Consider the following 136,284-nt stretch of genomic DNA (forward strand, 5'->3'; position numbering starts at 1 on the left):
CGTTCGCGTCCGGTAGGACAAACTGGGCCAGATATTTGACGACGTCAAGTTGGTCGTCCTTAATGTGCAGTTGGCACAAGTCATTCCAGTCCGGTCTGGTGATGGGCTGTCCAAGTAAGTTCACGTCCGTGATGCTCGATAGAGCATTGTCACGGACCATTGGGTAGCCTTCTCGGTTCTCAATGTGGTCCTTCATGTTAAAGTCACGGGGCCACTCTTTCCTCTGCATTTCCATTTCGAGGCCGGACCGGGTGACGAAGGTTTGCAGATTTTGGACCATGGCGTCAACTTGGGCCCATTTGTCCCTGGGGTATGGGATGGCACCCATGATATAATCCGTCACAACCCGGTGGGGAAGTGGCCGGATGTTAATGCCCTGGTCCTCAGCATGCTTATATGGATCGAAGCCCGTGGCACTGATGCTCACGTCTTGTCGGGCCGGTGGGTCCGACGACGGCGGTGCAGGCTCCGTTTCCATCGGTATCTGGATGCTGATATTGTGGGCCACCGAGCTGACACTTCGTTCTGGTCGCTTGGTGGACTGCGCGACAACCAGGCTGGACTCCGTCTCGTTTCGCTTCCCGGGTGATGTGCGCGGTTGGCGCTCGGGCTGGCTACGGCTTTGGCGTCCACTTTGGTCCTGGTTACGGCTCTGGATCTGGTGACGTAAGTCATCGGGGTTCCGCGGTAGCGGTGCCAATGGTGTGCGCTGTTCAGTGCGCGCTGGCTGGTATTGGCCTTTTAAGGCATCCAGCAATCCACCTTCCATCAGCTGTCGGGCCACCTGGTCAACCATAGCTTTGTTGATGTTTTCCAGGATCGTTTTTTCGAACCCCTGGTTGTATTCCATGGGCATGGGCAACTCGTGTCCGTAGGATCGAGAGCCTGATGATGGTCGCTGATGGTCGTAATTTCTCGGGGCGGCCGTTGGGCCACGCCCTGAGGACTGGTCAGATCCAGAGTTGCGGGATCGACGTTCCCGGTCCCGCTCGTCCTTCCGTTCTCGAGCCGATTGGCTGAGTGGAGGAATCGGAGTTCCGGTACTGCACCAGCCAGGTTGTCGGGCGCCACTACGTTGCATGTAGAGATCGTAGATCTCTATCTGCTCATGATCCCTCAGTAGGGGAATCAGGTGGCTTCCGTCGCGGCTGGTCATGTGTATATAAGCGTCGAAATTGCCTCTCACCACTTCCAGGTAGAAGCAGTAGGCTCGTTCGCTCTCGTCGCGGAAGCCCGGCCGCAGGTGGTATGCGCAGGGGAACAACTCCCGTGAGGAATTGTCCCGGCGGTGAGGATGTGTCATGCTATCGCCGCTGTTGCGTCTGCAGTCCGAGCATCGCGGTTCGTATTTCTGCTGCGGTGTAAGTCCCATTCTCTGTGGTAACAGAAATGAAACTTGCAGAATGAGGTTAAGTCCGCTTTCTATGACGGGTCCCTATGATAATTACGCCCTATGTTTTACGTCCCTATGATTTTACATGTGATTTGTTAACTAGGCTTTTCTTGCCCGGTGAATTATTTCGGGATCACCCCCTAGACCCTATGCGAATTCTACGCCTAGGTCACTGATGGTGAGTACGCCGCTTCTTCTTGGACTTGGTTGAGGCCAAGGAGTCGGCTTCAGTGGGACGAGGGCCGTAACGATCCGGTGGGACGTTATGTTGTCTGTACCGCTGCTGGGCCTCGGGCTCGTCAACAGTTTGCTCGAGCCATCCTTCGTTTAACATCTTCCTTACGACGTATCTGACGTCCTCGCAGATAGGGTACAACCCGCTAGGGCGGCCCTGGTTCGGCACATATGCTATCCCATCGATGAGTTGTGGATGGTGCGAGATGACGTTCAGATCGTATCGGCCCAGGAGCTGGTTGGCTATTTCGCCTCGTGTGAGGCCTAATGGGTGCTGAGTGGTGGTCAGCACTGTGAGGACGGCGTTACGCCATTCCCAGTAGCCTTGAGGAGCCTTATCCACTTTTTCCGGTGGGAAAGTGTAGAAGATCTGCGTATTGGGCAGATGAGTCCGTAGTATAGCTCCTTCATGGTAGGCCATCTGTATGTACTTCATCACTTTGGACTTGGACAGCGGTGGGCCATTCCATTTCTTGATGAGTTGGAAGGCCAAGCCCCCTGTAGCAAGGGTTGTACCCGTTTGGGACAACGCCTTTAGGGCCGCCTTAATGTATGCCCATCGCTTGTCAGAATTGGAGATCCTTGGCTTTTTGGAAGGGTCTCCGCCAGGCCATTTCCTGGCCACCTTTGGTGTTGGTGGCGAGACGTAATCAATCCGCGGTATGGCCGGGCACGGGTCAGGTAAAGTCCATGGAATCTCGCCATCATCTGATTCTGGTGAGGTCGAGTCGCGCATCCTTTCCCGTTCGGGCGATGCAGCGCTTCCACTTGGCTCAGCGTTGTCCACGCTGGCTGGACTTTCTTGGCTAGCGCTCTCTGCGCTGCCTTGTTCCTGGTTGGCGCTTTCTGCGCCACCCTGGTCCTCCATGTCCTGATCACCGCTAGGTGGCTGGTTCTCATCACCGGGTGGTATTTCCATGTCATGGTCCGGTGGGAGGTCCATGGTAAGTTTACCAGGGCTTTGGTCATCATCGTCGTCAGAGTCGGACTTTTGGGACTCCATGGTTTGGTCCTGGTCCGGCTCTTCTTGTTCGTCATCCTCTGAGTCCTCCGGTTGTGAGTCCTCAGAGTCCGAATCGCTTGGCTGCGGTGAGGGATCTTTTTTCCCTCTTTTCTTTGTGGCCGTGGCCTTTCGGCTCTTTGTGGATGTGACCGATAAGGCTGGCGAAGGAGGTCTGGACCGGCCAGCTGCGTTAGGCAGTGACACTGTGTCCCTGGGCACAGGCCGAATTCCGGCTGCGCGCATCTCATCCTCCGCTTCTTGTCGTGCAGCCAGTTCTCTTCTTGTAACGGACGGTCGAGGAGGCTTTTCTACCGGCAGTTTCTTTGGGCCTGGCAGTTTGGCCACTTGGGAGATCAAGTATGCCTCCTTGGCTCTGCCGGTCAACTTGTCTTTCGGCGGTCCAGCCGCTTTCTTTCTGTCCGGATCCCATTTTGTGCCCACGTCGTGTGACACATACAGAGACCGTTGGGTCTTCTGCGGGATGAACCCAGGAATAGTGAAGCGGATCGGCTCTGCCCGGTAGGCGTTAGTCGTTTCTAAAGTTCCGTCCTTGACCAACGCTAACAACTCGTCAAGAATGATCTTTTCCAATTTCTCCTGGTCCGCCTCTCCTTTGTAGTAGAGAGCGTTAATGGTCCTGACTATGTCGACCAAGTTGGAGCCTCTTGGGTTGTGCAGGTAAGCGATGGTCCTGCATATCTGGTGAAAGGCGTAATCCCGGCTGCGGGAAAGCCCTGCTGGCCGATGAGGCACGTGAAGCTCCATCATGCTGGTCCAGTCACGGTGCGTGCGGACCAGAAGTCCCATGTCCAGGATGAGAGTTACTACACGCCGCATGAAGGGTGCCGTTAGTACACGGTCCGCTGGCGGTAGCCCTCTGAATTCTTCTCCATGTGCCATTCTGGCTCGGAGAACTCGGACGAGACATTGGTACATGTCTCTTCCTGTTGTACGTCTCATGATCCTGGCCGCTGCCACCCATTGGCGCACATATGGACCCGTTGGGATCTCAATGTGCGTGGCCTCCGGTCCAGGGTCCGGGAGCTCAGCTTCGTCGTCCGCCGGCGCGGGAGCATTGTTTCCTCCGAAGGCGGTTCACCTTCGGGAACTGGCTCGAATTCCTCTTCTTGCCATGGACGATATTGTGGTGGCTCTTGTGACTTGTCCATACTGTCCGATAGGACTTGGACATCTTCATCGCCTGACAGCCGTTTTTCGAGCTGGGCGATCTTGGCCTCTTGACTTTTCTTGTCTTTGGCCGCTTGTTTCTTCTGGCGGTTCCGTTCGGCCTCTGGGTTCGATGTTGGCCGAGATGTGGCCGCCTGACTCCCACTCGGTTGAGGGGAGTTTGGACGAGTGGCCGGTTTGGCCCTCGGTTGTGGAGAAGTTGGACGAGAGGCCGGTTTGGCCCTCTCTGGATTTTTGGCTTTTCTCGGCTGCTTACTCCGTTGGGAGTTAGCTGAGTGAATCACACCCAGGCCGAGTGCAAAATTCTCCATTGTCCCTGTTGCAGGGAAAGTAACTGGACGGCCAAAAGGTATATCGTCGATGCTGGCGGGCATGTTCGTCAAGTTTATCGGAGCAGCGGCCGTTGGCCCTGTTCCGGACTGACTCTGGCCTGCCGATTCTTGTGCCGACGATATGGCCTTCGGTGGCTCCTCCGGTTGGACTGGTTCTGGCTGTGGCGCAATGGCCACAGGTCCAGACGGAGAAGTGTCCATTGGCTCTGAGGCCGCTGGTGGTTGTGCCTGCGTCTTTGGCGGTACCACGGTTGGTGGCGCGTTTGACGACAGGGTTTCAGCCATTCTAAAGTCTTCCTCCGGTGGGGGAAAGGCTTTCTGGTTACGACGGCGCCGGTAATCATCTATCATCCGTAGGACCAAGGATTGGAGCATTTCGGTTATCATGTCGTATTCTTCCATACGATTCTGCTCCTTGGCCTCCTGTCTCTTTGCGAGCAGGAACGGATATTGCCGTCGTTCATTATGGTCAGCATGAATCAATAAGTGTCTCTGCTCGATAGGAGTGAGAGCACTCATGGGCATCAAGGCCGCGTCGGCTTCCACTTGTTGGGCCGAGACAACCGGAGTTATCCGCACCGTCATTCTGGCCGATTTTGCGGCCACTGGTGCAGGAGTCGTTACCGTGACCGTTACTGGTTCAAGTGTTGAATCTGCAGACACCGTAGGTGCTGCGATTCGTTCCACAGTAATGGTCATCGTTGGCTCTGGAGGAGGTGTTGTATCCATCCTCTCTTTGGTTGGGGACTTGCCTGGCCGGCTCGGTGTGAACCTGGCAGGCGCCGGTTCGATGGCCGGCATGCTGGGCATTCGCGCCGGGGTTGATGTGGCGCGTCCAGGAGAAGTCCGTTTTGACGGAGATCGACTTCGGCGTGGCGATTCCTTCGTTGAAGGTAGCCGGACCTGACTGGTCTCATATAACGCCCTTTGGACGTTTTCGTCCAAGTCTTCCTCGATCTCCGACTCCTCGCTGGAGGAGACGCCCCAGAAGGCCGCTGGCAGTTGAGGACGTTCGTCCTCACTTTCTGCTTCTTCCGGTGGAAGTTCGTCTTCCACTGGCTGGCCTGGTCGTGGGCGGGGTTCAACTGTCCATGCCCTTGGGTTAATGTGAGGGCCACGGATGTAGATGGCATGCTCGATGATTTCGCTAGGCAGCTTGCGTTGGCGAAGGGCCTGGCTTTTACTTCGCATGGCCATCAGTTTTCTGATGAGGATTGTACGTCCTTGGACCATCTGTTGACAGCCGCGGTTGATGCGGTCAATCTCTCGGTCCGTTAGTGTAGGATCGCCGGCGCGTAGTCGCTGGCGCATATCTTCCTCAGTCAGATTTAAGCGTAGATCAAGTTCTATGATCTCGCTTACAAGCCGGTTGTGCGGGTCATCCCATGACTCCGTTTGAGTCAATCGGATACGATGCCTCGTTGGAGGTTCGTCCCGCAATGGCTGTGTCGTTCCTGACGGAATCTTTGGTGCTTCCGGTGGGGAGAGCACGTGTCCCTTGCCAGGAAAGTTCTTCGGCGGCGACTTCCTCTTCTTGGTTGGTAGGCCACGAAGTACCAAAGTCGGTGGTTCCGCCTTCTTTGGCTTGAGTATGGACCGACCTGGCCTGGTAGGGCCAGAAGTGTCTGAGTCCCTTACTGGGTCACTCAACGCTGGTGGAGTGGACCTGGGTGGTCGGTTCAACTCCAAGTTCTCCTTGGTCCTCGCCAAGGTGGGAGTGACCGCTGTGAAGGAGGCTCTTCCGCTTCCGGAGGAGTCCTCTTCTTCTTCTCGAATCTAGGCGACCGTGGGCCACTTGTTGTGGCAGGAGTGGCCGGTTCTGGCCGTCCTCCTGTCGATTTCCTAGGCGTTGGCCGGACAACGAGGGTGCCACTTGATGTGTCGCCTTCAATTGGCTTCGGTGTAGGCTGTGATGACGCCGTTGGCGCATCAACAGCCATTGGACTTGTAGGTTCACCAGCCGGTTGGACTGGTGTTGGCTCCGTTTCGGCCGACTTCTCTGGCGAGAGTTCCAGAGTTTTGTCTTGCAGGGCTACGTCCATTTCGACGTCCTGCTGTTGGACTTCTGTACTGTTGCCCGCTATAGCGGTTCCAGAAGTGTCCATAAGTTGGTCAGATGTTGGACCAGGCACCGTTAGGGCCTGGGCCAATTCAGCTGGAGTTGGTTGTCCAACTGATGTTGAGGCGGCCGGTACATATGTCAGGGCCAAAAGTGCTGGCTCGGACACCGGTGATGGTCGCCATTCGTTTACTGGATCGAAGTCACTCGAGCGTGCCGCCGTTGGCGGACGTGGGACTTTCCAGTAATCTTCGATAAATTCTCGGATCCATTTTGTGGTGTGGTCCATAACCGTTAACGATGGACCGGTAGGCATCGTATGGTTAGAAGTAAGACCTTTAAGCAGAGCCACCCGTTGGGCCAAGCTCTGTTGCTGTTCCGTCAGCCTGACCGCTTCTGGGTCGAACGGGCTGAGTTCTTGGATCCGGTTGGTTATGCGGCGTTCGACATCTCCAGCATCGCTGATAAGGTGCCGAATGCTCAGTGCTTGGACAACCGTCATTTGCATGGGCCCAGTGTCAGCTTCGCGTAACCGTTGGTTCGCTGCTGCCTGTTCATCATCCCATTGCTGACGTAAAGTCCGAGGGCCGGTCGATTGTCGTCATCCGGCTGGTTTAGTAGCGGGAAGTCGTCCGCGTAGGCCGTTCTGCCTCGCGTAACGTTGCCCCGCATGATCGATTCCAGGCGTTCCGCTATGGCTGGAGGCGGCGCCAATGAAGTTGGCCTCGGGTGGACCTGTCGTTCTGGCGCGACCAGGTGATCAGGCGGAGCTGTAAGTCCTGGTACAGGGGTTGGGTCTGGCATGTCGAACCACTCAATGTCGCTGTCGGTTTCTGTGTCCGACGCGCTGGCTGGTCGACTTAGTGCTGGTCCGGCTGCAAATCGTTCAGCCGAGATCCGCATAATTCTCGAGACTCGCATCCTCAATTCTTCTGCCGGTTGGCGTGTTGAGGACCGTGTCGGTATGAGAAGTCCGGTTTGTCCGACGCGTGTTGGCTGCCCCGGTCGGGGTTTGGGTAACACGCGCCTAAGTGCTTCGTCGATCAGGCCAAGCTGATACTGCCGGTTACGGAAATCGCGCAATGATGGTGCGTCGTTGGCCGTATCCAACGGCTTATCCATAAACCGAAGCATGGCCCGTCTAATCCTGGTTATGTATTCCAGGACGCGTTGGAATTCCAGGTCCAACGCGACTTTTCTCCGTAAAGTGGCAATATCCACTCCCTTCAGGCTACTGATAACCTTACGGATTTCCTCTTCGAGGCGTTCCGCGGCGTGGAGTTCACGCTCCAAGGGAGGTATGTCTGGGTAAGCCCTTAGGTCATACGGAGAAGATGCTGGTTCTCGCGGTTCCAATCCAGTGGCCGTCAGCATTGCCTCGTCGGTAGACGTAGGCTGGGCCACTGGTGGCGCGGAAGATTCCCCTGTCGTAGCGGTAACTACGACTGTTGGGTTCAATGGTGGGGGTGGTGCTGATGGTGCTGGTGGCGGACGTGTTGGTGCTGCGGATCCTTCGGTCCTCAGCTGTCTTTCCGTCCGATACTGTTCCAGCTGGTCTCTCAGCCTGCGAGATGCCGCCAACAGTGCCTGACCAGTTTGGTCATGCAAAGGAAATATCTCGTTTTGAGCTTGGCGGGTCGCTATTTCCTCACTAAGTTCATGAGCGAGGCGCCGGAACTCATCTTGATCGAGAATGATGCGCTGGGCCATCTCACGGTAGTGAGGGCTGTGCCTGTCCAATTCTCGAATCATGGCCTCCAATTCCTGGATGGCGTTCTCTACTTCCTTCAGATTGTCCTGAAGTTGGTAGAGTGGAGTCCGGCCGTCGGCCAGAGGTTCAGTTGGGGATTCAATCCGCAATGGTGGGGTAGTTGGGTCCCATTGGACGTCCCCTTCATCTTCCGGCTCTGGCGAAGACACAGGTTCTGTCGGTGGGACAGTCTGGTCACGCCTTATTACACACACTGGGTTCAGTGGTGGTTGTGCTGCCGGTGCCGGTTCAGTTAGGCCAAGTTGGGCCGCTAATTCCGGTGGAACCTCTTCTGGCCAGTTGTAAATGGTGAGCCGTCCATTCACGAATACCCGTAATGGGTAATCACCAGGCTGGTCAAGCCGTGATGTGCTTGGCTGGGTTTCCGGCGGCGCTGGAGTTTGGTAGGCTTCCGGTCCCGCTCGTGGAGGCTCAATGGATGAATCAGACGGCGCCTGGCCCGTAGGGTCAGGTTGTGCCGCTGAAGGTGGGCTATACGGCGGTTGGCCGTATGCCCCATATCCGCTATAAGGCGGTGGATATCCATAAGGTGCAGGCGGATACATCCACGGTGGTGGGTATCGCCACTGATTCGGATCCGGCTGCGGCTGGTTTGAAGGTCCAGGCGCAGGGTATGGTGGATATCCATAGTAAGGGTTATGGTATGGAGGCGGAGTGTACTGTGGCCGCGGTCCAGTATGGACCGGTGTAGTCGTGACCGTTGGCCCGACTGCCGCAGTGGTGAAAACTGGCTGACTCGCCGAAGTGGTCGGTAGGCCACCATACCGAATTGGCTGATGTGAGCCGGTACGGCCGTGAGGATAGCGTCGGACCGTTTGGCCCGACGTAGAGCTTGGCTGGCTGCCGGCTATTGCTGCATTCACCAAGAGTCCAGTGACGTCAGAGAATGTCCCTGGCGGCCAAAGTTGTGGCGGGATGGCTCGAGGTGGCAGAGGCTGTGACCGCGGTAGCGGTGTGTCGGCCCGTGAACTGGGGCCAACTGACATAGTTGCCAGCTGCTGGGCGGTTAGGTTGGCCCTAATATTAGGTACCTGTACACTCGGAGGCCGGTTAGACGACCGAGTGGAAGATCCGCCCGACCGGGATTCCGGTCGTGAATATGGATGTGTGCGGTTACTGCGGTCGGAGTCATCAGAGCGATCAGTGCGTCGGCGTCCGTCCATCGTTGAATGGGGCGCTGTCACGAGACGAATCACGCGGTGTTAGACTCCTACCTACTATGTTAGTTCGAAGTACGGCTAGCTATTTATAAGCTACCTTGTCAGATAAGGTTACGGATATTGGACCAAGTTTAGCTACTTCTAAGCTACTGGTCGTTAAGGTTTAGGTTAGTTAAGTTTAGGTTAGTTAGTTTCGGTAGCAGCTCGGTTAATTGAGCAGATATTATTTAGAATTATCTATACGTCATTCTGTCCAGCCTTATCAACCGCTTTGTCCAGCACGTCCGGTGGAACCGTACTGGACTTGTCCGATACGTCCGGTAGGACCGTATTGGGCTTATGCTTTTTGCCCTTTGTGACTTTCTCAGATTTTTCCCGTCCTGTAGTTATGCGGGTGAGCAAGTCTTTTCCGCCTCATCTTCAGCAACTACGTCCTCTTCCAGGACTTGCTGGGCCGTAAGGGTTGCCTTAGGCTTCTTGGGCGTCTTTGGTTTCTTGGGCTTTTCCTTGGGCGCCGGGGCCACCTTTGGCCCTTCGGTCGCCGCTGGCTTGTCCGTAGCGGATGTTACTTTTTCTGGTTCCGCCGGGGCCAAAGTCGGGTCAATAGCGGCTAATGGCTGGTTTTGAAGCTTTGTCAGCGCCGGTGTCTCGAAATCCGGTTTGGCCTTTCGAGGTCGGCCGGGGCCACGCTTAACTGGTGGCTCTGGGTCTGATGTCTTTGAGTCAGGTGGGCCATAGCCAGGGATTCGCAAAGTCTTTTGTTGCTCCGCCACAAGTTTCTTGGACGGGCCCTTTCCGGGCTTCTGCTTTTTCAGCAGCGTCTCAAGTTTGCTCTGGGCATGTGGGAGCTCTGCATCTTGTCCTGGCTCTGCCTTGTTATTGCACCTTTCCGACTCTGTGGGTTCAGGTTCTGCGTCGCCGCTCTTCTTCTTGGATGAGCGTGTTATTCTGCGACTCGGGCCGTCCGGGTTAAGGTACGGCTTAAGGCGATCGACACATACAGTGTGTTCTACACCGGTGTCCCGCTCTCGGATCCAGTAAGTATTCGGCTTAGGTATGCCAATGATGGTGTAGACGCCTTCGAACTTGTTTGGATTGGTCGGGTCGTCCACCATGTTCTTTAGGGTGACCAAGTCCCGTTTCTTGAACTCGGCCTGCGACTTCTTTTTGTTGTAGATGGCCGCATCCCTTAGGAACCCTTCTTCGATCCGCGTTTTGGCAATTTCATGCGCCCGGTTCAGGCGCTGCTGCATCCTCTTGACGTAACGTTCGTTAGTCGTAAAAGTTTCTGGGACGTTGGTCCCAGCGAGGACGTCTTGCGGTATCGTCATTTCTCGTCCAAACAACATGTGGTATGGCGAGAATCCAGTGGTTGCGTGAACGGCACGGTTCATGCCGGAGATCACGTAAGGTAGGGCCCGGTGCCAACGATGTTCGTCGCCGGCGCCGCCGAAGTTTCGAATTCCGTCCCAGATGGTCTGCATCCTGCGTTCGACTTGGCCTTGGCCCTCTGGATGATAAGCGGATCCGAAGGTCTGCTCGATGCCGAAGATTTTCGCCACTTTGGCAAAGGATTTTGCCGTAAAGTGCGTGCCCCGGTCGGAGTGCATTGTATGTGGCATGCCGTACTTTAGTACGACTTCTTCGACAAAGAACTTCTCGAATTCTTTGGCCGAGTTTGTCTTGGTCGGCCGAGCTATGGTGAACTTCGTCATTTGATCGACCACCACGGCAATGTACCGGTATTTCTTTGTTTGTGTTACCGGTAGAGGTCCTTTGAAGTCGGCGAAGACGCGATACCATGGCGCAACAGCTTCAGTCGGCTGCAGCATACCGTAGGTAGCTCGCCGCGGTACTTTGCCGAAGATGCACGTCTGACATCGGTCGATGTAGTCGTGAATATCGCAGCTCATTCGGTCCCAGTAGTACCTGAGCTTGGCTGCTTCAATAGTCTTGCGGTATCCAAAATGGTTCCCTGTTTTGCCATCATGGAGGGACTGGATAATGTTTTTCCGCATGAACAGAGGGACGACGAATCTCCTTTCGAGTTTCGCATTGATGTCGGTGAGTCGGTAAAGCACACCTTTGTCCATCTGGTAATGTTCAGGTAGTTTGGACCTCTTGTCCATTTCGCTTTGGTGTTCCAACTCATGAATTTTCTTGGCCAGAGTTGGGTCACGGTGTTGCATCCGTCGCAGTTCTTGCGCGGTGCGATCCGTGACTTTTTCTGGACACGGTGGGACTTCGGGCTCTGGCTCTCCCGGTGTGGGCGCCGGTACATTAATGACCCGTATGTCCGCCGTGCTGAACTGGTCCCAATCTGTGATTGCGTTGCAATCAGGCAGGAGAGGCTTGTCCCATTCATTTGCGGGGTCCTCATCCGTGACTTGCAGCCTGCGCACCTTTATGATGCGTGCTGGGATCTCGTCCTTGTAATCCTCGAAGTTTGGGACTTGGTCCAACTCTTCATGTGGACCTTTGTCGTCGTCTCGCTCGAGTGGCCATCTGGACAATGCGTCAGCGTTGTCACAGAATGTGCCTGGTTTATACTCAATGGTGATGTCCCGTCCCTGTAAGGCGAGGGCCCATCGAGTAAGACGAGGATTGATGCCGGGCCGGTTAGACTCGCATCTGAGCAGATTTGTTAGGGCTCTGTGGTCCGTCCTTACTGTGAAAGGTCCATGGTCAATATAGTGCTTGAACTTTTGGACGGCCCACACTACGGCTAAACATTCCCATTCGGTCACGCCGTAGTTTTTCTCAGCTCCATGTAGGACACGGCTTGCGTAGGCGATTGGCCTCGAGTCCTGGCTGAGTATGGCTCCGATGCCAGCGCCACTTGCATCACATTCGATGGTGGTCTGTTTGGTCGCATCGAATTTGGCCAATATTGGGGCTTCCGTTAGGGCCTTTTTGATTTCGTTGAACTCAGCGGTGTGGGCGTCGGTCCAGTCGTTTTTCACTGAACTTTCCTTCCGCAGGAGTTCATACATCTTGGAAGTCTTCTGGGCGTAGCCCAGAATGAACTTCCGGTAGTAGTTAGCGAGTCCAAGGAACGAGCGAAGTTGACGCTCGGTCTTGGGCGGTAGTTTCTCGGCGATGGCCGCTACCTTCTCGGGATCGGTATGGACACCGTCCTTGCTGAGGATGTGTCCAAGGAATTGGAGTTTTTCCATTCCAAATTCGCATTTCGACGGTTTTATTGTGAATCCGGCGTCTCTGAGGCAGAGGAGCGTGTTTCTGAACGCCTTCCTGAATTCCTCGAATGTCTTGCCGAAGAATATCACGTCGTCGATGTATGCGAAGACGCCGCCTTGTTTGCGTGCTGGCGCCATAATCTTGTCCATTGTCATTTGGAATGTGGCTGGCCCGTTGCAGACGCCAAACGGCATTCGTTTGAACCGGAACATCCCTTCTGGAGTCACGAAGGTAGTGTAGTCCATGGACGCTGGGTCCATAGGGATTTGCCAGAATCCGGACTGACAATCTACCTTGCCGTAATAGGCGTTGCCTGCACATTGATCCAGAAGTTCGTCTGGATTGGGCAGTGGGTAATTATTCTTCTTGGTCACCGAGTTCAGCTTTATATAGTTTATGCAGAACCGGGTGCCCATGGTCCCGTCGCCGTTTTTCTTCGAGGCGAGGACCACTGGGAAACTCCACGCTGCCATGGACGGTTCAATCACGCCTTGGTCCAACATTTCTTGGACGTGCTTATTGATGAACTCTCGTCCCTTCCAACTCGTTCGGGTTGGGTTCATTTTAATTGGTGCAGCGTCGCCAACTTCTATGACGTGGGTCACTCCTTTAACGTCGCCGTAAGGCTTTTTGGACGTCGGGAATATGGCCCGGAGTTCCCATAAGTCCTGACGGAGTAGAGCGGTCTGCTCTTCGGTCAGGTGATCGCCGAAGTGTGCATTGGCGATGTGAGCGCGGATTTCGCGTTCCACTTCAGGATCTTCCTCTCCGGTTTGGAGGGAATTGATCTGGGCGAATTCTTCGTCCTTATCTGTAATGGCTTCATATGGCTCTACCCGGCCCATGTCCATTCCTTTACGGAGGATGTGGGGCTCCTTGGAGTAATTGGAGACCAATATAGTGAAGCATTTGCCGTCATGCTGGACTGGTCCGTCGAGCATGGCCAGACTTCGTTTAGTGTCCTGGCTTCCGAGGTACATTAGCCTCTGCCTTGGGTCCACTTCGAAGTCGATGGTGACTTGGACTGGTGTAATGGACTCCGGTGGGAGTTCCGTTTTTACACTTGCCCGTACCTTAGCGTAGTCAGTTATGACTCGCTGTCTGGTAGGGTTATGTCCCGCCTCTTTTGGCCATGGTAAGGCACTGGCGGCCGGTATGTCCCAGTCTACTCCGTCCTCCCTGATGTCCGCTCCATGTAAATCGCTGTAGTAACATGTAGCCGATTCTGGCACCTTTGCGGAGGATCTGGTCTCGCATGGACTTATTTTGGATTTGAATCCATGCGTACTCGTCGTGACGGGTATATACCTTCGCCTCGATTGGTAAGAGCTGGCGGTGTGGTCGTCGCAACGAGTTGAAGTAGATTGGGCGATTCGGGTCCATGGTTCTGTATGTGCGGACCTTAATCCAGCATGTTGAGTAAGCTGGTATGGTATACCGCTTGTACGCGAAGACGACCTCCTTTTCCTCTTTAAGGCCTTCCATCTGCCGGTGCAGTCTGGTTTGGCGAATGGTAGGTGCTTCGGCCCGAAGTTGAAGGATTTCTGCGTCATCCTCGTCGTCACTCGACTCCTCCGATGATTGGTTATCGGAGTCCGTGTCCGGTGAGTCACTTGAGCTTTGGACGTCCGAATCAATAGACTCGGGTTTGTCGTCCTGCTCAGGTTTTGGCTTGCCTTTGTCCTCGTTAGAGGTTGGCACGCCGCCGGCCACTGTTGGTGCCGGTTTGGTCACGAGATCCATTTCTTGGATCTCTGGCGCTCCGGTTGCGATTTCCTGTTTTTCAGGTTCGTCCGGTTCCGCCAAAGTGGTTGAACGGCTCCCGTTAGGGAGTGGCGAGCTGGTCGGCCTTTTGCCCAACGTTGAGTCGAACGGGTTTGTATGGCCCGTATTACCGCTTCAACGCCGTCTCCACATAGAGGACAAGTCAATTGGACTTCCTCTGATGAAGGGTCCTGCTCATTCTGGCTGGTGTCCCTTCGATGGCCTCCCTGTTCCGGGTGTGGGCCATCAATGAAGCGCACTTTTGTCGCTATATGCGGTGCAGCTTCCGGCAATGGTTCCGGTATAATCCTGACGTTAGTCAGGCTTAGGTCATACTTTGGCCATATGCTGACGGTTAAGCCAGGGTGTTGGGCCACTTGTCTTCGAAGTTTTATGATGTCATCGAAGAGATCCGTGCACATCTTTTGGAGTGCTTTCGGCATTTCCATGTGGTACTCTCTGTATTCCCACACTAGGGCTAGACGTTCGTCCTCCCATAATGCTCCTTCTTGAACCAAATCGTCCAATTCTTGGGCGAATGGTCCGTATTGTGCGGCAATTTGCGGCCACGTTAGTGGTTCGCCTTTTTCTTCAAGCCAGCCCTCTTCTAGGGCAAGGAGTTGGTTAGCGCGGTATTCCAGGAAGTTTCTGACTCCTGTGAACCAAGTTTTATAGCGCTGGACCAGGTTCTCCTTGATTTCTCTGTCGGGCACCGGCCGTTGGCCTGGTGCCTCTGGTATCGGGATAGTCTTTACTATCCCGTGATTTGGCTTGAGTATGCCTGCACGGAATTGAGTCATATACCGCTCGATTGCGTTATGGACGCAATCGAGCGGTATAATCGAGCGGACGCAAGCGAATCGAGCGGACGCAAGTTGCCGCTTTGGTTTCCACTAAAGCTGGCGTTTTGGCCCTTGGAGAACTTGCCCTTTGGTCCTCCGCCGCTATTGCCCTGGCCGTAGCTATAGTTGCCCTGGTTCCGGGCCTGGCCATAGCCGCCACTGCCGCCGTTGGGCGGTGTAGACCCACGTTGTGGGGAGGCTAAGTTCAAGGCCGCGATGGCGGCGTATGTTGCCTCTATTTGGGCTTGCGTAGCCTGCGGGGGATAAAGTGCCGGTTGTTGCGGTACGACTTGGGCTTGTGGCGTTTGTATGGCCGTTCGGATGGTTGGGTATCCGCGGCCCGCCTTCCCTTCGTACTCCGGCTTTCCCATTGTGTATTGCCGGACGTAGTCCCGGAATTCTGCCGGTGACTTCGGTATCCGGATATCCAGAGCGCGGCGCAGTTCTGGCTCTTTGACGTTCTCCCTCAGGAAGTGGAGGGTCATTGTGTCGTCCAAGCCAGCGCGCGTCTGGAGGGTCAGCATGGCGTCGTAATACTGCTCTGGGGTTTCGGTCAGGTGCTGGTAGTACCGATGTGTGATTTCTCCCATGGCAGTGGCCTGCTGATTATCGTCGCCATATCGAGTGGCAAACTTTTGGAGCCACTCTTCTACTGGCCAGCCGTCCTCGTCCTCGCGATTGGCCTGGCCAGTGTACCATTCCTTTACAGGGTCCGATAGGGCCATGTAAATGCGGCTCATAAAGTCCGGATCTGGTTTGTTCAGATCGGACGACTGCTTACAGATCCGTCGGACCTGTGCAAGCCATCCTTTCACCATTGTTTTGTTGCCATCGAATTTTGGCAACTCGGTGCGGACTTGAGCTCTCGCGTTGGCTTTTCCCATCTCTTGGGCCATTTCTTTGATTTGCTCTCTGGTTGAGAGAGCTGGGCTGGCCGGTGGTGATGGGGCAGGTGTTGGCTGCTGTGGTATCAGCGGCACCTGTTGAGGTTGGGCCCACATTGGTTGGCCCGGTACGATTTGGATGGCTCCGTTGGACGCCATCCATCCGTATGCTCCATTCGGGAGCTGGACCAACATGGGCGCATTTTGGCCCTGGCCTGGTTGGGCAGCTGGTCCTGGTGGCATGGCCGCTGTTGGCGGTATGCCTGGTGGTTGGGGCACGTTTTGGCCCGTGGGCGTGGTTTGGCCCATCTTTGGCTGAGCTTGGCCCGTTAGGGCTGCCGCCGAGATAGGAGGGCCAAATAGGCTTAGTTGGCCTACTAGTGGTGGTTGCACCGTTGGTGTACCACTTTGGCCTCCCATCTGTCCTTGTGTGGCCGATGGCCCGAACATTGGGCTCAGCGGGTTGGTCCGGTTTGGATCCATGGCGCTGGTGTGAGCCTGGTTTGTGGCCGGTTGTGGACTGAAGTTGAAGTCCATGTTCGGGAATATTGACGGGTACAAGGACGGGTACGATGGCTTTGATCCGAAATAACTGTGGCTGGGTGTTGCCTGGCTCGGGTCAAAGCCTAGCCCGCTTGACGTAGACGGATGAGTCTGCGTTGCGGGCGTCACTATTGTCGTTGGACCAATAGTGGCAGTTGTGGTGACCGGGACTGGTGGTGGCGGCAGTGTTACTGTCGCCGTTGATGTTCCGCGGTCCACCGGGCTGGGAGGCGTAGGTATGGTTGGCCCCTTTGGGGGATCTCCAACCAGTGGTCCTTCCACAGCCATATTCACTTGGTAATTCTGCTGTTGATACACTGGCTCTCGGTAGAAGCGTTGGCCCTGCCGCAGAGCCTCGTCGACTTTTTCTTGTTGACGTTGTGTGTCCGAGTCCGGAAAGGTATGGTAGGACGGTGGTTCTGCGGACAACTCGGAGTTGATATCTACGAGGTGTGATTTCTCCGCGTCTAAGCAGGCGTTTTCCGTGCTTAGCCTTTCCAGTTCCTCGTTCATTTCGGTTATGCGTTGGGTGGCCGCCTGGTAGTCTTTGACCAGGCCGGCATTATTGGCCTCCAATGTGATGATCCGGTCATGTTGGCCCTGGATCACCTGTTTGGCTTGAGCGAAGGCCTGCTCCAATTGGACAAAGTTTTGATGTCCAATGGTGCTGTTCTGCTCGAGTTGTACCCGAATGGTTGCTTCGGTGTTGAGCTGGCTTTGGAGGGCAACGATCTGTTGCTGGAGTTGCACGTTCTGTGCCTCCTTCTGTTGAACCGTTTGGCTCAACAGTCCTCCTTGTTGGATAGTCTTCATGAGGTTCTGGTGACTCTCATAAAGGAGGTTGTAGCCGTTCCGCAGGCGGTTGATTTCGTCCTGCAGGTTGGCCATGTCTTCGGTGAGACGCTCGTTTTCTCTCTGTAGGCGGTCCGCCTCAGAGTCGGTGTCGTCAATGGTGGTCCGGGCCGCAGCCAAGTCATCCTTGGCTTTGGCCAGCTCAGTCCTCGTAGAGGTGAGCAGGGCTTCAAGGCCCGCCACAGCCGTTTCAGGCTGTGGATTGTCCTATTGAGCTGGTCTCGCTCAGCATTGGGACATGGTGACAACTTGAGCTGGGTTAGCTCAAGTTGGGTCTGGGCCAGTATGGCCGAGACGCGTTTGGCCTCTGCGTCCGATTGGACCGCAAAGTTTTTGTGCCTGCAGATCTCGTCCTGCATCCAACGTTCGGATAGCAGGGTTGCTTCTGCAATGTCCGCCAGCTGTTTAGTCAGGTCCCGTACTGTGGTCCTGAGTTGGTCGATTTCGTCGAGCTCCTCAGGCCGGGTTGCCTGGTCCAGCTTTGGCGGAGTGACGCTGGCGCGGGTTGTGTCCCAGGAAGGCCGGTTTAGGTCCAACCTGGCTGTGGCCCTGCTAAGTTGTACCAGGTCCACAATTGGCTCTCCGTCCGGTTTGGACGGGCCAGACGCGCCGATGACGTCATTGGTTGGCGATGGCGTTGTATTGGTTGAGCCATCAACTTCAAACATGATGGGCGACTGACTCACGGGCTGTTGGCCCTGGTCATGTGCCTTTGGACCAGCCTTTTTGGCTTGGCCCTTTGCCTTGCGTCCACCTTTGGCCGCCGTTGGCGCCTCAGGTTGGATCTGGTCCAAGCCCGATAGGGCTGGACGTGCTGTCAGATCCTGGACATCAAGGTTGGACCGGGCCAAGTTGTTTGGCTCTGGTCCATCAGTGCGTGTCTTGTCCTCACCTGTGGCTGCCGTTGGCGCCGCAGGTTGGACTTGGCCCGGACCAGGTATGGCCGGTTGGTGCGCCAAGTCCCGAGGGACACTGTTGGCCTGGGCCGTCCTATCGGCGCCAGGTTGGCTGTCCAGAGGCTGGTTGGCCCCGGACAGTTCGTCGGATGCCTCCTGGAATGTGTCGTCCCGGGTGGCTCCAGACTTTCATCACTGGTTTCCAGGTCAGCCGGCAGGATTTGTTTGTCCCGCCTGGCTTTGGCCTCGACCGAACTCGTTGAGCCGGCCGAGTTTGGCTCGTCTGGTTCAGAACCGTTCTGTTTGGCCCTGCGGAAACCGTATGTTCCCGGTGGGTCGCGTGTAGCGTAGTTCTTCCCCAGTTGCTTTTTGTATTCGTTGGGTTGGCGCCTGTCCATTGGACTGAGCAATCTCCGTTGGAGTTGCTCATGGCTGGTGTATGGCATCACCTTGGCCAAGGCGCTTTCGGTTTGGCCCATGGTAGTGGGACTTAGAGAGTTGCTTTGGTCTTGGTCCGGACCGGAACGTTGAGTTGGCTGTCGCTGGTTGGTGCTGGTCAGGTGTGCTAGAGCTTAGGATCAGCGTTAGCTCCCTATGGCCCTAGTTTACGTTACTGACCAGTGTGACGTCACGTACGAAATGGTCTTGCAAAAAGCTCTACGTCACGAGTAGCGTGCCGTGAGCAAAATTTAAAAAACAATATGAGTCACTACGAGAGTTATAACACGGGGAAGTTTCCCACGTGTTCTGATTGGTCAAATTTTTATGGAAAATCACCACGCTGACGTCACGCGACTTTTTCGCAAAAATTCCGGCTGGACAAAATGGCGGTTGTTTTTCGCCGATAATTCGGTAAAAATCAAGGAAAATTTTCTCGAGAGTTCTGTTTTACTTTTTTAGTACAGAATTTCTCAAGGAATCCGAAAAAGCTATTTTGGAGCCAATCGGATAAACGGTTGAAAAGTTATTGAACTTTGAAGTTAGGTTCTACGCGGAAACCTCGAAATTTTCGAAAGTTCTACGAAAACCCTGAGCGTCACAGTCTGGTCTTACCGAGTTTTTCTCGTCCAAACTGCTGCTCCGTCGTTCCACTTCACCCTCTTCTACCGTGAGGGCCGCAGCGCACCCGATAGGGCGTATTGGTGTAACAGGACCGTACCGAGCGCAGTTTTTGCGCCGGGAGCCAAAGCTGCGGGAGGCCTACTTTTAGGCGCTGACCCGTATCATGCAACCCGGTAGGGCGCTTAATTGGTCAACAGCGACGTACCGAACGCAGTTTTTGCGCCGGGAGCCAAAGCTGCGGGGGACCTACTTTTAGGCGCCGACCCGTATGAATAATCCGTCGCGCTGCAGACTTCCAGTGAAGTCTGTATGATGCAGGAGATGGTCGCGGGATTGCTGGCCTACTTATAGGCGATCAGCGTAGTTCGACCGAATGTTGCCTTCACTGGTGATCAGAGGTCTCGTCGGAAAGAAAACCGAACGATGCTGCTACCATGTCAGATCAGACACAGAAGCAGATGGAAAATGGGGCAAATAGCCTTTATTGTGATAACAATAAAGCAACAACAACACAAAAACCAACAGAAAACCCAATGCGGGGAAAGCTGGAAAAAGTGCCTGCAGTGCGCTAGCTAGGAATCGTGATTAATGATTCCGCGTGCTGCGGGTGTGCAACAGCTGATGCTGCAAAGCATGGAATCGCCCGTAGGCGCAGGGCTCCACCCCCAAGAGTGCAGAGAAATGCGCTGATTGGTCAGCGTAGACAAAGTATACGCTGAGTAAGCAGCGTAATAGCGCGGCACGAATGGAGTAGCCATGTGCGGGCGGGCGACAGAGCAAAGCCACAAGAGGTGTCTACCGCCTCGAGTGAGCGGTCTCTGACAAGATTCACCTGGATTGTTAATCACCGTCTGTTGCCGCGAATTTTCGCTATTTCCGTGATGTTTAAGACACCGTTGTTCGTCGCATTACTGGCTGTATGCAATCCCTGTAAAAGAGTTTACGTAGCAGACACGGTGCCGACACAGCAAATCGGAATATCTCTGCCCACAGAGCATTCTTCAATGCACATGTTAGTAGCTGTTACTATTGTTTTGTTTCTAGCTGATTATTTTCCTCTGGAAGAACTAGCACAATAAATAACTGTTAAATTGCTAATCACAAAATAGTTTTTAGCACTGAAGTATTGCAGACGATTGTGTAGCCAGGATGATTATGTGTCAAGTGCTCCATGATTACGGGAATTTTCTCTATAAGGAGCGGAATCTTGCGGTGATAAAACTAAGACCGATAATGCCGCTAAGTCGAGAACAAAAAACTGCAACAACAACAGTATACAACAGCAGCGGCGACACATGCTTTGGTTACACCGAGAATAACTATTTATTTTGATGCTGGTTGAGATCTATGGAAAATTAAAAATTGGTACAAGTACTAGTATGACACTGTTAGGGTGAAGTACTCTGTATACGTACATCGATAAAGATAAAGAAATAGAAAAAAAAAGAAAGAAAATAATATAGATAGCCCGTAAATTTCTGATGTTCGCTGTATTTAAGAATGCTCAATTTGTCGACTGGCTTGTATGAAATGTACTGTGAAAGTGACCAGAAATACCGAACTTAAGCCACAAGCATTAACTTTCTCGCAATTGGAACGGTAAAGAATGCTGAATTATAAATTTATTCAATACAGCCGTTACCCGCATCCAGAAAAAGATAGCTTTTACCGGCTAAATAGCATTACAGTAAGCAAGCTAACAGCATGCTGGCGAACATATGCTAATTACACATTGGCTCATTAACAGAAAATTCTGTTTGATTAACATTTACGTATTCCGATCCCAGTGGAATTGGTTGTGCACAGTCGATCGGGATCTGATCAGTCGGATAGCACTTATACGCCGAGTAAGGGATGACCGTCAAAAAGGCTCCATCCTTCGACGTCGCTGGGGAAAGTCTCACGGTATTGTTGCTGTTCCACCACTGCCGAAACCAGGCAAACTCGCAGCTGCAGTGCAGGTGGAACAGATATTCTCGCATTCGTTGTGAGAACATTACCGGCCCTTGCCGTTCCTTGTCAGCATGAAACTCATCAAACGTGCGTAAAGTTTTTAGAGCGAATTCCAGTGAGAGAAAATTCAGAGACGGTAGGTCGGTGAAAGTGCCTTTTTGCAGTGTCTGGATCGTCGTGTTCCAGAACGCAATCTGCCTCAGCTTTCTCGACTTTTCAAAATCAGTCTTCCTGATAACGAGATCGAAACAGTCGGTGCACATGAACTCTATGATATTCGTCAATTCTTGTTCGCGCTGGATGGCGGTGGCTCGTTGTGAGTGCTCGTACATCTGCAACTTGATAATACGTTTGCGAATTGGAGACAAATCTTTGAAATATATGAAATAAGGGTATGCTTCGAAGATAATTGGGCGAATCGGTAGCCGCATGATGCGGTCAACCGAGTGGTCAAGAACATTTATGCCTACGAATTTTGCCTGACAGCCGCGGGAAAAAGTATACGAGAGTCGATATGCAAGAAACCCGAAATATGAAGTATCTCCACATTCCAATGGATAGCAATAGGCTTGCTGTTGTAGCTCACACTCTTCTGCAGTGAACGGTTGGATGGAAAATTCCGGATATCGGTCTTCCACGTCTTCATTGTCGCCGGATTGCCATTTCTCTCTATCTAAAATTTAGTAAACTTATTCTTACTTAAAAAACAGCTGCTACGAAGTATACTAGTATGATTAATTAGTACATCCAGGTAACTTACAAAGGTCATCGTTAACTGAGAAGCGCTCCTGGTTGAAATTAATGGAAACCGCTCCAGTCGGGAAGGGGTCAGCTGCGCAGTCAATAGGCAGATACATCTCGCTTTTATTGATAGCATGATTTCCCCAAGCGGACGGATACATTTGGTAGACTTCGCTATACTTAGCGCTTTTCAACAAGTGTTTATTGTCCCACCATCGACGAAACCATTCGAACGCCCTGCCACAATGCAGCTCCTTTAAATACACTTGAACCTCGAAACTGAAGGAAGGAACAGAAGCCAGTCCAGCTTCCAGCGACAGAACACGAAGAGCGGGAAGGTCAGTGAAAGTTTCTTTCTCCAAGGACAGAATTGTTCCGTTAATAAATTCTATAACACGTAGTTTCATCGACTGCCAAAAATCCGATCGCACAATTTTTAAATTGTAGCAGCTGTTTAACGACAATTCAAGGAGATTCGAGAAGCGCAATGATGAAAGTTTGCCGGTAGTACGAGTGGAAGTACAGTTGGACAGGCTTAAGAGGATGACTTGGTCTCGAACGGCATCCATGTTCTCACTAGTCACTTGCTCGCCATCATCTAGGTCCACCAATACCGGTCGCAGGGGCGGCTGTGCGAAGGCCGCTGCCATTTGCTGAATCTCGTGGGAGGTAGCGCTGTTGTTACAGTTAATGTTCAGTACCGGACTTTGGATGCACCAGCTGAGCGGAAGCTCCCGCGACCAACAGTTGGCCGTAAATTGCAGACGGCACTGTTCGTGTGCCATTGGTTCAGCGGAGAATACCGGAAACGGTACTGGTGGAGGAACCGCATTCCAGTTGATATTATCTAAAATAAATCAAATTATTATGTACATAAAATTGGGAAACAAAGGCGTACCAAAGCGGTATCAAAGACACACTGTTTCTCGAATTGCACAAACCTACCGTCGGCCACCAAAATACTCGGAAAAAGCAGCGTAACAACCAACATTAAACAATGAAAAATCATGATTAAGCCTTAGGAGATTTCGATTAAATCAATTACGTAATTTTTAATATGCTGAATAAATTTGGCATATTTAGTGGCATATAGCGCATGGAAGCGATGGGTATTCCAGATTGATGTGCTGTATCTCGCATTTGAGTGTAATTACGGCATAGGGCTGCAAACACTGCGATTTAAACATCTTCAGCAGATCTTAGCTTTCTATAATCCCTGGAGGTGATTGTTGCCTGGGTTGAGAAAAACCGCTTGATATCAACATTATCAGTATCCGCATTGGCATCATGGTGGCGGTTATACATGTTTTGCCGGAAAACATAATTAGAAATGTGACACGTGAGTCAATGTTGGTCGGACTTTAATCGTTTTTCTGCAGTTCCTTCTCTAAACCGGCTCGCAATCACCGGAATCAGCTTAGTCGTTTTATATTGTCTGATTAAGATGCATATTATCTCTTGCTATGAATTCTCGCATTTTCTGTGCTGAGTAAAGACACTGTTTGGCGCATTACCGGGTTTTCAGTTCCGGTATGTAATATTGTACATACCGTTCTCCAAATCCTGATGGTCTGCCGAGTGGTCGGTGGTTGTGCACTTTAATGTAAAATGAGCGGAACATCGCAGTAACAGGGCTGGCTATCCCAGCACCGACAACAACGATAAATATGATTACAGCAACGGAATATGCTCCGATTACAATAACATAATTATGTAAGGTGTAATAATAATTATTATTCTCATGCTGCGCGAGAGCAAGAAGTCCCTGTTATAATGCCTGGCTTTGGGGTAACATCGAAAAAATTTGAAGACACGACCTTTACCAAGAAACAAAATTCCTCCGAATTACAAAGTCTGATAAGTTGGAGCTAACTAATTTTTAAAAACAGGCAAAAGCGACCTGCTGAAACACATGTTTCCAAACTAAACTGCGGATGCCATATAAAAGCCTACGTATTCTATTTACGCCACAGCACTGCTTTCCTCGGTAGTAGCATAAGCGGCACGATAGCGATAAGCGTTTCCATAATTATTATTTTGGTTTGCTCACTTGTGTTAGTGCAACATGAAAACAGATCGCCGTGATATGATATCTGTTCCCCGAGGTAATTGCCAACAGAAGAAAATCCGTTTGTTTAATACTATCGGATATTCCATCGGATACTTCGTCCATGTACATTTTGCGTTAAATGATGTGGTAATTGTAGAGATCACAAGATATTATGTACTTCCCTGGGTGCATACCGCCAAATACTCGTAATTCATACCAAGTTTGTAAAACATATTGCAAGTACAAAATTAATATTTTACATGTACAGTTAATGTACACGTTACAAGTGCCGTAATACTTTGACACTGGCCCAGATCTATAGAATTCTCGATAAAAAAAATTAATGATAATGGAGTTTATGGTCCTTATACGTTTAAGCTGACGCGCACGTCTCCGGGATTTCAGAGTGTTCATAAAGTTACCAATAACAGCGAATGTTATATAACAAGCTACGAGAAAGTACTGTTTAGTTGGTAGTAGTGCTTACCAACAACTGCCTACGCCGTATTGCAGCTTCAACTTTACTCCACAACATCAACTTCGGCTAACGTACTATACAGCCAGTAGAAGAACGAGCCAACGTTTCAGTTTGATAAGTAACATGCGTTAACGGAAGATAAGCATTTTAGCATTCTACAGCGTTTATAGAATATTCGCTTTGATTAACATTTATAAACTCCGCTCCCATTGGAATGGGTTTTGAGCAGTCGATCGGGATCTGGTATTTTCCGTACCCGGAAAAGCTATTGAGAGCAGAGAATATTTGATACGCTCCGTCAGTGTCTGCTATCTGTGTGAATCGGGACGTATTGTTGCTCCACCATCGGCGAAACCAGGCGAATTCGCATCCGCAGTGCAGGTGCAAGAGATAATCCCGGATGCGTTGCGTAAACATAACCGGCAACTGAGGATCAGCTAGTTCCTCCTCATACGTGCGCAAATTCTGCAAATTATACTCCAACGAGAGTCCTACGAGCGACGGCAGATTACTAAATGCGTTCTCCTCCAAGGCCCGGATCGTCGTATTGTAGAAGAAAATCTGTCGGAGTTTTACGGAATTTTGGAAATCGCTTCTGGTGATTACCAGGTCGGAACAGTTGCACGTCACGAGCTGTATTAAATTTGTCAAATATAGGTCGTGGAGTTTCTGCATCGCTCGCTCTTTGACGCAGCTCATGAAATTGAAAAGGACAATCTGCTGACGTATCGGTGCGAAGTCTTTGAATTCCACGACTGTGCTGTCGTCCAGATCCAGGAGGACGGCTCGAAGCGGTAGCCGACTGATGGCCGTTACCACCCGTCGGATACGGTTTAAATCTGCACCGCAGTAATCGGATACCTGATATGCACGGCGTGTGTCGTTTGTTCGACAATCTCCGGGGTCGTTGCACCCGGCGAAATTCTGCGTCGCACACTCTTCCGGGGACATCGAGGCAACAGAAAACTCGGGATACCGGTCATCGCTGCCGCTGTCTTTGGGATCGCCAGGCTGCCATTTTTCCTTGTCTAAAGAAAGTAAGCAGTTCAAGTTTTATTAAGCGCTGAAGCACGGTCCGGATAGTGCTCCGCATTTTAGCATCCAGATAAATTTTTTGACCTTACAGCCAAATTGTACGCTTCAGTTATTCACTTACAGAGATTATCGTTTATAGAAAATCGCTGCTGCTGGAAATCTATAGACCCCGCTCCGGTGGGAAACGGTTTAACTGCACAGTCGACTGGCAGATAAACTTGGCTGTTATTTATCGCATCGTTGCCCCAATGAAACGGATAGATTTGGTAGACTTCACGGTCGCCTGCGCTCGTCATTAGGTGCTTATTCTCCCACCATTCACGAAACCATTCGAAAGCCAGTCCACAGTGCAGCTCTTTCAGGAACGCGCGAATTTCGCTACTGAATGTCTGCATCTGCGCCAACCCGGCTTCCAGTGACAGCAACCGCAAAGCGGGAAGATCGGTGAAGGTAAATCTTTCCAGCGATTGAATGGTGGTGTTGGCGAATGTTATTAGACGCAGTTTCGGTGATGGCCAAAAGTCCGCTCGGCGGATTTTTAGATTGTAGCAGTTTTCTACGTACAAATCCAGCAAATTGGATAAGAGTAAGGAGGACAGTCTGCCGGTGGAGCGAACGGATGTACAATTGGACAACGTAAACAGGAGCACCTGCTGTCGAACCGGAGCAAAATTGTCAAAGGTCACTTGATCGCCGTCAACGAGGCTAATCCATACAGGGCGCAAAGGACGCCCAGTAAAAGCCATCGCCATTTGTTGAATTTCGGCAGATGTGGCGTTGTTGTCGCAGCTGATTTGTAATACCGGACTATCAGGACAGTTACTGGCTAGGGTTTCTCGCGAGCGGCAGTTATCGGTGAACTGCAGTCGACACTGTGCTTGCGCCATTGGTTCAGCGGAGAAAATTGGGAACGGTACCGGTGCAAAATCCGAATTGCAGTTACCGTAATCTAAAGCATGCAAATGCTGTATTTGGACCAATATTTCACTCGGGATATATTATTACGGCACTCCAGTACGAGTTTCTTGAAAGGTGGGCTCGTAATTACGTACAATTTGGGAAATATCGTCGGGTAACATACCGTCTGCGGTTGAAGCTGCACGTGGAACAGCATGATGATCCACCACCAAATATTCATCTTTGAATTTCAAAACGCTACCCCGCGCCAAAGATACTGATAGCACAACGATTAAATTAGCCAAGCGCAAGTCTGAAGCCATGAATGGCAACTAGCATTTTATAGTTGATCGATGGAAATTAATATTTTGCTCGCTGCGCTTCCCCAGGTGAAATTACTTAAATTTTCCGTATATCCGCGTCACATACGTGAGAAGTATAGTGAAGTGAAGTATTGTTGATACAGGTGATAGAATGATAATATTTCGAATCTGACAGCTAATTATTGTCGGAAATGTGCTTAAAGCTTCATGTGATGCTGTACCTGTGGAACTGGTTTTTACTTTTCAAGAAGTCTGGTAGTTAGACTTTAGCAGCTGCATTTTCATATTTTTGCCGCACACTGAACGGCATTCTGAGTAATCATCGCTTTTACTGATGCAGGCATGATTTGCGGTTATTTTTCCAGAAAACTTATTCGAAATCAATATCTGAATAGCAGCAACTGCCGTGTCTGGTCCTAAATTGCCGCGTGATAATAAATCAACCAGTCACCATGCCGCTCTGCGCTGTACAGAGTGCTTTGTGGATACTTCTACTGAATTTGTAGTAATGTCGAAGCATGAAAATGTACATACGCGTATGTACCTCCCACAAAATCTCGACTACATAATATATTGTGGGTTTTAACAATACCGCTCCACTACAATTCCCGTTGCTGCATGCTCCTTAATCCACTGTGAATATGCGTAGCAGTTACAATGCACTGCCAGCATATGGTGTAATGTAAATTGTCAATAATTATAATAAATAAATAAATTGTCAGTCCGTGATGATGTAGATGAAATATTTCGATACAAAAGAGATTCGAGATATTGTTTTGTTACTTACTAATTATTCCGCTTGCTTCCACATCTTGTAATGCTTAAGCTGAACGCCAAGAAATCTCTGTTATAAAACAGTGTTATCATCTTGTCAAGACATACACCGCTTACCTTTATAAAACCACATTTCCGGTCAATTAAATGATTATGATTCATGAGTATGTTCTATTAAGCAACAATATGCTCAAAACAGAAGGCATCTTAGCATTCTAAAGCGTTCACAGAAAATTCACTTTGATTAGCATTTACAAATGCCGCTCCAATCGGAATTGGCTTTGCACAGTCGATCGGGATTTGTTCCTGAGTGTACTTGTTAAAGGTGGAAGCAACAGCAAACAGATCGTACACTCCGCCGGTTTCCGCTATATTTTGGGTAAATCGGTCTGTATTGTTGCTCCACCATCGTCGAAACCAGGCAAACTCGCAGCCGCAGTGCAGGTGAAAAAGATAGTCACGGGTGCGTTTGGTATACATAACCGGCTGAAAAGAATCGATCGTCATCTCTTCGTATGTTGGTAAATTTTTCAGACAGTATTCCAGCGATAGTGCCACGAGCGACGGTAAATTCGTGAACGTGTCCTCCTGCGACGTCCGGATGGTTGTATTCCGGAACAAAATCTGTCGCAGCTTCACTGAGTTCTCAAAATCGTTTTTCATAATAACCAGATCGGAGCAGTTCAAAGTCATAAACTCCAGAAGATTTGTCCAGTACAAACTGCGAAGGCTTTCTGTGGCTCGCTCTTTTACGCAATTGCGCAGCCGAAATATGACGATCCGCTTACGGATCGGCGCCATATCGCTGAACGTAGTTGAAGTATGTGCTATCCTCAAGGTTCATTATGACCGGTCGAACTGGTAGTCGGATCATCGCAGTTACCGCACGATGGGTGCGCTCTAAACCCGCGTTCCTGGTATTGCAGTAGCCGTAGTCGTAAATTTCGTATGCGAGACGTGTACTGTTCTCTCCACAATCATGCCGTAAGCAGTCGCATAATTCCTGCGTAGCACATTCTTCCGCGGACAAGGGTTCGACAGAGAACTCGGGATATCTATCATCCGCATCTGTATCGTTGGCGTTACCAGGCTGCCATGTTTCTATATCTGAAAACAAAATAAACAAGAACCGCTCGAGACTAAATCTTTTGATCTGGTGTACGCTATACAAAATAAAATTAATTTTTGTTCGCTCGCTTGTCTGTGTGCTTCTTGATTTCTTGCTTTATGAGAAGGTAAACAGTACGATTGTTTTGCCATTAGTGAGCGCAGTTGTATACTTACAAAGGTCATCGTTAACAGAGAATCGCTCTTGTTGGAAATCTGTAGACGCTACTCCGCTAGGAAACGGTTTTGCTGCGCAATCGACGGGCAAATAAATATCGCTTTTATTCCTGGGATCACGGCCCCATCGAAAAGGATAGATTTGGTACGCTTCATATTCCTGTGCGCTCTTCAGCAGATGCTGCATTCCCGGAACCATTCGAAAGTTTCACCGCAATGCAGCTCTTTTAAGTGCGCTCGAATTTCGCTGCTGAATGACGGCATGCGTGCTAACCCGGCTTCCAATGACAGCAACCGCAACGCGGGAAGATCGGTAAATGTATCTCTTTCCAGTGACTGAATGGTCGTGTTGACAAAATTGATCACGCGAACTTTCAAGGACGACCGGAAATCTGCACGGCAAAATTTCAAACTATAGCAGTTTTCTAAGGACAATTCCAGCAGATTGGACAAGCGTAATGCAGGCAATTTCCCAGTTGCGCGAGCGGATGTACAGTTGTAAAAGAGAATCCGATGACCTGATTGTGTACCGGAGCGATATTCTGGAACACCACTTGTTCGCCGTCATTAAGTGCGACCCATACGGCTCGCAAGGGACGCCTGGCAAATGCCGTCGCCATTCGTTGAATTTCGGATGTGGCGTTGCTGTCACAACTGATTTGTAATACCGGACTACTAGGACAATTACTGGCTAGGGTTTCCCGCGACCGACAGTTATCAGTAAACTGCATGCGACACTGATCCTGTGCCATTGGTTCGGCCGAGAAGATCGGGAAAGGTACTGGTGCAAGATCCGGATTGGAATTCTCGTTATCTGGATATATAATGAACAAGGGATACTTGTAGATTATTAAAGGTAAAACTATTAAAACTAATTTTAGAACAGGTTTGGTGATTGCATTTTTAAATTCGTTTCATACCGTCTGCAGACGAAAATGGATAACAGATTAACATGATGATGGCCACCCACGGAATATCCATGTTGTGTGTGAGAACCTTGTGCCGGCGTTAAACAAAGAAGTTGCTTGAGCTGAGCTTGTTCAAAGGGATCGAAAAAACAAAAAACAGCTAAGTATATTTCATGCACGATGCTAACTGCGAAACAGTGTAGATCACGAGCTTTTATTCAAGACACTTCCGTGTTTTCCTCTAAGTGATTTACCCTGGATTTACTGTCACACAAGCGTACCTTTTTGCTTGTTAATGCAGCTGATGATACTTCCGGAACTGACAGCAAAGCATTCTCGCAAATGCAATAAAACTTTTTCTGAGCCTGTGGAACTGGTTTCACGTCTCAGGAGTTGCTAATCAGTCTTGGAGTTTGCAGTTTAACAATCGCAAGACCGCCATAAATTTCCTTACTTGTGCCGCAGGTTACTAGGGTAGTAGGTAACTGCTTTGTTAATAACGTGGCTTCGCTTTATCCCTTGCGTTAGCTGTGTTTTTTATGAGAAAAGGAATTTCAAAACCAAAACATATTCTGAAGAGCAGTGTTCGTCGAAGCTAGCTTTCTTTTCCAAAACACTTCGTCGAAGCTAGCTTTCTTTTTCTTGGGATCATTTCAAAAGCCAGTCTTTAGTTATCGGATATGCGTTACCGTCATCTTATGTTCTCCAATTGTGATTCTGATTAGCTTGTCTGCTACTGCGAATTTATGTACCTAGGGCAAAGTACCATGATTATGAATGACTGCTTTATTACCATCAGACTAACCGGTCGACAAAACAGAATGCATTGTGCGCACATACCTCCCGGAAGTTATAACGACATACTAAATAGTTAATCAGCTTCACAATAGTTCCCGTTATTGTAATGCACACTGCTGAATAAATCATGACCACACACGTTAATCAAATGCTTCAAGTATGTAATATATATTTCCATAAAACCTAGTCAGCCAATGGTATGATGCCGGATCGCGAAACTCATTTTGCTGCTTCGTCTGCAAACTCTTTGACCTAATCTCCTGGCTTTTTTTGCTTTTGGTTGCTGGTAAATAAAAACGTGTCTGGTTGCTGGCCCTATCAGAATGATGTAAATTGTTTGACCCTTAATGTACGCCGTTTGGCACGAAGTAGTAATTAATCATCAAGTAATCTGCCTTTGATTACCCTGTCAACGCTGATAACCGCGACGGCATGAGAATACACTTTAACTGCACAACAACAGTTGTTAGTAAACTGAATCGTTTCAAAAAAGCAATGACCGTACGATAACTTATCAAATACTAAGTGCACCAGTTTTGCTCTGTATCGCCATTCGTCGTAAAGGCTGTATGTAGTCTAAGCAATTAAACACTTGAGTGACTGATCCAAGATCCTGCATGCCTTGTGAATTTAGCACTTTCGAGCCACTCATCGCGGTACTTAACTTCCTGCAGTTTAAAGGGCAGACTACAGAAACCATGACGGCTACCCTTGATCCCTGTACAAACGAAACGGTAGGTTACTATACTATGAATACTGCATGTCCTTCCCTGTGTCCAGCGTCCAGTTACGCGATTTGATATTCCCTTGCAGAAACTTTACATAGAAATGCGAGAATTAGTGAACACGCTGAATTCCGACAATGTATCGTCCATAAGGGCATCCCTGATAGATCTGCGTTGCTTTGACACGGCGGAGCGTTTGACGGCCACGGCGGCGCGCATTGTGCATAAGGTTCGACAACTCATTATTATTCTGTTATTATCTTGTATGCTCATTTGTTAGCCCAATACCGGCGCATACCGTAGGCACTAGCCGATCCACATCTGGCAAAAACGTGCGCCGCACTCTGTTCCCGATTGGCAGATATGAAAACAAAGGATTCCACTGACATGAAAACGAAGGCTTCCGCGGGCGTAGGCAAACGTGGTAAACCGCTGCAATTCCGCACCGTTGTACTCCGCCGCACGCAGAAAAGTTGGGAAAAAGCCGACCGAGATTATTCTACTAGAAAAAAGCCGACCGAGAGTACTTTGGAAGGTGACATCCTGCTTTACGGGGATTCAGAATCGCGGCGATTGAAGTGGACTCTTGCTGCTTGGCTTGTAGCCGGTAAATGCTTAAACGGGACTTCTTATCTGGCTTTTGCGTTTTCAACCGCTAACCCGTTGATTATTTAACTTTTGTAGATTTTTAGCGCAGCTGCATGCCAACGGTTTATTCACTGATGACGTCGTTATTTCAATTCTGCACAAATTACACGTAGAGAGATGTGTAGATGTTAACGAAGCAAGAGTTGAATGCATGTGCATCATACTGCAGATATGTGCTCCGCACATTAAGCAACAAGTAAGCGGAATTCTTTATACTGTACACTTCAGTCTTCAGAGGGTATATCGTAATGCTTTACTGTGTTGTGATTAAAAAAGTGTCAAGGTCTTCTTCAAGCAGCTATGCAAAATAATCGACGCTGATAAGGTGACGTCGCCACGTATCCGTTCCATGGTGGAAAAAGTGGTTACTGGAAGGAGAAAGAAATATAATTTTCCAAGCACTACCGCAGTTACACCAGTAAAGCTAAGCAGAAGAAAAAACACGGGGTTGACAAGGCTCCGATTTTTTTAGCGCCACGGCTTAGGAGCGATCAACCACCACCCTATAGTAGACACCACTCTGTCCAGCCGTTGCTGCCAGGTGGGAAACGGAAAGTCTTGGGATTATTGGTAAGCAGTTGTCGCTTAATCGTGTAGCGATCGATCTCACTGAAATAGGATTATGTTTTTAGGCCGATTCGGCACATGGTCACGCGCTAATGCCAAAAGGCGGACTAGGCAGTAGGCACACAGCGACCTGCTTGGAGCGCCGGAAGCAGAGTGACCTTCCGAAGCAATGCAAACTCGACCAGGTTAGCTTTGTTAGTTTTTCTGCTGAACTTTGTTGGCAATTTTCATGCGGTACTAGTAGATTTTTTAACAGTTAAGCACCGAACACACACAGCTGCATATTTATAAGTATAATTGCAGTCAGCATTCTATACATTACCTTTTTATTGCCGTATACCTGGTTTTCAGTTCTTACGGTATACTCGTAATAATGTATTTTTACGCTGGCAAACTTTGTCGGACCAAGGGTAACCGTAAAAGATGCGTGTAGCAGTCTCATTCGCATACATAGATGCCCACCCAACCGCCTTTAAGATGTTCGCACAGTGTAGGTTTACGTTTGTACAGGTTACCACAGGCTTTACCGAAAGACATTTCCGTGGGATGCTCTACAACACAGATGGTATCGGACGTAGCAATATATAACCAGGCAATTAACAAGAAGTTGGATGGGGAAAACGGTGATAGAGAAGACAAGGAGGGAGCACTCTTAATAGGTTTTTAAAGTGTACAGATACCGAACTACTTTTGAGACTTCTTGCATTCTGTGGCCAGATGACCCTGATACATTATACATGCATTGTAAATACATTGGTGAAGAACGATATGTGCGAGCAGCATCCGGTTGGGAAGATTTAGGTAATTTTTATTATTAACTGAGATTCAATGCGCCAAAAGTTGTTTTATGGACAGAGCTTTAAAGTTTGCATGTTAATGCACTGTGTGTAAATTTCAGGATTATAGCAATTTAATCAGATTTCATTTCAAATCTCAAATTGCAAAAAAATGCCAGACCTGACAAAAGCTACAGTAGATCGAACGTTTCTACCACCGGCGAGATGTGAAAAGGCAGCAGCTGGGTCTAAATGAATATATTATATGATAGCATCGTTGTTGTCGACATTGCTGTATCTTTACATCGTCACTTCACGATTGCCATATTTATTCGCAATCAGGTTCGTGCAGCGAGAAGCTTGTTGCATTGAAGTCGACAAAACCGTTCTCCGACTTGACTTTCACGCAATCAACCGGCAGATATAACCGCCAGGGTCTTTCATAGGTGCTGCTCCATGACCCGGCTGGACTGAACACTTCTCCATCCTCGGCGGAACGCAGTAAAGCCGTATTATTGCTCCACCATCGACGAAATCCGGCAAACTCACAACTGCAGTGCAGTCTAAACAAATAATCTCGAATTCTTCCATCTAATGGCACATCTGTCATATCGAATTCTATCGAAAGGACGCGTAAGTCAGGCAGACTGGCGAAAGCGTTCCCGTCCAGTGCACGGATGGTCGTATTATAGAACGTGATATCTCTCAGTTTCGCTGAATACTGGAAATCCGCCTTTTTCACCACAAGGTCCGCACAGTGCCACGTATTGTACTCCAGGAGATTTGGAAGCATGAGCTGCCTAAGCTTATCGTTGTCACGTTTACCTGTGCAGTTCTTGAAACTATATTGGACGATTTGACGCCGGACTGGAGCAATGTCGGCAAATGTGACCGGTGTCTTACCGAGGAGTTCAAGACCAACCGCACGCAGCGGAAGCTTGGCTATGGCAATCACTACTCGCCTTATATGATGTACACTACTTTCGTTGTTGCAGTCGGCACCCACAATCTGATATAACCCGGCATCCGGTGACGCGGTACAGTTCGCATAAGGAATGTCGTTGGGCAAACAAAGACATTCGGCCTGCAAAGCGCATTCTTCCGGGGTCATTATCCCCAGGGAAAAGTCAGGAAAATCTTCATTCTCAAAATTCCCCTTCTTGCATCCGTCGCGCCACTTATTCACATCTGAAACTTCTTAGTTGTACTCACAAATAAATTTAAAATAAACAGTGAAACATCGCAGAATGATTTTACGACTTCGAATAAGATTTAAATAACTATTTATTTGCCGAGTAGTAACACAAATTGTTCAAAAATCTAAAATTCAACAAATGAATATTCAAATTTTGTAATCTGCAGATTACAAATTATCTCAAAAGTAAAGTTTTCATGCTTCAAATTCACCTAATTCTTACATGGATCGTCGTTTATCGAAAATCTTTCTTGGGTGAAATCAATAGAGTTGTTGCCAAGTGGAAAAGGATCAGCAGCGCAATCAAAAGGAAGATAAAGTTCCCTTTTCACCGCGGCTATGTTGTAATGAGAGTTCGTGCGGATAGCGTACGTATCGCTCTCGCTAACATTTCTTAACAGTCTCTCTGTACTGAGAAATTGTCGCAGCCATGCATAATCACATCCACAATGCAACCGCTTCAGATAATCTCGGAGTTCATCGTTAAACACCTCCATCTGGTACAAGTAATACTCCATTGACAACAACCGCAATCCTGGCAAGTCAGTAAAGGTGCCCTTTTCCAGATATTGCAATGTGGAGTTGGCAAATTGAATCATTCTGATTCGGAGTGACTGCCAGAAATCCGCTTTTTTAACCACTAAACCGTAGCAGTTATATGTTGTAAAATCCAATAAGTTAGCCAGGCGCAAGTCGTACAGTTTACCCGTTGCCCGAGCAGAGGTGCAATTGTAATATTCGAATGAAACGATTAACTTTCTTACAGGTGCCACCGTGTTAAAAGTCACTTCGTCGCTGTCGTACAGGGTCAAGTCGATAGCTCGCAGTGGAGGCTTTGACAGGGACACAGCCAGTTGCTGAATTTCCGAGGCATTAGCGCTGGCGTTGCAGTTCAGTGCCAAGCCCTGGTACATCGTGCAGTTAGCCGTCGTGTAAAAGTTGTCAGTATAGTTCGGCTGACAGTTGGCGGTGAACTGCATCCCACACTGGTCACGCGTCATTGGCTCCGTGGAAAAGACTGGGAACTCTTCCGGAACTAGTGCTGAAAACCGGCCGTTTTTGCTGTCAGTGTATCCATAACTGAAAGTATTGTGCAGTAGTAGCAGAACAACGAGCAAACCGAAATACGAGAAAATGGAATTCATGGTGCAGTTGACATTAATTATTTGGAGAAAGACCTGTTCGGATGGATGTTGTTGCGAAATCGCAGTAATGATTTGCACTTCCTGTTAACAGAAAGCACAAGTGAACAGAGCAACTGCCACTAAATTGCATCCGTTATAGCTTATACCAGGCTTTTATGAACATAGAAGACTCATTTATCATTTTCTGATTTTCCTTGCGGCTTCAACTAACAGCCAACGTCTGCCGCACAACAATTATTGACACTGAGCAGCCTCGTACCTGGATCAATAACGTTGTCACGCGTATACTGCCTCGTAATACGTGTTAATCTATCCACCGTGGCTTTTTGCTTCCAAGCAAAGCAAGAATTCTTCGTGATGCAGATGATGCACAGATGATGCACAAGGGCGGACGTGCTGCGCGGCCAACAATTTCTTTTCCATTTTTGTAATTATTCTAGTGAAGTATGATTAATCACTATCGAACATTCGGCAAATAAAATGCTAATTCAGAAATATACAGAACCTATTTATATGCAAAGAGTTTCAATATCAGTTTTGACTCAAGGACGGAAGGCGTCAATCGACATTTTGTGGAAGCTAAAATCTGGTGTTGCCGTAATACGGTCTGCAGTTTTCTGCACTCTTTATTGTAACCCGTAAGAACCTTTAATAAGTATCATGATACGAGTACAAACTATGTACCAAAACGAAACAGCATTTATAACAGAAACACTTCCTCTATGCTATCTTGATCGGGGATCAAGATTGCATTGCAACACGTTTTACCTTTATAATTATGCAGTTCTGTATTTCTGCAGACTTATGATACCGCTTAATAGCCAACTATGCCATTTGTTTGCGCCTCAAAAAAATGGCACATTTGACTATAAATTTTTGAAAGTTGCATGTTACTCGTACGTGGATGGCACCAAAAGATTACCAAGCTCACTGCACATTGTCTCACGACTGTAGTAATAATGAAGATTCGTTTACACATAACACTGTGGTGAAGACATTCTGTTATGAATAACTTGTTAGTACACGATTATTCCATTCAGTACTCTGTACTCGAATTAATTTTCCACTTTGAACACAATCATTAGGGTAAGCTGTTATTTGTTGAAAAATAGGACAACAGTGTTCATGTTCGGACACCGCTGTAACGTAGCGAATTGTGATTTGTAGGTAGCAGTCTTCGCTGTGTTCATGTTTGCACATGCAACTGTGTTTCCACATGCAACGTTTTGCTGTGTTCATGTCTTTGGTCAGTTACTGGCAGCCACGCTGAACAGACATATGGCCCAGCTTAATCAACATGAAGTATGGGAAAATGATTCCTTGAGTTATTCAACAATCAAAGTCGCTAATGTACTATGTACGAGGTAATTACGAGTACATGTCAAACTCCCAATGCAGCTGTTAACAGTGATGAAATTTTCAGGCTCGATCGATTGCCTTGTGACTACCTAAGAGGCGTTGGAGCTTTTTACCGGACGACCATAACTCTGGAGATAACAACGGTGCCGGTCACAGATCATATCACTAAATTCACCTCGGTTGGAGCGTTTCCCATAATAAAGATAGCCAAGCGCGCCACGATCCCATGACAGGCTTGGTGCTCCAACTAGAGTCAGTACTAAAACCAGCGGTTCCCTGTGTGCATAGTAAATTACGAGTGTTATACTGTTTGTGGGACGTGTTCAAGATGCGGCTCTGTGGGGCATATTGTTAGTTTTACCCTTTACTGTGGTCGCATTGGCTTTTCCGTCCAATTGCCCACTGTTTTCTTTTTTTCTTTAACTTTGTGTGCTGGAAAAGTTGCCCTGTATGACTTTTTTTTGTTAAACATTTTCATTTTTATCTGCGTGTAGTCTTAACTACAGTCTGTGTTTGTGGTGCAACTGATGTTAAATAAAATTTCCGGATGCGATTAATGTCTGGTAATAATTTCCGGATGCGATTAAGGCGTAATAATTTTTCACTCACCGAACTTCCGACGGTTATTAATTACTGTCAAGTAATTAGCAACGGTTAGTGGAAAGAGAATCGTTGGCCGCGCAGCAGGGTGCCCACGCTTGGGCATCATGCCACGGAGAATTCCGGTTTTGCTTGCAAACATCAAACCACGGCGGGTAGATTAACAGATATAACGAGGTACAGTACTCGTGACAACGTGGTACCAGCCTGCTTAGAACGATTCAAATTTCGTCGAAGTGCGGCGTTAGTCGTTAAGAAACTGCTGTGTCAATAATTGTTTTCGGTAGACGTCCGTTGCTAAATAATGCCGGGAGAAAATTCGAAAATGATAAATGAGTCTTAGATCTTCATAAAAGGCTGGTATAAAAGATGCAGTTTAATGGCAGCATTTTTGTTATCCAATAACAGGAAGTAGAAATTGTTAATGCGATTTCGCTGCAGCATCTTGTTCATTTTTTTCACTTTTTATTTTGCCAGCTGCACTATGAATTCTGTTTTCTCGCTTTTCGTTCTGCTAATTGTTCTGCATGGTCCACTCGGTTATGCATACAGCGACAACAAAAAGGGTCAGTTTACTGCAGCAATGCCGGAAGAGTTCCCTGTGTTTTCCACCGAGCCAATGACACATGACCAGTGTGGCATGCAGTTCACCGCTAACTGTCAGCCGAATTATACTGACTACTTTTACACCAGGGTTAACTGCACGCAGTATCAAGGTTTGGCTATGTTTTGTAACGCCAGTGCCAGTGCAACGGAAATTCATCAACTGGCTGTATCCCTATCTCAACCTCCGCTGCGAGCTATGGACATGATCCTGTACGACAGTGAGGAACTGAACTTTGAAACGGTGGCGCCTGTTAGAAAGTCGACAGTCATTTTGGAATTGCGCAACTGTGTGTCCGCTCGCGCAACGGGGAAACTGTACGAGCTGGGGATGCCTAATTTATTGGATTTTACCACATATAACTGCTACGATTTAGTGGTTAAAAAGGTGGATTTCTGGCATTCGCTCCGCCTAAGAATGATTCAGTTTGCCAACTCCACATTGCAGTATCTGGAAAAGGGCACCTTTACTGATCTGCCAGGACTGCGGTTGTTGTCAATGGACGGGTACTTGGATCAGATGGAGGTCTTTAACGATGATCTGCAAGATTATCTGAAGCGCCTGCATTGTGGATGTGACTATGCATGGCTGCGACAATTTCTCAGCACAGACAGACTTCTAATAAGAAATATTACTGAAGGCGATACGTACGCTATCCGTACAAACTCCCACAGAAACGCAGCCGCGGCGAAAAGGGAACTTTATCTTCCCGTTGATTGTGCTGCTGATCCTTTTCCACTTGCCAATAACTCTATTGATTTTACTCAAGAAAGGTTTTCCGTGAACGAGGATCCGTGTAAGAATTAGGAGAACTTGAAGTGCCAAATCGTCACCTTTCAGATAACTTGTAGTCTGTAGATTACAGTACTGAATTTGTTGATTATTAATTTGTTGAAATCTATATAGGTATCAGTTTATGTCATTATTCAGCACGACTGAATTAATTATTTGATACTTAATCGAAGCTATAAAATTTGTCTGTGATATGGAATATGGATTAAACCTTTATTAATTTTATTTTATGTTAAATTTATTTGTGCGGAGCTGTCAGTACAACTAAGTACTTTCAGATGTGAATAAGTGGCGCGACGGATGCAAGAAGGACAAATTTGAGAATGAGGCTTTCCCGGACTTCTCCCTGGAGACAATGACCCCGGAAGAGTGCGCTGTGCAGGCCGAATGTCTCTGTGCGCCCAGCGACATTCCGTATACGAACTGTACCGCGTCACCGAATGCCGGGTTATACCAAATCGTTGATACCGATTGTAACAACGAAAGCAGTACAAAGCATATAAGGCGAGTGACGACCGCTATAGCCAAACTGCCGCTACGTGCGACTAGTCTTTTACTCTTTGGTAAGTCACCGATCACCTTCAGCGATATCGCTCCAGTCCGGCGTCAAATTGTCCTGTATACTTTCATGAACTGCACCAGTCCGCGTGACAATGATAAGCTTAGGCAGCTGGTATTTCCAAATCTCCTTGAGTACAATATGTGGCACTGTGCAGACCTTGTCGTGAAAAAGTCGGATTTCCAGTATTCTCCGAAACTGAGGGACATCACGTTCTATAATACGACCATCCGTGCACTGGACGGAAACGCTTTCGCCAGTCTGCCTGACTTACGCATCCTCTCAATAGAATTCGACATGACAGATGTCCCATTCGACGGAAGGATTCGAGATTATTTGTTTAGACTGCACTGCAGTTGTGAGTTTGCCGGATTTCGTCGATGGTGGAGCAACAATACAGCTTTACTGCGTTCCGCGGAGGATGGCGAAGTGTTCAGTCCAGCCGGGTCATGGAGCAGCACCTATGAAAGACCCTGGCGATTGTATTTGCCGGTTGATTGCGCAAAAGTCAAGTCGGAGGACCATTTTGTTGACTTCAACGCGACAAGTTTCTCACTGAATGAACCTGCTTGTGAATAAATATGAGTTAACTGGAGATGTAAATATACAGTACAGTGATTCACTACAGCAGCGGTATCATCCGGCTCATTTTGACACACCCGTTCATATCTCCTCACATACGCTGCTAATGATACGCTCATCTCGCCAGTGCAGGAAATGCTCGATCTATATAAAAATTTAATTATAGTGTGTTTTTTTAAGATGATTAGGATTATATTTGTGATGATATTTGAAAGTCCGATTATATTGTTGCAATTGTTATTTTTGAATTTATGTGCAATGCATTAAAATGCAAATTTTAAAGACTTTTCCATAAGAGAACTGTGGGTGTTATGAAATTTCATTTGGTGAGAAACTTACTAAAGTGAGTAGTTTTTTTCCATTAATGTACAGCTTAGGACAGAAAAGACGCATAATCCCATACCCAGATATCCGTACGCATGTGGCAAGTGCACTTGTACGACAGACGGATATTTTAGCCGAGTCGTACAGCGCACTGCGCCGCATGCGTTCGGAATGATGAGGGTGGGATTATGCGTCTTTTTTGTCCTTAGCTGTACCATTTTACATTTCTTACACAACCTCAAGAGACTTCACTTATTACACAGCATCAACTGACTCATGCGGCCTAATCACAGAGAACATTTGATTTAAATTTGCATCGGTGCCGTTCCCAGGATAGATGCCGCATTGCCTCGTTGGATTTCGATGCTGATCCGCTGGCGCAGGAATTCTGTGGCCCGCTTTTCGCCGGTTTCCTCTTGAATCTTCTGTCCTACTACTGTCTTCATGCGGGTTGCTTCCGGTCCGGGCGGCCCAACCGTCTCGAAGCCCAAGGCGCTGAAAAGGTAGTTTGGAGTGATGTCCCGGTATTTTTCCGCCTTGCTTTGCTCGGCCTGTGCTGCCGCCGCTCCCGCACGTGTAGATGTTGCCACGGTGTGCGAAATGGCCATGGTGTTAACACACGTGGCATCCCATGCCAACATTCGCCCTCTTTCCCATGGTGTCAGCGTAACGCCGTCAGGGCGCTTGTTATCTGTTGAGCAGATCCCTTTTGGCTCCAATTCGCTTTCAAAGCCGGTGGAAGCGAGACTCCGCTTCCAGACAGCGTTCAAACATTTATGGGTAAGAATTCTTCCACGGCTTTTCTTGCAGCTGAGGGCGTGGTAGCCGCGGGCATCCGCCCAATCCCGCAAACACAACGGTGTGAGGTAATGACCGGTGCTCCCAGACGTAAGCCCACTGCGATTCTGACCGCGGAATCGGTGAGGAGATTGCCCAGTTGAGGCGGCTGGAAGTGATCCCAGCCACGCTTCATTTTTTTTGTGCTGACACCCAGGAACCGCGCTTGACCGGAGAGGTCATTCCGATTGCCGTTTGCACCCGTTGTACGGTGCTTTCGACTATGGGCTCATCCAATACTTTCTGAAGTTTTCTCGCATCAGGTCGTTTTGGGAGGTCGTTTTGGGTTGTTTCTTGCCACTCTACAGCAGCATCCAGGGCATTCCAGGCAGCACTTTTCCGGTTGAAAATCAACGATCTCTGAAATTAATGGAGCCACACAGTAAGCTGAGGCCAGGAAAGCCGGAAGTGCAAGCTTCTCCAGACTTCTTATTCCGATACCGCCTTTTGCAACCGGAAGGGATGCTTGTATCCACATGTCTTCGGTGATGTTAACGTTAGTGATTGTAGCTAATGGTAAGCATTGACGGATCATGTCGTCGAATTGGTTCAGAAGTACTTTCTGTTGATAACATCGGCTGGTGTGCAGTTTGTAGTTCAATCTCACCGGTCCCATGCTGCACCGTAGCAGGTACAAAGCCTGGTGCGCCGGTATCAGATTCAACCGTTCGGTCATTCGAGCACTTACCTCGGTGGTGCTCCCGCAATCGCATCATCAGTGGTGCCCCGAGCCCGAGGTAATGCAGATCCTTCAGCTGTGAACATTGCAGGCCGTCTGGGAAGTGAGTAGTATTTCATTTGGTGAGGAAATACTAAAGTCTCCTCTGAAGTTAATAAGCAGAACAACAGTATGAATGTCCAGTGTCAACTTCCGTGAACTCAGCAGTCACTTTATTAAAACTATTTATGTAGTAGTAACTAGTAAGTAAACATTAAAGGAAACATGCAAACATGTCATCTCCATTTATTCATAATGGTACTACCACGCCTACACCGACAGTGACCGACTACAGTACACGGCTGTCGCCGTCAGGCAAGCATCCACCGCACTGCGGGTGGCCAGGAGACAGCCACAGCTCAAGACGAAGAAGGCGGTGCAACAGTTTAATTTGTGTTGCTGCAGAGTGCAGACTGAGTGCATTTCGTTTACGGTTTGTCTTACACGGGGAACAAACCCATCTTTTTATTGTCCCAGGATTTTTATAAATGAAGTTTTGGTTCCCGAGAAGGCATGGATCTCATTCCGGATGAAGCGGTATCGTGCATTTACATCGGTGCCAACAGTTTTGTATTACCTTACTGCTTGACTTAAAACAGTTTGTAAAGCGTGTGGACATGTTTTCCAGAAACGTCTTTTGGATATTCGGGAATTAGTTAGGAATTCCGATGATGTCGATGCCATTCGGTTTTCCATGATGCGTCTGCGCTGTTTTGACACACAGGAGCGTCGGACGGCGACGGTGGCGCTGATTGTCGACAAGGTTCGCCAGCCCAAGCGCCAGTACACATTTGACCATCCGGGTCAAACTGTATTTGACCGTAGGCTTTATCCCAACCGCATCTCGTGGAGCCCTGCGCCGAGTTATGCTCTCGCTTGGCGGACATGGAGACGACCAATTCCGCAAGCCGGACAGTGCATTCTGCTCGGCTCTGCTGCGCCAGACGCAATCATATTGGGAGGAAGTCAGCAGAGATTCTGTTGCTTTGGAAAGGAACCACCTTTCGTACGCAGATTAAGAATCGCTGGGAACGAGGCTGGAGCGTGCTCGCCATCACTATCTGGGCGTTACACGGTTAGGCGAACCAAAGTCAGGTTTTCCTACTGTAAACAGTGAATCGGTAGCAAGGTTCTTGTCGCAGTTACACGTCAAAGGTTTGGTGACGGATACTGTGGTTATCTCTCTCCTCCACAAGCTCCTCCCAGTGAAAATAGAAGATATTATCAAGGTGAACATCGAGTGCATGTGCGTGATGCTGACGATATGTGGTTTGCACATGAAGGAACAAGTGTGTATTTTAGCTCGTCACTGCAAAATGCAAATCGGTAATCTTATTTTGCTGCTTTAGAAAAGCATTTTCAGGTTTTGCCATGAAATATTAATGCATTATTTTTACTTGAAGGTTTATATCCGAGTTGTACAAGCTGGAGATGTTAACCGACAGAGTAATCCTGGGACGCTTTGAACGCTGCTTCCCAAGAGCAAGACTTTCGAAGACGTCGATGACGATAAGGTGGAATGCCTGTGCACTCTGCTGCAGACTTCCGCTGTCAGAATTAGGGAACAGGCAGCAACGGTTGGCTTCCGCGTCGGCAAACGTTCGCTAACGTGTTTCCTAATAAACCCGTGTTTTTCCAGAAAACCTTGGACGTTTTCTTCCGGCAGCTGCGTAAGATGATCAACGCTAAAGTCACATCGTCACGCCTCCGGTTCATGATGGAAGAAACCATTGATTTGAAGAACAACCACTACGTTTCCCGAACGACCCTGGCGACCGAACCAGCCACCATTAATTTAGAGAGTTTTTGCGACCGTAAGTCTGGGAAACCTCAGACCTGTGGTAGTGTTGGAACAATATAACAGAAAAATGATTTTAGATTCTGTGGAAAGTACCCGGCTCTGGACTGATTTCAAGAAGGCCTTGTTCATTAAGGGCTTTCTAAAGATGTCGTTCGATGAAACGTCACCAGCTCGGGAAAAACAGGCGGAGCGCCTGTCCGGGCTGGCGCGAGATGGACTCTTTTCTCAAGCCGTGCTGGCTGATGGTGAGTATTATTAAGCAATAATATCGTGATAATAAAATTCCAGAAGAAACTGGCTATTGTCGTTAATAATACAAGAAACCGCTGCGGCTTCGCCTCCGCGTTTCTTGTGATCCACGGCCGCTTTGAACAAATCATTCCATTTGCAGTAATTCGTTAGTAAATTCACTAGCTGCCTTAGCAGTTATTTTAGAACTTCTTAGCACGGAGTCTAGCTCGGTCCTCTCACTCAGTTAGCAACTTTGTTCACTGGACAGTGGTGGTAGCTCGGTCACTCACCCACCTAGCGATTTTATTGATGACGGAGACATAGCCCTGGCAGTGTCTCCGTCATCACCCCATCCATAATTCGCCTGCACTGTTTTGACACTCCGGAGCGTCTGACGGCCACGGTGGCACTGATCGTAGACAAAGTTCGCCATCACAGGCGTCAGCTTACCGTAGATTCCCCGGCATAGAATTTTGTCTAACTGTAGGCACTTGCCGAGTCACATCTCACCGAATCCTGCGCCGAATTATGTTCGCAGTTAGCGGATGCTGATTCCGCAGGCGAACAGCACCAGGTTCAGTTCCGCACAGCTGTATTGCGCCTGGTGCGAACGTATTGGAAGGAAGCCCATAGTAATTCTGCAGCTATGGAAGGGAGCATGTTTTTGATGAGAGAAATCGGAATCGCTGCGAACGAACCTGAAGAACACTCACGATCGCTGTTTAGCGATTGCACGGTATACCGAATTGTTGCTGGGTTTTTCTGGTAGAAATTGTTAGCAGGGTGCTTGTTCTCTAGTTTCGTGTCGTATTTGTACGTTACCGGTTTGCGGAAGAATCGCATTGTTAAAGGCACGACAGCCTGCGTGATAGATACGCCACTTTGCGTATGCGTATCACTGCACACATGCTGATTCGCCCTCTCTTGTACGTACGTGAGTGGCTGCACTGCACTCTCCGCCTAGCGGATCCACCGCGGGCGCACTCACTGAGCATACTTGCTCTCTCGCTCCTCTCTCTCGCTGTATGACTCAGCGCATATACGCTCGCGTTGGATACGAGTCCAGTCTGCGCATCACATTCCACATGTCTGGACAGCACGACGTTGCCGCCAGCACACTTCTCTCTCTACATTTCATTACGCTCTAAAACTTGCTCTCAGCAACTTGACGTGCTGATTTTGCATGGCCAGACATTGGCTCTTGGTTCTTTCTCCCCCGCAATCACGCGGTATTTGCTCCCTTTATCTGTCAATAAAGCTCACTGTGAGTCCCCTGCGCTTGCCTGTCACAGCATCATCGTTTCTTTCCTGTACAAGCTGATTCCAGCAAACCTGGAGGGTGTTAGCGAGGGGAAGATAGAGTGTATGTGCGTAATACTGGAGGCATGTGGTCCGCACATGGAGAAAAAGGTGTGAACTTCTAAACCGCTAATTTTAGAACCTCCATGTTGGGATTTGTTTCAGTTCTTTAACTGTACTTTTTACTCCACCTTCAGAAGAATCTCAGTGTCTTCTTCAAGCGCATGGAAAAAAGTATCGCGCAGGTAACGTCCGCGAGTATCCGTTCCAGGATGGAAGAGATCCTTGTCTGGAAGTCTAACAAATGCATTCCACGCAAGACCACCAAGACTACTACGGTCATCTTTGACCCGGAGACCGCTAAGCAGAAGAAAAAGCACGAAATTGCAAGTCGACGCGATTATGTTATCGTATTAGTTTTGCTTGTTCGAAAAACTTCTGCTTTCCAGCCAAAAATGTCAAACGAAGGACAGACACCGCGGGACGACAATCACCAGCGAAAACCGGGCATGCCTAGCTCGGTACAGAAGCAGCGGCAACCCGATATGCCCATTCCTACCAGCGAGAACGCTTGGAAGCCTAGTATGAAAAGTGCTAAAAGCCGGGACGAAAATGAAGTGTGATAATGCTTGCTGCTGTATTGTGATTTTATTTCTCAATATGTACAAAGCGAGCTTCGCTCAACAATTATATTCAAATGAAGAATTTGTCCCAATTTACATGAGAAGGGACTGTGCACAATACACTCATAGCATTACCACGCATAATCTCCCAACTTAAACGTTGAAACAAAAAACAAGTCGAGCGACTCTCGCCCGTTCTCAAATACAGCTTCTTTCCAATCTCCTTTAAGGTAACAATGCCAGTCTCACACCAAGTGCCAAAAGTCTCGCATGCAAAGGCGACAAAGTGATATCGATCAGTGAGAGACTTGTATTTCCCAATCTTCTCCTTGGAAGCCAGCTCAGCGGCCGCACCGGCACACTTTGAGGTCGCGTCGACATACGAATCCGCCATCGTATCTCTACAGGTCACGTCCCATACTAAAGGCTGCCCGCGGTACCACTTCCAGCGCGTTCTCTGCTACATCTTTTCCACATCTGGCACACGAATGACACTCGACAATTTTAGCGCCAAGCCACAGGCCAACGGAAATTCGAAAAGTCTGATCGTCCAAAAAATTGCCGAACACTTTTGCGGGAAGAGCGTTAAGCCAAGCCCCGGCATACTTCGTGCTGATAGCTCTCAACCGTGCTTCGTCTTGCTTACTGTCTCCGACTTTGCTCCATATCTCAGTGACGTCCCTTTGTATAACAGCATTATCCCATACACACTGGTGAACGCGTGCCAAATCCAGGGGTAACTCTTCACAGGCGGACTCTCGCTTCCAGCATTCACATGCAGCATTGACTAACTTCTCCGTATCGCCATTGTAGATCCGTGATGTTAGCTGACGGGTCGAAAACATGGAAGCCAAAAAGGCTGAAGGAGCCAACGCTTTCGCTCGTCGCACACCCAAACCCCCTTTGGCAACAGGGAGTGTAGCCTGCGTATAAACTTGTCCGTCCAGTTTGGTGTTGGTTATTTTGTTGCTGCTGTATTTGTCCGATTTCTGTACAGTGCTGGGTTGTTCCAGAAAGTTCTCCTGGACGTGACCGCCCTACTCAACAGACTGTCACCCAGCAACTATGCCGAGTTAATCGAGGATATGAAGCGGATGCCGTTCAACGACACAGCGGATCGATTGCTTTCCACAGTCGGATTAATTGTCGATAAAGTCGGACTTCTGTCATTACTCTGTACGGTACTGCAGATACCAGTACTTTAGTTGCTACATATTTTCTTGATGGTTTGTAGGCGCTGGAGGAAGAAAATTATTTTTACACGGAATCATATGCCAGGATGTGCCGCGATTTTATGAATGTGGAAGCCAAAGATGCCAATGGTCAGCAGGCCCAATTCCTTACCATTGTACTGCAGCAGTCGCAGATGTATTTCGAAAACACGGAAAAAGAAGTGGAAGAGGCTGAGAGCGAAAAGGATCCGGAAGCACTGCAAGAGCAACGTGACCGTGCCAAACGCCACTACCTCGGAAACATTCGGTACTTTTGTACTACGATAAATCGTTATTGTACTCAAAAGATTTCAGCATGAAATGATTTGCTTGTTAAAGGTTTATATCCGAGTTGTATAAGGTGGACATGTTGACCGACGGAATAATCCTTAGCTGCATCCAAAAGCTGCTTCCAAGAGTAAAACTTTCGAAGATGTCGATGATCATAAGATAGAATGCCTGTGCAAGCTCCTGCAGTCGTGTGGTGTCAAAATAAAAGATCAGGTAGCCGTTTTAATTCTACAATCAGAAGTAGTCACTGACTAAGTGACCATTGCTTCTTCAGAAACTGGTGGAAGGCTTCTTCGAGCAGCTGCGCAAGATGATCGGCGCCAAAGTCACATCGCCACGCGTCCGTTTTCTGATGGAAGACGCCCTTGATTTGAAGAACAACAATTACATTTCGCGCAAACTATCCGCCACAAAATCGACAGCCAGTAAGAAAGTGCGTGCCGCCGCAAGAAGGAAGGAGCAAGAGAGTAAGCTGGAGATGACGGACGCTGAAGCGGTCTTGTTGCCGTCCCGTAAAGAGCGGCAAGCCCTTGGCGGTAGGGCCAGGGAACGCGGTGGGCTGATCGTGCAAAGCGGCCGCGATGTAATCACGCTCACCTCGGCGTTTCGTTTCCCATCACACTTGTGATCGGGTGGTTATGTTCGATCGAATAATAGAGCGTTTCTGGATTAAAAAGCGTGCTTGAATGGATTCTTAGTTTTGTTTTGTAAGTTTGTATCGTTAGCTGTATAGTTTTCCCCACAGGTTAGACCAGAGTAGAGAAACTGCCACATAATTTGCAAAAACTGCCAACAAGGACTATCAGAATTTTAGGTTCGAATCTTTTGTTACAGCTAAAGTTAGGTCAGTACATGCTGATTATAGACTTTCAGTTAAAATCCAGTCTTCTGCACTTTTTGGTCTCTGGGCATTTTCTGGTATGAAATCAGTCATTTTTAGTATACGGTAGCCAAAGAGTTCCAACATATTACAGCCAGTGAAAGGTTACGATCGCGTTTGTGATCGAAAGCCCTAACGTTTTTTCGTGCACGGCTGATGTGACCGTCAGCAGAGTTTAACGAAAACAAAAAGGTGAACACTCCGTTTCTAACCTTTCGCACAACCTTGAACTCTGGCGTCCACTGTCTTTTCAGGCAAGAAGGAAAGGTTAGGAACAGAGTGGAAGACAGTATCCAAAGATAGTGGACGGAGTGAATGGTAGTGTCTAAAAAGGTAGTTGACGAAGTGGAGGTTGTATCGGAAGGTTGTGAACGGAGTGGTCACCAAACAAAAATTACGAGAAGCTGCTCTTAGGGCGTGCGTTTGCCATTCTGGTAACTTCAGGAAACTGTTGTTAATTACATTAGCATCTATGATATCACGATTACATATGTTAATGTGGTAATTATCAAAGGTATACAATACCTGTACAGTGTACATAGAAGCTGTTGTCAATGGCCCCGAATACTGGATTTCGGATAGCCCATGGGATATCGGGAATCATGGGCTATTGGGAATCCAATATTCGGAGAGCAATGAGAAGCTACTCGTATCATGAACTCCCGGTGAAGCCAAAACGATCAGGTTAACTTTGCCGAGCATCCAGACACGAGGTCGGGGAATGCCAAGGCGGTTAACATGATGACTTGCTAATTTCCCCTTCGCCGTCCTGATGCCATGAGAAACCGGAGCAACGCGTTATAACACGAAGAAAACATGGCAATAGAATGCCCAACATATCCGCTGCCTTTATGTATTTGGAGCCCTTGGTAACTGAAATCGATACCGGCAAATCAAAACTGGTTTCTCCGTTGGTTTTTGTACATGCCTGCATGATACCGTACACACCCTCTGCGTGGTGTCAGGCAGGCATGCCCAAGAAGGAATATGTCTGAGGAAGTTGATAATGCAGTTGTCACTGTGTAACGATCTCGGTAGCTGATAATGCATGGCGAAAAACTACTTAACACGATCACCACATGGGCTCCAAATAACTTTGAGATAACTTCACCGATGTGTACAATACAGTACTAAAAAACATGATATCATCATCATAAAAATATCAGCATCATCGTAAAAATGTTCATCAGCTTAAAAAAGGATACTGGAACATCACACAAATGCCAGTGATGTGCGCCCAGTTAGAAAATTAGCAGCTTTTAGCACACGCTGCCACTATTATAGTATATTGTAATAATTTCGTTAAATGGTACCACCGTTTTGCTAAATGATGCCACCATTTAACAAAATTACAGCCAGCACAGTGTTATCTGATTGCGACGTTAGTATAGTGCTATACTGTTATTAGATTTACTTATGTAGAGTGGGACAAACGACAATTTTAGTTTTGCACATAAAAACATGCAGAAACGAGAAATAGCAGCCAGGATGAGGGGAAATAGCAGCTATGCGGGAAGCTTGGCAGGGTGTTCGTGGATGTCCTTAGCGCTGCCGGCTGTTTGATTTACTTTACCAGGGAAAAGTTGGCTGGTGTGCTTGTTCAGTGTGGCTGTTACTGCCTGCTAGTAATCGACCGGGGCGAAGCGAAGGCTTATAGTGACGGTATACCTACAACGCACAGCCCGTTACGTTACGAGTTCCCTTCGGAAATCCATCGACTTTATTTTCCCGGTAAGACGGAAAACCGCTTTTTCGAATATTCAGATTCAAGCAGTTGCGCAAGCTTGAGAATGTAATGTAATATAAGGAGCACATAATTCTAAAACTTTGTTTTTACATAAGCAGATACATCAGACCGATTCAGACGTGTTAGTACGTGCACATCCAAGTTCAAACCGTGCACGATTTAGGTTATTTTGTCAAACCCGATCTAGCGATCGAACTGCATCGAGTGTGGCTCAGCTCGCTGCCGTTGCCCACGCCACGCACCTGGTATGGTGTCACGGCACAGTGTCAAAAATTCTGTCAAAAATTCTCAGCGCTGCTGAGCTCAGGACAGGTGCCCGCTCCTCTTTCTGTGAACGTTTACCTGAACTTCCAGTATCAGCTGCATCGTACCTTTTTACCATCTTTGCTTTGCCGTGCCGGCTGTTTGATCTATTAACCAGAATACACAAGGAATGTATGTTTATTCAGCGAGGCTGTCAGTAATCAACTGGTTACTGGAGCGGAGCAAAGGCTCGTATCTGCAAAGCACACTCCGGTACGTTACGCCCGTTACGGATTCTGGTGAACACATTCCTTTGTTTCGCAATAATAGTAATTGTTGGTTAACTTTGATTGACCTGAATACCATTTAAAACAAATAGATTAGCGAACTTAAAAAACAGAAACATTTTTTAACATGGGTAGGAAATGGTTGAAAGCAGGTGCTGTGATGTTGCTTAACCTACTGCAACAACGCGGTTTAAATTCAATGTTGCGCTTACTGTATAGAAAGTATCCAAAATAATTGAGGAGATAAGTGCCTGTACTCTGTACAAGTACACATGAATACTTCAATGCCATGAAAGATTTTTAAAAATTAGAAAGTACTGTAACTGTGTGATGTATTCTAATGTCCATCGTATGTATTTGAAATTTCGAACATTCAGTAATGTGCGCCTAGAAAATTACTTGGAAGTTACGAAATCCGATACTGCCGGAAGAGCACAGCGTTGAATGATACGGTGCAGGCCCGTGCCGCTGACGCCCAGTAACAGCATATTGAATCATATTTTATCAACATGATGCGGAAATGCACCACCAGTTCAATTTCAGCTAGTGCTTCGAGTAATCAGCCTTTCCGAATTAATGGCACTTCATTAGCATTCTAATGCGTTTAAAGAAAATTCAGTTTGATTGGCATTTATGAATTCCACTCCCAATGGAATAGGTTTAGCGCAGTCAATCGGAATTTGGTCTTCTTTAAAAGCGTAATAACTATTGAGAGCAGATGCAATTGAATACGCGCCGGTATCATCCGCTATTTGCATGAATCGTGCTGTATTATTGCTCCACCATCGACGAAACCAGGCGAACTCGCAGCCGCAGTGCAGGTGAAAGAGATAGTCGCGGATACGTTGAGTAAACATAACTGGCTGAAGAGGATCCGCGGTTTCTTCCGAACATTTCAGATTATACTCCAGCGCAAGCGACACGAGCGACGGTAGATTTGTAAAGGTGTTCTCCTCTAGTGTCTCGATTGTCGTGTTGCGGAAAAAAATCTGTCTCAGTTTCCTGGAATTTTGAAAATCGCTTTTCATGATTACTAGATCGGAGCAGTTGATAGTAACGAAGCCCACAAGATTTGTCCAGTATAAGTCGTGAAGTTTCTGTGTAGCTCGATTATTAATACATTCGCTCAACTCAAATACGACAATCCGCCTGCGTATCGGCGCCAGATCTTTGAACGGAATCGGAGTGCTGTCCCGGAGGAAGACCATAACTAGTCGAACTGGCAATCGGGTCATCGCGATGACCGCGCGGTGTATGCGGTCGAAAGTAGTTGCGCTGTTGTTGCAATAGCCATAGTCGTGAATCTCGTATCCACGATGTAAATCCCCTCCGCAATCTTTTGGTTGACAGTCGGTGAGTTTCTGTGTGGCGCACTCTTCGACAGACATGGGTTCGAGGGAGAATTCGGGATACCGGTCATCCGATTCGTTGTCGTTAGGATTACCAGGTTGCCGCATTTCGTTATCTAAATGAATCAAAAACGTTTGAATTTTCGTTTTTTCCCAGGGCTGTTCTACAAATTATTTGCTTACATAATCCCTCATTCGCTTAACGGGAACGATCGATCCATCAATCAGAAACTAGGAAAATTATGTTGCTTATTAGGTTTATTATGCTTATTTATGATGGTTATTCTTATTATGATAACAACGATAACAATAAACAGAACAAAGCGCTATAAAATATGACGCACATACATGCTGTCGTAATAAAGTGTAGGAAGTCGTTTAAGTACAGTACTTACAAAGGTTATCGTTGACAGAGAACCGTTCTTGCTTGAAATCGATGGACGTCACTCCGTTGGGAAAAGGTTTTGCGCTGCAGTCAATGGGCAAATACACATCGCTCTTATTTAAGGCATCACTGCCCCACTGAAACGGATAGATTTGGTACACTTCGTTTTCCTGTGCACTTTTTAGCAGGTGCTTATTCTCCCACCATTCTCGAAACCATTCAAAAGCCACACCGCAGTGCAAGTCTTTCAAGTATGCACGGATTTCTGTACTAAACAACGGCATTTTAGCCAACCCGCCTTCCAGGGATAACAACCGCAGAGCGGGAAGATCCGTAAAGGTGTACTTCTCCAGAGATTGAATGGTCGTGTTGACGAAATTTATCAGGCGGACTTTTGGCGACGGCCAAAAGTCTGCTCGACGGATTTTCAAATTGTAGCAGTTCTCTACATATAATTCCATCAGATTGGATAAGCGTAAGGAGGACCACTTCCCAATTGCGCAAGCGGAGGTACAGTTGTAGAAATAGAACGATACGACTTGCTGTCGTACCGAGGCAAAATTGTCAGACGTCACTTGAACGCCGTCATTAACTGAAATCGCAACGGCTCGCAATGGCGGCTTCGTAAATGCCACTGACATTTGCTGGATTTCGTTGGAGGTGGCGCTGCTGTTGCAGTAAATATGTAATATGGGGTTGGAGGGACAGTTCTCGGGCAAGCTTTCCCAAGAGCGGCAGTGAATTGGTGAATTGCAAGCGGCACTGTTCTTGTGCCATTGGTTCGGCGGAGAATACAGGGAATGGTGTCAGAGCAGCATCAGAGTTGTAGTTGCCGTCATCTACATGAAGTAAGTTTGGCGAACATTATACGAAACAGAAGGATTAGTTTAAAAATGATTTTGGTTTGACTGAAATTCGAACCATACCTTCTGCAGCTAAAACTGAGCCGTGAAACGACATCATGAGAACCCACCAGTGCCTCATCATCCTCAAGTTGGTGAGTTTTACTGGTGTAAAATTGCGAACGAGAACAAACAGCACCACTATCTGTATAGTTTAGTCAGCACGATATTATGCCGAAATGAAAACGAATTAGACATTTAAACAGCTACAGCAATGTCAGACATTACAGTGACTATCAAGGGTCATATTTCAGGCTTCGTATTCGAGCTACTCATAGGCACCTTATTCGATAAAATTACAGCTGGATGGTATTTTCTAGAATTTAATCAATTAATACCTGCCATTTGTTAGCTTTTCAGGTATAAATACTTAAGTTTGCAAACGAGAAATGCTCACTCATGGTCAGCCAGTTTGTAGCTGATGGAGTGTGCAATATATTTATAGCTTGTGGCGTTTGTAATACTGTTTCCAAAGATCCTCTCTAAAACGTGTGCATATTTCAGGAACTTGTATGCCTGACAGCTATTTAGCATCAAACTGCCCATTAGTTCTGTACTTGCGCCGCGCAGCTTGATGTTGTAATTAACATGACTATGCTTCTTCACGGAAGTTTATCACGGAAGTAATTAAAACCCAACCCGATGCCAACAAAACAGTACATTAGGCAAACATTGCTGTACTGTACCTAAGCATTAAATTTCTGTACCATTTGATCGATAGCTTTTTAGCCTCAAACACTAAAAACGAATGACAACAAACTAATCCATCAAAATCCATTTTCAGTACTATAAGGCGACATTGTGAATCAGCAATTGCTCTACTGGTAGAGAAAATTCTGTCTGGCTCTAAATCGGCGAATCCGGTCTCCATCGAAAGTATCCGTTGCAGCCGATAGACATTAACGGATTCTCATGTTAAAAGGAATAATTCATAGGCGTGCCATTAACAAGAATACATACATATACAGTATTTGTGTCTCACGGTATCTCCGAATTACTACTCCATCAGTTTTTATACCAGATACACTTTCAGATGCAATCCGTTGTAGAGATAATTACAGCTAACAACCGCGTTGGAAAAAGCGCGGAAGCCCATCGCAAAGCGCTAACGAAAGGTCACCAGACAAATGTTGCCACCACGCAGCCAGCGCAGGTAGCCAGCATTGACGGGGCATTCTTTTTTTGTTGCGAAACACCGATTCAAAGAGCCAAAGTGCACATAGTGTCGTATCAATCCCAGGTGTTTTTAATTCCGAAACATTTACGGAGCAAACACGGTCCCAGCACAACAAACTGCAGTTCCGAACGTCCACAATAGCGACTTGATTAGAAACGTCGCAGGCAATACATACAATAAAGCCTATGGCATAAACATTGGACCGAAAATTAGCTCTACAGAAGCACTCAGCGACAAGTTAGCATTCTAAAGCGTTTATGGAAAATTCACTTTGATTAGCAGTTATAAATTCGGCTCCCATTGGAATTGGTTTTGCGCAGTCAATGGGGATTTGGTCTTTTTTGAACGTGTACCAGCTGTTAATAGCATGGAAAAACTGATATGCTCCGTCCACTTGGTCTGCAATTTCTATAAATCTGGCTGTATTATTGCTCCACCATCGCCGAAACCATGCGAACTCGCAACTACAGTGCAGGCGAAAGAGGTAGTCGCGGATGCGCTGAGTGAACATAACCGGCGGACGTGGTTCAGTCAATTCATCTTCGAATGATCTCAAATTTTTCAGATTGTGTTGGAGCGAAAGTGCCACGAGCGACGGCAAATTCGTGAATGTGTTTTCCTCTAACGTCCGAATTGTGGTATTCCAGAAGAAGATCTGCCGCAGCTTCATGGAATTCTCAAAATCGTTTTTCATAATAACCAGCTCAGAGCAGTTGACAGTCATAAACTCCAAAACATTGGTCCAGTACAAGTCGTGCAGTTTTCGTGTGGCTCGCTCCTGGACGCAGTTGTATAACCAAAAGCTGACAATCCGTTTACGAATCTCCGCCATATCGTTGAACGCAAGTGGAGAGCGGTCCTCCAGGTAGACCATAACCGGGCGAATCGGTAGCCGGGTCATTGCAGTTACAGCACGATGGATGCGCTCTAAACCTCCACTGCTAGCGTTGCAATAACCACGATCATAGAGTTCGATCACTTCATATGCGTAACGCTGGAAACGGGCATCCTTCCCGCAGTCATGTTGTTGGCAGTCACTAAGTTCCTGCGTGGCACACTCTTCCGGGGATAAGGGTTCAATAGAGAATTCTGGATACCGGTCGTCCCCATCGGTGCGGCTAAAATTCCCATTTTGCCATTTTTCTTCATCTAAAATAAAGCATAACAAGCTTGACTGAACTATGTCTGATTCACCTTTACAGGGTTTGGGAATGACAATCCTTTAAACCTTTCGCTCGTTTGTTATTATTCGAAATCGCTAGTATTTCAAAGTGCATGAGGTGCGCATTTTCGGCCTCTTTCACGATTATTTTTTAATACCCTTATTAACGACTTACAAAGGTCATTATTGACGGAGAATCGTTCTTGCTTGAAATCAATGGAACCCGCTCCAACGGGAAACGGTTTTGCTGCGCAGTCGATGGGCAAGTAAATATTGCTTTTATTCAGGGGCTCGTTGCCAACCGGAAACGGATAAATTTGATACACTTCGGAAAAACGTGCGCTTTTCATCAGGTGCTTATTTTCCCACCATTTCCGAAACCATTCAAAAGCCACTCCGCAATGCAGCTCTTTCAAGTATGCGCGAATTTCTGAACTGAATGTCTGCATCTGCGCCAACCCGTTTTCCAGTGACAACAAGCGCAGAGCGGGAAGATCGGTAAAGGTGAACGTTTCCAGGGACTGAATGGTCGTGTTGACGAAATTAATAAAGCGAACCTTCGGGGACGGGGAAAAATCCGCTCGGCGAATTTTCAAATTGTAGCAGTTCTCCAAATTCAAATCCAGCAGGTTGGACAGGCGCAGTGAAGACAGCTTGCCGGTGGCGCGAATGGATGTACAGTTATACAAAGTGAACCCAACGACCTGCAGTCGAACCGGCGCGAAATTGTGAAACGCCACCTGATCCCCGTCATAGAGCGTACTCCATACGGCTCTTAGTGGAGGCTTTGCAAACGCTGTCGCCATTTGCTGGATTTCGTTGGAAGTGACGTTGCTGTTGCAGCTGATGTGTAACATCGAACTGTCAGGACAGTTACGGGCCAGGGTATCGCGCGATCGGCAGTTATCAGTGAACTGCAAGCGGCACTGATCCTGTGCCATGGGTTCAGCGGAAAAGATGGGAAAGGGTGTCAGTGTGAATTCCGCATGGAGATTATCGTATTCTACAATGGATAATAAGCAGAATAATAACGTTTTCACACTTACCTAGTTGGTGAACCAGTAGTTTACCGAAAAATGACTGCTTGATTAGTCGATTCGAAACCTACCGTCTGCGGCTGAAACCTGATCACAGAACATAATAATGCTAACCACCCACAGAATGTCCATCGTTGAGGTTCAACAGCTAACAGACTGCAAACTGTAATCCAAAGCACTGCAGTTAGCAGAAAATAAATATGGACTTTTGAATATGTAAAGTGAGCATCCACCACGGTTAACCAGCAAGAAACATAACATCGGTTACTGGTTATCCAAGCCTTTTCCTCCAGATAATAGATTTTTGCATACCTCCCGCGAACTACCTTTGCATTTTAGCTTATCGATATTTCTAAAGTAAAGAGCTCATTAGTAAAGAGCTCATCCTAAGAACTGGTTTATATGTTGCAGTTTCTGGCAAGTGTATAAATAGCTGTTAAGCATGATACTGCTGATTATTTCGCGTACTTTTGCCACACTTCGCGACATGTTGTTTGACTGTGTAGCATGACTTGCTTATGTCTAACAAATTAAGGAAGTAGTAAATCAAAACCAGTGCCGACAAAGCTGTACCGTACAAGAAGCAGACATACTCCATACAGACGCTCGAGAATTTCCTTAGACGACGGTTTCTCAGCCTCGGGCGCTATGTATGAATGACAAGATATGCATGCATCAAACCCATTACCAGCAGTATACCATCAGTTGATGAAGTGTATCACCAGTTGCTATTAAGAGTACGTTTGGCCCGGCTCCAGTTCGCCGAATCTGGTTGCATCGTTATTTCCTGGGCGCGATCAAGTCCACTGTTTTTGGTACCGGGAAAACTCACACCTGCGATGAAGAGTACGCAGATGAAGACGGATGCTTCGATCAAACCCGATAAGTCATCCCAAATATCTCCAGCAAAAGGGCATTGAATGCGGTTGGTTCTTGAAAGCATTTTCTTCCAGGATTCCAGCATACGCACGGTTGTATTTCTGTCCGAATAATCGACCTTAACTTTCATGAGAACGAGAATTCCCTATGCTTGATAAACTGAAGCGAAAATTTACCTATTATACGTTTCAGGTGAGTCATCGAGCGCAATGTAATTTTTGCGTGTCTCAATTGCGGGCGCATTACAACAGGAGTGGAAAACCTGGTTGCACAATGATGCGATAAGACTAAAGGGCACGGAGACGAAACGGCAATTCGTACAATGGAGGCTGCAGCAGTACCATACCGGCAGTTATAGCCAGCTCTACAACTAAAAGCGACCACACGGACACGATTTACGTTTTCTTGGCACGATTACATGGATCAGGATGATAAGCCACTCATAAGACTTAGAGATAAACGATAGCGATACATACGAAACAGCACTCACACAGTCACACTCCTCGCTGAGTACGCTAACTCAATTACGAGAACGCGTTGCAGTAAATTTGTAGTTTTGCATTTCGCTGAATTGTGAGGATGGAATCGATGGATATCTTGAAAAATACTGTCTAAAACCACTGTCGCTTTTGGATATTTACTTGCTAGCTCTTTGGTCTGTGAAAGTTATTTAGTCATGTTGATATAACGTTGCTTTGACGTGGTTTGAATGTCATTAGTTTATGATTTCTCGTACACTGAGAACATAAGCTCCTTTGGGTTTGCCAGAGGACAGATGTCTGACTCCACGGATGCCATGGATCTCATTCCCGAGGAAGCGGTATGCAGTTGACGGAATAAACCATCCGTGGTTCTGCTGAGTGCAGCCAAGTAGTTATGTAAATTCTATATATGAGTACTTTCTTTTCCAGAAATGTCTCATGGACATTCGGGAATTGATCGGTACCCTTCATGCCGACAATATCTCCCTGATAATCGCGTCCATGATCCATTTGCGCTGTTTTGACTCTGTGGATCGTCTGTCGGCCACAGTGGCACTGATTGTCGACAAGGTTCGCCACGAATCGTCAGATAATGAACATTCGCATACCCAACCCGAGCCTCTCTCTCAACCGTAGGCACTAAGCGGGCCGGATTTCGCGAAATCGTGCGCCAGACTCTGCTTTCATTTGGCGGGCATGGAGTCGACTGATTCCTCAGGCCAACCGGTGCGATTCGGTAGCTCTGTGTTGCGACTGATGCAAACCTATTGGGAGGAAGCTCATAAAGATTTCCAAGTACTGGAGGCAAGCGCGCATTTTAATAGGGGATCAAGTTCGCTGCAGAAAAGCTTGGAAGGGGCTCACAGTCGCTGTCTGGCCATAACACAGTAACTATAAATTGTGATCTGCGTTTTGTCATTCCTTACGTCACTTTTGTGGTGTTACATGTAAGCGCAATGCGTCGATTTGCAGGTTCCTATCGCAGCTGCACGTAAACGGGTTGCTTACGGATAACGTCGTTATCTCTCTTCTTCACAAGTTACTCCCAGTGGAACTGGAGAATGTTAGCGAGGGGAACATCCATTGCATGTGCGTGATGCTGGAGACATGTGGTCCGCGCGTTAAGGAACAGGTACGCCCTTCTATTTCCTTGATTTGGGCCGGTGTCTTTTTCGATTTATTTTGCTTCCCCCTCTGACTTAGGAAAGTCTGGACGTCTTCATCAGTCAAATGCAGAAAATGATCGACGCTCAGGTTATTTCGGCGCGTATTTGCTTCAAAATGGAAGATATCATTATACGGATGCCAGTTATTCCTGCCAGCGGAAATGCTTGGAGGTCTCGTCGAAAGAAGAATGAAAACCTCGACGAAAATGAGGTGCGGTCAACTTTTTGTTTTTTCATTTCCCGGGTTTTAATGTATTGCATTATGTAAATCCAGAAAACCCTCCTGGATATTCGCGCTCTTCTCAACAAACTGATACCCAGTAACTATGCGAAATTAATCGAGGATATGAAGCGGATGCCGTTCAACGAAACAGCGGATCGGTTGGGTTCTACAGTGGGATTAATTTTCGATAAAGTAGGAAGACAGCCTTAATTTTACGGATGAATAATAGTGATTTGTAAATGTTGAGCCTGTTTAGGCGTTGGAGGAACCAAATTACGCGGAATTCTACGCCATGATGTGTCGTGACCTCATCCATGTGGAAGCCAAAGATTTCAGTGGTCAGCCACTCAAATTCCGTACCTTGGTACTGCGGCAGACACAGAACTATTTCGAAAAGACCAAGAAGGAAGAAAATGAAGCGGAAGAGGACAGTAGTGAAGAGGATCCGGAAGCACTGCAGAGGAAGCGCGAGCGTGTGAAACGCCACTACCTTGGCAATATTCGGTAAGTTCCTGTAGCTGCTTGTTTTTATTTTGATTTTTATAAAAATGTTTTCTTACTGAATGTTTTATTTTGCTTGAAGGTTTATATCTGAGTTGTACAAGGTGGAGATGTTAACAGATAGAGCTATCCTTAGCTGCTTACAACAGTTACTTCCCAAGAGCAAAACGTTCGAAGATGTCGACGAAGATCGAGTGGAATGCCTTTGCGTCTTACTGCAGACAAGTGCTGCCAAAATAAAATATCAGGTAACACTTAATGGCTTTCACACCATTATCCGGTGTTAACTTTGTTAACTGACGGGTGTATCTGCAGGAATGTGTGGATGTCTTCTTCAAGCAGCTGCAGAAAATGATCGACAGCGACGTCACATCGTTACGCATCCGTTCCCTGATGAAAGAAACCATTGATCTGAAGAATAACGGTTATGTTTCGCACAAGCCCACCGCGGCTAAGCCGACATTCATTAAGGAGACACATGCCGTCAAACACGAGGCAAAGCCACGAGGCAGGATGGGTAAGCAGCGATCTCATAAGGAAGTTGGAACTGGAACGGGTGTACAGAGCACCGCCACATCGGCCAGGTTGGTGTTGCTTCTCGGCTGTTTCTTAGATTCTATTTATCCACTTCGTTTCTTAGGATTCAATGGTTTTTATTACAGTTAATTACGGCATCTAGTAAAATTATTGCCGATAAACATTTTATCGATTTTGATGCTTTTCCATCACGTCTGTGTTTTTCTATCACGTCTTATCAGTTTTAAAACATTAAAATAATGATAGTAACAATATTTTTCATGGGAAGCCTTTAACAAATCCCTTTTTCGGATGTACTGCACTAACGTTACTGTATGTCTGTACATGATTACAATTTACAACTAACGCAGTAGCAGTTTTTTAGCGGACTAAAATGGTCAGACTGCACTTTTTGCAAATGCAGATTACAATGCGACAAGTTGGACGAGGAAACGGTGACCGAGTTGGCCAGGGTTATGCTAACGCGTGCCACGAACACGGAAGGCGAAGAAAATCAGGTAAACAGATATTTACCTATCTGTATGTGCGAGACTGCGAACGTATGCTTTAATGTTGGTTTTTTGTACCACAGGAGGTGGCATCGGATTCTGTAAAAACTATCCGGCGCTGGCCTGATCCTTTGATGGCGTTATTTATTAAAACCGTCCTGGAGAACTCATTCGATGTCAAGCCAGGAATTCGCGAGAAACATGTTGAATTTTTATCCAGTATGGCGAAAGAGGGACTCTTCTCAGAAGCGGTGCTGGCTAATGGGTAAATATTGTGATATTGCATGGCAAACACAATTAAAGATCGAAGCTTAGCGAAGGTCCTTTATGTTCAGCGCTAACGGAATATGTGATGTCTGTGCGTCGGTTACCGCCACCAAATGCACATGTGTATCTGTACCGTAGTGTTCGATGCCGAAACAGTCTGAAGCTTTGGACTTGTTAACGCTGATGGCAGTGTTTAAAAGGTCACCTATTAATCTACAGCCCAGCTTTTCCATAGGAGCTCTTCATGTCACCAATCTGAATATAAGTTTATCATTTTGGTGATAGTGCCAGAGCATTATTAGAAAAACGTCCGTGGAACATTTTTGCGGGTCCCGGACGGTGGTTTGTGTTATTACAGAATATTTCAGAATGTGAGAGTTGCTCTGTAACGCAGACTCAAAGTAGTTCTTTGCAGTGTGGGACAAATAGTGGAGTCAACGGATGACTTATCCGTGGATGTGCCGGAAATGTATGCTTATTCAGCCGACCTGATTGGCCCGCTGGCGGCGGACAATCATCTCAGCTTGGCGGCTTTGGACGGGTTACTGAGTAGATCTCCCAACCATCTCCCCAAATACCGCGCTGCGTTTCGAAAATGGTCCGATGCGCATTTGTCACTGCACCAGAAAGAGGAACTGATCAACCGAGAACCCGTGATTGGGCGGATATACCTGAGATAGGTCTGTCGCGCATAAAGCTGTGGATTTGCAAGTTTGCAACTGATGGCCTTTGAAGATAAACTGACGATTATGATGGTATGGCATGTAGGCTTGTCAGGATTTGATGATGATCCTAAGAAGTTTTGTACTTAATCGCACGATGACTATTATGTATCTTGAAGCAGGAAGTTGTCTAAAATATCGACGCTAACGGTGAAATCAGTCAATAAATTCAATCAACAAGTTCTTTGGTGAAAAATTGAAAATAGCTAACTTTTCAAATGACTTTTCCGTACACTTCGCAGTCCACAAGACCTCTGCTTCTACAAACCAAAAATTTGCACTTAAACCGTAAGTCGTTTTGTATTTTTGCCTTATGGAGTCCTAATTTGTGACAATAATGAGAAGAAAAAACGCAAAGCAGGACGTTTCTCACGTTAAACAAGACACGCTTTAATACATTGCCAGCTAACATCCATCACAGTGCGCCAGTGCGGGGTGGACCGTGAAACACCGCATCTTGTGGTTAATTATGTACGCACGTCGTACCACGTACTGTACGTTCGTACTGTACTCAGTACTCTGTAGTAATAGTTACAGACTTTCTGCTTGCATGCATTTCAGAATCTTGAAGTTCTCGCTTACAGATACATTGCTTCCTCTTTCGAAAAGTTGTACTGTAATTTTTGTGTGGCCTCATCAAATGTCCGAAAATTCTGAATTGATTCTACTAACAATTAGGTGGTAGATAAAGATTCAGTCATTCAGTACTTATCCTTATGTAACCTTCGGATTGTGAGGGGACGCTGAATCAACTGATAGAATGTCAGGAACCATGGATCTTCCAGACGAAGCAGTACGCAACCAGTAGAATTCTTGCTCGTGTTGATTGATAAGTTGATAACCAGTGAATTGTCAACGCTTTTTTCCAGAAAATTCTCATGGAAATTCGAGAACTGATCAACGCCCTCGGGCCCTACAACATCTCCTTCGTAACGACATGCATGATCCGTTCACGCTGTTTTGACACCGCGGAGCGTCTGACGGCCACGGTAGCACTGATTGTCGACAAGGTTCGCTAGGACCAGCGTCACTGTATACTCCAGTACGATCATCTTTAGATTGGCATTTACAGGCCCTAGCCGAGCCACATCTCGCGGAACCCTGCGCAAAACTGTGTGCCCACTTCTTGGACGTAGAAACTGGTGCATCCAGTGGCGAACCGCTGCCGTTCCGTCGTGTTCTACTGCGCCAGTCGCAAACATCCTGGGAAAGCGCCCATCAGGACTGGTCTGATTTGGAAGCGAAAGTGCGTCAGGATGGCCAGTCGGAATCGCTGCGAGCCAGCTTGGAGAACGCGCATCGTCGCTGTCTCACTCATATACGGTACAAGTGTATTTACATCTCCATTTTCTGGCGCCTTCCTTTACGGTTTAACTTGATTTGGCAGATTTCTGTCGCAGTTGCATGTGAACGGTTCGCTGATGGATTGTGTCATTATTTCCCTGCTGCAAAAGTTACTACCCGCAGAGGACAGTTTGCAGGACGTTCGTGAGAAGGAAATCGAATGCGTGTGTTTAGTGCTGCAGACATGTGGTCCGTACATGCAGCAACAGGTTGGCAGTTTCTTCCCAACCATTCTTAAATTAGCTTTGTCGTATTATTAGCTCGTTTTTAGGAGGATTTGAATGTCTTCTTCGAGAAGCTGCAGAAGATCATGGATGCCAAGGAGACGTTATCACGTATCCGTGTCATGATGGAAGAAACCGTTGGTGCGAAGAAGACTTACGTTCCGCACAAGACCACCACGGCCAAACCGCCGACCAGGAAGGAGGTGCGTGCCGCCAAAAAGAAGGAAGAACAGGAGATTAAGCAGGCGGACGCGGCGACTGCGATGCCGTTCCGTCAGCAGCTGTCCACCGGGATAGCCATGGGCCGCGGGGGTTTAACGAAGCCCAGCTCGGTGCCGCATGCGCAGTTCGCCATGAGTGCCGCTCAGCCGTCACGCCATGGTGGCCGTCTCACGGGGCAGCCCTTGATGGACGGTGGGAAGCAAAAAACGTTGAGATTATTGGTAAGTAAATGGATCATACAATGTCATCTCGTTAAATACTTACGTTAGTCTGTGTTACAACATGATATGGAACAGTTTACGTAGTGTGATGGCATTTCATGGGATTCCACGCTTAAGCATTTTGTATCGTTGCTGTTATGTGTACGTACTAGTTTTGGTATAACAATACTTCCTTTGAGTTACGATTTTTTTCTCTTAGGCGGATTCATCACATGGCCACACGACCATGCTAGGCCCTCGGGGTGGGCCGGGTACACAGCGACCTTTGTGGGGCGCTGGAAGCGGTATGGACATGCGAGGCAGTGCCAGCACGGCCAGGTCAGTTCTGTTGTATTTCGTTTCCGCTGTTTTGCCCACAACTTGATAGTTTATTTAAAACTCGATTTAAGCACCGTTTCCTTAATTAGAATCAGCTAGCTGTCTTTTTTAAAACGTTTTGGTAATTTTTTACACAAGTTGTTGGCCTCTGTGAAGCATTTTAATGATATGTACTTCTATACTTCTAGGGTCTTGCTGTGGGTGTTTTTGTTGTATGAAGCTGATTTTGCTTTCGCAGGCTACCCGAGAATAAATCGGCCTCTTCCAGTCGCGAGTCGAGCGTGAACCGCATGAATCCGCGCGGTTCCCTGACCCACACCCCGACGTTCCCGGAGGATACCTCCGTGGAGCGCTCCGCCACCCCGCTGGCATCGGGTACGGCCACACCCAGCCAGGTGGCCGGCACTCCGTCCCGTGGCTCACCGGTGCAGGAAGACCTGGAGCTGGACGCGGACGCCGTGACCGAGAAGGCCGCTGTGATGCTGACGCAGGCCACGAATTTGGAAGGCGAAGAGAGCCGGGTGAGAAAACAAGTATCTTAACCTCTGTTGTCGACGTCTCCTGTAATGTAATTTGTTTTGCCTCGTAGGAAATGATTTTAGATTGTGCAAAAATTCTACGACGCTGGACTGGTCCGACGAAAGCGTCGTTTATCAGAAGCGTAATAGAGAAGTCATTCGAAGTGAAGCCACGGGATCGGGAGAAGTATGTGGAGTTTTTTTCGGGGTTAGCGCGAGAAGGACTGTTTTCTCAAGAAGTTCTGACAGAAGGGTAAGGCACATCTGGATGACAGAATATTTGGAAACAATTATGTATAGTAATTAGTGCATCTATCTTGCATAAATAATGCAGGGGAAACTGGTTCATTTGTTTATTTCAGGAGTGAAATTTGGATTTGTCTAGCAGTTTTGGGTTTTTTATAGACATATTGCTGCTGATATATTTTGCGCTAGATTGCTAGAAGACAGTTAACTAATTGAAGCTGAACTGCGGATTGCGCTTATTTTTTAACACATTCGCAGACGTTGGTGCATTTATTTATACCTTGCTGGTTATTTGTGTATAGGCCATGGGCCATGACATTCGGGACTCGGGTTATTATTTGTCGCTGCCTAACTGTAACATCTTTAATGTTCTGATTATAGCATGGGCCAGATTGTGGAGGCAACGGATGACATCGCGGTGGATGTGCCGGAAATGTACGCCTATACTGCGGGCCTGATTGGGCCGCTGCTGGCGGACAACCTCCTCACTTTGGTGGCCTTGGACGGTGTCCTGAGTAAATCTCCCGCTCGTGTCCCCAAATACCACGGTGCTTTCCGCAAATGGCTTGATGCACGCCTGTCACCAGAGCAGAAGGAAGAAATGATTAACCGGGACCCGGTTATTGGCCAAAAAATTTTGGGCTCTTCGTAGGTACGATTTCTCGAAATACGTTTACAAAATATTTAAAAATCTAGAAAGTTTTCGGTATGTATAATTTTATCTGTGCGACAATGAACTTTTAGAGCGATAACTACCTGTTAGTGTTAACAAAAATTTTGCGGTTTATTAAGAAATTAATTTTAGTAGCGTATTTATCAGGAACTTAAAGTTTACGGCCAACTAGAGATGTGTTCTTACAGTACTTTGATTTTTTTAATTTGTTGTAATTTTTCGTTTTTTAGGTTAAAGAGGAATTGTTCAACGTGTTCTGTCTGACCAGAAACCAAATGATGACGGCCCCCAAATATTACACTGCTTTCGGCAAAGGACTCGATGCGCATCGGGAACCGGTTTTACCAGCAGTGTCTGGGATCGCGTAGTTGTTTTGGTAGATAACGATGCTTATTACTTAAATTTTATTTTTTTATTTAAAGTGCAAGTATTTGTATTAATTCGATCGATTTCTTACCATGAGACTGGCATTTACCAACTGCTTTTGTGTTTTGTACACATGCCCATCCTGAATCCATAAGGCTGAATTGTAGTAACCGTTTTTAATAAAATTAAATTAACAATGATTAACCGTTGATAAACTTTCAGTCTATTCATGAATGTACCGCACTGGAAAATACACGCCGCTGCACAGAAGATTCCCCAAAAACCTAAATAAACATTACCACCGCTGACCATAAAAATCTGTCACTCCGGTTGAATAAATAAACAAGGAAGGCAAAAATTAAACAAAAAACACCAATAGAAAATCGAAGCTCTACATCGGGTCTGCCGATTAATACTCCATTTCAGAGTCCGTCTCCAAGCTGTCACTGTTTGGCGCGTCCATGCCCATGGCGATGTCATTCTCCGCATCCCGAGCGATGGCCCACGCGGCAGCCGCCAGCAGTTTCTGCAGACCATGTTCCCGCGCAAAATCAAAATACTCCACCGCATCGTCCGGCGACATCCTCGCCACCATCTGCAGCATGACGCGCAGACACTCGGCACGCAGTTCCGCCATGTCGTACCGGTCAGCGGCCTCATACAGTTCCCTGGGATAAATACAAATAATTTGGAAAATAAATTTAAATATAATCGAAAATAAAATCGCTCAAATAAATAAATTAAACCAATAAATATCAAATTAAATAAAATCGAATAGAAATAAGCCGATTTTTTAAATAAAATCCAATAGAAATACACATTAATTTCAACCTTTTAATTCTATTATACCCGTACATGTATTGTATGTCGCTTTTATAAGAGAGAAATCAAATTTGGGATAGAATAACTAGTGAGTCAGTGAGTGATATAATCCTTGAGTAGTCTTTAACAGTTAATTAGTGAAGTCACTGTGTTTTATTAAATCAGCATGAAATTCGTTCAGTTTCTCTACTTAAAATACTCACAAACTAAAAAAAATAAACTTTTCATTTGAAACTATTTTGCCCGGCTTGATTTCCAAATTAAACGGTTTGATGAGAAACGTGAAATTCTGATTCCAACTTTACCTGACACCGCTACCCGCTTCCACATCCGCGCGTGTGTACACAAAATGAATCAGCGCTTTCAAAGCTTCCAGACCGACATCATCGATTTCGCAAATGTTTAATTGCTCTGTCATAGTCCGAAATATACCAGCAAAGACGGGAGATTGGCCAGCCAGAAGGGCCCGATGGACGGGAAACTCCTGAGCATCGCACCGCAAAACGACGTCCGAAAACGTCTGGGTATCCAATAACCGTTGCAAATCGGTCCGGTTGACCGCTGCGTCGCCGGGTGACCGGTCGAAGTGGAAGGTCAGTTCGACAAACACACTGCAGTCCTTCTGCAAAACATACATACTACCACTTTCATCGGGCAAACCCTCGTAATCCACAAGCTCACGGAGAGTGGTGATTTCATCATCTTTGGGCTCATGCCAATTGGCCATGGTGTTACATCCGGTTGAATCAATGTGGACGCTGTTGTCCCATGGTCGCTCAGCACAGGCTCTGAAAAGTCCGATCTCATGAAAAACAGCTCAGTATTCCCGGCGTAAGAGTTCGTATCCGACAAGTCGCTTTTCATGTACTATACCTGCACCTTTATCGAAGGAGGCCATGTCATGGGATACGTATTTTTTTAATTTTTTGCTTCGCATTTTAGCTCATAATATCGTCAAAAAAGGCCGGCATTACGGTTACGCTAGCTATTGCGATTGCGTAATATTATTTTTGAATTACGGTAAAATGGCCCACTTTTAATCGCTTTAGCAATAACTATTTTCCTTTATCACACGGGGGATTTTGATTTAACTGTCAGATTGCAACACTTTTCCATTAGTAATTAAATAGAAGGTTTAAATTGAAATTTTAAATAACAATAAATAAATTAATAGCTTCCGTTATCTGTCATAGTCTCCAAACGATTTCAAATTATCCCTGCACCGTTATTCACCACGCTGTATGCGTTCTACTAACCGTAAACTGACTAGCTCTTTCCCAGCACATTTCATATGTTTGAATGTTTGGATATAACATACCGAACTCGGCACTCGACCGACACGGCAGCGGCTGTGGTCAGCTTTTCTGGCTCTTTTGGAACAACTTGAGCCTCGATATATATGTAACGGTCGTTAAACCTTGACCATTCTGTTGTGACAATCAGGCGGACAATCCATACGGAAAACGGGATCTCGGAGCGGCCGAACGACCCAACATCCACGTTAAACTCACACGTGAAATGCACGCCATCGGCACCGCGATCATCCTGGATAAACCGCTCAGTAGGGAAATTATACAGCAAATTCAGCACGCTCCGCTTGTTCACCGGCGAAATCAACGCTACCACGCCAGTTGGGTAAACTTCCCGGCCGATTACACGCGCCACAACCGCTGTCAGCGTTTGCAGATCATATGAACGGGCAAAATCAAAATACTGGATCGCTTCAGCCGGAGCGAGCCGGGCGACGGTTTCCCGCATCAAACACAGGCATTCCGTGCGCAGATCCGCTAAGTCATAAAAATCACCGGCCTTCCACAAATCCATCAAACGGCCGCCCGCAGCCACCACCGTGCGGGTGTACACAAACTGGACCAACGCTTTCACGACATCGGCAGGAAATTCGGTGATGTGACAGATCCCCGTTGTTTTCTCCTGCATATCCGTGTTAAACATGGCCGCGAAGTAGGGTGACTGTCCAGCCAGCATGGCGCGGTGCACCCGAAATGATTGGCCTTGACACTCCAAAGTAAAATCGCTGAGTGTACCGCAATCCAGTAAGCCTTTCAGATCGGCACGACGGCCTCTTACGTCTCCGTTCGGCGGATCCTCGTAAAAAACTAACTGGACATGGACAAAACGACCCTTTCGCAAGACATACTGGTAATTTTCATCGGCACCCTGATCAATCACCAGTGACATAAGTTCATTCGTTTCAGATGACGAGCTGCGCGGTCCTTCCGCGTTGACCTGTACCATGTTGTCCCAAAATTTTGCCGCTCCTGAGGTGGTTCCTGCCCTATTTAATGATAAATTAAAAAGTTATTAGTAACAAGCGAGAATTTTATGGTGGTTCAATAACACATACCGCACGGTGCATTCCACGGACAGTGCCGCTGTCGCTGTTGTCTTCGTTGGCGCCTTGGGTTGAACGGACGCCGTAATGCTGCCGACCCGATACCCACCATAACCCTCCTCCTTCTCGCGAATGCGCAGTGTGACCGTCCACACTGAGGCCGACATCTGCAGACAACCAGCGCCAGTATCCACCAGGATGTCCGCTGTGTAGTCCAGACCATCGGAGTGCAGATCAGCCAAGGTGAAGGCATCCGTCGGGATTCTGTAATGCAGACTTAACAGCGGCTGGCGTCGGTGGACGGGATAGGCCCAGGATGCCATGACTATCGAGGCAATACGGGTTCCGCAGTCGGCAAGCACAACCCTGCGACAACTAGTCAACTACACGAAGATCGAAACGCTGTCCCCACAAAGCTTACCAGAGTTAGAGTGCGTGGTGGCAGTGATCGATCAGCAGGTAAAAAACAGAGTTACAACTGACAATTGAATTAGTACGCGACTACGCGTACTGCGAACGGAATGTGGAAGCAGGAAATCGATAACGAGAACGTCAATTACCAGGAAAAAAATAAAAACTAAAAAGTCACTAGTAAAAATTCTAAAATGCTAAATTGAACACACGAACAGATTTGCAAAATGAAATCAGAAATGCGCGAATGCACAACTTCAACACAAGCGCTGCGCAAACATCCAGCACACTGCCCCCCACAGCGGGAGCACGGTAAGCAACTGCACTGCTGCAGGAAAAACACCAGAATCGGCGGAGCTCAACAATTTAAACTGCGATTTGTGAATGGGTTTTGTAAATCGTGATCAGTGAAGCAGTTATTATTTTAGAAATGCTTTTGTGTGCATTTTTGAACACTCAGAGTCACGGAGAATTAAGTAACGTGAACAGCATTGGCGCGTTTTGATGATGCTTCGAGATGATACCTAATCAAATTAATGTAAAATACAGCATGCGTATGTACAGGAGCATGATTTGCAAATGAAAATTTGTAACGCATTTTACCCTGATTTCTACTTTAATATGCCAATTAAGAGGAAAAAGGATTTCGATCTGGAAAACAGACCGACACGTGCGCTTTGCCGCGAGAATTCACAAATTAATTAAAATGATCAAATTTATTTCACTACATTGATGGTACTAGTAGCACCAGTATCTAACCGCCGCCTGATGGTGGTAAATGAGCCAGCATTTCTACTCCAGTAAAGCTGGCGATATGTACGGTAGATCGCATTGGCAACCGCCCGCCCATTTGTTTTGGTATCCTCATAAAAAAATCTGTATAATCCTACTGCATTTTTCTGTGATAAATACAAAAATTATAACAAAAATTATAACACAACAAGAAGGAATTCCTAAGACGAAAAGAACCATGGTTTTTCCGGGAAGCTCTTCCCACACTAAACACTACAGTCTACAGACTTGAGATAACAACAAAATAGAATGGGATGTCCAGTGGACAACAAAAAACGGTATCAAAAATTAACCGGACCGAGCAAAAACCGGTTGTCTATCGGCGCATTTGTTTGGCATTCGGCGCTTCCTCCTCTTCCTGTGGAGCCGGTCGACTCTTGGCGGCTTTGGCAGCGCCCGCGTGGGACAAACACAAATAATGCGCTAGATAGTCCATCGCATGACAGGACACGCCGGCCGCTTGATAACTGGCATATTCCGCCGCGTTCATCGTGGGACCTTTGGATTCTCGCAACAGGTGCGTGGCCGTGTTGACGAATGGAGAATACGGTGGTCTGCAGCAAAACATGTTACCAAATTACCATTATTCAGGTAATACAATATTCTTAGTGCCAGTTTAGTTGCAAATTCGGTCGTCTTAGAATACGTAATCATTGAAACAGAAGAAAGGAAGAGTAAGTAATGCAGGGTGACACAAATTAAATGTCTCATTATGTCTGTAAGCATGGAATATAAAGACCGGCAAACATATACTTCGAAGTATGGATGAAAATTAATGATAATCATAAAAATAATCAAAACAAAACAACGGTATGCCAAACAAAAAGGTATTATAAAAATTATCTGTAACAACAGACTAGAAAGTAAAAAGAGAGATATAACGCGGGGCCATATGGGCGCCATGCGTATCCTCGACAGCGAACAGCGTGAACCCGGATGAGGCTTTATTGCCGAATCTAATGCGCACCGTGGCGCAGCAACACCAGACTAAAGAGGAAGGATTCTGCAGCCAGTGCAATTGTGCTGCAGATCCGTCAAAACAGCGCAGAAATGTGCGGGGTGGAAATCCCCAGAAACAGCGAATAGCTACTCAGGAGGGCGGAGCGTCCCGCCCTTACAGAGAACAAACGAAAATTAATGAAAAATTAAAACAGATAGAAAAAATCGTGAAATGTAAAATGATGATAAAGAGAAAATATCAAGGATCAAATTAAAACCGAGAAAAGCAGACAGTTGAATAAAATCTCATGATTCTCTGGCTAATTTGCTGGCCAGCTTCGTCATCGTTGCGACGAACTTACCTGTCAGTTAAGACGGTGGCGCCGCCGGCTTGCAGGACGCGAGCGTAGCCCTTGACACGGTTGGCGTCGGCTACCAGGACAACTTTCCAGTCGGCAAAAGCGCCCTGACGGGTTCGCTGGACACGCCGACGCCAGCGGTAAGCCGCCATAGCCAGATCGTCTTCTTGGGCCGCCGTGTTGATGCAGGCCTTCTCCACATTGCCCCATTCGTACATTTCCTCCTACAAATATGGGAATAATTACTGTATTCCATACATCAATAGGAAAATTTCGTCACTGGTTTTTTTTTTCCTTTTTCTATCAGATTTATCTATTTGTTTTTCGTTTGCAAAGTATAGAACGAAAAGGATTCAAACTACTGCATTCACCATTTTTAAAAATTTCTTTAGGGCTGCGTGCACGGGTAAACACGACCGTGGGTTTTGGACAATACTCGTGTTGTAGGTTTTAGAGTTATTCATCCTTGTCTTATCAATTTATTGATCAACGGAAACGAAACGGTATGGCAATAAAAAGAAGATTCAAAAACGATTTGCTGGCGTTGATTTAATATAATAATAATATTATTCATCCGATGAGTAATATTCCGCTAATAATATTTAATACTCTTACCGGAAGAAAGTGTCCTGCAGTAAGAGAATCGTGAATGTACTGCATGTCCAGGATCCATTTGCCGGCTGCCGTATAAGCAAGAAACTTCTCATTGCGCGTCAGGACTTTGATCAACAGGTGTGTACAACCTGTCTCATACTTGACGGAATCGATGTATCTGCCACCGAGCGACGTCACGGCGGCGATAACCCTTTGCTTTTCGGCAGCTGTGGGCACACCGGAAAAACAGAACACCGGAAAGCCCGTCCCGCTTTCCTTCATCACGCGCAGACACTCCCGGCGCAGCTCGGCAATCCCGTACCGGCCAGCCGCGGAATACAATTCCCACAGACCGCCGCTTACGTCGGCCGTCACTTCCTCCCGGGTGTACACAAACTGGATCATGGCGGCCAAGGTCTCCGCGCTGACATCGTCCACTTTTATCGCGCTGAACAGCCCTACGTCCAACGCGTTCTGGAAGCGGGTGGCCAAGACTGGAGAGTGGTTGGCCAGCAGAGCGCGATGGATCGGGAACTCCTGGCCACCACACTCGAGGACGCCATCGCATAGAGACGGCGGATCGCGCAGACGCTGCATATCCGCCCGGGTGGTGGTGGCGTTGGACGGAATGAAAAACCCTAAGTGGATGTGGACGGTCCGGTCAGATTTTAGCTCATGTTGATACCGGGCACCATCACTGTGCGACAGCATAAAGCCTTCCACCAGATCCGTCAGATTTTCCGGACTGGACCTTTTCGGCGTCTTCGTTGCTCCGGCGGGACCGATGCGTATGAGATGGTCATACGCACTCTTCCGAGTTCTGAAAATATCGAGTAATAAGCAGGAGGTTGCAACAGGATTTCTCAAAAATTGACAGCGGACATAGCTTTTTTTTCAAAACTGATAATTTTTTCTATTTTCAGCATGCATGTTCAGATTTTTTAAAAACATTGTTGGGTAAAACCTGAACCTGCTCAGTAAAATAAAACATTTTACAACAATGTTATTCTATCATTTTAACCGAAAATATAACTTTGACAAGAGGAATAAGAAATTGGTAGCAATTACTAAAAATTTCATTTAATTTTAGTTCAGTCGAGGCAAACCGTATCCAGAACCCAATGTCAAAGCAGCTTGCATAAGCTGAAATCGCACAAGTTAAAGCAATATAATGCAGCTGGAACATCCTCGAAACTTATGGACTCGAAATATTCTTATCATTTGTTTTTCGATGCTTCAACGGGTGCGCGTAAGTCGTAACGCGCAGTACACGTACCCCACTTTGCAGTGGACGGACACTGCCGTAGGCGATGTCAGCTTTTCTTTCGGTCGGACATCCGCTATAACGGAGATTTCTGGTTCATAAGCTGTAGTCCCTTCGTCAATGGTCAGGGTGACAGTCCATTGGCCAGCCGGAATCTGCGGATAACTGGGCCCAGCGTCCACCATGAAGTTACAGGTGTAAGTAATCTGTGCTGCGACCATCATCACCCAACGATCTCGCAAACTGGTTTGTCGACAGTTGGTAGTCTAACTCCAGCAACTGCTTTCGTCTCTCAGGAAACATGCGCTTTTCCATTTCGCCCGTCACCGATGAAAACGTCACGGATAATCTGTGCACAGTGCACGCAACTGAGCCAAACAAATATATATATCTATACAAAACAAAACAAAACCTAGTGACGTGACAATGGGGAAGTCTATTGCGAATCACAAGTAAACATTGAATATTTACAGTATGGTAAGACTGGTCTCGCAGAAAGTTAAGGTAAGTACTTAAGACTTGAAAGTACAGTGCAGTTAAGTATGGTACTTGCTCGTACAGTTAAACCATAAAGTACAAAGAGTGCAGTTTAGACTGCACTCGTACAAAACGCACAAAGTTTAATTAATAACCAAAGTACAGTGCAGTGCAGTGAAGTGGTACGTACAGTACTCGACTCGTACGGTCCAAAGTTTCAAGTGCAGTGCAGTACGAGGAAAGTGCGCTCCGCTGACCGCTGCGGCTTGAGCTACTGCAGCAAGTCGCCGCCTAAAGGAGGATGTGCGGCAGCCATTCGGCATTCGACATCGTTTTCAAGAAAATAATTTTATTGCTTATTATCATGAACTTGTAAGTCTACAGCCAATTAGAGATGTGTTGTTACAGTATTTTGATTTTTTAGCTGTTCTAAATTGTCAGTTTTCGTTTTTAGGTTAAAGAGAAATCGGTCAATGTGTTCTGTCGGACCAGAAGGCGAATGATGGCATTGGCGGCCCCCAAATATGACACTGCTTTTCGCAAAGGGCTCGATGTGCGTCTGTCATCGCAACAAAAAGAGGCACTGATCAATCGAAAACCGGTTTTACCAGAAGTACCTGGAATCGCGTGGTTGTTTTGGTAGATAACAATGCTTTTTACTTATTTTAATTTTGCTATTAAAAGTGTACTTGTGTTAATTTGAGATTTCTTACTATTTATTAGACTGGCGTTCAGTAACTGTTTTTGTGTTTTGCAACCATGCCAATCCTGAATCCGTAAGGCTGAATTGTACGTAACTGTTTTTAACAAAATTACACAAACAATGAAATTTACTCATGAATAAACTTTCAGTTAGATCATAAAGGGCAAATGCACCGCACTGGAAAATACACGCCGCTGCACAGAAGTCTTCCCTCAAAAACCTAAATAAACTTTACCACCGCTGACCCTAACAATCTGTCACTCCGGATGAACAAAACAACAAGCCTTAACAAGGCAAAAATTAAGCGAAAACACAAATAAAAGCTCGAATCTGTTATGCCGATTAATCCTCCATTTCCCAGTCCGTCTCCGAGCTGTCACTGTCGGAATCAGACACGTTTGGCGTGTCCACTGCGTCGCCATTCTCCGCATCCCGAGCGATAGCCCACGCGGCAGCCGCCAGCAGTTTCTCCAGACCATGTTCCCGCGCAAAATCAAAATAATCAACCGCATCGTCCGGCGACATCCTGGCCACCATCTGCTGCATCACGCGCAGACACTCGGCCCGCAAATCCGCCATGTCGTACCGGTCAGCGGCTTCATACAGTTCCCTGGGATAAAACACAACAATTTACGCCGTTTTTTTTAAATAAAATCGAATAAAAACAAAGTTTAATTTGAATTTTTAAAATCTATTATATTTGTGTATGTTTACCTTTATAACAAAGAAATCCAACTGTGAATAATAATAGCGACTCAGTGACTGATATGATCCGTTAGTCATAACAGTTACTGGGATCACTGTGTTTTACTAAACCTGCTTTAAATCAGATTAATTTCTCCCCTCGAATATTCAGAAAACCCAAAATGCTAAATTCTTCTTCTGAAACCATTTTGCCCGGCATGATTTCCAAGGGGTTTGATGTGCAAACTGAAATTATGTTTTCAGCTTTACCTGACACCGCTACCCGCTTCCACATCCGCGCGTGTGTACACGTAGTGAATTAACGCTCTCAAAGCATCCGGACCGATATCATCGATTTCGCAAATTTTCGATTGCTCTGTCATATTTCGAAATCTACCAGCAAAGACGGGCGATTGACTAGCCAAAAGGACCTGATGGACAGGGAATTCCTGGCCTTCGCACCGCAAGATGACGTCCGAAAAGCTCTGGGACTCCAATAACCGTTGCAAGTCGGTCCGGTTGACCGCTGCGTCGCCGCGTGACCGATCAAAATGGAAGGTCAGTTCGACAAACACACTGCGATCCTTCTGCAAGACACAGGCTTTACCAGTGCCAGCGGGCAAATCCTCGGAGCCCACAAGCTTCCAGAGAGAGATGTCGTCCTCTTCTTTGGGCTCAGCATAATTACATCAGGTTGAATCAATCTGGACGGTGTTGTCCCATGATCGTTCAGCACTGGCTCTGCAAAGTACGATCCCGTAAAAATCAGCATGGTACTATGTTTCCTACGTTATTTCCCGGTGTAAAAGTGCTTGCGTGTCTGACCAAATCGCTTTTTATGTACATTTATCGAATGACATTTATCAGGCGACGTCAAAAAGAGCGTAAATAGGTTTTAAATTTAAGCTTTTAAAAATGTCTAATTTTTTAATTATTATTATTATCTGTACATAAAATAATACATTCTGTGAAATAACATTAAATTTTCACAGAAGGTCGATAATATGGCAATGTTATGTGCAGATAATAACAACAATAGTAATAAATATCATTGCGAATAATTATGGTAAAATAGTCGACTTTTCACGCACTTATCTTTAATTTCTTTCCTCTATCAAACGGTGTTCTGTAACTTACAGCAACTGTTGATTTGCAACACTGCGTTGCATTATTGATTGAATATAAGAATTAATTTAAAATTAAATTCAAATTTAAATTAGTAATAATTTATATTGAAAATTTGAATAAAGTGTAAGAGACTTCCCAGAGACTATAAAGTATAAGTCACTGAAACTCATATTTAATAAGAGTTTCAGTTACTTATACTTTATAGTCTCTGAGACGATTCAAAATATCTCTGCACTGTTACTATCACGCCGCACGTGTTCATTAAAACTGGCTAGCCATTTTCGAAGCGCGTTTCGTATGTTTGGATACAACATACCGAATATCGGCACCCAACCGACACGGCAGCGGCTGTTGTCAGCTTTTCTGGCTCTTTTGGAATGACGTCTGTCTCGATGTGTGGCTTGTACACTCTACAGCCTGTTCTGGTGGCAATCAACCGGACAATCCACACAGAAAACGGAATCTCCGAGCGGCCGAACGACCCCACATCCACGTTAAACTCACATGTGAAATAAACGCCATCGGCACCGCGATCATCCCGGATAAACCGTTCCGTCGGGAGTTTATACAACAAATTCAGCACATTGCGCTTACCCACCGGCGAAATCAACGCTTCTACTCCCGTTGGGTAGAATCCCCGGCCAATTACCCGCGCCGCAGCCGTTCTCAACGTAGGAAGATTGTAAAAACGGGCAAAATCAAAATACTCCATTGCATCATCCGGTGCCAGTCGGGCGACGGTCTCCCGCATCAAACACAGGCATTCCGTGCGAAGATCCGCAAAGTCGTAGAAATCACCGGCCCTCCATAAATTCATCAAACTGTCGCCCGATGCCACCACCGTGCGGGTGTACACAAACTGGACCAACGCTTTCACGACATCGGCAGGAAATTCGTGGATGTGACAGATCCCGGTTAATTTCTCCTGCATATCGGTGTTAAACATGGCCGTGAAGTAGGGCGACTGTCCGGCCAAAATAGCACGATGTGCCCGAATTTCTTGGCCGCCACACTCCAGCGTAAAGTCGCAGAGTGTCTGGGAATCCAGTAAGCCTTTCAGGTCGGCACGACGGCTGGTTAAGTCTCCATCTGGCTGATCCGCGTAAAAAACTAACTGAACATGGACGGAACGGCCTTTTCGCAAGTCATACTGGTAATTGCGATAGGGATCCTTTTTAATCACCAGTGACGTAAGGGCATCCGAAGCAGTAGAAGTGCTGCGCGATCCTTGCGCTGTGATTCGTACCCTGTTGTCGCAAAACTCTCCCACTCCAGCTCTAGAAGCAATAATACCGAAAATAACAAGCGTGAGCTAAATGAGAAAAACTGAAAAATATTTGAGAATTTTTATAAAGGCAATTTGGGCAACCATCAAAATGCAGAACCTCGGAAACTTTCCATCGTTGCCGTTTTTGTAATCATTGCCTTTCGTTCTACCTATTTTATACTTCATTTTGTCCACAGAGTCGTCAAAAGCTCAGATGTAAATTATAGTCAACTTAAAGATAAACTACTTAATAATTTTAATATGTACCAAATTAAAATAATAATACCAAATTATAATTTTAATATTAACATGTACCAACTGCGATGATTAGCAGAATACCCAAAAACATCACAAGGCAAACAAATAAGCACTTGCTAATCCGAAAAAATTTACTAATCAAGGTGAATCGGAAATAGGTATAAAAATACGCAGCTAAATTTTTAAAAAACATCAAAACATAAAGACAACAACGAATGTAAAAGGTGGAGCACACGTCTAATGCAGTAAAACGAATATGGAATATTACAGTGCGATATCTGTAAGCTTTAAAAACCTAAGAAGCTCTAATTCTAAAACTCCTTCCACAAAATACAAGCTCGCATACCAGAAAGTGTCAGAAAATAAGGGTTGTTTGTACAAATACAGTGTTAATACACATACCGCACAGTGCATTCCACCGACAACGCCGCGGCCGCTTTCGTCTTCCCTGGCGCCGTGGGTCCAACGGACGCCGTAACGCTGCAGACCCGATCCTCATCACCATCACCATAATATTCACTGAGCTCCTCCCGAATGTGCAGTTTAACGGTCCACTCTGACGGCGGAATCTGGGAGCAACGGGTGCCCGCATCCACCTGGATGCTGGCTGTGTAGTCCAGGCCATCGGAGTGCAGATCCGCCAAAGTGAACGCATCCGTCGGGATTCTGTACTGCAGACTGAACAGCGGCTGGCGTCGCTGGATTGGATAGGCCCAGGATAGCATGACACAGATCAAGGCAACGGGTTTGACAATCGGCGGCAATCGAAGCGCTGCCCACGAGGTAACCAGGGTACAGTGCGTTGTGGCAGTGATCAAGCTTCAGCCGCAATGAAAACTGAAAAACAGTTACAACCGAAAATCAATTTTGAACGCAGACAAAACCGAATGGAAGAACAGCGAAAAATGCACCAAAAGAACGTCAAACGGCAGTAAAAGTCGCAAAATTGCAGTACGAGTACTTAATTTGCAAGATGAAATCCGTAAGGCGCAATCGCTGAACTGAAACATCTTACAAACCGCCTGCCCACAGCGGGAGCAACACAAACAGATAAAATTTATAACCTGCATATACATAATTACATACTGACTGGCCAGTGGCCTCCGAGAAAAACAACAGAACGAGCAAATCCGAACTATTAAAAACGCAATTTGCAAAAATGTTAACTTGCCAGCGATTCTTTTGGAAATGGTTTTCTGTGCGTTTTTGACACGCAGAGTCTCGGAGAAATAACCTTACTACCGCAAACCGTATTAGCAGTTGCAGCGCTTGGATGCATTTCGAGATGAGCTCTAAGCCTCTAATCAAATTTCATTTCAAACTGTATACGTTAATACGTATATGGTTTCCAGTTAAAATGGATTTATTCTAATTCCTAATTTAATATTCTTGACCCCGATTCAAGTGGAATGAAATCAGGAAAACAGGTCGAAATACTCACTACACTACAGTGTAGTGGTGTACGTGTACAAAGTCCTTTTATTACGCAGTGACGCTAGTGCAATGCAGTAGTTAACTGCCGTCTGAGGGTGGTAAGTAAGTGTGGCGCGCATTTCCGTCAAGCTTGTCAGATATGTAGGTCGTACTGGCAACCGCTCGCTAATGTTTTTTTCCCCGTATAACAAAGCTGAAAAATGCTGCCGTACTGCCGACATCTTTTATTCCACAGAATAAATACAAAAAAGTAAATACAACGAGAAAGAACGTCTAAAACAAATAGCACCAGGGTTTCCCGGGAAGCTCATTCCCCGATATCAAAACTAAAAACTTCGGAAATAACAAAAAAGCCACGGAAAGCCCATTTATGGACAGAAAACGGTACTCCCATAGAAACTGAGTGGGCAGAGTAAAACCGGTCATCATCGGCGCATGTGTTTGGCACTCGGTGCAAGCTCTTCCTCCTCCTGCGGAGCCGGTCGACTCTTGGCTGCTTTGGCCGCGTCCCCGTGGGGTTGGCACAAGTAGCGCCCCAAATAGTCCATCCCGTGACAAGCCACACCGGCATCCTCAAAACACGCCAGTTCCGCCGCATTCATCGCGGAACCTTTCGTTTCGCGTAAGAGATGCGTGGCCGCGCTGACGAAAGGAGAATACGGCGGTCTGCAGCAAGAGATTTAAGTGCATACAGATAGTACCATTTCAGAAAATTATTAAAACAAACTTTATTAATTTCACTTAAAATTTCAAAATAATATTTAACATTAAATAAAGGCAATAATGAATTTGGGGGGCACAAATAAAATATCCGCAGCCATAGAATAAAAATCTGGTATGCATAATAATGATTGTTTATTAGAAAAATAATCAAAAACGTTCAAATAACAAACGGTATGTGCTATGTAGAACAAAGCAGCGATGAAACAATTTTTTGTGACGATAGAATGAAAAGAGCTATATGTATTTTAATTAACAAAATATCAATTACCAAATATAACATTGTCCAAATAAGGAAGGCATGCAATGTAGAATGGCGAAATGGTGATTAAAGATAATATTAAATTTCGCAACGATTCCAAAAAGATACACGACAAATTCCTAAAAAATCCAGTGGGAGCAACTTATGGTCAGTCATGATACCCAGAAATATTTTGTAGGCCGCCTCTTCAGCGTTGCGGTGAGCTTACTTGTCGGTTAAGAGGGTGGCGCCTCCGGCTTGCAGGACACGAGCGTAGGCTGCGTAGCCCTTGGCACGGTTGGCCTCGGCCACCAGGACAACTTTCCAGTCGGCAAAAGCGCCCTGACCGGTTCGCTCGACACACCGGCGCCAGCGGCATGCCGCCATAGCGAGATCGCTTTCTTGGGCCGTCGTGTTGATGCAGGTTTTCTCCACATTGCCCCATTCGTACATGTCCTCCTATATAAACCGGAATGTTTATAAACGGGGATATTTATCTCATTTAAAAATGATAAAAGACTTAATCATTAATTTGGAAATTAATTAGCAACTACTAACAACACTGTCCTGGTGCAGTGGTGCTTCATACGAGTACAAACAAAATTTGGCGCAAATAAATGCTCGTAGGTTTTAAAGTTACTCTGTAGTTTTCCCTGTCTTCTCAGTTTATTGGTCAACGGAAATGAAACGACAAGGAAATAAAGAAGATCCGAAAAATTAACAACTAATGGCTTTTATTGAACATTATAATTCATCCAGTACTGAGAAATGAGGAGCAAATATTCTTACCGGCAGAAAGTGTCCCGCGGTAAGGGAATCCTGAATGTACTGCATGTGCAGGATCCATTTGCCGGCCGCCGCAAACGCCAGAAATTTCTCATTGCGCGTGGGGGCCCGGATCAGCAGATGCGTGCCACCGGCCTCATACGTGAGGGAATCAATGTACTGACCACCGAGCGACTTGACCGCGGCGATAACCGCCTGCTTCTCGGCTTCCACGTGCAACCCAGAAAAACAGAACACCGGAAAGCCCGTCTCCCTTTCCCGCAGCACGCGCACACACTCCCGGCGCAGCTCCGCCATCCCGTACCGACCAGCCGCGGAATACAACTGCAACAGGCCGCCGGTCACATCGGCCGTCACCGCCGCGCGGCTGTATACAAACTCCAACATGGCGGCCAAGGTCTCCGCGCTGACATCGTCAACGTCCATAGTTGTCGACGGTCCCTCGTCCATCGCGTTCTGGAAGCGGGCAGCAAAGACGGGAGAGTGGGTGGCCAGAAGGAAGCGGTGGATCGGGAACTCCCGATCAGCACACTGGAGGACGCCATCATGCACCTGCTGGTCGCGCAGACGCTGTATGTCCGCCTGGGTGGTAGGGGTGGTGGACGGAATGCGGAACGTCAAATAAACGTGCACCGTCCGGTCGGAGCAGAGGATATGCTGATCCTTGGAACCATAACTGTGCGACGGACGGATGTCTTCCATCAGATCACTAAGATCAGCCTGATTTTCGGGTTTGGACGTTTTCGTTGCTCCTTTGGGACCGATGCGTAAGAGATGATCATATGATCTGGATTTCCTGGCTCTGAACACATCACAAATTAGGCAGGAAGTTCAAGTTAAATTCCCAATATACGTATCTGTACACGTACCGCACTTTGCAGTGGACGGACACTGGCGTGGCCGACGTCAGCTTTTTATCTTTGGGATGCACAGCCGCCGCGACCGACAATTCCGGATCACCATAATCCCCGACTCCGTCTACCACCGTCAATGTGACGGTCCACTGGCCACACTCGATCTGCGGATAACTGGGCCCTGCGTTCACCATGAAATCGCACGTGTAGTTCAAATGGCCATCGGCGTCCAGAGATTTGAAAAACCGATCCGTTGGCAGTTGGTAGTGGAGCTCCAACAACTGCTCGCGTCGCATAGGAAACATGCACATTCTCCCGATGTCCATGTCGCTGATGAATGCGTCACTATAATGCAATAATCTGCAGCTAACAAGCAGCCAAACCAAACCATGGATACAAACTACAAATACAGAGAAGCAAACTACAGATAGCACTTGAGGAAGATAACAGCGAAAACTGAAAATAAGAATCCCAATAATACTTGCTGTACGTTTATGGTCAGCTGGACTCGTACACAGTAATCACGGTAAAAATGCGCTGCGCTGTGGACTGTGGTGAGTGTGGCGTAAAGCTGTTCCAGCAGACCGCCGCCTAGAGCGGTATGGCGTTACACACGTAACAAACACTGAAACACGTACAAATTTATTTGCATTTTACTGAAACGTTATTATACTTATATCTATATTTATTCCTGCTCCGCTATATTGATACTTTCAATACGCCCAAGTTTTTTACCAGACAATTTAACAAACCCCGTGACAACGCTAACTGTAAATTTTAAATCGACGTATTGGTCGATGATTCGATAGTAAAAGCTTAAGAATATAATATAATTACTATTTAATATAAATAATATAATTACTATTAAAATATAATTACCATTTGTATTTTTTTCCCGGCGCTTCTGTTTTCTGGATTGTTGGCATAATTAATTATGTTACGTATGTATTTCTTAAAGAGTAGAAAAATCTGACTGTAAAAATCGCTGCTCGTATGCTGACTGGATTATCTCCTACATAGTACCTGATAAGATTAACTTCAACCCAGAATTTGTACGGTACATCATAGCAAACAGAACACATAAATTACTGAATATTATTTGTTCCTGTCCTTGAACTTGCCAGCCTCGAATATTCAAAATTTCCACACGCGCACGTTATCAGTCAGCGACGTGTAGGCGCAGCGCCCATCAAGTGCAGTTACTGATAATATACAATTTTTGACGGGTTTTTAAAGTGATTCCAGCGGTGTGCAGGATTAAATTTCCCCTAACAGTAACTGTATGAGTCGTAATAATTCTGCACCTGCATAAAAAATGGAGGAAATATCCTTTGTCAAAGTGGCTGCACTGGGAGCGACTGTTTTAGCGCTGATTGTGGGCGCTGGCTGTGGTTGCTGTGCTGCTGGACTGTTTGTTTTTGGTAAGCGTGTTGAATTACAGTACGTACGTAAAATATTATTTTCAAAAATAATAAAATGATGTGTCGTCATGAATGTGTGATTCTTCCCAGGTAAGCATGTGCTCATGCTGTAAAATATTTTTTTTTAATTTCACATTTGACCAAGTAATGCTGTACTTGTACACGTGATTTTCAATATTTTCCATTTATTTTTTAAAATTGCGGTAAATTTTTACCAATGTCTAAGCGAGATTTTTTTCCGCAAAATTTGTTATTTTCGAAAAAGAATCAAAGCATTTTCGACAGAATCAAAGATTTTGTTGGAATGCTTTTGCTGGTATATTTTATTTCAGTGCCGATATTCGCTGCCCAGTTATTCATTATTGCCGATTTCTTCCGGCAGCGCGATTCCTCCTTTCCATTTCTCACCACCATCCGGCAGTACATTAAGTGGCGCCGGCAATTTATCCGCGGTTATTTTCTCCACCGCAAAATGCAAACGGAAACCCGGGACATTCGCCAACAACAAGAGACCGAACTGATGAAAATCCTCAAGTACAACGCCGACACCGAATACGCCCGGAAATGGTTTAAAAAGGACAGCCAAATTGGCAACCGGGACGATTTCGTCCGCTTGCACCCCCTGGTGAAATACTCACATTTTGAGAGCTACTACGAACGTATGATCAATGGCGCCCAGGAAAATGTCATGACGGCCGAATCGCCGGTGTACTATGCGGAAACCACCGGGACGACCGGGAAGCCCAGTCGCATCCCGCAGGTGCCTTTTCAGGGACAGGCTAACCGGGATTACTGGGATATCATGGCGTATGCCAGTGAATTTGTTCCGGGTTTCGGTAGCATTAAGAAGGTATGCGCGATGTGTACATTGTAATGTCCATATGTTCTAAAAGTAATGGTTAGATACGGAAGCGTAGTCCAAACGTTGGCTCTCTATCATAAAATAAAGAACGATAAGTAATACATATATTGGCTGAGAAGGGCAAAGTTCTGACCGATATCTTTTTATGAAAAGTAACTGACAAATTAAGATTATTCAAAATTTTGTTAAATAACTGGTAAAAAGTGAAAAATTTAAACAAACCGATAAATGAAGTTAGCTGAATATACGAGATAACCCTAATTACGATCAACGTAATAGGATACTACACCAGTTAAAGTTTAACGAAATAACAATAAAACAAAAAAACTTCCATGGAGCGGTTTCGTAAAATTCCAGTTTTAAAACGACCGGAAGACTTTACATAAAAAACCTGTTGATTTAACAACAAATATGCAAGGATAGTGTGACTTTGTATAGACGTACAATAACAACACTTGTGATTGGTTAACAGCGAATGAAGTTGTACTACAATGTTCGACGCTTATTGGAGCGTTCAGCCAACGGTACACAGATTGGTCCGGCCAGTGCATCGCCGGTGACGATGGCCTTCGGGGACATGCTGACCACACCGCTGATTGGCTATGACAATCCTAATGAAGATGCCACCCGCTACGTGCACCTGGTTTTCGGGCTGCGTGAGCGCAATCTCCAGAAGATCGAAGCACTCTTCATCTCGCTGGCTTATTATGCTTTCGTGGAAATGGAGAAGGAATGGAAAGAATCTGGTCAGTGATGTCCGTCATGGAACGCTGAAAGCCGATCTGGTTTGGAACCACGAATTCGCGCCCAGCTGGAGAAGGAACTGACACCGGATCCAAAACGAGCCGACGAACTGGAAAAGGAATTTAATAAAAGGTAGATTTGACTACCAGGAGAAATTTAACTTCACTGCTGATCTTTTATTTTAGGATTCAACAACATTGCGACCCGCATCTGGCCAAACTTAAAGGTCATCGACTGCATTGCTGGAGGTCCTTTTATTCATTATGTGTACACATTGCGTCACCAGTATATTGGCTCAGGTAATCAAATTAGCTAAATCAGGAATATTAATCAGTTGATTTATTAATAATATTTCAGTTACGAGTATATCCCTCAATTACTGATACTTTAAGTATGTTCTTTTTTGACCGCTGCAGAGATTGCTATATATAGTCCGTTATATGCTGGCACCGAAGGCTTGTTTGGAATGAATTTATGGCCGGATCGAGTACCGATGAACTACCTCTTGTTTCCTTATGGAATATTTTATGAGTTTATTCCTTTGGCTAACGTACACGACACTGTGCCACCGACACTGTTCATGGACCAGGTAGCAAGCGAGTTTGCTGTAATTATAATATGATTACATTAGATGACAGACCGAATCATGCCAATTTGAAGACTGACTATCTTATCATTCTAGCTGGAGAAAGGTCAAGATTACGAAATTGTTTTAACTACACGTGCTGGACTGTATCGGTATCGGCTCGGTGACATTGTTCGTGTGGTGGACTTTTTCCAGCAGTGCCCGGTTATCGAGTTCCAATACCGGTAAATTTTTAGCTGTTAATGTACAGATTTATTACATTATTTTACAACCATTCATGTACCAGTACATATTGTTGCAGCATCGCAAATAAACTTGTTTCCTAACAATGTTAAACTGACGATTAGGTATTTATCAAACTTGTTCGGTATTGTGCATCAGAATCTAATTCAGTGGTAACTTTTATATGCTGACAGTTCTGGACAATTGTTGAACATTAAAGCTGAAAAGGTTTCGGAAGTCGTCATGTTAGACGCCATTAAACAAGCTGTGGATTCGTTGGACGTAAAAGTTGAGAGGATTGTGGATTTCACAGCGTGCGAAAGTTTGACACGCGATGCAGCTGAACTAGGCAAAGGTAAAAATTAATTCTTGGTGTCCATTCTTTATGTACACCATGGGTAGCTTGTTAGAACTAAAATATAATAAATAAGCTTACTACACAGAGTTATTCATTTCCTAAATTTGTCTATGTTGCAGATGTCTCGATTTCCAGTGTACCGTGCTATGTGGTCTTCCTGGAACTGACCATTACTGGTGCCGTCAACTTGAAGGAAGTCCAACTGGCTTTGGCTGATAAAGTAATGTTTTCTTTACAGACTGCGTGATTGCTTTTTTCTGAAATTATCGTTCTGATAGGTGGATGAACGGCTGGCGCACAATCACAGTGACTACAAACTGTACCGCAGTAAGGGCGCCATTGGTCCACTGGAGCTGTACCTCCTTAAACCCGCATCCTTTGTTCGCATGAGGAACTATATGCTGGATAACAGCGGTTCGTCGCCCAGCCAACTGAAGATGCCGCGAGTACTGCGCAAACCCGAACTAGTCAAATTCATATGGGGTGAACGCGTTTAATATTAATATTATTTTCTTTTTGTTGGTCACTCTTATGTCGGCTAATACTGGACTGTAGCAGATGTTGTTTGTGGGACGCTGTGGCAGTAAATGGTTGTACGGTGTACCAGTGTCGATTTCGGGGTAGTGTCAAATGCAGATCACAAGGCTGTTCTGCACTTTAGTCTTTAGTACCTCGAAATTTGTTCGCCAGTTACAAAAATTTTTTCGAGTTGATTTATGGCTTGTGCATATCAGTTGCAGTACACGACCAGTCGGTTTACAAGTTATAATAGTTCTATTCCATACGCATAATACAGAATGTTATTTAGAATAATTGTAGAAAACAATCAAAATAAATTGTTGCGTATGTACATACTTACTTTCTAGTAAAACTCAAGTCTCTCTAGTACTTTCCAATACTCTCTCAACTTTCTATTCTTTCACGGAAAACGTATGTACTTAATAATTATTTCTTCAAGTTCTGTAAAACAGTACAATCAATGTATTGCGCGAAGTTTGTACGTGCACTATGAAAAATCCTGTACATCAACAATTATTATTACAAAATTTAATACAGTACTTAAGTGTTTTTGGCCATTGAGTGCTTACTTATTATGTTTTTTGTGCATGGCAACCGACGGAACATATTTCGGACATAATAATCATTTTTAGGCTCGTCCGCATTTAGTTCACATCAGAGCGATTCACTTTAAACATACTAAACTAGATTTACCATCCTGAAATTAACAACAGGTTTTCAGAAACTCAATTTTTACGTACTCTACAAGAACGCTGTACTTCTGTGTTACTCGAACGCTAAGGGAGATGAACGACAACGCAATCGTTCTTTTACTGTCGATCTCCATATATTGGACTGGAGGATTTGCGCAAGATGTATGTAAACGTGTCATCGCGAGCCTGCCATTCCGTTTACAGGCAAGCATGGGCTAATGGCTCTGTGATTACAGACCAGACCTTTACCGCCCCTATGCGCCCAACCATACACTTTTCCCATGAAGCCGAATCCTCCACCGCCTTCATCCATTATGAACGCGGGCTGCTACATCTACCCGGATATGTTCAACAGTCCAATGGATACATGCAGAAACCTAAAGGCTGCTGACAAACCAGACAAAAGTTATTTTTGGTGGTGCTGTGCGAAGTGGTCGCAAAATCCTCTTTGTGACGGACCACAATATCCGCCTGCGCGACCACTACCAAGTGCATTCAAAAAATGAAGGCACTAATTTGCGCAGACGTGATAATAATTTACATCTGTGCATAAGCTGTGTGCATGTATCTGTTTTTGAAAGGTCATGTACATCAATGTGAATAAAAGCGTTCATGATAATTTTGGCGATCATCCCTTCAATTTCTCTACTAGCTACACCTTGCTTCTTATGCTGTAATCGTAAATATCATGAATATATATTCCTGAGTAACTTGTACAAAATAATGCTGCTTAGGTTCAGGCGCGGCATGACCCGTGCATTGCCCTTTCCTCCCGCCTTCACGCATTATTACGGTAACGTTCCGCTTTGTTGTACGTTCTAGGATAGCACTTATCCGTTTTGATATCGCAAGTTTCAGCGTGAAGGCGCCCTCCTACCAAAGCGTGTGTAATTGTAAACTGTCAGAAAAATGAAAAATAGTTGTCTGAAAAGTTTTAGGATGCATTATGTTTTCTTGGCTGTTTTCCTACCGTACTACCAGGCCTTTATTTAATTTTTTATTATTATTTTATGTAAACTTATAAACCAGTGTATTACGTTTTTGCGCGTAGTAACCAGATTGAATTTGTGCAAAAAAATCAGCCTTTCTAAAACATTATTTAATGTTATTAAGTATTATACGAGGTAGTACTCGTATGTCCTTCATATTCCAGGCCCCCGTTCTCAGTTTAGCGCACTACAATTCTGACGTTGTGAAACCTGCAGAAGGTTTATCCTCTCTTTCCACGTACTTCTCAAAAGAACACTCTGAATTTGTGTTACTGACTAAGGAAATGAAAAACAACGCAGTCCTTCTGTTACTCTCGTTCTCTATATGTTGGATGGGCGGATGTGCGGAAGATGTAAGTCAACTAATCACCGTACTTCTCGTACCGTGTACAAAGTTACAAACAACGAGGAATGTTGTGTGGTTGCAGACATTGTGCGCTTTACCTTACCCCTTCCGGTCCGATCCCCCTCCGCCCCAAAGAATTATGAATGCCATGTGCCACGTTTACCCGGATATGTTCAACAGTCCCCTGGAGACGTGCAAAAACCTGTATCTACTTGACAAGTCGATCTTCTCTTATTTTATGTGGTGTTGCTCTGTTTGGAGCCGGAACCCGTACTGTGAGAAAAATCAGTATCCACCCGCGCGACCACAGAATAAAAACTAAAAAAAATGAATAAAAATAAATCATATTCTGCACGGACGTGATAATATGTAACTCCGTCATCGCAGGTACTGTGCGCGATTTTCGCCAGAATGGTCACAATTACCACAGTAAATTAAGCGGTGATTCAGTATACTTTGTAATCTTCGTCTGTGTTATTTATTATTCGCGTTAAGCCCGTTTTGTAGTCTCTGTCACGACGTTCCCGCAGAGCGTACTACTTTTCAGGTCGAATAAAGCATAAAAAGATTTGGGTTGCAGACACTGCCAGAGTAAAAACTAAAAACTTTGGTTGGCACGTGTTTTCACGCTGAACGCTGAAATGCATAATTCAGGAACTGATGAGATACTACAAAATCTGAACGAAACAACATACCCGAGTGGCAAAAGTTTGTACATAATCTACAGTTTGTATTACAACGAAAAACATTTGAGTTAAATTGTCTTAACACCAAAAGCCAAGGGGGTGTGATACAAAGATCAGCAGCCGTCGTCGTTGAACTTGGATGAACCAGACGCACACACAGACTTTTATGGGTACTGATCATTTCTGGACAATACCAAAAACCTTACAATTAGCGTCGTACTGTTATCAGTACATACAAAATCTACGAAAATTATAAAAATACGATATGATTATTCCTACGAATTTATAGAACCACGAGTATAAGAAGTTAAGTAATGACATAAAAAAATAAAATTATTTTTGCTCAAACTTTTATTTAGCGCTTTCTGTAGCGCTTTCTGTACATGCATCCTGTAGGTCGAATTAGGAGCGTCGACAAACAGCATATACCGGTTGTGCTGTTTTCGTTCATCCCAAGATGTTATTCGAAAGAATTTTTAATAATTCTAAACAACCACACGCAACGCCTGCAGATCGACCAGACTTCACCTTGGGAGCCTAATAGCTGATACTCCATCTGTACTTATCAGATCTCCAAAATCCATTTGTGAGCCCAGATCGCGCCCAAATCTCGCCGATTACAAGCCCGTAGTCTAGCGATTGTCTTGTTCTCATGGTAAACAGTACACATGGAAATCCGTTTGTACTTTATCGTATGATCGCATTCGAAAGCAGCGCTCTAAATCTTTGTAACGAGTACAGTAGTGCTTTTCGTTCTATGGTAACCTGTAATCCTACATCATAGCATATCTCAAAGCGCAGTTAGCGGGAATTTCTTTTTTTAAACAATTTTTTTTATTTAGGTATAAATTCGTAGCAACATAAGCACCGAATGAACTACTTACTCCCTTCAAAGTGATAGTCACGTACACTATTTTTAACACTACAAGGTATGCCTCGCGCTTCCGCACTCGGCCCTACCCCTTTGAAGGATAATATTAATTGACCACCCTATGATTTTCACTATATTTTAAAGATTCGTAATATTATGTGCAGATTTAAAGATTAGTAATACTATTATTCTATGAAATATACTAAATTACGGGAACAATACGAAAGAACGAACGATAAACTGATATTTCGACGATTTGGCTTCTCACGAAGGCTTATATAGTAGAATTTTTTTGAGTTTTGTTCCTCTGATTTTTGTTTTCCATCTGATTTTACAATTTTATAATCAGATTCTTATATCTATATGCAGCATTTGTACTACATAGTACATAGTACATAGTACATAGTATGTATAAAAATTTAATATGTAACTACCGTACGCGATTAATTATTATTATTGAACCAACAGTAGTCCAACTGCACTTGGGAGACTTTTAAGGCTATTGGAATTTATTTTTGGCATTTTGAAAATTTTATACTTTTTTTGGTTTGATTTCATGCGATAAAAGTTACTCATCTGCGAATCAAACCCAAGCTATACAGTTCAAAAGCCGAACGTATTACCCATCTGGCTATGGGCAGATTAACATAATATGTTATATGTACGAGTATAATGCATGTAGTATAAACGGTGGCTTTAAAAGTACCCGGTTTAAATTATAGTGTTATTGCTAACAATTAAATTAAATCTCTGCGCTGTTACGCCACGAATCACGAGGGCGTGCCGCATGTCGTTCAGTCGTTGATTGGGCCGTACTCTGTATATGGCGCACTTCCTACAGTAGAATAATGCTGTTTACCGACGGTATAAGGCTCGTACTTGTACTCGTATAAGGTTTAGTTTACCGGTACCCACACGGTGCGATGTTGTTTAATAATGTTTAATGTACCTCTGTACTTATAGTTACCTCCTTACGCAATTACGCAATTTGCATACGCAATTTGCCACATTGCACTTGAAACTGAATTATTGCTCCTAATAAATGCAAATAACGCTTGTCGAAACCGAACGGTGATTTCAGCATAATGAGTGAACCCGAAATGGAGAACCTGAATGTGACGGATGAACCAGCTCAGGACTCTGTTAAAATCACACTGCGCATTGCGGGCAGTAAAGTGGTGTCCGTAGACAAAGGCACTTTGATGGCCGAGTCGGCATATTTCGCCACCATGTTCACGGAAAATGTCAAGGAGAGCGACCCAACCAGCTTTGAGCTGGAGCTACCGGACAGCGTTTGCCTGGATACGGTTGTTAAATTGGTCCAAAATCTGGGACACAAAAGTTTCATGCTGTCCTTCGAACGGAAAGACGCCATTAAAGTTTGGATCGCGGCGAAATACCTGCAAATGGAGAAAGTCGAGAAAATGACTGCCGACATCCGGAAGATGTGATGAAGCGACCGGAAAACGCTTTTCGTCTGTGGCGGTTGGCCCGTCGCCGCGATATGCCGGATCTGGAAATGCTAGCCGTTGGAGCGATTTTCAAGAGCGATTTCCGTGGTGCTCGGTTTGCCCAGGTTCCTGTATCGTGTTATATGGAGTTTCTGCGGTGTTCTACTAAGGAGGTCATCGATCTGTTGACGCACGACGATTTCATCGCGGAATCCGAAGACATGGTGTACCAGGTTCGTCCGCACGCATAAGTATGTTTAACTCTTACCAGGATTAGCTGAAGTTTGTTTAGAAAACGGGTATATATATTAATTTGCTTAATATAATGTAAATTTATAATCTTAGGCCTTCTGATATCAGTGAAAGTGAAAACTTGCACTGCGAGAGATAAAATAATGGTAATGCAAACGAGAACGTCACGTGTATTGCGGTACACGGTATTAAATTTTAACATAACTATGTAAGTATTGCACTTACATGTACAAATTGTACATGTACCGGTATTTGGTGTCAATGTACCGCAGTACACGTTGCACAGTACGTGAACTTCTTATGACATCGAATGAGAATTCCAAAAGTTTTTTTTTCAAATTTTAGTATACATTTTGAAAGTTTTGGAATTGATGGTCAAAATTTAAAAATATCATGGAACTATGGTTCGGTGTAAAAGCAATCTTCAACAATCATACTTGTGTGCGTTCACAATGCAAAAAACCGAAGAGCATCAGTTCATAATGAGACTTTTGATACGCTCGAATACGTCTAAACTTTTACAAATTTCTAAGGAGGATGCAGTATCATATTTAGTGCCCATGCACCGGGTAAATTTAATACCTTAATTTCCAATAATACGAAGAGTACGTACTTGAACATATTCAACGTGCTCACATTGCAGACGATAATATCTTGGTGCATGCATGACCCGGCGGAACGGATGCAGCATGCGTATCGTCTTCTGCGTGAATGCATTGTGTGGGATCAGCTGGACATAGAACTGCTGACAGCCAGCGCCAGCGGACAACTGCACTATGTCCTGACGCGGATTTCGAAAGAACATAAACGGGGCCAGTTGGGTGGCGGAGCGTTACTAAAGCGGGGAGGGAAGAAAGAAGCCATCTTCTACCACATGCGAGAAGAACACCCACACCAGCTCCTCCGCTTTGACTTTGCCAGCAACGAACTGACCAAGCTGGACACGCCTCTGCAGGCGGCGCTGGCTGAATGTTGGCCGCAGATTAAAGCAGATGGATTCGCTGTTGCTATCGGAAAGGAACTGGTCATCGGCACCAAACCGAATTCCCAGGAAGGGCGTGACAATGGATTGATGGCGATCGACTGCATTACCGGCAGCCGACGCATTTTATTGGAGGGGTCTCCGTTTAACGACTGCATGTGCGTGGTCGCCATGGGTAGTCAAATCTATGGTGCGGCGAGTTCATCCGCTGAACACCAGTTAAGGTACTGTTACGATGTGGCCACGAGACGGCAGCGCCGAGCATCCCAGATGCATATGCCGAAGTACACCATCAGAGTTTATAATTTGAATTACAAAAGGTGAGTCTTTTTATTAGTAGCGCACTTCGACGTTTTTTTGCAGTCCGGACACTTTAACAACATGTGTTCGCGATCCAGAGACCAGCGAAACAGTATTCTCTGCGTTGTTCCACATTAGAAAACTTGATAAGTTTTATTAGTCTCGTACACAAGGTTGTTGAAAAATAATACATTTCAAACGATTTAGAGAATAGCATGTCTCTCGTGTCCGGTACGCGTTCATTATTGTGAAAATGTCCGGGATGCGAGAAATTTCGAAGCCTGAACAATATTCTAAAGTATGTACCGAGGACTAAATCGATTTACACAATATACAGAGCATCCATGGAAGCCGTTCCTGTTGGTCGCCACATGATCTTCTTCTCGTCCGTCGGATCCGTTATGGGAAATAACAGTCATAATCCAGTGAGCGTGGCGGAGATGTACGATGTTCGTAGCAAGAAATGGACCAAGTTCTTTGGTTGGGATAAGAGAAGGCATCTCCATCATCGGTGCGGGACGATCGTCTTCAACGGGTACATGTACATTACGGGTGGCTGCGTGGATGCCGAAGGGTTCCAGTGGGATTGGGAAACGAGCAGCCAAGCCGTAGCAACATGTTACCGTGTCTCACTGAGCAGCGACTACGCCCACCCGGAATCCATCGCGAATCTGAACGTGGCGCGTTATAATCACTGCATCTTCATTAAGGAGGGAGAGATTTGGGTGTACGGCGGAACGACCCACGTTGACGGGGACAATCAGCGCAAGCGAGCGGTGACATCCTTCGAAAAGTATAATGCCAGAATTAATCTGTGGACTGTCGAGGATGTACCGATGACAGAGGAGCTGCAAGCGGGAGTGGCTGATGGAGATTATGCGCAGAAGACCGTCTGTGTGCCGCTGCAGTATAACCTTCAAGCGGCGTCCGGGGTATTGGATTTTAGCGACATTGAGGGATCTTCTGGGGTCAATGAACGTGAGGATACCGATGAAGATGACCATCATGATACCGAATGGCCAGCCGGTTTAGATGACTAACGCGCTAGTAAAAAAAATACTAAGAATTTGACACATTGCTTGAGGTTTTCTTTGGTAAGTGTGTCATGACCCGTAATTGTTACTGTTGTGTTTTGTTTTTTGGGAGAGCTTTCTTGTCAAATTCCGCGGACTTTGTTATATTTCACTGAGGCATTTAAATGGTTTAATTCGATCGAATTTATCTGCATACTTCAAATTTTAAAACTGAACAAACGTTTCCTTAATACTGAGCACTATCCTTTGTTGTAGATTTCTGATGAACTGTTTGACTGTTTTGTTATGTGCCGTGCTTTCGTTTATATGAAAGCACATTCTCTTCTGGTAGTCTACAACCTCGTGCAGGGTTGTCCTGATTGTTGTAGACGTTAAGCTGATTAAACAAACAAGACGCAGATAGTGGTTTGCATTTGGTATTGATTACTGCTAGCATTAATTTCATTAAATTTTGTCATGTTAATGCTTGTCGCAGCTAAAAGGTGTTCTGACATGATGGATCCCAAAACGAAGAAGTTGAAAACGGCGAATGAACCGGACCAGAATTCTGTTCAGTTCCAGCTTAGAATGTATGTCAAAATGTTTCGGGCGCAAATCCGTATCTTAAATTTGAATCTCAGCTGTTTCTTTTTGTTTCGGAATGCAACGCTTGATAAAGTTTTCTGTAAGTGTGAACGTGCTAATATTCTTATTTCTTGTCCATTGTAGAGCCGACAGCGCAGTGCTGTCCGTGGACAAAGACGCTTTGACGGCCGAGTCAGCGTACTTCGCCAGCATGTTTGCGGGAAATTTCAAGGAAAGCGACTCCACCAACATTCAACTCCAACCACCAGAAAACGTCTGCATGGAAGCGCTCGTCAAACTGGTGGAGAGCTTGGGCCAAAAAGATTCCCAGCTGACCTTTGAACGGAAAGACGCGGTAAAAGTGTGGATGGCCGCTAAATATCTGCAAGCGGAGAAGGCCGAGAAAATGGCGGCCAAAATTTTGCATGACCTCATGAAGCAGCCGGAACACGCCTACCGTCTGTGGCGATTGGCCCGTCGCGACACGTTGCCGGATCTGGAGACGTGGGCAGTTAGAGTGGTTATGAGGAGCCTGCGTGGTGGCAAACTGCCTCAATTTCCTAATCCTTGCCAGTCGCAGTTCTTGAACTGCTCAGTTGATGAGCTTATTGATCTGCTGACACACGATGAATTTGTTCCGGATTCTGAAGCCACGGCGTATAAGGTTGGCATGTGCAGCTCAGTACGCCTATAGGATCATGCTTGACCTTTTAAATCTGAATCGTTTTAGGTAGTAGAGACGCGAATGCTGATATTGTCATATTGATGGTTTTTGCTTAATAAACCCTGGTTTGACCTTTAACCGATCTTGGTTTACATCGCCGTTACAGAATGCGCAAACTTTTATTCCATTGAGATGGCAGTGAAAGTGAGAAATTTTGCAGATGATAGTGTGGTGGTGCGCGCATGACCAAACGGAACGAATGCGGCACGCGTATCGTCTTCTAAGTGGATGCGTTGTGTGGGACAATCTGGATATGGAGCTGCTGACTGCCACCGCCAGCGGACCATTGGAGGAGCGCTCACGCGGATTTCGGAAGAGCGACGTTGTGGCCAGATGGTTGGCGGAGTGGGGTTAAAGCGGGCAGCGAAGCAAGAGGCAATCTTCTACCACATGCGCGAAGGACATCCGCATCAGCTTCTCCGTTTCGACTTTGCCCGCAACGAGCTGACCAAGCTGGACACGTCGCTGCAGGGTACGTTAGCCGAAAATTGGCCGCAGATTAAAGCGGATGGTTTCGCGGTGGCCGTTGGCCGGGAGTTGATCGTGGGCGCTAAATCGAATGCACGGGAAGATGAAATGATAGCGATGGACTGCATTACCGGAAGCCCGCGCGTTTTACTAGAAGGATCCCTTTTTAATGACTGCATCTGTGTGGTGGCGGTGGGCAGCCAAATTTATGGTGTTCTTTCCAACTGTGATTTACATTTTCCTAAGCACTGGTACTCTTTCGATGTGACCACGGGACAGCTGCGCCGAGCGTCGCAGATGCCGAAGTATAACCGACGTGTTCCTTACATCCGGTAAGACCATTGTGATAGGTTCGCCTGCAAAAAATATTAGTACCAGAACAGAAAGAACCGCTCATTTAATTGTTATTAGTAAAAGTTTAAAACAAGTAATAATGTGCAGAGAATCCATGGAAGCCTTTCCTATTGGCCGCGACCGGATCTTCTTCTTCTCCGTCGGATCCTTTCAATCACTGTACCAGAATGATCCAACCAGTGTGGTAGAGATGTACGACATTCGCAGCAACAAGTGGACAAAGCGGACAGAATGGGAAGACAAAAGCCGATTCCATTATTGGTGCGCGACAATCGTTTTCAACGGCTATCTGTACATTACGGGCGGCTGCGGGGATTGCGCGGCAGTGGCAACATGTTGCCGAGTCTCACTGAGTGATTACTGCCCCAAACCGGAACCCATCGCGGATCTGAACGTGGCGCATTATCACCATTGCATCTTCATCAAGGATGGTCAGATTTGGGTATACGGCGGAACGACCTACGTCGACGGGGACAATCGGCGCAAGCGCCCTCTATTGTCCTTCGAGAGATACAATGCTGAAGGGAATAAGTGGACCATGGTGGATGACCAACAACCTGCAAGCGGAATTGGCTGGGGATGATTATGCACAGAAAACCGTTTATGTACCGCTGCAGCATAATCTTTCGGCGATGCGTGCGGTTACTAGCGACATTGAGGGGTTTTATGACGACGATGAAAGTGATTTTTTAGAAGGAGACGATGCAGATGGCTCGGATGATGAAGATGACAATGGTAATAGCGAATGGCCATCCGGTTTAGATGACTGATGCGATAGGCTGTAAATAGTTTTACGTTCGGTTTTCATTTATACAGATGTCCGTGTTGAACACAAGTACAGATGCTTCAGTTTACTTCCTCTTTTTTGTGTTGCGCCTCTGTACGTCGTATTTTACGTTACAGAGGCCCTGGGTGGCTGCAAGCAGACCTAGGGCATTTTCGTGTCCCTTAAACTTGTGAAAATACAGTACTGTATTTACACGATTTTAAGGCTCAGAGGAATCCCCTGGACTTCCCACACTAGATATCGGTTCCTTTAACATCAATTGAGCCGACGAATAGTGCGGGCAGGCCAGGGGATTCCTCTGAACCTTAAAATCGTACAAACTCGGAGGCTCCACTGACCCTTAATATCGTGTAAATACAGTACTTGCACACTGATTATTTTACTACCTACGTTGATGAATCTGTTTCGATCGAGTAAAACGTTCCATCAGTACGCGTACCCGTAGCTTAAGCATCCTGATTTTAACCAAACTAACATCACGTCACAAGGTCGGCCACAGAAATTAATTGTTGTTTTACCATCAGACCAGAGGACATTCTAACACCGGCGTTTTGCTGTATCACCTGCCCAGTTTTAACGCGTCAGTTATTAAACATACGAGCCCAGAATAGCTTGTATATTATAAGTGTTATAAGTAGCCCAGAATCCGGCGTATGGGGAAATCAATATCAAATCACTTCTGTCAATGGGATACAGCCATTGCATATTTTATTTCTTTGAAATAGTTTGAATGAGCGCAATTCTTAGTTTGCAGCTTTGTGGTTGGTATTTGGTACGGTTTAATGCTGGCAGTGAACTCGAAAAGTGATATACTGGGTTCGAAAACGAAGAAGCTCAAGAGTAAAGACGGTGAATGCGTTGTTGAAGCGGGCCGCCAAGAAAGAGGCCATCTTCTACCACATGCGCGAAGGACATCCGCATCAGCTCCTCTGCTTCGACTTTGTCCGCAACGAACTGACCAAGCTGGACGCACCGTTGCAGGCGGCGCTGGCAGAATGTTGGCCACAGATCAAAGCTGACGGATTCGCTGTTGCCGTCGGAACGGAACTTATCGTCGTCAACAAGTCGAATTCGGAAACATGGCGAGACAGTGACCTACTCGTGGCGATTGATTGCATCACCGGTAGCAGACGCACTCTCCTGAAGGGATTACCGCTCGGCGAATGCATCTGCGCTGTCTCAGTGGGCAGCCAAATCTATGTAGCCTCTTCTAAACATTGGTACTGTTTTGATGTGGCCAGCGGACACTTACGCTATGCTTCCAAGCTACCGTACCACAGGACCTATGCCAGATATGGTGACGGCATCTTGCTGTACTCCCGGTAAGCCTCGCTTTGGTAGGATTCGTGATATACGAATATTACTGCAGAAGTGTAAAGAATACCGATACTTTTCTCTGTAATTATCTGTATATATCGGTGATCAACGTCGTCAGTTTATAGGGCATCCATGGAACCATTCCCCATTGGTCGCGACATGATCTTCTTCTCGTCGGTTGGGTCGGTTGATGCGAAACACGATTACAATCCGGAAAGCGTGGTGGAAATGTACGACATCCGTAGCAACAAATGGGAGAAGCGTTCCGGCTGGAATGACGAAAAGCTATTCCATCACAGCTGCGGAACGATTGTCTTCCAAGGTTATGTGTACATCGCAGGCGGCCGTGTCGATGCGGGGGGATTTTCGTGGGGTTGGGAAGCTAGTAGCCAGGCGGTGGCAGCATGTCACCGTGTCGCACTGAACGACCCCTACAAAGGCCCGGAATCCATCGCGAATCTGAACGTAGCCCGTTACCAACACTGCATCTGCATCAAAGACGGACAGATTTGGGTGTACGGCGGAACGACCCACGTTGAGGGGGACAAACAGCGGAAACGGGCGCTGATGTCCTTCGAGAGATACAACGTGGATACCAACCAGTGGAGCTTGATTGATGTGCCGATGACGAAGGAACTGCAAGCGGAAGTGGCGGGTGGTGATTACGCGCAGAAGACTGTCTGCCTGCCGTTGCAGCATCAGGGGCCGGCGGTCTGTGAGGTTGCTTATAACTTCAAAAAACGGTATTCTGAGGGCGAAGCGAAGGGGTATGACGTTTACGTTCAACATGAGGATGGTTCCGGAACCGATGAAGATGATTTGGAAAATGGAGATAACAGTCGTAATACCGTATGGCCGGCGAGTTTAGATGACTAATTATGGGCTGTGATTAGAATATACGAGTTTTATGTTCTCTCTGAAATAAATCGACTGATGGCCAGTTATTAGTACCGTTTAGTATCGCGAAATTTGTGAATCTGTTTTACGCTCTTTTCAGTACTTTTTTACGTTTTTTGTTGCGGGGCGATTCACTTTATGTGAATAAAGAAAGAAGCGGAATAAAATGGACAGTCCGCTTCTGGCTCCAAGCAAGGGAACAGTGTGCTCAGCGGAGCCACCCGCCGGTGAGTCTCCCTGATTATACAGTAATCTAATAAATTAAATATAATTTCCTGGGCTCGTTATGTGCTTGTTTTCATTTACGACATTCGTTATTACATCTCGAACTGATAATTGTTGGGAAGAAAATCAAGAAATATTACAATCGGATTATAATTATTACCGTGGTCCATTTTATTACCGTGGTTTACGAGTATACTCTTGTCGACTGCCGCTTGTCAAACACACGTCCGCGCTAGAAATCGAGAAGTCGTTCGGTTTTGTATAATTATAATTATACTCACAATTATTCATAATTATAATTATTCTAATTAATTATTATAATATCGTAATTATAATTGTTCTAATTAATTATTATAATTATCCTATATATTAAAGCAGAACCGTGATTCCGGAACGCTCCTGCCTCCAAAACGTTCTGATTGGCCAGAACCAGCCGAACCTTTCTGATTGGCCAGAACCCGCCTAGCGGGTTTTAAGCTTTTACAGCCACTTAAACCTGTGCTTTTGCGCGTGTGTTCTTACCAAGTTTCCGAAACTTAGTACCTTCACCTGTGAAAACCTTCGCCTGATAAACCGGATCCCAGCTTCAGCACTGCTTCTTACTAAGCTTCCAAACATTAGTTCTTTAAGAAACCTGATAACTTTAATTTACTTACCGGTACCGTCTTTTAAAATTAAGCCTTTAGTAACCGAAAGTCCCGCGTGCGGTACTCGCCCTTTTTAGCCTTCGATCACAGAAGACCACGCGCGTGATACCCGCCTTTTTGAGATTTCGGTCACGAAAGGCTACGCGTGTAGTACCCGCCTTTTTGAGCCTTCGATCACCAAAGACCAAGCGTGCGGTACCCGCCTTTTTGAGCCTTTGGACAACCGAAGGCCACGCGTGCGTTAGTCGTTACCAGCATTTTTTAGCCTTTGGACACCGAAGGCCACGCGTGCGGTACCCGCCTTTTTGAGCCTTTGGACACCGAAGGCCACGCGTGCGGTACACGCCTTTTTGAGCCTTTGGACACCGAAAACCACGCGTGCGGTACCCGCCTTTTTAAGCCTCTGGACACCGAAGGCCACGCGTGCGGTACCCGCCTTTTAGAGCCTTTGGTTACCGAAAGCCACGCGTGCGGTACACGCCTTTTAAAGCCTTTGGACACCGAAGGCCACGCGTGCGTTAACCGCCTTTTTGAGCCTTTGGACACCGAAGGCCACGCGTGTGGTACACGCCTTTTAGAGCCTTTGGTTACCGAAAGCCACGCGTGCGGTACCCGCCTTTTTGAGCCTTTGGACACCGAAGGCCACGCGTGCGGTACCCGCCTTTTTGAGCCTTTGGACACCGAAGGCCACGCGTGCCGTACCCGACTTTTTGAGCCTTTGGACACCGAAGGCCACGCGTGCGGTACCCGCCTTTTTGAGCCTTTGTCACCGAAGGTCACGCGCGGTACACCTTTGAGCCTTTGGACACCGAATCCACGCGTGCGGTACCCGCCTTTTGAGCCTCTGGACACCGAAGGCCACGCGTGCGGTACCCGCCTTTTAGAGCCTTTGGTTACCGAAAGCCACGCGTGCGGTACCCACCTTTTTAAGCCTTTGGACACCGAAGGCCACGCGTGCGGTACCCGCCTTTTTGAGCCTTTGGACACCGAAGGTCACGCGTGCGGTACACGCCTTTTTAAGCCTTTGGACACCGAAAACCACGCGTGCGGTACCCGCCTTTTTGAGCCTTTGGACACCGAAGGTCACGCGTGCGGTACCCGCTTTTTTGAGCCTCTGGACACCGAAGGCCACGCGTGCGGTACCCGCCTTTTAGAGCCTTTGGTTTCCGAAAGCCACGCGTGCGGTACACGCCTTTTAAAGCCTTTGGACACCGAAGGCCACGCGTGCGTTTTTCGCCTTTTTGAGCCTTTGGACACCGAAGGCCACGCGTGTGGTACACGCCTTTTAGAGCCTTTGGTTACCGAAAGCCACGCGTGCGGTACCCGCCTTTTTGAGCCTTTGGACACCGAAGGTCACGCGTGCGGTACACGCCTTTTTGAGCCTTTGGACACCGAAAACCACGCGTGCGGTACCCGCCTTTTTGAGCCTTTGGACACCGAAGGTCACGCGTGCGGTACACGCCTTTTTGAGCCTTTGGACACCGAAAACCACGCGTGCGGTACCCGCCTTTTGAGCCTCTTGGTCACCGAAGGCCACGCGTGCGGTACCCGCCTTTTTGAGCCTTTGGACACCGAAGGCCACGCGTGTGGTACACGCCTTTTTGAGCCTTTGGACACCGAAGGCCACGCGTGCGTTACCCGCCTTTTTGAGCCTTTGGACACCGAAGGCCACGCGTGCGGTACACGCCTTTTTGAGCCTTTGGACACCGAAAACCACGCGTGCGGTACCCGCCTTTTTGAGCCTCTGGACACCGAAGGCCACGCGTGCGGTACCCGCCTTTTAGAGCCTTTGGTTTCCGAAAGCCACGCGTGCGGTACACGCCTTTTAAAGCCTTTGGACACCGAAGGCCACGCGTGCGTTTTTCGCCTTTTTGAGCCTTTGGACACCGAAGGCCACGCGTGTGGTACACGCCTTTTAGAGCCTTTGGTTACCGAAAGCCACGCGTGCGGTACCCGCCTTTTTGAGCCTTTGGACACCGAAGGTCACGCGTGCGGTACACGCCTTTTTGAGCCTTTGGACACCGAAAACCACGCGTGCGGTACCCGCCTTTTTGAGCCTTTGGACACCGAAGGTCACGCGTGCGGTACACGCCTTTTGAACCTTTGGACACCGAAGGTCGCGTGCGGTACACGCCTTTTGAGCCTTTGGACACCGAAAACCACGCGTGCGGTACCCGCCTTTAGAGCCTTTGGACACCGAAGGCCACGCGTGTGGTACGCCTTTTTGAGCCTTTGGACACCGAATACGCGTGCGTTACCCGCCTTTTGAGCCTTTGACACCGAAGGCCACGCGTGCGGTACACGCCTTTTTGAGCCTTTGGACACCGAAAACCACGCGTGCGGTACCCGCCTTTTTGAGCCTCTGGACACCGAAGGCCACGCGTGCGGTACACGCCTTTTTGAGCCTTTGGACACCGAAGGCCACGCGTGCCGTACCCGACTTTTTGAGCCTTTGGACACCGAAGGCCACGCGTGCGGTACCCGCCATTTTGAGCCTTTGGTCACCGAAGGTCACGCGTGCGGTACACGCCTTTTTGAGCCTTTGGACACCGAAATCCACGCGTGCGGTACCCGCCTTTTTGAGCCTCTGGACACCGAAGGCCACGCGTGCGGTACCCGCCTTTTAGAGCCTTTGGTTACCGAAAGCCACGCGTGCGGTACCCACCTTTTTAAGCCTTTGGACACCGAAGGCCACGCGTGCGGTACCCGCCTTTTTGAGCCTTTGGACACCGAAGGTCACGCGTGCGGTACACGCCTTTTTGAGCCTTTGGACACCGAAGGTCACGCGTGCGGTACACCCGCCTTTTGAGCCTTTGGACACCGAAACCACGCGTGCGGTACCCGCCTTTTTGAGCCTCTGGACACCGAAGGCCACGCGTGCGGTACCCGCCTTTTAGAGCCTTTGGACACCGAAGGCCACGCGTGTGGTACACGCCTTTTTGAGCCTTTGGACACCGAAGGCCACGCGTGCGGTACCCGCCTTTTTGAGCCTTTGGACACCGAAGGCCACTCGTGCGGTACACGCCTTTTTGAGCCTTTGGACACCGAAAACCACGCGTGCGGTACCCGCCTTTTTGAGCCTCTGGTCACCGAAGGCCACGCGTGCGGTACCCGCCTTTTAGAGCCTTTGGTCACCGAAAGCCACGCGTGCGGTACTCCGCCTTTAAGCCTTTGGTCACCGAAGGCCACGCGTGCGGTACCCGCCTTTTTGAGCCTTTGGACACCGAAGGTCACGCGTGCGGTACCCGCCTTTTGCGTGCGGTACCCGCACTTTAAGCCTTTGGTAAACGTTTCGGTATTTTTCCACGCTTTTAAGCGTTTTGTAACAGAAGAATTTCGGTTTGTTTCTAGATACATTAACTGTATTCCCTTTTCAATTAGACTTACTTAGCATATAAAACCGTTTCACTTCGATTCGTTTAGCAAAAAGATCCCAGCCGACAAGAACCGCCTTTGCACTGCAGCGCGGCGCGTAAGCGCCGCGCGCTGTGCTTGTCCTATATATTAAAGCAGAACCGTGATTCCGGAACGCTCCTGCCTCCAAAACCGTCTGATTGGCCAGAAAAACCTTACGTTTCTGATTGGCCGGAACCCGCCTAGCAACTATTTAAGCTTTTGCAGCCCCTTAAACCTGTGCTTTTACGCCTTTGTCCTTACCGAGTATTCGAAACTTAGTACCATCACCTGTGAAAACCTTCGCCTGATAAACCGGATCCCACCCTTATCTTTACCTTACTAAGCTTCAAAACCATAGTTCTTTAACAAACCTGATAACTTTAATTACCTTAGCAAACCTTGCGGTCCCACCTTTTAAGCGTTTAGTAACCGAAAGCCCCGAGTGCTTTACCTGCCCTTTTAATCCTTTGGTCACCAAAGGGCACGCGTGCGGTACCCGTCTTTTTGAGCCTTTGGTCACCGAAGGCCACGCGTGCGGTACCCGCCTTTTTGAGCCTTTGGTCACCGAAAACCACGCGTGCGGTACCCGCCTTTTTGAGCCTTTGGACACCGAAGGTCACGCGTGCGGTACCCGCCTTTTTGAGCCTCTGGACACCGAAGGCCACGCGTGCGGTACCCGCCTTTTAGAGCCTTTGGTTTCCGAAAGCCACGCGTGCGGTACACGCCTTTTAAAGCCTTTGGACACCGAAGGCCACGCGTGCGTTTTTCGCCTTTTTGAGCCTTTGGACACCGAAGGCCACGCGTGTGGTACACGCCTTTTAGAGCCTTTGGTTACCGAAAGCCACGCGTGCGGTACCCGCCTTTTTGAGCCTTTGGACACCGAAGGTCACGCGTGCGGTACACGCCTTTTTGAGCCTTTGGTCACCGAAAACCACGCGGCAGCTCCGCCTTTGAGCCTTTGGTCACCGAAGGTCACGCGCGGTACACGCCCTTTGAGCCTTTGACACCGAAAACCACGCGTGCGGTACCCGCCTTTTTGAGCCTCTGGACACCGAAGGCCACGCGTGCGGTACCCGCCTTTTAGAGCCTTTGGACACCGAAGGCCACGCGTGTGGTACACGCCTTTTTGAGCCTTTGGACACCGAAGGCCACGCGTGCGTTACCCGCCTTTTTGAGCCTTTGGACACCGAAGGCCACGCGTGCGGTACACGCCTTTTTGAGCCTTTGGACACCGAAAACCACGCGTGCGGTACCCGCCTTTTTGAGCCTCTGGACACCGAAGGCCACGCGTGCGGTACCCGCCTTTTAGAGCCTTTGGTTTCCGAAAGCCACGCGTGCGGTACACGCCTTTTAAAGCCTTTGGACACCGAAGGCCACGCGTGCGGTTTTCGCCTTTTTGAGCCTTTGGACACCGAAGGCCACGCGTGTGGTACACGCCTTTTAGAGCCTTTGGTTACCGAAAGCCACGCGTGCGGTACCCGCCTTTTTGAGCCTTTGGACACCGAAGGTCACGCGTGCGGTACACGCCTTTTTGAGCCTTTGGACACCGAAAACCACGCGTGCGGTACCCGCCTTTTTGAGCCTTTGGACACCGAAGGTCACGCGTGCGGTACCCGCCTTTTTGAGCCTTTGGACACCGAAGGTCACGCGTGCGGTACACGCCTTTTTGAGCCTTTGGACACCGAAAACCACGCGTGCGGTACCCGCCTTTTTGAGCCTCTGGACACCGAAGGCCACGCGTGCGGTACCCGCCTTTTAGAGCCTTTGGACACCGAAGGCCACGCGTGTGGTACACGCCTTTTTGAGCCTTTGGACACCGAAGGCCACGCGTGCGTTACCCGCCTTTTTGAGCCTTTGGACACCGAAGGCCACGCGTGCGGTACACGCCTTTTTGAGCCTTTGGTCACCGAAGGTCACGCGTGCGGTACACGCCTTTTTGAGCCTTTGGACACCGAAATCCACGCGTGCGGTACCCGCCTTTTGAGCCTCTGGACACCGAAGGCCACGCGTGCGGTACCCGCCTTTAGAGCCTTGGTTACCGAAAGCCACGCGTGCGGTACCCACCTTTTTAAGCCTTTGGACACCGAAGGCCACGCGTGCGGTACCCGCCTTTTTGAGCCTTTGGACACCGAAGGTCGCGTGCGGTACACGCCTTTTGAGCCTTTGGACACCGAAGGTCACGCGTGCGGTACACGCCTTTTTGAGCCTTTGGACACCGAAAGCCACGCGTGCGGTACCCGCCTTTTTGAGCCTCTGGACACCGAAGGCCACGCGTGCGGTACCCGCCTTTTAGAGCCTTTGGACACCGAAGGCCACGCGTGTGGTACACGCCTTTTTGAGCCTTTGGACACCGAAGGCCACGCGTGCGTTACCCGCCTTTTTGAGCCTTTGGACACCGAAGGCCACTCGTGCGGTACACGCCTTTTTGAGCCTTTGGACACCGAAAACCACGCGTGCGGTACCCGCCTTTTTGAGCCTCTGGACACCGAAGGCCACGCGTGCGGTACCCGCCTTTTAGAGCCTTTGGTTACCGAAAGCCACGCGTGCGGTACTCACCTTTTTAAGCCTTTGGACACCGAAGGCCACGCGTGCGGTACCCGCCTTTTTGAGCCTTTGGACACCGAAGGTCACGCGTGCGGTACCCGCCTTTTTAAGCCTTTGGACACCGAAGGCCACGCGTGCGGTACCCGCACTTTAAGCCTTTGGTAAACGTTTCGCATTATTTTTCCACGCTTTTAAGCGTTTTGTAACAGAAGAATTTCGGTTTGTTTCTAGATACATTAACTGTATTCCCTTTTCAATTAGACTTACTTAGCATATAAAACCGTTTCACTTCGATTCGTTTAGCAAAAAGACCCCAGCCGACAAGAACCGCTTCTGCACTGCAGCGCGGCGCGTAAGCGCCGCGCGCTGTGCTTGTCCTATATATTAAAGCAGAACCGTGATTCCGGAACGCTCCTGCCTCCAAAACCGTCTGATTGGCCAGAAAAACCTTACGTTTCTGATTGGCCGGAACCCGCCTAGCAACTATTTAAGCTTTTGCAGCCCCTTAAACCTGTGCTTTTACGCCTTTGTCCTTACCGAGTATTCGAAACTTAGTACCATCACCTGTGAAAACCTTCGCCTGATAAACCGGATCCCACCCTTATCTTTACCTTACTAAGCTTCAAAACCATAGTTCTTTAACAAACCTGATAACTTTAATTACCTTAGCAAACCTTGCGGTCCCACCTTTTAAGCGTTTAGTAACCGAAAGCCCCGAGTGCTTTACCTGCCCTTTTAATCCTTTGGTCACCAAAGGGCACGCGTGCGGTACCCGTCTTTTTGAGCCTTTGGTCACCGAAGGCCACGCGTGCGGTACCCGCCTTTTTGAGCCTTTGGTCACCGAAGGTCACGCGTGCGGTTTCCGCCTTTTTGAGCCTTTGGTCACCGAAGGCCACGCGTGCGGTACCCGCCTTTTTGAGCCTTTGGTCACCGAAGGCAACGCGTGCGGTACCCGCCTTTTGAGCCTTTGGTCACCGAAGGCCACGCGTGCGGTACCCGCCTTTTGAGCCTTTGGTCACCGAAGGCCACGCGTGCGGTACCCGCCTTTTTGAGCCTTTGGTCACCGAAGGCCACGCGTGCGGTACCCGTCTTTTTGAGCCTTTGGTCACCGAAGGCCACGCGTGCGGTACCCGCCTTTTTGAGCCTTTGGTCACCGAAGGCCACGCGTGCGGTACCCGCCTTTTTGAGCCTTTGGTCACCGAAGGCCACGCGTGCGGTACCCGCCTTTTTGAGCCTTTGGTCACCGAAGGCCACGCGTGCGGTACCGCCTTTTTGGTCACCGAAGGCCACACGTGCGGTACCGGCCGTTTTGAGCCTTTGGTCACCGAAGGCACCGCGTGCGGTACTCGCCTTTTTGAGTCTTTGGTCACCGAAAACCACGCGTGCGGTACCCGCTCTTTTAAACTTTTGGTAACCGAAGGTTACGCATTATTTGTCCACGCTTTTAAGCGTTTCGCAACAGAAGTACTTCGGTTTAACCCGTTTCTGGATACAGTAACTGTATTCCCTTTTCAATAAATCTTACTTAGCATATAAAACCGTTTCACTTCGATTCGTTTAACAAAAAGAGCCTTGCCGACAAGAACCGCCTTTGCACTGCAGCGCGGCGCGTAAGCGCCGCGCGCTGCGCTTGTTCATAATTATACTCACAATTATTGAACTTGGAGTAGCACCCCTGTACATAATCCTGGTTCCTGCTACGCTTCGGTCATGCAGTGCCCGCCAAAAGCGAGTGCACTTTTCTCGTTATGTTATATCTGTGTTTAAGAACTTGAATTTTGATGGCGTCGGCACTACGGTAACACATTATGCGAAGTGTTTTAATCGATATTGACAATGAGCTAGCACTCTTCGTAACGCTCTGGGCTTTTGTAACGCTTCCGCGCTCTCACACTAATTGCGAAGTTTCTCCAAGCTGTCAACCGGTTTTAATAAGCAAATCCAGTATGATGTGCTTCTCTTACGATTAGTGAAGAAACAGTAAGTGTAATAGAACTGCATGTACGAACTGCTGCTGCTGCACGAATTGCTCCGAACTGGTATAAAGGAGTGTGTTCACTGTGTCACCCTTCGGAGCCAAACTGTTGATCATAAACAACGAACAACTTAACAAATTCTTGGTATCTTGCGATACACGGCCTTTATTACCGTGACTATTACTGAAAAAATTAATAACAATAAATAAGTGACAAAATCAGTTCATTTATGTACAACAATCGTGTACAGAACGAGTATGCTTAGTTGCAAAGGGCGTGCCAAAAGTAACTCATCTTTAAACTTAACAGAAAGGCAAGCAGACAAGCAGTTTGTTTTATAAATTGTCGAAGTCGCATAACTCGTTAAGGATCCAGGGTATCACTGCCGGAAGGATACTGTTAACTTACCTGCATGATTTTCTCACTTCATTTAAAGCATCAGTAAAAACCGGCAACACGTTATGCCGCACATTTGTATTCACATACTTTTCAGTCAACTGCTAAAGGTATGTCTGGAACAATGGCCACTCTGTGGAACTTACTTGTTCTCCTGATTTTTCACCTGACTACGGCTAAACATGACGGTGAGTTACAAGGACTTTCTAAACGCGTTATCTTCTTTTCCTGCATTGCTTCCTTATTTTTTTTCCCGCCACTCGTAAAGCGGTATCACCTGTCTTTGTTAAAATTCCGTGGTGTAAGAAAAGGAGATAACGCGGTCGAAATACGTATGGACTTCTACGAGTATGTTACACAAACAAAACTTGATAACTAACGAAGTTTAAAGGCAAATTTACGGAATCTGATCCCGAGCCGCTGCCAGTGTTCTCCTCGGAGCCGATGGCCCTTGCACAGTGTGCATCACAATTCAGTGCTAACTGTCAGCCAGGGGTCTTTGGTGTCATCGGTTGTCCCTTCTTTCCGGCGCTCTACATCAACTGCACCCTTAATGCCACAGCACAGGAGATCCGTCAAATGACGGTATCGATGGCAAAGCCACCATTGCGGGCGGTGTTCGTCAATGTGCTGGATGGTGACCAGGTGAACTTTGACAATTTTGCCCCTGTCCGTCAGCAGATAATGGGATTCGACTTGGCTCACTGCGTTTCGTCACGAGCGACCGGCCGACTGGCATCGCTGCGATTGACGAACTTGCTGGACATCGAGATCGGAAGCTGCCGGAGTCTGGAGATAAAGAGGGCGGATTTCTGGCCAACACGGCAAGTCCGATGGATTCAGTTTTATAACACCACCATTTCGCTGCTAGAAAAGGGCACGTTTACCGATTTACCGGCGCTGCGTCTGTTGGCACTGGAAAGCTGGCTGAGTGATGAGGACGAATTTAGCGATGGAATACGGGAGTATATCAAGAATATGCATTGCGGCTGCGAGTTCGAGTGGTTCAGGCGGTGGTGGGACCAGAAACGCTTGCTGCACAAGGCAAAGCAGTTTGAAGTTTATCAGATTCAGCCGTTTTTTGTGGGTAATGTAGAACTAAATAAATCCCAAGTTTATTTGCCGGTTGATTGTGCAGCCGCTGTCTTTCCGACCGGACCCGACGGAATCGATTTTACGCAAGACGGATTTTCCATCAATGACGATGCCGGTAAGGAGAATATCCCGATGTTAATAAAGCGAAACCAAAAAAACCAAAAATAAAATTGTGTGTACAACGTAAGCTGTTAAGGAGAATTGTCCGGCACGTAGTACTAACTACATTTGTGTACTTTACAGTTCTGCTGTATCGCTTTTGCGGCTAGGGCAGTCCGGAACAGATTTTTGCACTTGTTGTTTTGTGCGTCTCTAAAGATAGTCAAGATACTCGTAATATTATGTAATTTGTATGCATCCGCCTGTAAAGCACTTGAGCGCGCAGCATCTGGTTGTTGAAACAACGCAAATTAAAATGCAAAAAAATTTAAATGAATTTCATAATTGATATTAGAGTTTTTTAGATTCTTAAATAAATTAAAAAATTCATGAAGGGTTTTTAAAATCTAAAAAATGATCGACTCCTGGTTTTGATTCAGTCTTCTGATACTTACATGCATTTCCCGAGGAAGTTTCGGAAAGGTCAAATAACACCTGACTTTTCGTGCATTACAATACCGTACTATTGTTGTTTTTAATGTTATTACGTCGATCAAGTTTTGTAGATCACAACAAATGGGGAGGCCGCTGCAGCGCCGACAAAGAAAATGGAGAGCCATTTCCTGAGGTCTCCATCGATCCCTTAACACCGGAAGAATGTGCCGTTCAACTGATCGGTCACTGCGGCCAGCAGGGAAATTTTTGCAACACTAATCCTGTTACCAGTACACCATTTTCGTATGACATACTCGACGAGAAGATCAAGGGCACGGAGAACTGCGCTTTGGGAAGCACTATCGAGCGAATCCGTCGGGTGGCAATCGCCATGGTCAAACTGCCGGTACGGCCGATCCTCTTGATGTTATACGATAAGACGCCGGTGACCTTCAGCGATGTGGCGCCGATGCGAAAGCGGATTGTCATCTTTTGCCTGGTGGAATCCATCACCGAGCGAACCACGCAAAAACTGCAGGACCTGCGTTTGACCAATCTTCTGGACTTTCAAATAATGAACAGCACAGATCTGGTCATTAGAAAGAGCGATTTCCAGTTTTCTGGCAAATTAAGGATTTTTCAGCTACGGAACACGACAGTGCGCTCGCTGGAAGAAAATGCTTTTAGCGATCTGCCAGCGCTCGTAGCGCTTTCGTTGGAGTTTCACTTCGATGAGTTACCAGGTTTTGATCAACGGATCCGTAGCTATCTGCTTAACCTGCACTGCAGCTGTGAGTTTGCCTGGTACAGAAAATGGTGGAGCAATAATTCGGCGTTACTGCGCGAGACGGTGTTCACGGGAATCTACTATATGGTTAACGCGTACGGTAGCGCTCCTTTCGAACGCAAGAACGTGTATGTGCCGATCGACTGTGCGAAAAATGTTCCGGCAGGACCGGATTCGGTGAACTGGAACCAGACTGATTTTTCTCTGAACGACAGCTGCTGATTCACTTGCTTGTCGTGGTGCTGGAATCGTATTTTGATAAATTAAACCATTACAGTACTTATAATTATGCCTCTAGCTGAAAATCGCTGGTATGGGTATAATTATGCTGACAAACTGCATTGTTCATTCGCAGGCTTTGCTTACTGTAATTTCGCTTTACATGTATTTTTGTGACACTCGTATTGCAGTTTCGCCGCAGTTACGAAAAATTAACGTTATTTATGTTGCTGCTTGTCAAGCTGTCATAAAGTGCGGCACGAACATAAAATTTATGGCAGGATACAAGTTATGACTTGACTGACTGTCCACTGTCTAGCATTTTTCAGACGCCTTTCGAAGAATCGCACGAGCTCATAATTATTCCATCGAGACACGGTTACTGTACGTGCCGGTGTTATCCATTAACAAACGCTAATTCTGGAAAAATTCTTGACTGTTGAATATTATGTGCACCGGCAAACTAAACATTTCCTTTACGGAATACCAAACATTTATTTCCATCTCGGTACTTACTAAAATACAACCTCTCATCTAGGAATTACTGTATTGCCTCAGGTTTAAGGAACGTAGGAGTTGGACGACGCGCTGATAACCTATGTAACTGCTTGGCACATTGTCAACGGATGATTTCAATCAAACTAAGCAGAAAATCAAGAAGACGGATAGGTAAATGACTAATGCTTTGAGCAGGCTATTCTCTAAACATCCAGGCAATATTGCCGGAAGAAAGCTGTAGCTCAACTACTAAAAATAATAATAAAATTAGAAAATCTCAGTAACATCCGGCACATTAGGCGCTCCAAAACATTGACAAGCTTTGTGTTGATTACGGATTACGATGGCTGCGCTTTGGAGTGTTCTGTCTTTTTTCTTGTTCTTCCAAATTTATCAGCTGACTGCCGGACGAAATGGAGGTGAGTTATTAAGAGTGCGTTACAGTACTAAATACAAATCTCAAATAAGTTTACCATTGATGCAGTTCACATACCGATTTGTGTTCACAACAGACAAAGTATTTACCGAATCCGACCGTGCGACAGTACCCATGTTTTCCCCGGAGCCGATGTCCCTGTCCCAGTGTGCACTGCAGTTTACCGCGAACTGCCAACCCGATTACGAAGGCTACGATTTCACTACCTGTCCCCTTATGGCTGGATTGGAAATCACCTGCAATACGAGCGCCACGTCAGACGAAATTCGGCAAATGACCATATCCATGGCGAAACCGCCCTTACGTGCAGTTTCCATCACTTTCTGCGACGGCAACCAAGTAGGCTTTGAGAATATCGCACCCGTTCAACGGCAGATATTTGAGTTCGCTCTGATTAATTGCGTCTCTTCGCGAGCGACCGGCAAAGTGGCAGCGTTAAACTTACCGAACTTGCTGGAATTCGATATAAGAAACTGCCGCGATTTTGAAGTCGAAAAAGCGGATTTCGCGTCATCACGACTAATTCGGTGGATCGAATTTGTTAACACCACAATACGGGTACTGGAAAAAGGCACGTTTAGTGATCTGCCTGCTTTGCGTCTGCTGTCTCTGGAAAGCCAGCTGAATACATTTAACGAATTCAGCGGAGATGTTCGTGAGTACATTAAACGAATCCACTGCAGTTGTGAGTTCAAGTGGTTCAGACGATGGTGGGATCAGAGGCGCTTACTGCATCAGGCGCAGGATTTCTCGGTGTATCAGATTCAACCGTTTCATTTGGGTAATCCAGCAAGAAACAAGTCCTATGTTTATTTGCCGGTTGATTGTGCGGCCGACAGTTTTCCAGCCGGAACGAAGGCGATTGATTTTGCACAAGACGGATTTTCCATAAATGACGATGCCGGTAAGAATGAGTCGAATGACAACCAACCGTATGGTTCCGATATAGTTATTATTTCCAACTTTGAAGCAAATTCCCTCTGCTTTTATAATGGCTTAGGAGCTAAAACCTGAAGGATTAATGAAGATACGGGGTAATGGTAACAAAACATACGTCTTTACTTACTTTTAACGAATGTTTGGTTTATGATAATTACAAGAAACAGCCTCGGCTTCGCCTCCGCGTTTCTTGTGGTCCCCAGTTTACGGCCGGTTTATTCATACGATTTCGATCAGCTGTGTAGTTAACATCTTATTCCTTCAGCAAAACAAAACGGTCCGAAAGTAGCGCTAAAACGTAGATAGGATAATAAATGAATTTACGGCTTTTGTGCACTCAGATGCATTCACTTTGACTGTGACTTTGACTTTGACTTTCAGATGCATTCACTGTTAAATTTTCCATCCCGACTCTGAGTCTACGAGGTAGAAAATTTCAACGTAAAGAAGGCTTGCAAAAGATGCTGGTGGTAGTTCGGTCATTCCATCACCTAGCGGGCTGTGTGCTTTGGAGAGTAGTGGTATTTCGATCACTCGTTCACCAAGCGGGCTGTGTGCTCTGGACAGTAGCGGTGACCGAAGTGTCACTCGTCCACACACAGCCCACGTGAACGTTTGCTCTGGAGAGTAGCGGTATTTCGGTCACTCGTTCACCAAGCGGGCTGTGTGCTCTGGACAGTAGCGGCACTTCGGTCACTCGTTCACCTGGCGGGCTGTGCTCTGGACCGCAGCGGTGACCGAAGTGTCACTCGTCCACACACAGCACACGTGAACGTGTGCTCTGGAGAGTAGCGGTATTTCGGTCACTCGTTCACCAAGCGGGCTGTGTGCTCTGGACCGCAGCGGTGACCGAAGTGTCGCTCGTCCACACAGCCCGCGTGAACGTGTGCTCTGGAGAGTAGCGGTATTTAGGTCACTCGTTCACCAAGCGGGCTGTGTGCTCTGGACAGTAGCGGTAGTTCGGTTTGTACCCAGACAATGGAAACGGTTTTTGCTGATTCTATACGGGAAAGCTGCGTTCGTTTATCCCTTTTTTTTGTAATAGTAGAGATCTCAAATGTAGATGCCGTATTACTATTCCGTATTATACGGAATAATTTACGGACTGTATATGCTGATTAATTACTTACTGTTCTTAGTTTTGCTCGGACTGCAATGAAAGGTCAGCCCGTGTGAACGATTGCGATGGTCAGTTTCTTTTACAGCTGCCTTCTAGTGGTTTTTAACGAGCGTTCTTATTCTTAAGTCATGGTTTGAGCGTTTATAATTGTTAACGATTTATTGAAACGAAGCCATCCACTAGCAGCATCGTTTTGTTACTGCTAATATTATTGATTTTTCTAGTTTTGTAGGAGTAAAAGTTTAAATCTTTTTAAATTGCTGGTCTAAAAGGTACCAGTTTAATTCTACTGATTTTTCACCATGCAACCGGACTTTGAAATTATTTTCAAGGTCACCTTGAGCTTTTAGCTCTACCGGCACCGGCACGGGAGCACGGGAGCCAGAGGAATAATTTTGAAACAAAATGCATGTGACACAGTTTCCAGACATGCGGAATCGAATGGCGTTATCAGCTTTTCGATTAATTTTTTGGTTTGTTCTGACCAGATCGTACGGGGTTTTCCGTTGTAATATAGATCTTTACCTTGATAATAATACGAAGTGGGTGCTTTTCCCGATCACTCTTTAGAAAAAACTCCTATTAACAATTACAGTAATACCTTTTGTAGATAACAACAAATGGAGAGGTCGTTGCAATGAGGACACGGACAAAGAGGAGTCGTTTCCCCAGATTTCCATAGAACCACTTACACCAGAAGAATGCGCCATTCAGGTGATCGCTCTGTGCGGTCAACTTGCAGTTAGCTGCGACAATGACACGCCATTGACCTATGATATATATGATGAGAAAATGTTGAATCATTCGACTAACTGCACTCTTGGCAGTACGGCTGACCGCATCCGCCGCGTGGCCACCGCTATGATCAGACTGCCTGTGCGACCTGCGACCTTAGCGCTGTACGACAAAACACCAGTGACCTTTGACGACGTGAAGCTAATACGGCAGCGAATTCTCGTGTTTAACCTAGCTGTATGCATTAAAGAACGAGCCTCGCAAAAACTGCAGCATCTGCGTTTAACTAATCTCATAGAGTTTGTGTTGTTCAACTGTTCGGATCTGATCATCCAAAAGAGCGATTTTCAGTTTTCACAAAAATTAAGGATCATTGAGCTGCGGAACACCACGGTGCGTGCGCTCGAAGTGAATACATTCAGTGGTCTGCCAGAGCTAAGTGCGCTTTCGTTGGAGATGTTTTTCAATCGATTGCCGGCTTTTGATCAACGCATCCGTACTTATCTGTATAACCTGCACTGCAGCTGCGAATTTGCCTGGTACCGAAAATGGTGGAGTAATAATTCAGCGTTACTTCGCGAGGCGGAATTCGGGGGAATCTTCCAGCTTGTTAACGCGTATATTAGTTTTCCGTTCCAAGGCAAGAACGTATATGTTCCCATCGACTGTGCGCAGGAAGTTCCATTGGGGCCGGATTCGGTGAACTGGAACCAAACCGAGTTTTCTCTTAATGACACCTGCTGATTCACTTTGTTTTAGTTGTGTTGGAAAGAGACAGCAGACAAAGACTAAATAGTTATGGCTTATTGTTAGAGCTTTGCGCTAAATCACTGCTCTGGTTTGTTACTCGTAGCAGCTGTGCAGTCTTCATGGCGCCATTAATCTTTCTGTCATTACTCAAAAACAGGAAGTGCGTTCTTAATAGTTCCGGAATGTGCGGCACAAGCATGAATAACATAAAATCAACAGCAACCTTTGCACTACAATTGCCATACAGTCTGTCAAAACCAGTTCTCCCTAAATCGCAAGGAAATTGATTGTATCTAGGAAACCGGCTAACTGCAAGTGTCGTTTATGAAGAAATAGCAATCCGTACGAACAGAACATACGAGGAGTAAAGACGGCATTATTATACTCTTACGTAAATGGTCTAGACTCTAGGCATCGTCGTTTGCTGCTTTCAAAATTGATCATTGCATCGGTGGACCAGTGACTAAATCCCAGTTGAACCACAAAACAGAATCCGGAAAACTTCGCAAATTTTAGTCCAAGGAAATCAATCACGAATAACAAAGCTTACACGACTTTTGTTTTTTATTAATACTGATTTAATATGAGCGATGAGTCGGTCTGATGAGCACGTAAACTGCGTAGCCAGGTTTCCAGTGTCGCTAATTAATTAATTAGTTTACTACCACATGAAACCCATACATATAATTCCTGTTTGTCTTATGAAAGTAGGGCTTATCCTGTGACTTCCGCCCATGCACAGAGCAGGTTGGCCAGTTTTTCCAATTCGCAATTAATGCTCTTCGCAACAAAGATGGTGCAGAAATGCAGCACTTGCAGGAACTGTAGCAGTACAGTGCATTTCACCAAATGCGGTGAGAAGCATCGCTTTTCTTGTTGGCGTTTTTCTGGCCTTGCATTTGTGCCGAACCTGAATATTAATGCTGAGAGAGATGTGAGACTGCCAAAAATTTGCGTTAATGGTACAAAGATTCGCAGTAGTCGAAGACCAGCGTTTGCCGGCTACATCACGCGGAAAGAAAGCCGGTTTCGCTTTGAGCATAGACTATGTGCCGCCGTGCCAGTATCTATCCAGGCATGAGTCTGTGCGTCTACCTACGGGTAGAAATTAGAATTTAGTCAAAGTGCGGTGTCACTCGTTAAAAACTGCTGTCTCAGTCATTGTTCTCGGCAGACGTCGGATGCAATTATGCCGCGAGGAGAATGAGAAAGTAATTGCGGAGTTACGCAATCCGTAGCCTTGTATCTACTGCACATAAAATGCTGGAATCAGAAAGCAAACCAAAATATAATCCTTATTTTCAGCTGCGGTTTCTTTGCATTGGCAATGAATATGTTAGCATTTATTCCGAATTCAGTGCAGTCACGTTAATTCTTATCAACAACAACGCCATGAATTCCATCTTCTATCTATTTATCTCGCTAGTTGCTCTTCGTAATCTTCTCACTTATGCTTTGACGGACAAGAATATAGGTAAAAAGGTTACTGCGGCAACTTTGGAGGAGTTCCCCGTCTTCTCCATGGAGCCAATGACAAGTAATCAGTGTGGACTGCAGTTCACTGCTGCCAGAGCGTTCGGCTCTGAGCTCACGTCGGTCTCGGATTGGACCGCCGGATCGGAGCTGCCGAGCCGCTCTTGTGCAGTCGATTCCATTCATCGGATTCTCCGATTCATTACGATGATTTTTGGCCTCAGTGAAAGATCTCTAGATTTTCACTTCGGTGTTTTTCTGTTTTTCTTTTCGCTGATGATTGGTGTTTTTGTTTACGATCTAATAAAATACGATTTTATTCGATCTTGTTTGGTTTCATTTCCGGTCCCGATTCTCGCTCACGTAGAAACGTATCGCTCAAATCAGCCATCCTTTCATGGTGGAGATGCGAGTCGTGTAACGACCCTGTACTGATATTACGATCAATAAGGAGAAGTGTGGTTTGAGCAGATGCGCCGAGTTTTCTAATTCTGAAGAGCGAGTGTAACGATTACTTTGTGTTTTCTGATCTGTTTGTGTCGACAATTAGGCGCAAACGGTTAATTTTTAGTGGATCCCTGTACGATAGCGTGTTGGAGCGAAGAAATTCACCGACACCGTCGTGAATAACCGATTCCAATTTCCCGATTCAACTTGTTGCTACATCTCCGGAGCAGCAACGGTATTCCCCCATACCCAGCCCACCCGAACGATTTTCCTGAATTCCTGTGGATCGGAGGACGCCTAACAAGCCCTGCGATCGACGGTTGAGTCCTGAGGAAGTGCGTGGTGGCAACTGAAGAACCTACGGATTTGTGAAGCACGGACGAGTTTCTTCACGTTTTGACGACCCCTGGATATTTCTGGTAAGTTCTGCTTGCAGAAGCAAGTATAGATCTTTATTTGAAGAGGAAATCGATGATAACGGATGCGATAATAACACTGAAAAAATCGGAAATTCTTTTGTGTCGTTGATCGTGTCGATGCCTGGTTGAACTTTTGCCCTGTTGCGATTGTTCGACGTTCGTGCGTTGATTTCTTGATTTTCCGTGTTGATTCAGTGATATCGTGATTCTGACCTTTCTAAAAAATTCTCGATCATTAATTTCGTTGAAAAATGAGATTAGTTGATCGATTAATTATGCATGTTGACTGAAACGATACCATGTGTGTGAACGAAATGAAGTGAAGTTGTGAGAAATTATTTGAAAATTAATCGTGAATTTAATTCGAATTATTATCGACTGAGTTTTGCGATTGATTTTGAGGTTGATTTTAATAATATCGATTCGAGAATGATCAGATCGCCAACAGGACAGCAGAGAAAAGGATTCATTTCGTCGATTGTAGATTCGGTGCAAAATATAGCACAGAACCTCTCTCCTCGTAGTAAATCGAATAACGCGATAAATCAGGATAATGAATCGATGAATACGCAGACAGTTAAACCGAAGCCAGCAGTTAAAAAAGGGACGAAAGCGAAGGTAGTAGTTCCCCCTCCTCCAGTAACTCATGCGGTAAACACTCGATATGGGACGAAGCATCGACAGGTTCAGTCGGAAGTCCCTGCACGGGAAACCGCTGAGCCCAGCTCGCTCCCTGAAAAATCGGCAGTAATTCCGGAAGCGATTGACGGTGACCGCCCGGCGTCAACGTCAAGAATCGCTGATATGGTCGATAACGAGATGAACGATAATTCATCAGCCGCTGATGGAAAACGGAACGATTCTCGATCAAGTGAAATGTCTATCGATTCGATTCTAATGGGAGATGAAGATTATAGCGATCCGTATGCGCTTGGTGAAGTGGACAGTGAGGGCGAACTCAGTCTCCACAACACCACTGCGGTCGATTTGCGAACGCCTTTCAAAAGAAGCACGGTTGTACGACGCAGCCCGCTTCCGACGATGGGCGAAATACCCGCTAAGCTTGGAAAAGAAAAATCGCCATCATCGAACGAAAGTAAAACGAGTTTTCGGTCGGCTATCGAGCCTGAAAACCACGAAAAAATAGGAAAATTTTCGATCGATAAATCTGCGATGACTGGTACCGAGTACGCACAGAACCTGCGTTTAGCGGACGAAGTCGCTGGTAAATTACAGGACGAGCTAACGTTGGCTCACCAAGAAATCGCTGAACTAAAGAAAGTCATTCGTGCAAATGCCGATAAAACCGATGGTGGTGATGAATCAATTTTGGTCGAGGCTCTAGAGCGTCTGAAAACTCTGCAAGCAGAGATTTCCACGTTTAGAGCTGCTCTGAAGTTACGCGATGATACGATTACCGATCACGAAGGAACGATTGCTCGATTACGTGCTGAAATGCAGAAGTTTCAGGATAGAGTCGCGATCAGTCAACGAGAACTGGTCGATGAGAAGACAAAATTGGAAGCAAAGGTGAAGAAGTATGGCGGAAAGCTGCTCTTGGTTGGCCACGCCAAGATGCAGCAGGACGCCGAAATGCAGCAGATTATGGAAGATCGAGATCGATACCGCCGTGAGCGTAATGAAGCTCAGGATAGATTCGATCGGTTAGCTGCAGATTACGATGCCTTGCAAACGATGTGTGAGGATTTGGAGAATCAGTTGCGATCGCGCCCTGTTAGTCCGGCACAGCCTGCCGGACATCGGGGACAGCCGTCGCGAACCGAACGAGGTGGTAGTGGAATTAGTCGCGGTTGTTCGCCGGCCGTTGAAAAACATACCGGCGAAGCAGCCGGAAGTGGTGACTTTCGCCGTCGACAATCGATTAAAGAAACAGTTATCGATAAGGCAGTGGGTGGTAGGTTGAGAACGGTTGCCCGTTCTCCCGCCGATGCCGAAAAGGAAGTAACAATCGTAAAGGAAGTCGCGAAACCGGTGCCCGAGGTCAAGGCCGATTTGGCTAAGATCTTTAAGGGTAATACGGTTAATCCAACGAAGTTCGGTGGATCGAAAGACAACGTTGAAAGTTTTGTCCTTCGATTTCGATTGGCAGCAACAGCAAACGGTTGGGATGAGTCGGAGAAACTCGCCAACCTGGCTAACGCTGTCAAGGACGACGCCTTGACTTGGTTCGATGGGTTGTTGACCTCGCCGTCAGCACCCACTACAAGCGAAGGGTTCTTATCGAAGATGGTTGAACGATTTGGTGATAGTAAGAAGTCAGTTAACGCGTTAACGGAACTGACGAATCGATCATATCGACCTGGACAAGAATCGCTTGAGCAGTATCTCCAGACGATGGAAATACTGCGTGATCGAGCGAATTTCCAGGGCGATCCAGAACATTTCGTATCGTTCGTTATGCGTGGATTGAAGACCGATCAGAAAGTGTATGATAAAGTGATGACGAAACAGCCGGAAACGATCGATCAGCTTCGCCAGTACATTCGTTATCTGGTGTCTAGCGATCCAGATGGGTTCCAAGTCCCTATCGATAACAAGGCGCGAAAGAATCAGGAAAGATCGAAAAACGATTCAGCTGCAGTGCATGCGGTCGATGCTGACGAAGCACGATCGGATGCCGGCGGCAGCCAGAGAGGAAAATCGAACGATGGCGCTGCTGGTGGGTTTGGTGACCGGTCCCGGTCACCTGCCCGTGGCGCGCCTCGTGGTCGTGGTAATTTCGGTGGAAACCGCGGCAGCTTCGGCCGTAGCGGTGGAAACAATCGAGGCGGTTTCAATAACAATGGAGGTGGATTTGGTGGTCGCGATGGTTTCGCTGGTCGTCAGTACTCTGGTGGTTCTGGTAAAAGCGATTCCAGTAAGCTGTGCACTAACTGCGATGTCCATAACCACACGATCAACGAATGTAAGTTTCGAGATGTGCCGCGCGATCAAAACCCGATCTATTGTGCGTATCACTACGCTGACGGCAGCCGCCGTTATGCTAGTGACTTTCGCCGAAACCGGGAAAATTCCCAAAGCCGAGACGATAACTATCAGGGTCAAAATAACAGAAATCGACGTCGATTAAACTCGTGGACAAACGATAAGGCACCGCAGTCCGGCCAGAACGGTGGCGGTTCTGGTGGTGGCGGCCAAGGCGCTCGGAGCCCCGGCGGTTCTGCCGGTGGTACCCAGGGCGGCTTTGGTGGCGGCCAGGGAAACGTGAACGGGCAGTAAACACCGGCTTTGCTGTCCCAGTACCTCCCAAACCGCCGGATATATCGATTAATGGATTTACGATTACCGATACGATCACTGATGCGAATAACGATAACGATACCTGTATGATTTCCCAGCTGAAACCTAATTCATGCGAACCGAAGCGAACTCGTGCACTGATGCATGTCGTCAGTGTCGAAGGAGCTGAGGTTAACGCATTAATCGATTCAGGGGCGGAAACATCTCTTGTTTCCGATGAATTCTTACGTGTGAATCGAATCCCCCGATTCCCATTATCGAAACCGCTGGATATTCGTGGCGTTGGTGGTGCTCGTAGCTTTCCAGTTACCGACTACTGCGCCGTAATGATTACGATAAAAGATCGAACGATACCCCATTCCTTATACGTTAAACCGATAAACGATTCAGTACAAGTACTGTTAGGCCAAGATTTCTTGGTCCATTTTCAGTATATTGTTCGTGAGAGTTCGATATTAAAAATGGAACTGGCGCGAGACTGTAAGCCTCCGCCAGAAACCGTACCGAACTCAAATTGTCCGAGCAGTGTACATGTTGCGTCGACTACGATCGATGCCACGATACCGGTTCCAGTTTTCCCCGCGCCCGTGGCACGGAGAAAAACTGCAACCACAATACCTGCAAAGGTTAAATCGATGCCTGCAAAGGAGACGATGCCCGTAAGGGAAACAATGCCCGAAAAGGGAGCAATACCTGAAAAAGGAACGATACCCGAAAAGGGGCCGATGCCTGTAAAGGAAACGATACCTGTAAAAGTTAATGCGATACCCGAAAGGGCCAATAAATCGATTCAGACGGAAGCACTTATGCCTCCGTGTAATCGCGATAATGCGAAATTTTTCCCCACGCCCGTGGCACGGAAAAATTTCGCCGATAATGCCAACGATTAATTTAAAATTAGCGCCTGGGGAAATTTATATGAAGAATATCGAGTATTTATCGATGATATACAGCGATCAGTCCAGGATAATTATTGGTTTCTCGTTGATTATCAAGAACGACTTGAAGAGGCGCGTAAGAATGAAGATGATCGAGCCATCGTGGCAGCCAAAGTAGAACTTTGGGCACTCGAGACCGATATCGAACATGAAATCGAATACTGGAATGAATTCCAGGATCAGTTACGACAAAAATTTCTCGACGACAAAATTCAGCCCCCGGGTGGACTTTATGTCCCCGTCGGTATGATTCATAATCGATTTATTGAAGACGGAAAAATCGCGCTCGAACTGTTACTCGAGGACGTTCCAATTAAGGAACTTCTATCGATAACTCACGATAAAATTAAGCCGAAAACGCCAAAACGAATACGATTTGAAGACGAGTTACCAGAATTTACTAAAATCGTCACGGTTGTACCGGTAAGCAGCCCTGCGGCGGCTGCACCGGACATCCAAAGCATCGATACTCCCCTCGCGTCTTCTGGCCCTCCTGTCGTGCATTCATGCATGAAAAAGAGCAAGAAGCCCCCAGCGAGCGATCCTCAATCGAAACCCGATAAAACTCTCATGGTGGAAAACGATAAAATTTCGAAGATTGATGATACTGTTAAGATTAATTATCGAGAAAGCGATGGTGTTTTTAAAAGCAGAGGACATAATATCCACGATACGTATACAGGATATTCGAATAAGAATTTAATCGCTGCGCCAACATCTTTGTCGGCTCTTTTAAAAATCGGCCAATCGATGAAGGAAACCGCAGCTAAATATGCAGCAGAAGCGGATAAATACGATAAAATGTTGATCGATAAAACTCCGAAAGAAATCGTTGCTGCTTGGAATAATACGTCAGTCGATAAAGTTGAAAATTCACAGAAATCGATACCTGTAATTGAATCGAATAACGATAAATGGGAATTCGAGGATGCGTTCGAAGTGTGTGAGATCACTAATCCTTGCCCGAAACGAAAAATGGTGAAAGTTTACGCAGTCGATGACTTCATAGTCGATCCAGGTGCGACGTGGGTGTCAGTTTCAACGAGGCGCAATGCTGAGTTGGACACACCGTTGCATATTTTCATCGGTAACCCCAGCCTGTACTCTTCCGGCAAAATGGTGCCGGAATGTGGGCTTGTGAAACCGAACGATGGTAAATTCGAAGTACTCGTATCGAATTATTCGACTTCTCGTCGTAAAGTACAGAAAGGTGCCTGGGTTGGCATAATCGAAACATACGAAGAGGACGATGACCCCGTAATTGCTACAGCAGACGTGAAGCCGCGTACGCTGGAAGAGCATAGCGAGGTTTTAAAATCGATTAATGAGATGCATATAAATCCCGATTTAACCGATGCTGAAAAGAAACAGTTTCAAGAGCTGTTTGTCGAATTTTCCGATTTATTTCCTACGTCAAAACGACCGTATGGAAACGTTACGTGTTATAAACACACAATCGATACTGGTGATGCGAAACCGATTAAATCGAGACCTCATCGAACAAGTTGGAAAGGCCGTGCTTTTATCCAAGAGCACGTCAAAGAAATGCTTGAGCAAGGCGTGATACGACCATCGATTTCCGACTGGTGTTTCCCCGTGGTTCTCGCGGTGAAAAAGAACCCAGACGGGACGATCGGTACTCGATTTTGTATTAACTATATCGCTTTGAATAACGTTACGAAAAAGAACAGCTATCCCCTCCCAAACCCCGATGTTTTGCTCGATGCTGTAACCGGCAATAAATACTTCTGTGGTTTCGATTGCTCCGCGGGATTCTGGCAAATCCCGATGGATGAAGAGTCGATAGCGAAAACTGCGTTTATAACGCAGGACGGCCTCTACGAATTCCTTCGTATGCCGTTTGGTGTTTGTAACGGGCCTGCAACGTTTCAGGCGATGATCGATAAAATTCTCGGTCCGTTACGCGATGAAGGAATTTTCGGTTACCTCGACGATTTGATTTGCGCTGCTAAAACGATAGCGGAATTACTCATAAAAATACGTCGATTATTCGAGCGATTGCGTGCAGCCGGTTTAACGCTTAAGCCGTCGAAGTGTCACATCGCTAAGACCGAGTTACATTTTCTCGGTCATGTAATATCGGAAAGTGGCATTCGAACCGATGAGGATAAAATTTCTGCGATTCGAGAATTCCCTAAGCCGACGACCGAAACTAAATTGCGATCGTTTCTTGGCTTAGCCAATTACTATCGAAAATTCGTGAAAGATTACGCGAAAATTACTCGAAACTTGTACGATTTATTTAAAAATAAGAAGGATGTCGTTAAGGATTGGACTTCGGTCCACGATGCGGAATTTGAATCGTTGAAGCAGGCGCTGACGAATGCGCCCTGCTTGGTAAAATTTGATCCCTTAAAGCCGACAGTTATCGAGTGTGATGCTAGTACGATTGGTGTTGGTGCAGTTCTTCATCAGGACGACCACCCGATCGTTTACGCAAGTCGATTATTAACGCCAGCAGAGCAAAAGTATCCGATTACTCAGCTCGAATGCTTGGCGGTCGTTTTTGCAGTTACGAAATTTCGACATTATATCGATCACATGCCGTTTACAGTAAGAACTGACCATCAGGCATTAACGAACTTAATACGATCAGCATCGAATAAACAAGGAACGAACGGTCGATTAACGCGATGGGCACTCTTATTGGGTAGCCACGATATGACGATAAAATATCGACCGGGAAAACAGTGCGACAACGCTGATGCGTTGAGTCGCAACCCTGTCGGTCCCCCAGAGGAAGTCGATGAATGGGATGAATTAAAGGACGATAAATTCAGTAGTCGAACGGTACGAGTAATGTCGTTGAGCGATCCCGCTGACGAGATGCGACCGGAAGAGTCCTCGTATACGTTCCTTCGTATTGAACAATTACGCGATCCCAGTCTTGAGAAAATTATCCATGATATCGAAAGTCGTGCTGAAAGTATGCTTGTAAAAAAGCAACATTCGGAGTTCGAAATGTACCAGGGTGTACTGTATCGATTATCCACGGCCAATGATCGAATTAACCGACGATTTGTGGTGCCGAAACACTGGCGACTCGATATTCTGAAAGGGATGCACGATAGTCCAGCCAGTGGACATCTCGGCTTAAAGAAAACTTACGATGCGATTTCTTTACGATATTATTGGCATAATATGACGACCGATATTGACGATTATGTGAGAAAGTGTCGCGGTTGCCACGCCCGGAAGGCGCCCCGTCGCGCCCCGCCCGGCAAACTGCGCGACGTTAAAGTCGGTGAGCCGTTCTTTCGCGTCCAGCTGGACATCAAGGGACCGCTTCCTAAAACCGAACGTGGTAATGACCACATTGCAGTCGTTGTCGATGAGTTAACAAAATTCGTTATCGCTAAACCGATTAAAACGCAGTCTGCACGGGAAGTTGCGAACTTCCTGCTTTACGATGTAATCTTACCGTATGGTGCGCCTCACGAAATTAATACCGATCAAGGTACAAATTTCATGGGACGCCTAATGCAGTCGTTACTTCGAGAACTAAAAATATCGCACCATTTTGGATCTGCATACCACCCGATCGGGCGCGGCCTGGTCGAGAGGCAAATGCAGACGATTGCCGATTCGTTATCGATTTATGTGAAAGATAAAAATAAGACCGATTGGGATTTAGTCCTACCGTTTATCGTATCAGCTAGAAATCGTGTTGTACAGGCGACGACGCGATTTTCTCCGTTTTATATGCTGTACGGCCGGGAACAGGTGATCCCCGCCGACACCGTAACGAAAACGAATGTTCCTGTCGAGCATGGTACGATTAAGGAGTACATGGATGCTCTTCGATCGAATTTGAATGAAGCGCATGAATTAGCTAAAATTTATATTCAGCAAGAGCACGATAAAACCGCGAATCGATTCGATAAAAAGCGTACGCAAAGTGAATTTATTATCGGTGATGCCGTTTGGCTGAGTATTCCGAAGAAGAAAGGTGAATCGAAAAGTTTACGCGATCGTTACGACGGTCCGTACGAAATTATCGATTTCCCATACGATGGTGCAGCGATAATTCAGAAACAGGGCGGTAAAGAAAAGATTAAAGTGACAGTTTCCCGATTAAAGCCGTATGTTTCCGATGACGATTTACTCGTAAATGCTAATAACGATGAAGAAGCTGACGCCGATGACGCAGCAGAAACTGAAATGATAATCGATGAACCTGCTGCAAATGAAATCGATAAGTCCTCTCATAACACCCTTCATGGTGGAGAGAATAAGGAAAACGATAATAACGATGATAAAGTGCCGAAAATAAAATCGAGTGGTAAATTAAAAATTAAATTGCGAAATCCGCTGTTTAAATCGAAGGCCGATGACCCCGCCCTGCCTGTGCACGCTGCGCAGACAGATGGCACGGCCGATAAAATCGATGAAGGTAAAGCTGTCGATAACGCCCTGGATGAGCCGATCGAGCCAGAAGATCAAGCATTTCTTCAGAAGCTCCAAAAGGAGAAGAAGAAGAAACCACGATTTAATTAAATCGATGTAGCGATGTAGATTTGTGACTAAATTAGTGTGTGTGCATGCATTACCGCATAGTATTGTGTGCGCTATATTTTTAGTCATGGATCACGAAATGTGAACTCATTCAGGCGGAGTATCGGACAATTTCAATGAGACAAGCACTGTTTCCAGATCGTCTCATTCGATCAGGCTCAGCGGAGGAATCTTGAGGAAGGCCTGCGGGCACAAATCGAGTCAGAACGAAGTAGTGATCGATCGGTTAGGTTGTAAAACTGCAGGAATGCAGTCGGCCAGAACAACAGACGGATCTCGAGAATTTACACACATCGGAAGAAGTAAAAAATATTAATATTTATGAATTTGTTTGATTGTCGATGAACTACAACATCGATTGTGGTTCATGGTGGTGTTTAATTTAATTTCGGAAATTTGTTGATTTAATTCCGTCGATTCGCATACTAACCGCTCATGGCGGTGATTTCACGAAGAAATCCTTTCATGGTGGAGATTAACCTGCATAATTATCGATCCGACTGTCATATCGATTTTGATTCCTCCGATACAGCAATCGATTGTAACATGTGTTTGCATTTATACGTTAATTACAGTAACAATGGCTCGACGTCAACCGACGGAAGAAGAGCAGTGGGAAGGACATTCTCGGATTTGCCCAGACTGCAGAACAAACTGGCCACGACGCCGATGTTATCGACACATTACGGAGAATATTCCCGAGTTTGCTGGATCGATTCCAAGTGTGGCGAAACGAGGTGGTGTTTGAAGGAATCTCAGTTGCTACATCCACCTGCTGAATCGACAAAATTGGAATCATCATTACCTGATGACCAGCCACAGAGCGATCGTGCGTGCAGCACAAGAGAATATCGAACAACGCAACGGAAATTGGATAAACGCGCCCGCACCGCCAGAGGTTTGATGCCACCGCGGAATCGAGGAGAGCAGCGCGAGCGCGAGCAGGAGCAGATCTTGCAGATCGAGAATTGGGCGAACGACGAGAACAGGAACGGATCGAACGAGAAAGACTCCAGCGATCGAACGAACCACCGAGTGCGTCCAGTGGAAATTCACGAGAGCGTCCACCGAATATGCGATATATGATTACGGGAGTCGACGAATATGGACGGGCCCATGAATGTGGCGAAGTGCACACCCGAGCCATGAATCTCAACGATGTCCTGGATGCGGTTAAAAATCGAGACGAACAAACCAGACAACATCAACATGAACACCGGAAACCGATTATACCGCCGACACAAGAAGAACTTCAGCGCCCATTTCAACGAGTTCGAGTGATTAATAATGCGGGACCGCGTCCGATGAGACCGCTGCAAGAAGAGTACGACGATCCATTTTTCAACGATCCGATGAAAGATCCCGAAGTTCAACGTCTGATAAATACGCCACAGTTTCCGCGCCGTACTTACCATGATCGAGATAAACCTGGTGGATAGAAACCGTCCAGTGGAAGCCGTGGTCCGAAGGAAATCGACGCCCCGTCGCCTTTGGAAATATCCGAAAAGATCGCGGAACCGATTTTGAAACGCTGAAACCGAAACTGTCCGGACAAGCCTCAGATTCGGGCATATATTTTGACTTCAACGATTATCAGACACCGACGAATTCGATTATGGATATGTTGGATGTTCCTGAACACTCTTACGCAAGCGTCCACGAATCCATCGAGCGATTGGTAATGGATGCCCATCGATTCCTGCGGGAAGTTGAGTTTGAAGCGGCATATGCGAATTTACAGAATACCAGCCAGCTGCGTCCACGAGAAGGAGACGCAACGCGACGATATTCAGCTCGACGTGCGAATGGATTGCGAAGTGCTTTGCGATTGATTGGGATTACTGAACCGATTCAACATCCGAATTACGAAGAATTGTTCCAGTTCGCGATGCGACCGATGCCCGACGCCGAAGCCTTCGCTGCACAGTTTCTCCACGAAAACGCTAACCCGGCAATGTACTTGTATGCGTGCCGTGTAATTGCTGGATTGCTGCGCGCAATGGATAAGTTTAAACTCAGAAATCCCGATCTTTGGCCAGCTGCAGAACGTGGAAACGATCAATCGACGACTTACCGCGCAAAACCAAAGATATATTTACGACGCGCGTTGGCAGCGATCCTTGGCCATTACGACAGTCACAACAAGCTGCATCATTACGACCCAGAAGTGCCGGAATTGTCTTACCTGGCAGACCGAATCGGACGTCCTCAACGAATGATTGACGTAGCAACTTCCCTGCGACGACTAATTGAAGGAACTCTTCCCGATCCCGATGTCACACGATACGACTTGGAATGTACGGACTGCATCGAGGATCACCTGAAAATGATTGAAGAAAGAGAAAAAGGGAAGCCATGGAATAGAAAGCGATCATCAACAACATCAGAAACATTGGATCGCGAGCTGGAGGATCTGTCCGAAGGCAGGAAAAGAACAAGACGTGAGGAAGGAACCGGAAAACGTGGAAATCGTCTCCACCAATCAGGTGGTTATGGAGATGTCCCGCATCGTCTCCACCATCCCGGTGGTTGTGGAAATGACCCGAATCGTCTCCGTCAATCAGGCGGTTGTGGAAATGTCCCGAATCGTGATCGTCATTCAGACGGTCTGGATAACCCAAATCGTAGTCGCAAATCCCGCGGCTTGGATTCCCCATATCGAAGTCGTCATACTGGCGGCATGGACTCCCCAAATCGCGATCACCGAAAGGCTGGTCAGGGATCTCGACGAACGAAAAAGTCAGTCAGTGAAGAGTCAGATTCCGGGGAGGATAAACCGAAGGGGCGAGGAAATATGCGGCGCGATGTTTACGTCCCGAATTTCCAGAAACTTACCGAAATGGAAACCGATTCGAACGATAAAGAGAAGGGACAGAATGAAAAGCCGCACGGTAACGATGAGAAAATGGACACGTCGGCGCCCGCTAATGCGCCCGACCAGAGCAGTGTCGGAAATGTGAACAACTTACCTGTGTGTCCATCGCTTGAAGACATGGAACAGTTGAATTTGGCAGCGGTTGGGTTGGTGATGAGAACCGATGACGAGAAACCGGATAAAAAGAAGCCGGACGATGAAACGCAGAAGGCGGAAGACGATGAGAAGAAGTGATGTGATGAATACGATGTGCACTGATGAAACGGTCAACCACGACAGTTTAACGATAATCGCCCCGTGAAACTGTAAGTCTCCTCCCGGAATCCATTTTACGCCCAGTGGAATAAAGTTTTCATTATTGTTCCGATTTATTAGGCATTTAAAAATGCATTTTGATAACGATATGTTGTGTTAACGATTTTGACGATCGTCTTACGTTGTGATTTTTGCTAACGATTTTCTAATCGTGTGATAAATGTGCATTTGACTTTTGTTTCTCACTACCGATGATCTCTAGGATCGGAATTGTGTTTTTACGATTTGCTTACTCATGTTAAAATCGCCATTAACCAGCGAGTCATCCCACGATGCCGATATGGATCCGATAGACGTCGGAGGACCTCCGTGTCCCCACCCGTGGCATGCCAGAGCGTTCGGCTCTGAGCTCACGTCGGTCTCGGATTGGACCGCCGGATCGGAGCTGCCGAGCCGCTCTTGTGCAGTCGATCTCCATTCATCGGATTCTCCGATTCATAACGATGATTTTTGGCCTCAGTGAAAGATCTCTAGATTTTCACTTCGGTGTTTTTCTGTTTTTCTTTTCGCTGATGATTGATGTTTTTGGTTTATGATCTAATAAAATACGATTTTATTCGATCTTGTGTTTCCGTCGTCGATCCTCGCTCACATAGACGTATCGCTCAGAATCGCACTCCTTTCACCGTATATCGCAGCGTCTTCCACGGGGGCCGAAGTACAATGGAATTGGACGCCATAAATGTGGTTACACCGAAAGCCGATAGCGCTATGCATGCATACAGCTATCGATGTAACCACAGTTGCGGCGCCCACTGTAAGCAGCATATCAGCGCTAGATGAGCGGAACTGCTATTCCACCACCGAGGATTATCGCCACATCGCCCAGGATGATCGGTCGTCCCCGCTGACTGGGATTGGGGCTGGGAGAGCTGTGGATCATGCGGACCAGATGGACCGGGCTGGTAGCAAGTGTTAGGTGTCCTCGCCAAAGAGCATCCAGCAGAAAACAGGCACAACGACAGCAGCAGGCGCTGTTTTTGCATCACCGGATCATCGCAGAATCCAGCGCCGCAGCGCAGCACCTGCAGATGCTCGTTGCGTCCAGTTGAGCCAGTATGAGTAGTGGCAAATGGCAATTACTTTCCACTGTCATTAATTAATTAAAATTAATTTGAAAAATTCATTAATTTGAGTCACTAAGTAATTACAATTAGTTTGAAGAATTCCCAGTTAATTTCCACGTATTATAATTGTTATGCGTCGGTCAGTGTGGTAGCTGTTTAAATTAAACTTAATTAGTAAAAATAATTTAGTACAGTTTTCAATGTGGGAGTTTAAATGAACACATTAACGTATATTAATTGATTAAATTCAGTACAATTTAGATCTCACTGAATGGCAGGACGCCGTCATCGCCCCATCCGGGAGGTACGTCCTGCGCGTGATGGAGCCGGTGGTTCGTCGGCCTGGTCCGGCCAGCGCTGCACGAGGCAGAACGCGGGGGCGTCCTGGAACTGCTGGCGCGCGGGGAGAAGTGCGGAAGTGCTGGACGAGCTCCTGTTGTTCGTGGCCGGGAGGGACGTCCAGTCCGCTCCCGCGATGAGGACAGTGGAAGTCGTGGTGGAGACGCTGTTGGGGACAGTTGAGCGCGCCGTCAACCGCCTCATCAGGCCAACCGGTCAGTTTCTCCTTTATCTACATTTTTAATTGTATTCTTTCGTTTTATTTTTATATTTTTACTTCCAAGTAGAATTTTTTCCCCTTACTCCGCTACTTTTTATTGCTTGTACATTTTAAGCTTTCCAAATTAAGTGGCATTTTAATTCGATAATGCGCTTATTGTACTTAATTGTCATCGGCAATATTGTATAATAAATAATTATTGTCTATAATTATTGTTAGAAAACCATAATTAGTTGTAGAAAAAGACAAAAATTGTTTCAACGAAATATAACTTTTTTAAAAATTAATAAATCAAGCAGCTGGAGCAAAATGCCAGAACTATATTAATTAAATTAAAATTTTTCTATAAATCGAGGAAACAGCTTATCTTTCTTGGAATTATTTAACTTGAAGTTTTTGCTCAAGTTAAAGTTGTTTCGTTAATTTTTGTCAATATTTCCAGAATAATTTAATTTTTTTGGCGAATATAACAACCGCTAAAAATTATCTTGTTATGTTAGCCTGATTAAATAAACTTCACTGTGTCCTGTGCTGTTCATTTTACAAGCATATTAACGACACAGTCGACACTAAATGTAAGTATTTTAAATAAAACCAAAACAATTCTAAATAGAAAAAGAATTAAAATATCAGCGAAACAAAAACAATAAATTCTAATAAGAATAATTTAATTTCGAAAAACGACTACAATTGTGTTAACGAAAGTAAATTTTTTGTGAAATTAAAAAAAAAAGGTTAAATCAGATAAAAAGGCTAAACTTGCACGAGCAAAGTTGAAATTGTTTCAAAGTGAAGAAACAGAAAAATAACTAACCTTTTTTCGGCATTTCGTTGCAATTTCCATTATTCCATTAAGGATATTTTCGCCCTGGATATGACCGACGCCCATTAAATCCAATTCAGCGCTTCCTTGACACGCTGGCTGCCGCCCCCGGGCGGCGGCCCCGACACGCATCTGCTGATCTGCTGAAGGGACGAATAATCCTTCTCCCGTTGTCTGAGGGAACGCACCAAGGGAGCCCGCTCCCGTTCTCCCATTTAGCGCGAATTCGGGCGATAGTGGGAATTAGTGATCCGGGAGAGGCTGGGGCACGCGTCGCTGGGCCCATCCATCCGCCTGCTGGCCATCCACTCGATCCACTGCTGTCGTGCTGCGAATTCCTCCCTGTTGGGCCGTTCACACTCCACAGCGCTACAGCCTACAAGCAGATCCCTGAACGTCCGCGGCAGTCAAATTGGAAATGTGCTGCCGATTCCTTTCCAGAACGGTAATCAGAACACCATGCGTGCAGACAGTAATGGCTTCCCTGGTACTAAATTCTCATGTGTTCGCTGACAACTGAACAACCGCAAACCGTAGTTCGATTTTCAAATAACGTGCAGCGACGGCTTGCGCGTGGCGTAATGTGGCGAAGGCGCGAAGCTAATTGGGCCTTCTGTGGCCACCAGATAACAGGTTGGAATGGCCGGTACGAAGGTTGCGCGCTATCGCGACATCGCCCAGTGTAGTTATGAGAGAGTTCCCCATAACTTTATCTGTATGGCAGTCGGTTTACTAGCGCACAAGACGCTGAACAGAATCGAGGGGTCTCAGATGAGCTTACTGCTATAGCGAAATACAAGTACTCTGTACTTTGGCTTATATTTCGGCCTCCTATGCGGTTGCATATTTTGGTCACCAGTCACTAGCACCACCGCCCACGTGGTGCGTTGCAGGATTACCTGCGGATCGCACAGTGGTCTGTATTCCGTAGTCATTCCGACAGAATTGAAAATTATGCAACTGCAGATCTCTGAAATTTGTCGACGTGGAAGAAAGGGTTGTTTTACAATGCACTCCGTCCAGTCCGTGTTCTTACTTTGCTTTCTGATTAATGGCAAGCAAAATATTTCAAAAAGTCAGAATAATTGACTGGATTATCGATGACTATAAAAACAGTGATTTCATCAGTATAATAATATTACCATTTTTGTGCGGGCTTGGTCAGTCTGTCCAGCGGAGCGCCGGTCGTCAGGTCAATCTCCGATCTCAGCGTTAATGAAACGGCGAGGAATTTCCGCTTGTCGCCGATGGCGATGACCATGGCGTTGCAGCGTTGCTGACAATCGTCAGTCTTCACATGATCGCTGCCTGTTATAAAGCGTTATAAATCACACGTACTTTACAGGAATGGGCGGGACTTTTTTGCCGCCGTGCGGTAATGATACACGCAAGAAGTACAATCATAATATTAATCTCGATGATGGCTCTTCAAAAGCAACCACTACATACACTGCAATTCTTGCAATAATGAATTTTATTCTACGATGAATTATTATGATAAAGTGGGCCGTGGTACGGAACTTAACGTAAAACAAGGATCTTTATTAATCTCACTGTACCTTTACTCAGGTAATAAATCACCGGGCTTGTACAGTACTTTTTCTCAAATATTTCTTAGGAAAACAGACAAGATTTATAACTGCAAAAAGGCCGCTGAAATGCGGAAAGTTTTTACGCCGTAAGTTATACAGATACTCGTAGTAGTACAGATACGCCGTAAGTTATACATATGCTCGTAGTAGATAGTTAGAGTAGTTGTCTGTCTGAATTAGGTAGTTTCTGTAGCGCGGCTCTTCTGGAGAAAGTGTAATCAGATATTTATAGTTACAGTAACGCAAATCGGCTAATGGTAAGTGTACCGTGTACGTACCAGCCGGATTCAGCGGATGCGGCTCTGGAGCGGGCACAATGTGGGAGCCAGTAGTACTATAGTGACACTAGGCGACACCAGCGGCAGCACGGGGCGGGAAGATTGCCCCCCCCCCCCCCCCCCCCCCACACATTCCGGTTCCGAGTAACAGCAGCCACAATAGCTAATAGGAAAGCATTTCTGCATTAAAGTCCGCAACGGTACGGTGTACAGCCTGCAGCGCTAGCACCGGATGGAAATAATAGCGCAGTTACAACCTACTGTCAAAGTGTCAACCTACGGCTGCTCCGGTCTCTTATACGGGGCAAGATCGACAATAATTTTGTACAAGAGTACTAGTACGTACTATGTATTACGTACATGTAGCTGTGCTCCTCAAGGTATTTGTTGTTGTGTTTGTATGCCGCCGGTGGGTTTGACGATAATTTATGTCAATGCGCATTGGTTAGTTTGTAATGGAAAACTCGTATAGTTATGTTGCGATGGTCGTAAGCGTTGTAGAAACAGCAACTAGAATCGTTAACTTGAAGGCGTGCCAGTGAAACTGCACCTGGCATTGCCATGATTGCATCTTCTTCGTCCGCAGCAACGGCCTGGACTACTGTCGCCGGGAAGCCGGCCGCCATGACCTTTATGGAAGTGTTGAGTGTGGGCAGCTGTGGACGGTGGGCAGTGTACCTGAGAGACGCGCAGGAGATCGTCTATTTCAAGGAATGGCCGCGGAACGGCAGTGTGTTGGCGCGGGGCCTCGCGGCGGACGACTACTTCCTGCCGGCACGGCACGCTGACAATTACCCGGTTGACGGCGCAGCGCCGTCCAGCACTGGTCACCAGCGACAGCAGAATTCCACTATGCTGCTGTCTGTCAGACCGTCTGCTTTTTTATTGCGTACTTCTTCGTGTTTTCAGACAAATGCTTCTGATATGGTGCTTGTACTGTTTGTTTTATAATTTCCAGTGCGTAGCTCTTATACCGATGAAATGAGATCATTGTGGAAGTAGAATTACTGTGTTATGCTTCGAGTAGTTTTTTTTTTATTTTTGACAACGGCACACCGCTCTGCTGCAGCCTGCAGGTGCCGCAAAGGTCAGCCGCAAGAAGAAAATCACAGAAAAACGTGCACATGTACACAATGTCATTAATTTTTATTATACGTAATACAAGTACGGTTCCTGTGTACTGTCCGCAGTACAAGTACGCATTATGGTTCATAATTGTGCACCGCTTTTATAGATTGTCCCTTAGCCGCTTTCAAGTTAGCGCACGGATTTTGCACTGCAAGAATTCGAGGCCCTGCCGAGGTGCGCTGATTGCTGTGAGTGAAGATTTATACCCGTACTGCAACTAATGCAGGAAAGCAGTGTGCGAACCGGCCAATCGCAATCGGTTCGCGGTTAAAAGTAATGGTTTATTAATTAAATGCGATTGAATGATTACTACATAAAGGACAACAACCGGAACAAATCCCGTGCGCATAAATCACCAACGCCGGTTTATAGCAGAGAAGCGCTTGTGCGGGACGTGCGTTAACACAAAGCATTAATGTGCTGGCACTGCCAGTGCTGCCATCAGCGCACCTCGGCGCTCAGGCGCTTTTCGTGCTGTCTGCGTCAAAAAAGAAGATGTTGCGGATATGCGAGAAGCCTGCATTGTTTGCATGGCTGGGTAGTGCTTCCACTGTTCGGTCTAAACCGGCTATTTTCGGCGATGCATGCCGGCGATGAGGAGGAGGTTGGCGAAGGTGTTCTCGGGGGCGGTGCCGAGGTGGCCTTGGGAATGAGCAAGCCGGGGACGGTGTGTAGACGTGGATGTGCGACAAAACTACCTTGCACATCCCTAAAGAATGATCTTCTGAAGGTGCACATATACCAAAAGCCCGATCACCTTAAAACTTTGCATGTAAATACGTACAGTTATTATCAGTATCATTTTTACACCGAGCCAAGGTTATATAACATTTTTTTCACCAATTTTAAATGAAATTTTAATTTATTTTAAAACTGGAAAAAAACGTTG

At 46.6% G+C, this 136,284-nt stretch overlaps 17 protein-coding genes and 4 long non-coding RNA genes across 28 annotated transcripts; 10 read left to right on the forward strand and 11 right to left on the reverse strand.

The window, feature by feature from the left end:
- Positions 1-20,790: 20,790 nt before the first annotated feature.
- Positions 20,791-23,106, reverse strand: LOC129582243 (uncharacterized). The gene is made up of 3 exons (XM_055473713.1): positions 22,821-23,106; positions 21,895-22,722; positions 20,791-21,807 (listed from the first exon to the last, which is right to left on the reverse strand). The coding sequence occupies exons 1-3, from the start codon at positions 22,882-22,884 to the stop codon at positions 20,903-20,905; spliced, it is 1,797 nt and encodes a 598-aa protein (XP_055329688.1). The 5' UTR covers positions 22,885-23,106; the 3' UTR covers positions 20,791-20,902.
- Positions 23,107-24,337: 1,231 nt separating this feature from the next.
- LOC129582214 (uncharacterized) lies at positions 24,338-26,820 on the reverse strand. Of its 2 annotated transcripts, none has more exons than XM_055473666.1 (3): positions 26,520-26,820; positions 25,560-26,387; positions 24,338-25,431 (listed from the first exon to the last, which is right to left on the reverse strand). In XM_055473666.1, exons 1-3 carry the CDS (start codon positions 26,656-26,658, stop codon positions 24,551-24,553), a joined length of 1,848 nt encoding a protein of 615 aa, XP_055329641.1. In that variant the 5' UTR covers positions 26,659-26,820; the 3' UTR covers positions 24,338-24,550. The 2 variants fall into 2 exon arrangements, with proteins under 2 accessions (XP_055329641.1, XP_055329643.1); XM_055473668.1 differs by having other exon boundaries at positions 26,491-26,632.
- Positions 26,821-27,563: 743 nt separating this feature from the next.
- Positions 27,564-29,924, reverse strand: LOC129582333 (uncharacterized). The gene is made up of 3 exons (XR_008689617.1): positions 29,637-29,924; positions 28,717-29,530; positions 27,564-28,539 (listed from the first exon to the last, which is right to left on the reverse strand). It is a non-coding gene; the product is annotated as an uncharacterized LOC129582333 (long non-coding RNA).
- Positions 29,925-30,932: 1,008 nt separating this feature from the next.
- LOC129582201 (uncharacterized) lies at positions 30,933-33,346 on the forward strand. The gene is made up of 6 exons (XR_008689603.1): positions 30,933-31,156; positions 31,236-31,376; positions 31,451-31,754; positions 31,832-32,365; positions 32,428-32,547; positions 32,873-33,346. It is a non-coding gene; the product is annotated as an uncharacterized LOC129582201 (long non-coding RNA).
- Positions 33,176-35,629, reverse strand: LOC129582200 (uncharacterized). Its single transcript, XM_055473648.1, has 2 exons — positions 34,557-35,629; positions 33,176-34,326 (listed from the first exon to the last, which is right to left on the reverse strand). The coding sequence occupies exons 1-2, from the start codon at positions 35,476-35,478 to the stop codon at positions 33,467-33,469; spliced, it is 1,782 nt and encodes a 593-aa protein (XP_055329623.1). The 5' UTR covers positions 35,479-35,629; the 3' UTR covers positions 33,176-33,466.
- Positions 35,630-37,756: 2,127 nt separating this feature from the next.
- Positions 37,757-40,243, forward strand: LOC129582208 (uncharacterized). The gene is made up of 2 exons (XM_055473656.1): positions 37,757-38,837; positions 39,112-40,243. The coding sequence occupies exons 1-2, from the start codon at positions 37,862-37,864 to the stop codon at positions 39,969-39,971; spliced, it is 1,836 nt and encodes a 611-aa protein (XP_055329631.1). The 5' UTR covers positions 37,757-37,861; the 3' UTR covers positions 39,972-40,243.
- A 4,738-nt stretch (positions 40,244-44,981) lies between these two features.
- LOC129582406 (eukaryotic translation initiation factor 4 gamma 3-like) lies at positions 44,982-47,937 on the forward strand. The gene is given in 7 exon segments (XM_055473918.1): positions 44,982-45,295; positions 45,382-45,801; positions 46,821-46,961; positions 47,042-47,286; positions 47,358-47,436; positions 47,469-47,522; positions 47,566-47,937. Coding segments are annotated over 7 exon segments (1,356 nt in total). The 5' UTR covers positions 44,982-45,250.
- Positions 47,938-51,000: 3,063 nt separating this feature from the next.
- Positions 51,001-53,437, reverse strand: LOC129582316 (uncharacterized). 2 transcript variants are annotated; one of them, XR_008689612.1, is made up of 4 exons: positions 53,127-53,437; positions 52,211-53,039; positions 51,999-52,046; positions 51,001-51,931 (listed from the first exon to the last, which is right to left on the reverse strand). XR_008689612.1 is itself a non-coding variant. In XM_055473823.1 (3 exons), the coding sequence occupies exons 2-3, from the start codon at positions 52,839-52,841 to the stop codon at positions 51,054-51,056; spliced, it is 1,509 nt and encodes a 502-aa protein (XP_055329798.1). In that variant the 5' UTR covers positions 52,842-53,039; positions 53,127-53,437; the 3' UTR covers positions 51,001-51,053. The 2 variants fall into 2 exon arrangements, 1 of the variants encoding a protein (XP_055329798.1); XM_055473823.1 differs by lacking the exon at positions 51,999-52,046.
- Positions 53,438-54,243: 806 nt separating this feature from the next.
- Positions 54,244-57,681, reverse strand: LOC129582197 (uncharacterized). 3 transcript variants are annotated; one of them, XM_055473647.1, is made up of 5 exons: positions 57,534-57,681; positions 56,947-57,458; positions 56,550-56,641; positions 55,617-56,444; positions 54,244-55,428 (listed from the first exon to the last, which is right to left on the reverse strand). In XM_055473647.1, exons 3-5 carry the CDS (start codon positions 56,608-56,610, stop codon positions 54,518-54,520), a joined length of 1,800 nt encoding a protein of 599 aa, XP_055329622.1. In that variant the 5' UTR covers positions 56,611-56,641; positions 56,947-57,458; positions 57,534-57,681; the 3' UTR covers positions 54,244-54,517. The 3 variants fall into 3 exon arrangements, with proteins under 3 accessions (XP_055329622.1, XP_055329621.1, XP_055329620.1); XM_055473646.1 differs by lacking the exons at positions 56,947-57,458; positions 57,534-57,681 and adding an exon at positions 56,791-56,940; XM_055473645.1 differs by lacking the exons at positions 56,947-57,458; positions 57,534-57,681 and having other exon boundaries at positions 54,245-55,428; positions 56,550-56,940.
- On the forward strand, positions 57,197-66,135 carry LOC129582195 (uncharacterized). Of its 2 annotated transcripts, XR_008689600.1 has the most exons (14): positions 57,197-57,403; positions 57,550-58,177; positions 58,269-58,409; positions 58,476-58,726; positions 58,812-58,971; positions 59,043-59,216; positions 59,280-59,420; positions 59,485-59,732; positions 59,812-59,977; positions 60,045-60,313; positions 60,670-60,763; positions 60,838-61,019; positions 61,437-62,536; positions 62,613-62,751. XR_008689600.1 is itself a non-coding variant. In XM_055473643.1 (10 exons), the coding sequence occupies exons 1-9, from the start codon at positions 62,504-62,506 to the stop codon at positions 65,486-65,488; spliced, it is 1,842 nt and encodes a 613-aa protein (XP_055329618.1). In that variant the 5' UTR covers positions 61,706-62,503; the 3' UTR covers positions 65,740-66,135. The 2 variants fall into 2 exon arrangements, 1 of the variants encoding a protein (XP_055329618.1); XM_055473643.1 differs by lacking the exons at positions 57,197-57,403; positions 57,550-58,177; positions 58,269-58,409; ... (7 more) ...; positions 60,670-60,763; positions 60,838-61,019 and adding exons at positions 62,816-63,066; positions 63,131-63,296; positions 63,359-63,754; ... (3 more) ...; positions 65,218-65,488; positions 65,740-66,135 and having other exon boundaries at positions 61,706-62,536; positions 62,613-62,753.
- LOC129582196 (uncharacterized) lies at positions 66,045-69,614 on the reverse strand. Its single transcript, XM_055473644.1, has 5 exons — positions 69,472-69,614; positions 69,063-69,433; positions 68,016-68,993; positions 67,003-67,485; positions 66,045-66,543 (listed from the first exon to the last, which is right to left on the reverse strand). The coding sequence occupies exons 2-5, from the start codon at positions 69,371-69,373 to the stop codon at positions 66,285-66,287; spliced, it is 2,031 nt and encodes a 676-aa protein (XP_055329619.1). The 5' UTR covers positions 69,374-69,433; positions 69,472-69,614; the 3' UTR covers positions 66,045-66,284.
- A 909-nt stretch (positions 69,615-70,523) lies between these two features.
- Positions 70,524-73,747, reverse strand: LOC129582408 (uncharacterized). Its single transcript, XM_055473920.1, has 4 exons — positions 73,422-73,747; positions 72,167-72,965; positions 71,555-71,775; positions 70,524-70,807 (listed from the first exon to the last, which is right to left on the reverse strand). Exons 1-4 carry the CDS (start codon positions 73,631-73,633, stop codon positions 70,570-70,572), a joined length of 1,470 nt encoding a protein of 489 aa, XP_055329895.1. The 5' UTR covers positions 73,634-73,747; the 3' UTR covers positions 70,524-70,569.
- A 1,148-nt stretch (positions 73,748-74,895) lies between these two features.
- On the reverse strand, positions 74,896-75,996 carry LOC129582409 (uncharacterized). The gene is made up of 3 exons (XM_055473921.1): positions 75,984-75,996; positions 75,544-75,940; positions 74,896-75,199 (listed from the first exon to the last, which is right to left on the reverse strand). Exons 1-3 carry the CDS (start codon positions 75,994-75,996, stop codon positions 74,932-74,934), a joined length of 678 nt encoding a protein of 225 aa, XP_055329896.1. The 3' UTR covers positions 74,896-74,931.
- On the reverse strand, positions 75,852-78,651 carry LOC129582410 (uncharacterized). Its single transcript, XM_055473922.1, has 3 exons — positions 78,329-78,651; positions 76,718-77,678; positions 75,852-76,014 (listed from the first exon to the last, which is right to left on the reverse strand). Exons 1-3 carry the CDS (start codon positions 78,649-78,651, stop codon positions 76,003-76,005), a joined length of 1,296 nt encoding a protein of 431 aa, XP_055329897.1. The 3' UTR covers positions 75,852-76,002.
- A 1,134-nt stretch (positions 78,652-79,785) lies between these two features.
- On the reverse strand, positions 79,786-82,929 carry LOC129582411 (uncharacterized). The gene is made up of 6 exons (XM_055473924.1): positions 82,841-82,929; positions 82,476-82,586; positions 81,977-82,306; positions 81,111-81,909; positions 80,551-80,780; positions 79,786-80,026 (listed from the first exon to the last, which is right to left on the reverse strand). The coding sequence occupies exons 3-6, from the start codon at positions 82,285-82,287 to the stop codon at positions 79,786-79,788; spliced, it is 1,581 nt and encodes a 526-aa protein (XP_055329899.1). The 5' UTR covers positions 82,288-82,306; positions 82,476-82,586; positions 82,841-82,929.
- Positions 82,930-83,072: 143 nt separating this feature from the next.
- On the forward strand, positions 83,073-85,112 carry LOC129582211 (uncharacterized). Of its 3 annotated transcripts, none has more exons than XM_055473662.1 (3): positions 83,073-83,382; positions 83,715-84,232; positions 84,717-85,112. In XM_055473662.1, the coding sequence occupies exons 1-3, from the start codon at positions 83,277-83,279 to the stop codon at positions 84,996-84,998; spliced, it is 906 nt and encodes a 301-aa protein (XP_055329637.1). In that variant the 5' UTR covers positions 83,073-83,276; the 3' UTR covers positions 84,999-85,112. The 3 variants fall into 3 exon arrangements, with proteins under 3 accessions (XP_055329637.1, XP_055329639.1, XP_055329638.1); XM_055473664.1 differs by having other exon boundaries at positions 83,765-84,232; XM_055473663.1 differs by lacking the exon at positions 83,073-83,382 and adding an exon at positions 83,440-83,472 and having other exon boundaries at positions 83,765-84,232.
- On the forward strand, positions 85,112-86,867 carry LOC129582213 (GH3 domain-containing protein-like). Its single transcript, XM_055473665.1, has 7 exons — positions 85,112-85,117; positions 85,172-85,287; positions 85,405-85,577; positions 85,671-85,798; positions 85,991-86,151; positions 86,274-86,374; positions 86,433-86,867. The coding sequence occupies exons 3-7, from the start codon at positions 85,455-85,457 to the stop codon at positions 86,649-86,651; spliced, it is 732 nt and encodes a 243-aa protein (XP_055329640.1). The 5' UTR covers positions 85,112-85,117; positions 85,172-85,287; positions 85,405-85,454; the 3' UTR covers positions 86,652-86,867.
- A 420-nt stretch (positions 86,868-87,287) lies between these two features.
- LOC129582329 (uncharacterized) lies at positions 87,288-87,984 on the forward strand. Its single transcript, XR_008689616.1, has 2 exons — positions 87,288-87,527; positions 87,602-87,984. It is a non-coding gene; the product is annotated as an uncharacterized LOC129582329 (long non-coding RNA).
- Positions 87,985-88,302: 318 nt separating this feature from the next.
- LOC129582320 (uncharacterized) lies at positions 88,303-89,268 on the forward strand. The gene is made up of 2 exons (XR_008689613.1): positions 88,303-88,707; positions 88,783-89,268. It is a non-coding gene; the product is annotated as an uncharacterized LOC129582320 (long non-coding RNA).
- Positions 89,269-108,287: 19,019 nt separating this feature from the next.
- On the forward strand, positions 108,288-111,436 carry LOC129582257 (uncharacterized). Its single transcript, XM_055473737.1, has 3 exons — positions 108,288-108,759; positions 108,963-109,781; positions 110,332-111,436. The coding sequence occupies exons 1-3, from the start codon at positions 108,684-108,686 to the stop codon at positions 111,207-111,209; spliced, it is 1,773 nt and encodes a 590-aa protein (XP_055329712.1). The 5' UTR covers positions 108,288-108,683; the 3' UTR covers positions 111,210-111,436.
- A 153-nt stretch (positions 111,437-111,589) lies between these two features.
- LOC129582278 (uncharacterized) lies at positions 111,590-115,895 on the forward strand. The gene is made up of 4 exons (XM_055473768.1): positions 111,590-111,875; positions 112,004-112,123; positions 112,217-113,044; positions 114,810-115,895. Exons 2-4 carry the CDS (start codon positions 112,048-112,050, stop codon positions 115,676-115,678), a joined length of 1,773 nt encoding a protein of 590 aa, XP_055329743.1. The 5' UTR covers positions 111,590-111,875; positions 112,004-112,047; the 3' UTR covers positions 115,679-115,895.
- The last annotated feature ends 20,389 nt before the right edge of the window (positions 115,896-136,284 follow it).

The sequence above is a fragment of the Paramacrobiotus metropolitanus genome, unplaced genomic scaffold, assembly GCF_019649055.1.
Source record: "Paramacrobiotus metropolitanus isolate TYO unplaced genomic scaffold, Prichtersi_v1.0 Parri_scaffold0000007, whole genome shotgun sequence".
Taxonomy (NCBI): domain Eukaryota; kingdom Metazoa; phylum Tardigrada; class Eutardigrada; order Parachela; family Macrobiotidae; genus Paramacrobiotus; species Paramacrobiotus metropolitanus.

Excerpts from the sequence above, each read along its gene's own strand:
- LOC129582243 (XM_055473713.1), bottom strand. The coding sequence starts at position 22,884 with ATGATTTTTCATTGTTTAATGTTGGTTGTTACGCTGCTTTTTCCGAGT. Across the intron at positions 22,723-22,820 it reads GAGTATTTTGGTGGCCGACG|ATAATATCAACTGGAATGCG; the intron begins GTAGGTTTGTGC and ends GATTTATTTTAG. Across the intron at positions 21,808-21,894 it reads CTCAGTTAACGATGACCTTT|ATAGAGAGAAATGGCAATCC; the intron begins GTAAGTTACCTG and ends ACTAAATTTTAG.
- LOC129582214 (XM_055473666.1), bottom strand. The coding sequence starts at position 26,658 with ATGGCTTCAGACTTGCGCTTGGCTAATTTAATCGTTGTGCTATCAGTA. Across the intron at positions 26,388-26,519 it reads TGCAGCTTCAACCGCAGACG|ATTACGGTAACTGCAATTCG; the intron begins GTATGTTACCCG and ends TGCATGCTTTAG. Across the intron at positions 25,432-25,559 it reads TTCTATAAACGATAATCTCT|ACAAGGAAAAATGGCAGCCT; the intron begins GTAAGTGAATAA and ends TACTTTCTTTAG.
- LOC129582200 (XM_055473648.1), bottom strand. The coding sequence starts at position 35,478 with ATGAATTCCATTTTCTCGTATTTCGGTTTGCTCGTTGTTCTGCTACTA. Across the intron at positions 34,327-34,556 it reads TTCGATAAACGACGATCCAT|ATGTGAATAAGTGGCGCGAC; the intron begins GTAAGAATTAGG and ends AAGAAGTTTCAG.
- LOC129582208 (XM_055473656.1), top strand. The coding sequence starts at position 37,862 with ATGCGATTTCGCTGCAGCATCTTGTTCATTTTTTTCACTTTTTATTTT. Across the intron at positions 38,838-39,111 it reads TTCCGTGAACGAGGATCCGT|ATGTGAATAAGTGGCGCGAC; the intron begins GTAAGAATTAGG and ends AAGTACTTTCAG.
- LOC129582316 (XM_055473823.1), bottom strand. The coding sequence starts at position 52,841 with ATGTCAGTGGCATTTACGAAGCCGCCATTGCGAGCCGTTGCGATTTCA. Across the intron at positions 51,932-52,210 it reads CTCTGTCAACGATAACCTTT|ATAACGAAATGCGGCAACCT; the intron begins GTAAGTACTGTA and ends TGATTCATTTAG.
- LOC129582197 (XM_055473647.1), bottom strand. The coding sequence starts at position 56,610 with ATGGACATTCTGTGGGTGGTTAGCATTATTATGTTCTGTGATCAGGTT. Across the intron at positions 56,445-56,549 it reads TCAGGTTTCAGCCGCAGACG|AATACGATAATCTCCATGCG; the intron begins GTAGGTTTCGAA and ends TATCCATTGTAG. Across the intron at positions 55,429-55,616 it reads CTCCGTCAATAATGACCTTT|ATGAAGAAAAATGGCAAAAT; the intron begins GTAAGTCGTTAA and ends GCTTTATTTTAG.
- LOC129582195 (XM_055473643.1), top strand. The coding sequence starts at position 62,504 with ATGTCAGGAACCATGGATCTTCCAGACGAAGCA. Across the intron at positions 62,754-62,815 it reads TAGCACTGATTGTCGACAAG|GCCCTAGCCGAGCCACATCT; the intron begins GTTCGCTAGGAC and ends TGGCATTTACAG. Across the intron at positions 63,755-63,953 it reads AAAAAACGTTGAGATTATTG|GCGGATTCATCACATGGCCA; the intron begins GTAAGTAAATGG and ends TTTTTCTCTTAG.
- LOC129582196 (XM_055473644.1), bottom strand. The coding sequence starts at position 69,373 with ATGGCATCCTGGGCCTATCCCGTCCACCGACGCCAGCCGCTGTTAAGT. Across the intron at positions 67,486-68,015 it reads TCGGTCGAGTGCCGAGTTCG|AGCCTGTGCTGAGCGACCAT; the intron begins GTATGTTATATC and ends CGGACTTTTCAG. Across the intron at positions 66,544-67,002 it reads GAAGCGGGTAGCGGTGTCAG|GGAACTGTATGAGGCCGCTG; the intron begins GTAAAGTTGGAA and ends TATTTATCCCAG.
- LOC129582408 (XM_055473920.1), bottom strand. The coding sequence starts at position 73,633 with ATGATGGTCGCAGCACAGATTACTTACACCTGTAACTTCATGGTGGAC. Across the intron at positions 72,966-73,421 it reads TCCGTCCACTGCAAAGTGGG|AACTCGGAAGAGTGCGTATG; the intron begins GTACGTGTACTG and ends CGATATTTTCAG. Across the intron at positions 70,808-71,554 it reads GCCACCGTCTTAACTGACAG|ACCACCGTATTCTCCATTCG; the intron begins GTAAGTTCGTCG and ends GTTTTGCTGCAG.
- LOC129582409 (XM_055473921.1), bottom strand. Across the intron at positions 75,200-75,543 it reads GAAGCGGGTAGCGGTGTCAG|GGAACTGTATGAAGCCGCTG; the intron begins GTAAAGCTGAAA and ends GTTTTATCCCAG.
- LOC129582410 (XM_055473922.1), bottom strand. The coding sequence starts at position 78,651 with ATGCTATCCTGGGCCTATCCAATCCAGCGACGCCAGCCGCTGTTCAGT. Across the intron at positions 77,679-78,328 it reads TCGGTGGAATGCACTGTGCG|AGCTGGAGTGGGAGAGTTTT; the intron begins GTATGTGTATTA and ends TATTGCTTCTAG.
- LOC129582411 (XM_055473924.1), bottom strand. The coding sequence starts at position 82,287 with ATGGACATCGGGAGAATGTGCATGTTTCCTATGCGACGCGAGCAGTTG. Across the intron at positions 81,910-81,976 it reads TCCGTCCACTGCAAAGTGCG|AGCCAGGAAATCCAGATCAT; the intron begins GTACGTGTACAG and ends TGATGTGTTCAG. Across the intron at positions 80,027-80,550 it reads GCCACCCTCTTAACCGACAA|ACCGCCGTATTCTCCTTTCG; the intron begins GTAAGCTCACCG and ends CTCTTGCTGCAG.
- LOC129582211 (XM_055473662.1), top strand. The coding sequence starts at position 83,277 with ATGGAGGAAATATCCTTTGTCAAAGTGGCTGCACTGGGAGCGACTGTT. Across the intron at positions 83,383-83,714 it reads TGCTGGACTGTTTGTTTTTG|TGCCGATATTCGCTGCCCAG; the intron begins GTAAGCGTGTTG and ends ATTTTATTTCAG. Across the intron at positions 84,233-84,716 it reads GTTTCGGTAGCATTAAGAAG|CGAATGAAGTTGTACTACAA; the intron begins GTATGCGCGATG and ends ATTGGTTAACAG.
- LOC129582213 (XM_055473665.1), top strand. The coding sequence starts at position 85,455 with ATGAATTTATGGCCGGATCGAGTACCGATGAACTACCTCTTGTTTCCT. Across the intron at positions 85,578-85,670 it reads CGACACTGTTCATGGACCAG|CTGGAGAAAGGTCAAGATTA; the intron begins GTAGCAAGCGAG and ends TTATCATTCTAG. Across the intron at positions 86,375-86,432 it reads AACTGGCTTTGGCTGATAAA|GTGGATGAACGGCTGGCGCA; the intron begins GTAATGTTTTCT and ends TCGTTCTGATAG.
- LOC129582257 (XM_055473737.1), top strand. The coding sequence starts at position 108,684 with ATGTCTGGAACAATGGCCACTCTGTGGAACTTACTTGTTCTCCTGATT. Across the intron at positions 108,760-108,962 it reads GACTACGGCTAAACATGACG|GCAAATTTACGGAATCTGAT; the intron begins GTGAGTTACAAG and ends CGAAGTTTAAAG. Across the intron at positions 109,782-110,331 it reads TTCCATCAATGACGATGCCG|ATCACAACAAATGGGGAGGC; the intron begins GTAAGGAGAATA and ends CAAGTTTTGTAG.
- LOC129582278 (XM_055473768.1), top strand. The coding sequence starts at position 112,048 with ATGGCTGCGCTTTGGAGTGTTCTGTCTTTTTTCTTGTTCTTCCAAATT. Across the intron at positions 112,124-112,216 it reads GACTGCCGGACGAAATGGAG|ACAAAGTATTTACCGAATCC; the intron begins GTGAGTTATTAA and ends TGTTCACAACAG. Across the intron at positions 113,045-114,809 it reads TTCCATAAATGACGATGCCG|ATAACAACAAATGGAGAGGT; the intron begins GTAAGAATGAGT and ends TACCTTTTGTAG.